General features: G+C 36.8%; 4 protein-coding genes and 8 long non-coding RNA genes across 15 annotated transcripts; 2 read left to right on the forward strand and 10 right to left on the reverse strand.

Moving 5' to 3' along the window:
• Positions 1 to 962: 962 nt before the first annotated feature.
• LOC133515865 (uncharacterized) lies at positions 963 to 3946 on the reverse strand. 2 transcript variants are annotated; one of them, XR_009799108.1, is made up of 3 exons: positions 3608 to 3946; positions 2085 to 3107; positions 963 to 1389 (listed from the first exon to the last, which is right to left on the reverse strand). It is a non-coding gene; the product is annotated as an uncharacterized LOC133515865 (long non-coding RNA). The 2 variants fall into 2 exon arrangements; XR_009799109.1 differs by having other exon boundaries at positions 2085 to 3946.
• A 1154-nt stretch (positions 3947 to 5100) lies between these two features.
• Positions 5101 to 16713, reverse strand: LOC133515864 (uncharacterized). Of its 2 annotated transcripts, XR_009799107.1 has the most exons (3): positions 13930 to 16713; positions 7912 to 12228; positions 5101 to 6000 (listed from the first exon to the last, which is right to left on the reverse strand). It is a non-coding gene; the product is annotated as an uncharacterized LOC133515864 (long non-coding RNA). The 2 variants fall into 2 exon arrangements; XR_009799106.1 differs by lacking the exon at positions 13930 to 16713 and having other exon boundaries at positions 7912 to 12941.
• Positions 16714 to 22306: 5593 nt separating this feature from the next.
• LOC133516617 (uncharacterized) lies at positions 22307 to 22759 on the reverse strand. Its single transcript, XM_061849629.1, has one exon. It carries the CDS (start codon positions 22757 to 22759, stop codon positions 22307 to 22309), a length of 453 nt encoding a protein of 150 aa, XP_061705613.1.
• A 4621-nt stretch (positions 22760 to 27380) lies between these two features.
• On the reverse strand, positions 27381 to 32762 carry LOC133515866 (uncharacterized). 2 transcript variants are annotated; one of them, XR_009799111.1, is made up of 7 exons: positions 31572 to 32762; positions 31010 to 31143; positions 30531 to 30667; positions 30049 to 30178; positions 29727 to 29810; positions 29058 to 29214; positions 27381 to 27586 (listed from the first exon to the last, which is right to left on the reverse strand). It is a non-coding gene; the product is annotated as an uncharacterized LOC133515866 (long non-coding RNA). The 2 variants fall into 2 exon arrangements; XR_009799110.1 differs by lacking the exon at positions 31572 to 32762 and having other exon boundaries at positions 27383 to 27586; positions 31010 to 31532.
• A 9066-nt stretch (positions 32763 to 41828) lies between these two features.
• Positions 41829 to 44735, reverse strand: LOC133515867 (uncharacterized). The gene is made up of 2 exons (XR_009799112.1): positions 44200 to 44735; positions 41829 to 44122 (listed from the first exon to the last, which is right to left on the reverse strand). It is a non-coding gene; the product is annotated as an uncharacterized LOC133515867 (long non-coding RNA).
• A 658-nt stretch (positions 44736 to 45393) lies between these two features.
• Positions 45394 to 49783, reverse strand: LOC133515868 (uncharacterized). The gene is made up of 2 exons (XR_009799113.1): positions 46161 to 49783; positions 45394 to 45954 (listed from the first exon to the last, which is right to left on the reverse strand). It is a non-coding gene; the product is annotated as an uncharacterized LOC133515868 (long non-coding RNA).
• Positions 49784 to 49939: 156 nt separating this feature from the next.
• On the reverse strand, positions 49940 to 51729 carry LOC133516692 (uncharacterized). Its single transcript, XM_061849712.1, has 2 exons — positions 51230 to 51729; positions 49940 to 50349 (listed from the first exon to the last, which is right to left on the reverse strand). Exons 1-2 carry the CDS (start codon positions 51372 to 51374, stop codon positions 50159 to 50161), a joined length of 336 nt encoding a protein of 111 aa, XP_061705696.1. The 5' UTR covers positions 51375 to 51729; the 3' UTR covers positions 49940 to 50158.
• Positions 51730 to 73308: 21579 nt separating this feature from the next.
• Positions 73309 to 76961, reverse strand: LOC133515869 (uncharacterized). Its single transcript, XR_009799114.1, has 2 exons — positions 74146 to 76961; positions 73309 to 73962 (listed from the first exon to the last, which is right to left on the reverse strand). It is a non-coding gene; the product is annotated as an uncharacterized LOC133515869 (long non-coding RNA).
• Positions 76962 to 83400: 6439 nt separating this feature from the next.
• Positions 83401 to 87457, reverse strand: LOC133515870 (uncharacterized). Its single transcript, XR_009799115.1, has 2 exons — positions 85708 to 87457; positions 83401 to 85460 (listed from the first exon to the last, which is right to left on the reverse strand). It is a non-coding gene; the product is annotated as an uncharacterized LOC133515870 (long non-coding RNA).
• Positions 87458 to 89527: 2070 nt separating this feature from the next.
• On the forward strand, positions 89528 to 91132 carry LOC133515871 (uncharacterized). The gene has a single exon (XM_061848446.1). It carries the CDS (start codon positions 89582 to 89584, stop codon positions 90974 to 90976), a length of 1395 nt encoding a protein of 464 aa, XP_061704430.1. The 5' UTR covers positions 89528 to 89581; the 3' UTR covers positions 90977 to 91132.
• Positions 91133 to 92032: 900 nt separating this feature from the next.
• Positions 92033 to 93700, reverse strand: LOC133515873 (uncharacterized). The gene is made up of 2 exons (XR_009799116.1): positions 93294 to 93700; positions 92033 to 93182 (listed from the first exon to the last, which is right to left on the reverse strand). It is a non-coding gene; the product is annotated as an uncharacterized LOC133515873 (long non-coding RNA).
• Positions 93701 to 93978: 278 nt separating this feature from the next.
• Positions 93979 to 96474, forward strand: LOC133515872 (putative nuclease HARBI1). The gene is made up of 2 exons (XM_061848447.1): positions 93979 to 94545; positions 95532 to 96474. The coding sequence occupies exons 1-2, from the start codon at positions 94120 to 94122 to the stop codon at positions 96345 to 96347; spliced, it is 1242 nt and encodes a 413-aa protein (XP_061704431.1). The 5' UTR covers positions 93979 to 94119; the 3' UTR covers positions 96348 to 96474.
• The last annotated feature ends 36142 nt before the right edge of the window (positions 96475 to 132616 follow it).

Below are 132616 nucleotides of genomic sequence, written 5' to 3' on the forward strand. Positions count from 1 at the left end.
AAATCATGCCAAACTTTTTTCATTTGTTAAAAGCTTTGTATTACTTTTTATCAGTGACACAGTGAGAATACCTTTGTTACAAAACTATGAATCTGACTTAGTAGTTACGTTACCTATAATCCTTCTAGTCCATGTATGAAATCGCGTGTGTGATATCGTGTTCCTTTTTTTTTTTCAATTTCCTTGAAAATATGAGTGACGAATTTAACGTAATAACCGCAACAACAATGCGACGACGAAAATCACTCATTTAATTAAGGAAATTGACAACGGCAGTAACGTATGGAGTAGTACAACCGCTATCCTACAGGTGATATTCGAACGTCACGTTTAGAAGTAGGTAGGTAACTTAGCAACGTTATAGCGCATCCTCGGGATTCCGAGGGCTAAGAAATAACGCCGCAAATTATATTTAGTATTATTTACTGTTTAATTTAAAAGAATGGCCGAAGACTGCTCAAAACCGGGAGGAATAGAAAATGCGGGGGGAGGTCTTTGTTCAGCAGTGGTACACAACCGACTCTCAATAATAATTATTATTTAGTGGTTATGTTGGCAGTTAAATCTTCTTATATGGTTCTCTACCAAACTGATGCTAGCAGCACAGCCCGTGGAAGACCTTTTGATACAGTGCCACCACGTCTTCATGCCGTAAGCCGAGGTCCTTTTAAAGCGGTACCCTCCCATCGTCACCACCGGGTTGCCCTTGTGGGACACGCCGAAGTATACTGAAAATATACACACAGTTAATATTAAGTATAGTGTTATTGTTCATTTCATTAAATCGAACACTATCTTTAGCTACTATTATAGCAGAGCGAGAATAGGTAGTTCAGCGTAGCGTTCAACACAAGACTGATGCAAACTTGAATTTTATCAACTTGTTCAGCTGTAGTCTACTCCACGGAAGATTGCGGGTCACTTCTGGATGAAATTAGCTCAGGACCGGGACAAGTGGCGTACTGGAAGAAAGGAGTGGGCGATAAAGGGCTGAGCTTTATTAAATATGTTTGTATATTAATTAGATTAAGTTCAGTTTGTTGGCTTGTACCAAAAAATTCATGTACATTACCTTCTTATTCTAATAATTAAACAAAAAAAAATTATCTAAATAACAAAATTAACAAGACAGACAATTTACATGGGACATGAATGAGATTCAGATAAAAAAAACATTTCACTAATGATTGTGGATCACATTGGTGACTGACAGAACTTCGTCCTCAATAGTTGTCGCCTTCGCCTTGCATCCCTCTCGGTGCTTCGAACACACCCAGTAGTCCTTCGTCTTCGTCTTCTTGTTCCTGTAGAACCGGTGGCCTTGTATCACCAGTATGTTGGTACCGAATTTCGAAACACCGTATTGCACCATATCGCACCAATTGTTATCTGAAAAACAACGTATCACATAAGTGATTTAACTTTTAAGTAAATGAATACCAATGTTGTTTTAACCCTTTGACTACCAAACACAGCCACAGACGTGGACGGTTACAGATTGATTCATGCATTTCAATAATGTTTACAACGGTACGCTAAATTTTTACCTCATATTTTCAAACACTTCTCTTCCAAAAAAGTGATAAAATGCAGTCAATTCAAGAATGCCTTACATTACCTAATGCAATAGTACATTACTATAGAGGCCGGGAAACGAAGGGTTGCAGGCTACGTAGATATAGACATAGATAGGGATAGGGATACCCCGATTTTGTATAGTGCTTTTCTCAAACTTGCAATGAAAAAGATTGTAATGAATAGAATCAGGCGTAAGAAATATAAAATTAGTAGCAATAAATGAGGTCATTCAAAGAACTGAAATGATATATTTAGGAGTAAACTGAAATATAGTCAATATTTGACTAGAATAATTACAATTTACAAGTGACCTAAAAATTAGTCTATATTAAGTCTAAACCCACAATTACATACATAATCCTACTAAAGTTACTACTAAGAGACACCTACAAGCTCATCGTGGACTTATGAGCCTGGCTGATCAAAATCAAAACTCATATTTTATATTTTGTTATCTTTAAAATATAATTTATTTCCCTCAAAAGGGTCGAGGAAAATTCAGTTACTCATTTATCAGAAGATTAAGGATGATTATGCTCATTAGCAACCTTGATGATGACATCATCAAAGGTGGTGATATTGACCCTGCAGCCTCTCGGAGCCTTGTTGCAGGTCCAGTACGCCTTGCGAACCATCAGATTCTGCCGCTTTAGGTTGTATCTGTGGTTGTTGATCTTCAGCAGTGGCTTGCCCGTGCGTGTTTGGAGGATCACTGCTACCCCTAAAACATTTACATAGTGAGAAACGTTATGAGGATTCCCTAAATGTGTTTTTCTTGTCCGAATTTTCCTCTTGCCGTATCTAATTATCTGAGTTTACCTTACCTTACGATACAATTAGAATTTTGTGGTGTAAAAAGTAAGTGTTGTCCATTAGGGTTCAATGTGTCAAGCGCAATGGGCACCTTTGCGCCTGGAATGACGCGGGGTGGGATTTGTGACAAGCTTTTTTGGGTTAGGTAAAGTTTTATTTCAATTTGGGTGAAATTCATTTGCAACTTATATTTGAAATTTTCAACGTTCTTTTATTCATATTTAATTTCTATAACATACTGCTAAATAGTTTCTACTGCATTTTTTTTTATATCACTCTTTCACCACTCTTCATTTTTTTCTACCCCTATTGCTTTTACGAGTAGGTTGAGACACATTCATTCTTTCTTCTTGAAAAATATTGGTCATCCGATGATCCGAAATATCAAGTGTTCAGTAACGTTTTCTTACACACTTGGACTCTTTCTCCGTCAGGCTTAGGCAGAGAATATCTGTAACTGCATAACCGCCTGAATGAATCAAGAACTCTCTTCCGTTTTATTGGTACCATCTCCACGCATCTTTTTAAATACTCTCTACGATGTTCGTTTTTCTTCAAGTTCCAATATTCGTTGAAAAATATCAACCTTATTTCATAAGGGAAAATTTTTGAACATTCGAAACGACAGGAATTGTAACATCCCGGCTTCATGTTTATCATTCGTTGCCGGTTATGTTTTTCTGAAGTAGTGATCATTCGCCAATTATTGAGGTGTCCTGTTAAAAACCAACACTTTAAATAAGTAAAAATAGCAAAGATTAATCTTATAAAAAGGTAAAACTAAAAAATCTCAAATAAATTATGTATAAGGTCATCTACAGTCAAGTCATGTACAAACGTAGTTTATTTGTTCGGGGCAAGAGAAACAGTACAAGTGTTTCTCTTACCACAATATTTATCTTATTCCAGACACCTTACGGTATAAATTAAAACATAAAATATACACTTAACATACGGGCCATTCATAATATAATGGATGCCCATCTGAGGTTTTTTAGGTAAGCTTTAGTTTAATTTAGGGTAAATTAATTAGTAAACAATATTTAGTACTTTAGACGTTCCCTTATTATTATTTAATTTCTTCACTACTCACTCTTTTTCTACCTCTATTACCTTTACAAGTAGGTTGAGGCACATTCATTCTTTCGTCTTTAAAACTACTGGCCACTTGATGATCGGAAATGTCAAAAGTGACCAGAAAAATTTTCTTACACACTTGGACTCTTTCTTCGTCGGGCTTAGGAAGGGAAAACCTGTAAGTACATAACCGCCTTGACTCATGATGTACCTTCTTCTGTTTTTTTGGTAACACCTCGATTGATCTTTTTAGATACTAAAGATAGATTCTAAAGTCCTAACTTCATTATTACAAAAAAAATGCATCCAAATCGGTTCACCGGTTTAAGAGCTACGGTGTCACACGCGAACCTACAGACAGACACATACATAACGGTAAAACTTATCTCTCTTTTTGCGGAGGGAGTTAAAAATAGGGGTCCGTCTTTCTCCACAAAACATGTGTTTTCCTTTTCAGCACTGGTTAAAGTGATCCATAATGTGCTAATCATGGTTGTGAACATTGGTCATTTTGATAATTGAGTTCTCGAAGGTCGTGACCTTGGCCTTGCAACCGAGTCGGTAGTTCAAACAGAGCCAATACCCCCTGCTATTGGTCCTGCCGGTCTTGTAGAACCGGTGTCCACCGACCACCATTACGTTTTGACCGAATTTTGATCTTGCGTAGTGGATACCTGAAATAAGGGGTAGATGTTGAATCTATAGTAAAAACATGACATTTCGTTAGTGAGAGCCTTATCTCGAAGAAAACACTTATTTCAGAATATACAGACATGGTTTGAATGGTTTACGATGTAAAAATCTACTTTTCAATATACTTACTAGTAATTACCTAGTGTTCTAACGAACCATAAGAATAAGATCATTGAGATCAACGATAAATATTTTTTTAATACTATGTCCTATTGACGACCAGTTTGGCCTAGTGGGTAGTGACCCCGCCTACGAAGCCGATGGTCCCGGGTTCAAATCCTGGTAAGGGCATTTATTCGTGTGATGAGCATGGATATTTGTTCCTGAGTCATGGGTGTGTTCTATGTATTTAAGTATTTATAAATATTTATATATTATATATATCGTTGTCTAAGTACTCTCAACACAAGCCTTATTGAGCTTACTGTGGGACTTAGTCAATTTGTGTAATAACGTCCTATAATATTTATTTATTTATTATTTATTTATTTTATTTATGTCCGCCTGATGGTGAGTAATCTCCGTAGCCTATTGACGCCTGCAACTCCAGAGGTATTACATACGCGTTGCCGACTCTAACACTCCGCACCCTCGTGGAGCTCTATGAGTAGGGTCTAGTGTTATTTGGCTGCGGTTTCCTGTAATCTGGAGGTATTTTCCCAGTTGGGCTCTGCTCTTGATCTGGAATGGCATCCGCTCCGCTGTGCTATGCGAGCGCAACACAAAACGAGATGAAATTCATAGTGCCCATACCTCTCTTTTGGACGTAGTTTAAGGACATAGCCGGGTCGGGTTATTTCTTCTTACTTTTGTAAATAAATGTGGAAATACTTCTGATATATTTGCTCCATTTCAACGGATTAAGTTGAGTTGGATGTCACATACCAGTCATAAACAATGAAAAAGTTGGGTTTGGTGGAATTTGAATACAACAATTGATCACGTTAGAAGCGGTCGTTTTTCATGTTAATCGTAATTCAAAGAATAAAAAATGTAATGATTATGATCTAAATTAATCCGTCGGACGTTTTCATCTTCGGTTACGATTTAGGCTTTACAACTTACAGTTCCAGGTGATCTTTTTTTAACTTTTTGTTCTTGTCGAAAGTAATGTCACCACACTTTAGAACAGTTGTGCATAATCTTGACTTGGCGAACTTTAGCAGTACCACTGTAACAAAAGAAAATACCGATGTACCTATGGGACTAACTTAGAGTAATAATTATCAACTAGGTACTTGTAAAAAGAAACAAACATAAGAAGTTGAAAGAGGATAAATAAAAAAGCACAACAAAGGAAAAACTCACCATGTTTAATTGCAAGATGATGAGATTACGCGATGTAATAATAAACTCATCTCATTGACTAAATTAATTTTCACAACTAATATAATTCATACGATGTTTCGATTACAGTCAAAATAGTGGCTTGGTTTGACTGAATTTATTCAGAACAAATTTCTATTTATCAGAGCTAGACTGAATGTTGCATTGAATCTTGATGTTCTTCTAAATCTAAAACTAGATAGTGCCATCGACGATTTCGCACTAGATGGATAAGGTAAGGCATAAATTGACGACCATTTATGGATGGCATATCTGTACTGCGACACTCAAGTTATCGAGATCCTAATATCCTAATTCTTAAGATCAATCAGTGATTAAGGTAAAGATTAGCTTTAAAAATCTGATTTTCAATAGTAATGATTCTGGCGCGGCACCGTTGTTTTTATACACACAGACCCACGCCATCTTGCCGATGGTATCGTTGACTTGACGCTTGTCGTTGTTGCGGTTGAAGCGGTAATCGCCGAGGAGGATCGGGTAGCCCAATATGATCTGTAAGGAATGTTCAATGTGAATGCAGTATGATGATGGTATCGTTGACTTGACGCTTGTCGTTGTAGCGGTTGAAGCGGTAATCGCTGAGAAGGAGGATCGGGTAGCCCAATATGATCTGTAAGGAATGTTCAATGTGAATGCAGTATGATAATTGTATCGTTGATTTGACACTTCGATCGTTGTAGCGGTTGAAGCGGTAATCGCCGAGAAGGAGGTAGGCAGGAGTATGATGTATTTAAGGAGGTTCACTACTATATTTAGTAATAGAGTAAAATTAGACGAACAGCATTGTTAAGACTGTATACGAAAAGAGTAACAGGTAAGAGTATGGAGGTAGGAGTAAGGTTTCACTTATGCCTTTTTAATCTTAGTATAGTGTAATATTAATAAATAATTAATAATGATTGTAAGTGTAATCTTAATTTAAACTGTAATGGGTTTATACCTTAATTAATATTTTATCTATTTATTTATAATATTTGCTTTGCTGCTTGAACAGTGCCCTGAATGTTCTTCATATACCTACCATATAACTGTTATTACAGATTGTACTAATATGGATATTTAATATGAATAAAATGAAAGATCACAATCAATTTTATATGATTATTGGATGATGTATGATTCTTGGACATCAGTGGTTAAAACGTCAGTAGTCACCACTAGAGTACTTTACTGGAAGTGATCAATTAATACCAAATAAATATATAATTGTGTTTTTTATTTCATGAAAATACTTCTAACCATAAACCTAAGTAGGAATAACTCTTACCATATTAATGTCTATACCTATAATACCTACCAAATTGTCAACCTCACTTTAGCTTCCTTTTCCTTTTACCTATTCTATGACCCAGGGGTGGGGCGTGGCTAAGGTGAAAATAGTTTTCTTAACGATTAGCGTTAAAGATTTAAAACTATCATCTTGGCTACACTTCCTATTATCTTAAGTACATACTAGTCGTGAAAGCGCTGGTGGCCTAGCGGTAAGAGCGTGCGACTTGCAATCCGGAGGTCACGGGTTCAAACCCCGGCTCGTACCAATGAGTTTTTCGGAACTTATATACGAAATCTCATTTGATATTTACCAGTCGCTTTTCGGTGAAGGAAAACATCGTGAGGAAACCGGACTAATCCCAACAAGGCCTAGATTACCCTCTGGGTTGGGAGGTCAGATGACATTCTTCCTCCTGCCCTTATCCCACGTTATGTGGGGTCGGCACAACATGTCCTTCTCTTCCATTCTCCTCTATCTTTCGTTACCTCAGCACTCACTCCTTTCTTTCTCATATCCTCTTTCACACAATCCATCCATCGTTTTTTGGGTCTACCATCCGCTCTCCGTCCATCAACATTCATTCCTAACATTCTTTTTCCTATATGGCATTCATCCCTCCTCATTAAATGCCCATACCACGCTAACCTACCACTCCTTATCTTCTCCGCTACCGGTGCTACTTTTAAACTTCCCCTTATATACTCATTCTTAATCCGATCCTTTCTCGTCACTCCACACATCCATCTCAACATTCTCATTTCCGCTGCGTGCACTCTTCTTTCATCCGTCACTTTCGTCGCCCAGCACTCTGATCCATACATTACAACAGGTCTCACGATCGTCCTGTAGATTTTCCCCTTAAGTTTAAGGGGCATTCGTGGATCGCAAGTTGTTCCAGAGACCTGTCGCCATTTCATCCATCCCGCATTTATTCTATTTTTCACGTCACGGTCGATGTTGCCGTCACTTTGGATCAATGACCCAAGGAGGTACCGGAAGGTCAGATGACATTCGCTTTCGTAAAAACTAGTGCCTACGCCAAATCTTGGAATTAGTTGTCAAGCGGACCCCAGGCTACCATGAGCCGTGGCAAAATGCCGGTACAACGTGAGGAAGAAGAGAAGACCTACTAGTCGTGATTATGCATGTTCATGCTCTTAATGATCTCCCCCTGAAAAGTGGTCAGTCGGGCGCGACACCCCGCGCTGGACCTCTTGCCGCACACCCAAGTTATCTTGTAGTCGTTCTTGGTTTCCACGCAGAAGCGGAACCGGCCTAGCTGGAGGACTGGGTTGCCTTTGCTTGAAGTGCTGAAGGTAACTGTGGGAATAATACGATAGGTTTCTGTAATGATGGATAGGGACACTTTGAAAATATTTAGGTATAACGTATTTTACAAATACCTACGAATTATATTTACGCTATCATTCTTCAGCGTGGAAACAAAACTTGCTGTAGAATTATCTAGAGGGCATTGTGGCTTTAGGGAATCATACTTTCATCGTTAGATATCCCTAGGTATGAATTCCCTTATATGGTATACTACTTAATTATTAGTCCATCATTCATAAGCTAATTTATTTTATTTGTATTACAGATCTCAGAAATAAAACAAACTCATCACTTAAATATAATTTAATTCTGTTATTTTCTAAACTGAATGTATTCCAAAATATATAAGTCTGGCGGTGCCAAGGGGCATTGCCGCCAGCATCCTAGGCAGCCTTCCGGAAGCGAGTAGCTTCAGAAAGGTATTATATAATAAAAAAATTGTTCATTAAATAAATAAATCGCAAATATATAATGTATACAAGTTATATTAATAAATTCGCCTGTTATATGCTAAATAGGAACATTAATCCTAGAACTGAGAGAATAGTCGCAATTTATATTTTTCACCACACCAGCTGGTAAAGGCTCTCTTGGTACTTCAAAAACTGATAAGAAAGTTGCATTTTATCCACATACTTGCATCCTACATAGGTACAGCGAAGTAATTAAATGCAAATTTTGAGTTATTTCCTTATGTTGTCTGGTAAAATTGACTTTTAAATGACGATTTTGAATGAAAAATATTAAATATCATTAATCGATTTGCTTTGATTTTTTTGATATTTTAGTTAGTATTTTTCTTGCGTTGGTGTAGTGAAAAAAATTGTGTTTCACTCGGCGGCAAAGTTTGTTTGATCATTGTGCCTTGAATCCCTCACTACACTCAAGATTCCAGTTTCGAACCACTCGTCACGCTCGTGGTTTCATTTTGGAATCTTTCGCTTACGCGGGTATAATTAATATTGGGGGTTAAACAACAACTTTGCCACCTTGTAAACCAAATAACTATTGACTTAAACCTTTTATAGTTGATTAAGATTAATGATTAAGTCGTTCGCGTCTTCCCTGTAAACATAACAAAGTTAAGGAAATCTAAAGCTAAATTTGATGCTACACCCTTAAAGGCGGGATAACATTCTTCAGTAGGCACTTTAGACTCAAATAAGAGTCGTTTACTTTTATAATATTGTCCACAGAGGTGACCTCATTATAAAATGTTGTTGACCCACCTGTTATTTGTGAATTTGAATCATCCAGATAAAAAGAGTACAGTTTTTGTAATTACGTAACCATACCCCTAGCTAGTACCTAGATTTGCGATTAATAATACTAATATACCTGGAGATTACATAGAAAATCGATTGTGTTGAAAAGCAATTAATGATTATGTTCTATACTAAGGCCAATAATCCTATTGTCAATGGTCGTGAGCGACGCCTTGCACCGCCTGTTCTTCACAGTACAAGACCACTTGCACTTGGTCTTTCCGTAGTATCCAGTCATTAAGTTATATCTGTACTTTCCTAGGATGATCACCGGACGTCCGTAGCGAGATGTTGTAAAAATCGGTTCTGGAAAACAAATTAATATTGTATAAGACGAAAATTTTAGAGAAGGAAAAACATTGAAGAAGCCAAGACGATTAAGAAACAATCGATTCTCCCTACAAACTTATTATTTAATAATTGTAAGAGTCTGGAGCGAAAAACAGGTTTCATAACTTTTTTTTAATGTTCCTTACTTTTATAATAATGACAAAGTCTAAAAAATATCAAACGGACTCCTTGAGGATCGCGTCTGCCTTACGATGCAACATCTTCAGGAGGTCAGCATGGCCGTAGTTGTCAGAGGTGTGCTGTGCGGTTTTTGGATTACCACGCGATAAAAGTGGTGATTCGCAAGGCTTTGGTCACAGCCTGGTTCCTTGGCAGTAGGGTCGTTGTTACTAATGGGACGCACCTTTGCCACGTCCCATCTGAGTCCCACCATCAGTGACCGTTTCTGGGCCAACAGATTTCCTTGGCAACTCAACGGGGAAATTTTTCAGTGTCATGGGGCCGTTTGGGCCGGCTACGCTCCGGGGTGGTACCTTAACCTAGTTTAATTCAGTGGCTAAGATTGACAAAGCCAAGCTTTGCTTTTGCTGTGGTAATTGTAGCACCGCTCACAATCTCTCTGCTTAGCCTTAAGGTTGACTGGTAGAGAAAGCCTCGTGGCATTAAGTCCGCCTTTTTCACTGTAAGATTTTCTTCTTTTGTGCAATAAAGACTAAATAAATAAATAAAAGCCTGATTTGTCTTTTTGTCCACATGACAAAGCTTGCATTGTTGATGACGAATTATGAATTGACGACATGTTTCTATTCATTATATTTATCATACCTTATTGCCTATATTGTCAAATGAAATATTATTAATTAGGTGCTTTTATTTTGTTAAAATGAACGGTAGAGTGGTAGACAAATTATAAATTTTGAACATTAACACATACCATAAACGTGTAATGTAATTAAATCTTAACTAAAACAGTTTAACGACTATATAGTTATTCACACTCCGCACTCAAAAACTCACACTACGCATTGCCACTCACTTTGACGGTTGCCAATATACTGATTCGTGCTTAGTATCCGGCGAGACCGACGCGGGCGCATGTTAAAATGGCGGTAACCTACAGTTGTACCTAACTCGCGCTGGGCGTAAATGTTCTTAATTTTTAAAATCATTAACGATCTATCGTAATCAAGTTGTCAAGCGGACCCCAGGCTCCCATGAGAGGTGGCAAAATGCCGGGACAACGCTAGGAAGAAGAAAAAGATGACGTAATCGCCGTTCATAAATTATATATTTTGCGATAAATGCTGAAATTACATTAATTATTTTATTACTATTTGCAAAAACGCTGTAACCCTCACAGAAACCATTTCATGAGGGCTGAAACCGTTGTACCGTTTTTATTTAATTTTGCAAAACCAGAATTGGTGTAAGTGAACTTGATTAAACAAATATCATTTTTGAGGCGTTTAGAACATTTTTATTTAAGAATGATCAAAAAATACATTTGTTTGCCTACGTTGTCCAATTTCTCTAATCATCGTAGTTATGACACCCAGTCCATTCAACACAGAAAAAATCGAGACCCAAACAAAGAATTTTATTAGACCGACTTAAAATAGGACAATGCTATGTTCATATATGTGTAACATGATAAGGAAGATTCAGCATGCTACAAATGGTTGTGTTCATTTCTAAACTTGATTACTTTGTTATCAACAGTAGTCATCGTGTTTCGGCAGCCGGAGCCCGTTTTAGAGCATTTCCAGGTCTGACTACGTTTCCCAATAGATTTCTGGCAAAGGTTGTAGCGATATCCATCCGCGATGATCACCGGTTGACCGTACCTCGATGTCGTGTGTTTAACATCTACATCTAGGACAGCAGCAGCATCTTCTACGGCAGCAGCATCATCTATAGCAACAGCATCATACTTTCTACCCGAAATAGAAAAAGTGGAGAACTGATAATGAAATAGAAAAAGTAGAGAGACGATGATGAGCAAAATAAATTCATGTAAAAGAAAGGACAATAAGAATTGACTGACAAGACCATTAAGTATTTTTTTAAATATCAGAATTAGTAGGAAGGTAATTATATAACTTTAATGATTAGGATCACGGTTAATCTTAATAAAAACATTATCCATTGTAATGAGAGGCGCTCTGCATTTCTTGGTTCTCTGCGTACAGGCGATTTGTTTCTCCAAGTATGAGCGCTATGGGAATCATAGAAATAATACATCTAACAAGCAGTTCTTTCTTTTATCCCTATATTTTGTTAAAATTGATTTTTAGAAAAAGACAAAATTTTACAGAGGTTTGTGACAGATTGACAATTTTTATGAATAAAGGGATTAATACTAATGTGTATGTTCATTAGTGACATACACTATGACATTATCCACGGTTGTAATTGACACTTTGCAACCATGTGGGGTGCGACCAGTGCAGAACCACTTGCCCTTGGATTTCCCGGAGCAGGCGTTGTGGAGGTTGAATCGGTACTTCCCCTGCACTATCACAGGTCTTCCGTACTTGGATGTTGTGAAGAAATAAGAATCTGTAGATGCATTACGTAGTTTAGTTTTTGTATACTACATTTTTTTACCTATTTGTACAAAACACAATATCATGTAGAAAAAACACGCTTGTTAAGTCGCCAATAACATCATGATTGTCAACATCAGTACAAGACAGATAAAAGAGAACAAAATTGAATTTTGTAAACAAATTCATATTTATTATGTTATGAGATGAGCAGCGAAGCAGGAACTATTTGCGTCATGCAATTACCAGATTAGTATAATATAATAATAATAATTCAGTCTATATACGTCCCACTGCTGGGCACAGGCCTCCTCTCATGTGCGAGAGTGCTCGGGCTATAGTCCCCACGCTAGCCCAATGCGGATTGGGGACTTCACATACACCTTTGAATTTTTTCGCAGACGTATGCAGATTAGTATATAGGGTTTTTATTTAGCCTGCACCAATTTACGGGGTGAATATATAGGTCATACTGACCAACTTTTACTATGAGACCAACGCCGCAATCGCAAAAAAATATTGCCTATTTCATGTATTTTGGCTGTATGATATGACCTTGACATTTTCTATGGGAGAGTAATTTTTTTTCGAGATTTCGGGTTTGGTCTCATAGTAAAAGTTGTATTCAGCCCGTAAATTATTGCAGGTGACTGAATAAACACCCTGTATATTTTATTCCTAAATTTGTCAACCGAAAGAAATTTGTTCATGTCCATACATAGTATTTTTTTTTTCATTTCATTTATGTTATTATGTATCTAAGGATTCACATTAATTATTAATGTACATACATCATCAGAGTCATTTAAGACTTAATTGTAAAATAAAACTAAAACAGTCTTCTTGTTAGCTCTTTACACTCACAGTTGGCAGTCAATTATTTTTTCAAACCATTGCTATTTGGTTATTTGTTCTTAGTTTAGTACCTACAACTTTAGTAATTGTGGTCATAAGAAATCCTAATTATTTCCTGGTTAACGGTACATATAGACGCCCGACAGCCACTTTTTCTTCGTGCAAAACCAGTTCTACTTGGTTTTGCCCGTGCCACCCTAGTGGAAATTAAAATGCTAGGGGATCACCGGTCGGCCAAACTTGGAGGTTGTGATCCACCCTTTCATAATTATTTTATATATGTAATATGGTTCAATTTAGCTAAGAATTTTTTTATCCACAACAAACATACTTCATAAAATTTTATGATGACGTAAGACGTAAAGTTCGAGCCGATATTTTAAACTAACACTTGAACTAATGGTTCCAGCATATTTTTTGGACAAAGTTTTATAATGTAAAAGCTTTATGACATAGAAATAAAGCTCAAATTAATAATTTTATAAACCAGTTTCTTAATATATTGGTTAACTATAAATTACTTAGCCCTCCAAGTTAGCATCAAATATTTCAGACGAGATGACCTACTTCAGATATGAAAGAAATTTACCGTGAGACCCAAACAAAGAATTTTATTAGACCGACTTAAAATAGGACAATACTATGTTCATATATGTGTAACATGATAAGGAAGATTCTAGCATGCTACAAATGGTTGTGTTCATTTCTAAACTTGATTACTTTGTTATCAACAGTAGTCATCGTGTTTCGGCAGCCGGAGCCCGTTTTGGAGCAATTCCAGGTCTGACTACGTTTCCCAATAGATCTCTGGCAAAGGTTGTAGCGATACCCATCCGCGATGATCACTGGTTGACCATACCTCGATGTTGTGTGTTTGACATCTACATCTAGAACAGCAGCATCATCTCCAGCAGCAGCATCATCTACAGCAACAGCATCATCTACAATAAGAAGATATAAATGAGAGGTATTCTTAGATGAACAAGAAGTATTTCTACTACTACTTTCTACTAGACATATAAAAAGTGGAGAGCTAACAGACGATGATGGATAAAACAAATCCATGTTTAGAAAGGACAATAAGGATTAACTGACACGGACCATTAAGTATTATTTTTTAATACTGCAATAAGTTGATAGGTAATTATAATACTTTAATGATTATGGTCACGATTGATCTTAATAACAACATTATCCATCGTAATGAGAGATCACTGCATTTCATGGTTCTCCGCGTGCAGGCCCATATACCCCTGGATTTGCCAATGCAAGAGTAGTGCAGATTGAATCTTTAGCTGCCAACCATGATCGCAGGACTCCCGAACTTGGACGTGGTAAATATGATTTCTAAGAATAAAATATAATTGTCAATAACGACACAAATTTCAAAGACACCTCTTGAGCCTGCACTTCGCAAAATCGTAGAAAATAATAAAATGTCAAAAATATAAATCATTAATAATTTATGAATCTATTTAGATACACAATTACACATAGATAAAGGTTAAAGATGTCCAATTATCCATTTATTCATTCGTTTAACTTAAGTGTTTAGCTTAACTTTCATCTCGCTTGCCGTGTGTCACAGAAAAACTGATTTGTTTTTATCAACACAGCATTTAATAACATTTGTTTAAGTAACTTAAAAAATGAATTCAACAAAGATTTACAATAAATATAAAGGTTCAAAAACTTAATGATTATGTTCATAGGACACGTTGATAATTTGATTATCTACAGTAGTGATGGAGGCCCTGCAGCCCCTGTTTTTGTTGCTGCAGGCCCACGAGCCTCTAGCCTTGTCTATGGACCTATAGTGCAAGTTGTATCGGTATGTGCCTATCAGTGTCACTGGCTGGCCGAACTTTGACGTCGTCCATATTATGTCTGCGGAGAGAAACGACCTTTTAATAAGATGTTAAAATATGCATTTTTAGTCTGACAAAACTTGAATATAGACAGGGCGATTAAATATTTAAATTAAGTAAATATATACCCAATATTTATGTGTGAAAACTTGATTACTCTTTAGATTGTGAAAGAGATCACTTCCGTTAAAATGTTTTTATTTTGATAACATTTTAATTGGTAACTATGAATATAAAATTAGCAAAGAGCGTAGCCGTGTTTTCATGGAAAAGCGGCCCTTCCACGAAATGTTTACAGTATTTTTTTTATTAAGAGCCCTTATGACAAGTATTATTTCTTGTATAAGTTTTAGCTTCCTATCTCTGTTATTTTCTGAGATATGATTTTTTACAACTTTTTATAAATAAATAAAAAATCCCACACTGGCTAATACGATTTACGTAAACTATTGGTACGGTAATCTCTATATAAATACTCATATATTCTTTAAATAATATTTAATATTTATTTAAAAAATCTTGGATAAAGTTAGGAATTAAAACATCAGTAGTTTTTCCTTGCTTTCTAGAAAAGCGACACCAACAGTTCTTCGTAACATTATTGCTTATGTAAAGGTCTACAATATATATTTTTTTTAAATAATCCAGTTGGTATTTCATACTAAAAAATAGAAAAATAAAGAATAAGGTACCTAATACCCATACCAGATAATTTAGTCGCAAAAGAGTTTTTGCACATTGCAAAAACTTGCCGCCCTCAGAATATCTAACGGGCAGAGTGGCGTTATTTTGTGTCAGAGGCCAAGATCCTGTTTGGGTCACTGAGCCAGTGAAGTATAGTATAATATAACAAAAGGTAGGTTACGAATTGTAAAATTACCAAAATAAAAAATATTGATATGTTGAATCATAATCAAGAACGTCAATGATTGTGTTCACTAGAGATATTGACGATTTCACTATCCAATGTGGTGATAGACGCCCGGCAGCCTTCATTCTTGTGGGTGCAGAACCAGTTCCCTCTTGGCTTGCCGATGCTGTGTGTGTGCAGGTTGAACCTATAGCGGCCAGCGGGTGAGTCGAACAGGATCACAGGCCTCCCGAACTTTGAGGTCGTGTATGTGATGCCTATGAAAAAGGTGTTCTTTAGTAATTAAAAGACATAGGTTTTATGGTGAGATGTAAGGTTTGCAAACCGGATCCCAAATGTATGAAATTATCCGGATCTGGATTCGGATACCCAGATCTTCCCATACATTTCAGATCTGTCGTGCAAACCCTAGTGAGATAAACGCAGGAATAAATATAGTCAGGTAGTGGAAAATAAAAATTTGAGGGGACTCCGCTTTTGTTAAAAAAATACCTTCATAACGAATACATATATACAACATCAATGTGTTATGGATTAAGATTTTTGTTTGGTACATTTAAAAACAATCATTACCATCGATTCAGATAAGGTCCGGAATATAATTTAACGAATATACAAAATGAATGTTCTACTAATTTTAGTCTAAAAACATGTGAGTTAAGCCGTAAAATTAGCTTAATTTTCATAATTTTTAGACATTGTGCAAAGTTTGTAACAAAATTTGAATCTTTTTCTATCGAGCAAACGTCAAAACCTCAGGATTCGTCTCTCGAGAAAGTCGTCAAGATTGCTATTTTTTTTTACAGCTGTATTATGATCTGCAACAGCGCTACAACTTATCCAAAACTCCACTCTGTGAACCTAATACGGCACCCTAAATACAAGGAGATAAATCAAAAGGACAGATAAACGATTAATAACTAATAGAGGCTTGTAGCGCTTTAATGAATAAGACCATAAGGCTGTCTTGTCAATCAGGTACCAGATAGGTATGATCGGAAAAAACCGATAATATTTAAGAGAGAAGCACGTGATCGTCCATAGAAAAAGAGAAAACATTTTTCCACCTATAAATATTTTCCATTTTCCATGATTTTTTACTGTTATTGACACAACGAAAAACTAGGATTATAGGTTTTCCTTCTTTTAAAAATTGGCAATTTTTTTTTTCATAAATCTTTTTTAAGGCGAAATCTATAAACCTAGAATATAATATATTATGATGAAGCGATCGACATCAAAATTAAAGTGATTTGTTAAGATTTAGGTAGTGGAAACCGTTTTCTCCAGAAACGGAATTTCATATAAAAAATACCGTTCTTTCGTTAGGGTCGCAAAGCTATTTTTCCCAGTTAATGATTATGTTTATTTATAATAGAGACAACCGTGCTCCCTACACTCCCTATAGTCATTAGCCTGGCTTTGCACCCCAATCTCATACGCGAGCACCTCCATGTGGCCTTAGGACCCGAATACTGGCGATCCTTGTTGAATTGTTGCTTGCCGTATAGTATTGCCGGGCCACCAGATTTGGATTTTATATATATGATTTTTGAAACTTCCAAAAATATATATATTAAAAGAAAAAAAATTGCCGTATAGAATTAAGTCCGCCATTTGTACAGTAAGTTCAAAGTATTTGCTGGAATTGCTTGATTAGCGATTTTTTAATCAAGCCATCCAGTATCCAGTTGCGTCCTACTGTTTCGGTGATCCTGTTTGAACTGTACTGTACGTTTCCAGAAAAGGATAACATTAGAAAGAAAAAAAAGTAAACTCTATTGGGTATTAAAAAAAAACAGATAACCCACAAGTAAATTTAATGTTGAGCGCCAGAATAAGAAGATACCTGAAAAATAGTTTACAATTTCACATAATTCAAATTACAACCACACTTAATTTAAGTGCCTACAAGTATGATCTTCATTAATTTAATAAAAGGCCGGTTTTTATCTGAATTCGTCATTCGTTTTGTTTACACAACATTAATAAAAAAATGTTTTATCGGCGTCTATTCGCTCCGTAATGACTGTGACGCCCCCCAGTGGGTGTGGGGCATATTGCTTACTTGACAGTTGGCAAATAGTATGAAGATGTCGTCCCATGAAAGTTCATGTATTCATCGCTTGTATTTCTCCCACCACCAACTTCACACATAGCCAATAGTTTAGACAAGTCTGTACAGTTATATGTCATGATTGTGATCCTTCCCAATATGGATAACCTTGTCATTTATGGTCCTTATCTTGGCTTTGCAGCCGAGTCTCCGCCGCCAGCATCTCCACGTGAACTTAGGACCCGGAAACCGGCAATCCTTGTTAAATCGGTGCTTGCCGTACAAGATCGCCGGCGCGCCAGATTTTGAATTCGTAAATATTACGTTATCTGAAAATCCTCACTGGTAAATACATGTATAAAATAGAATCGAGATTTAATCCTAGAAATAGTTAAACAAGGAAAGTGCAAATGCCCCGAGATGTTATAAATAACACAAAGTGGAGTCTGCAAGGTGTCATAGAAGCTTACCAGTGAATCGCAAATGAACTTAAAATACAATAATTACCTTTGCCACTTTTGTGTCATTTCCAGTCTCCGCGTGTCCTTTTCAGCCTTAAGCGAGGTTTAGACTAGCAAGAACTTGCATGCAATTTTCATTACATTGCGCTATCTGATCAAACTTTTGAATATAGTTTACCTTAAATAGTAGTCGGCAATGTAACGCAGATTGCATGCAAGTTTTTGCTAGTTTACGCCTCACTTTATAGGAGAAAAAAAATTCATTAATTTTTCAAAGTTTCCTTTTTGTGGCGGCCATACAAAGTATATGGAGATATGGTAACACGATAAGAGAAAACCCTGGGACATTTTTTATCCCATTAATAGGATCGAAAGAGCTCGTGATTCTGAGTAGAAAAAAAAAAACACAACACAGCACAGTTTTGTCATCTATTCTCAAAGCCATTATAAAGGGCATTGCTTGGGGGGCCTACCCAAGAATAAATGTTACAGGGGTGCAACCCAGTTACTGTTAAAGGTTTAAGTCTGAATTTTCAGTGAGCAAGAAGGGTAATGAGGGGTGTTTTCCGAATCTGTCGTAACTGAAAACACGTAAGCACTAGCACAATCTACAGTTGCCGTCATGTCAATAAAAAGCTAACATTGTGTGTTGTGTTGTGTGGCGTTGGGTTCTAGATAAATCTCCTCGATGAGAGGCGGAATATGTCGAGCAATGGCAAATCCAAAAACGCTTGTGAGTTATTAAAATATATTCAATCGCCGGGTGCCCGAGTTTAGTGGTCGTAAATACGATATCTGGAACTTAAATAGTAAGATTGACAATACGATAAAATGATTACCTATACTACATTCAATTGTCACACAGAAGCACGTTACAATTGAAACAAGATACATGTAGTTTGAACCGATGTAAACTTTAAGTAAGTAAACACTTTATTGCACGAGAAAAATAAATATTGATTACATCAGATAGGAAATAATTACAAAATGAATTCATAAAAAACTAATAATAATTTGCACCTGGCGGGGACCATCTCCGGATGTATCATATTGCTTGCTTTCGAGATTAAATTGCCTTAAAGGAACTTTGCGCTGTTGACTCCGGCCCACGCATGCCTCCCAAAGTTCCGGGGCCCTTTTTTTAGCATCATAATTATCATCCGCTTCAATAATATTCAATTAAGTACTATTTACAAACATTATCTCGCCAATATAGGTACTATATTAGAGTGTAGGAATGTGGTATACCAGTAAAACTGCACAAAATACCAGGTTTAGCTGGTATAGGTATTTTATGCGGCACTTTTTAATACAAATTCGAAAATGCAGGATCAAGTATGAGTGTGCTCATTAAAAATAGATATAACATTGTCATTTACAGTCATAATCCTAGCCCTGCAGTCTTTTCTTTTTTTGCATCTCCAATTTACTTTCGGTCCTCTAGAACGACGATCCATACAAAAGCGATGCACCCCATAAGAGATCACCGGATTGCCATATATGGTTCTGGCAAATATAATATCTGGAAGCAAACAATACCATAAAGACAACTTGTAATATTCACAAGAAGTATTAAAATAATACCTAATATCTTCCCTCCACCACGTATATCTAGACTAGGAGATCTATAATTATGTGAGTTTTGTTTTTACACCTAAATGAGTTATATACATATAAAACTCAGTTTGAAAACTCCACTGTGCGTCATGTTCTCGGTCTAACCCCTTCACGGGTCTTTTGAATATGCTTCTTACTGCTAAGGCCTAAGCATTCGGACTTTCTTAATGACGGTAACATGTCAAGTACAGGCATAAAACTCATATACCTATACCTACGTATACCTACGTATTCAGTCCAGTATTAAACGAAGCGCACTTTATTAAAACGGCAGTCAATACTATGCAACAGTCATCGGTATGTATATCGATACATACCGATGACTGTTGCATAGTATTGACTGCCGTTTTAATAAAGTGCGCTTAGTAAGTATACATCGGTATACTTAGAAGTGTCACCTACAAGATGATAACATGTTAAATAAACGTGAAAAAATGTCTCTCTTTGTTCATATTTAATTATGAAATGCCCAAAACAGTGACAACATAGGATCAAGATCAATAATGCGTGTGTTCGTTGAAAACATGAATGATCTGTTCATTCAAAGTCAGTATCCTGGCTTTACAAATATTCTTCTTCTTGCATCTCCAAGTGACCCTCGATCCCGTAGACCGGATATCTTTGTTAAAATGATGCTCCCCATAAATCATGACCGGATTTCCAGATTTGCTTTGCGTGAAAAAAATACCTGGAAATTAAACCAGGCACTATATTTTTTCGCCAAACACATTAAGCCATAATTAAAGATTGATTCCTGATTGATCAGGTTGATTTACGAACGCTGGCACGGATTTTTTATGAGATTTTTTTTCAGTTCAGTACGTATCTCCGGCCAGTTCTTGTGAATCCAGCTATAACAAGTAAGAAACAAGCACCATAAACATATAGGATTATCGATAGTCGTAAAACATTACCCTTTTATTCACCATAACTAACACTACCGGTTATAATTATCTATCACAAAGGCGTATTGGCTATTTCGGAAAACCCAAATGTTGGAATGTCGAATGCTAATCGTATATCTATAGCGCTCTACAAACTGTGACTACTTTTTTTACATTGTTACTCTCACTTGTATAACAAATGCCTACGATACAACAACAGGATTCTTAATGCGTAGGTATGCTCATTATAAACATGTTCGACAAAAGTCATAATCCTAGCCTTGCAGACGAGCTTGCACCTGCTAAACACCCCCAAATGGCCTTCGACCTCGCAGTCGGTCCTTGATGATACGGTGATACCCATATTATTATGAATATTTTTAGATGTTCTATTTAGAATCTGTAAGTTTCTAATCATAAGTATAATAATACTACACAATCAGAAATAACACTAGTAAAGTAAAAGATGGTATGAATTTATAAAATAAAACTACTTACAATTACGAATATTATCGAAGTTCCACAATATTAACAATTGAGTTTGAAGACAAGTATCAGCCATTAGCCTCAAACTCTCAATACAATTCTTCTATTGAATGGTACATGCATGGAGATAATAATACATACTCGTATATATACAAATATTAACCAAATAAATGTATTTCATATCAAATCATTTTAATTTGTCAATTTATTACATGTCTTACAAAACTTCCAATTCTATTCAAATTAATAACTAAATGTATATAATTAAAGTAAAATTAAATTTAGGTATTACTTATATAATCCACAGATGAACAATTCACCTATAGAACATCAAAGAGATACACTAGTATTAGTAGTGTCTAACGGAGAAAGTTAAAAACTTAGGTTTTGTAGAGGCGTAAATCCGATGCACTCGTCGAACTAACGAATGTCAAAAGGACAAAAAAAGCATAACAATAAGTAGAACAAATTAATTATCATCTATAAACACCATACGGCTCAAGTTATGTTGCAATCGATTGCGCCTATTCCTACAGCGGTATAGCCCGGATAAAATTTAAAAGGCGTTAACGAACAGTTAAATCTGTAATCATGAATGACTATGTTCATTATAAATATTTACGATACGATCGTCAACAGTCATTATCCTGGCTTTGCATGCGAGGTTGCCCTGCTTCACGCATCTCCAAGAGGCCTTAGGCCCCTTAGTCCGGCGATCCTTGTTGAAACGGTGGTTGCCATATACGAGCATAGGGTAGCCATTTTTAGACGTTGTAAATAGAATTCCTGGAAGTTGTAAGAGAATGAACAATAGTATACAATACCATAACAACTCAGAAATAACACTCGCAAAGTAACATATTATTATTATTATTATAATCTTTAATTCAGACCAAGGATCCATATTTTGTTAGTAAATTGTACATAAAAACATAAAAAAAAACATAGAAACTAGTGTTAGTGTATAACATAGAAATAAAAATAAAAATAATGTTATGTAAGGGCATGGAGCCCAATCCACCTCTTCAACACTGGCGAGTCCCAGCGATCAATAACAGCGCACAGGAGCGTGTTGCGGCTGTTGCGTGTGCGCCGCATCATGGAGGCGCAGCGCGCGCGCATAATGGCGGCGAAACCCGCCGTGCGCGACTCCGCGAACATCGCAGAAGCACTGCAGTAGCGCGGCAGCCGCAACAACGCTCTGTACGCGTTGTTGTATTGTACTCGCAGGTCGCTGTATGCCTTCTGCGTATAGTTAACCCATAGGCTGCATGTATAGAATGACTGGCAGTAAGCTTTAAATAGTGTAATTTTTACTTGCTCAGTACATTTTGCAAACCTACGGGCCAGCATGTTGCATCGGACAGACAACGCCCTGCGCTCCCGCTCTATATCAGCATTGTCTTTTTGGTCCGCGGTGACCCAATGACCCAGATACTTGAACATAGGTCTGGCTATTATTATTTGTTATTAATGTAGAAAATAGAACTACTAACAATAACGAATTTTATTAAAGTTTCACAATAATAAACGAGTACCTAGTTTGACTATGAAGACAAGTACACATAAATCCAGCTCTCAATATAATTCCTTTTATTTATGGTACAATCATGAAGATAATACTATATATATAATTACACAAATAATTACATCCAACCAACCAACCATCCAACGTCAAAAACATGAAAAAAAAAACACCGAAATAAAGTAGAAACAGTAACAAATATTATCCATTTACACCGAATAAACCCGGACCCGGGTACGTCCTTAAACTACGTCCAAAAGTGAGGTATGGGCATTGTGAATGTCATCTCGTTTTGTGTGGTAGGGAACAGCGCAGCGGATGTCATTCCAGATCTAGAGCAGAGCCCAACTGGGGAAGTACCTCCACCTTACAGAAAACCGCAGCCAAATAACACTAGACCCTACTCATAGTGTTGTGTTCCTGTCGGTGAGTAAAGTTGCCAGAGCTCAACGAGGGGGGTTAGGGTCGGCAACGCGCATGTAACTCCTCTGGAGTTGCAGGCGTACATAGGCTACGAAGACTGCTTACCATCAGGCGGGCCGTATGCTTGTTTGCCACCGACGTAGTATAAAGAAAAGAATAGATGTCGTATGTTGAAAATTTGTCGAATTTTGGTTGCGATCGATTGCACAATAGTACAACGGTGTAAACAGGTAACAACTTGAAGCAATTTTAATGACTATGTTCATTATAAATATTTACGATACGATTATCGACAGTCATTATCCTGGCTTTTGTGACTAGCCATACGCCTATTATATTAGCCTCGATTTTATATTAAAATACATAAAAAATAACGAAATACCTTGTAAAAACAAGTCCTCTTCATTTGCATTTTTCATTCATAATTTCACTGCGTATTCTGACAATTACGACTTGAAGGACACGACTCCGTATTTCACCACTTGTGATGACAATTAAATACGTAAAATACAGTAAAGATTCATTATTTTGGGTTATATCAATGCGGGAAAATAATAAATAATATTAAGACCGCTAGTTGTTACCTGGTATTAGTTTTCTTTGAAAAGAATATTTGTAGTCTTACATGCATGTAAAATGTATAAGTATTGGTACAAAAAACATTGACTTACTTAATAATAAACATAAAATATTTCAATACAGGCGTTATTTTCAGAAATCAAAACTATAATACCTGAAATTAAATAATGGTGTTAGCATATTCATGTTTGACAGGTTTTGGAACGATCCCTTTTTTATCGATTGTTTTGGTCTACTTAAACTGACTATTAAGCAAATGCTGTCATTGTGAGCGTAAACGACATTGTGTGCGTGAACAAGGTAGTGTGCGTAAACGTCATTGAAATTATCTCCGTCTTTCTCTGAGCCGTGTATGCGAAAGAGACACAGTTGATAATTGGCATTAATGTGAACGTTATTGTATAGGGAGTATGGATTGGTAAATAAGATGTAACTTATGACCTTTCTTCATGAATCGTATGTCGTTACGTGCCGCGAAGCGAACAACCTCTTCTCTGATTTTGATGCCCTGGTACATCAAAGCTAGAACTACGTCATAAATCTTCACCTGTCGCCAATGTGTCGTCATTGTGTCGCTATTGTGTCGCTATATTGTCGCTAGTCGCCAATGTGTCGTCATTGTGTCGCTATTGTGTCGCTATATTGTCGCCAGTCGCTGTTATGTCGCTATTTTGTCGCCAGTCGCTAATATGTCGCTACTAAAGAGTATAAAAGGGCCGGAAAGTACGGTAGGGGGGGATTCATTCTTCGACTATCAGACTAGCAGTATCTCTGGCTTTGAGTAAGTCAAGTTTCTCTACTATTCTTTCTATTTGTTTGTGTTTGCTGGGAATTATCCTGGTGAATTTAAACTTGTAAGATTATGTCTGTGTTTGGCATTGCGGGGACAATGTTGTCGTAATGCTAAGCTTAGGCTATGGTGGAGATTCTTTACTTCCTTATCTGTGTTATTATATTGTGAGTTTTTTGTTAGTAAAATCTAACTTTGTTATTTTACTACCTTTCTATGAGGTTAGTTTGTTATTTTATAAAGCCAGATCACTGTTTGGACTAACAGTTTGTCCATCTAAGCAGCTTCTCCCTAACGGTGACAAATTGCAGCTGTTTAGAAGTCTTTTGCTCCAGGTTGAGAGGACTTGGCGTCTCTTCTTTACCAACATAAGAGGCGAGCATACTCTCCCTAGTCTCAAAGTCCAGCTGTTAGATGAATGTGAGGGCATCACGTGCGTGCCATTGGGAGTAATCCCTACTCACTGAAGTCTGCAGTAATTGAGGCTAGGTCCCGTATTAAATATATTTATATATTTCGGTACTCTGGTTCGTGCTTGTGCTGGTTGCAGGGAAAACTTCTGTCGTGATTGATACCAAACACAAACAAAGTCTTAGTCATGGCAGCGTTTCCCATGTGGCTAGTACGGGTGTGGGCTAGGTTGCCGATGTTTTTATATACATGCTAGGGCGGTCTATTCTCATCCACCGTGCCCACGTGGCGATGAGGAGGGGGCCAATCACACAGACACTAGGGTTTGCTATACCTCGGTTTTGTCGGCCGAATGATTACAGCTTAGATTTAGGGATACACTCGTGTATGTTCCAAACCACTAGATCAATGGTAAGTACGATCTGTGTTCTGGACATACTAGATTAGGGACTAAGGGCAGGAATAGGGTAGAGTCACACACACTGTTATAGGGTCTCTCTTAGGTTTGGTCTATAAAGTTGATTGGTTGGTGTATATTTCTCTTTTAAAGGTTCTAATGACGTGAAGCTATGGTTTTATATCTTGTACTAATGCTAATATTAAGTGAAATATTGGTAATGGAGTCTAATTACCTAAATCTTCCAGACTGTTACTTATCATGAGTGGAAAATTGAGGGTTATCTGTGAAATCTTATATCTATTTATTTTCATTTCTGGGTTTTTTTAGTGTAGAGACGAAGTACTGAGTATTGCAATCAGGTTCTAAGGTATTTATAAATTCAATTCTTAAATATCAAGTTGGGTTTAGGAACACAGGCTATTCTGGAATTAAGGAATGGTTTGTTTTAGAGACCCTTTGGCAGGCGAGCGCAGTCCATTGGAATCTTTGAGTGGAATAATGCTCACCTTGATATTTCGATCTCATAAAGTACTATAATGAGCTAAATTTGTACTTCGTTAATACATTTGAAAGGCCTGGGAATTCAGCCTTCCTTTAGCTATGGGGATTGGGTAATGGCTTAGTAGCCTTAGTTTTTGGATATGAAAAAAGATAAGTAAATGGTGTCTGACGAATACTTATCGCTTCTCTTCGTCAGCCCCTAGGATTGCATAGGTTTCGAAGCGTTGGTCATAGCCCGTCTGGCTAATAAGATAGGAGTAGGTGGCCCGATTGATATTGCTAATCGGAGTAAGAGTCTTCAGACCTGCATCTAGCATTAGAGGCAGCACGTGTGAATAATTCACACCTCGCTTAGAAGATAATAGGTAATAATATTTAATTTTAAAGGAATTGTGTGTAAATGGGCTTAACCTAGGAGTGCTGCTTCAATGTTACCCGAAGACTTAATAGGAGTAGCAGGATTTTATCAAAAATATAATTTTATATTTATATAATCATATATGCTGCAATACCTAAATATCTTTCTAATGAATTAATAAAAATATATTTTACATTACATCAAAAATCATTGATAATTTCTGTAACTTAAGGCTACTCTTGTCGTCTACGACCTTGCGCGTGAGGGCGGAGCCTATATCCTTGACCATGACACTGCTCATACCTTGTCGATTGTTATATATTTTCATTCTACTTATAAGGTGTCATATTTAATATAGAAAAGGTTTGGAATAACTTAGTCTTATGGTATTTTGCTGAAGGTTGAATCTTAACATAACATCCTATCGATTAATTCCTCTCAACATAATAAATTATTTAGTATGGTAAATTTCCAAGTCTTAACATCTAGGTAATACTTAATCAGGTAGAAACAGAGTCCAAGATTTAGTTGTTACTCATTAAAGAATCTGGGGTACCGCGGTTCGCTTCGAGGGGTCCTAACCTTTAACTAGACGATCACTTGGCCAAATTATTGTTAAGGTAAAATTATTATTGGGGTAAAATTATGGGAGTAGAATTTAAGGGTGGTATCATTTTGGTAGGTAGGGGAAGGTACATTTTGGTGCCGTGACCAGGATTTCTAAAGTGTACCACGTTTGGGGCACATTTTGGATACCAAGGGTTCTAAAATAAAGAATAGTAAAAGTAGCCATTCAGGCTACATTTTGGTGAGCCGTGACGCAGGATTTATTTTACCTGGTTTACTATGGTTTTTCAAGATATATCTATGTAAAAGTAGCCAGGCTACATTTTGGTAGGCCGTGTCCAGTATGCAGCGTAACCTCGATGGTTATATTTTAGTGGAATCGACACCAAGGATAGAAAGTAAAAGTAGCCATTCAGGCTACATTTTGTTACCGTGAGAGCGGAGTGGGTACACTGAATTTTGGACTCTGTTTTTATTGTGTTTTAAATAAAAGTCATAAAATCTAACGTTTATTTTTCAAACTGTTATTATGTACAAAAAAAATCCTTAGAGTTATTGTCTACTTAGTAAATAAATCCTTATAGTTATTTTCTTCATAATAAGTATATCAGTCTTCTTTACTCGTTTTCTTATCGCCGTTGTTAGAGGATTCATTTCATATTTAAGACGTGTCATCACAAAATAATCAATTATAATTTCATCTTCTTGCGCCTTGATACCTGAAAAATAATAATAGCAAAATTAAAACCTATGTAGTATAACTTTAGTACATAAAACGATTATATTAAGCGAAAATAATCATACTTGTTTCTTTCGCGTCATAGAGTTGTTAAGAAATTATATTTGTAGCAGGGACCAATAACAATAATGAAATAAATAAATAAATATTTTTAAGTCAGTCTTTCACATATCGACCGTGTCTCAAATTAGGCAAAGTTTGTGCTATAGGTACTATGCGGCGTAGTGTATATTTCTATGGATAAGTACATATTTATACTTAGATAAATAGATAATATCCATGATTTAGGAACGCATATTCGTAGTAGACGCGCAAGCGGATGCTTTTGTTAGGCAGCTGTCATAGGAAGGGTCGCTTCCTAGTAAGCTAGGAGGCTAGTGCCAATAGTCTAGACATAAGATTAAATTACCTAAGTCTACCTAGGATGCGGTTAGGTATAGCCTAGATAAGACACAGGTCTTTTAGAAGTTGTGCTTCACTCGAAAAATCATGGGGGCGTGAAATAGTTCATTTCACGTAATTTTCTAAAAATATTAAGGAACAGGGGGCGTATTCCGCATCTTTCTTACTTTTCTATCTTATATGTCGGCAACGCAGTTACAACTCCTCTGGTTTTGCGATCGCTCGACTCACCATTGGGCGATTTCTTTGATTTTTGCTTTCTATATCATATAAATAGCTATGCGCATGTGATAATATAGGAGTTCGACTGTTATTAGAGAGTTTATAAACTCATAAAATATCATCCTATAAGCTACAGATCGGATAATAAAGTTCATGCATTATCTGACGGTTAAGCACAGCTTTGTCACTCATAGAATAGTAGCAACAAACAGTTCATTCTGTTAGGTACAATTAATCTGTATGAACGTGGGTCTAAGTAACAACCACACATACGTTAGGACTATGTTTGGTTTGATTATTGTATGTGAACGTCATACATTGGTTACTGTAGGATAATCATGTATGTATGTATGCACTAGGATCTGCTTGAGTTCATTTGATAAACAGAGTTATTTACCACACATGTTAGGACATTTAGTCTTGGAAAGCAAACAGTCATAGTACGTCATATAATAATTATTAGAAGATTAGTAGTACATATACACATGTATGAGAATTTAGCTACATAGGCCTTCTTCAGAACCCTCACTATATTTATTAAGAATAGCAGTGAAATATGTGCATAGTTACTATCTACAGTCATTGCTATTATTTACTAGGGCCTGTACGAGTGCTTTGTTTTTCATGAAAATCGACCGAGATATGTAATACGTTATTGCCCTGACTAACGGCGCACATACAAAAACATACTTATTTGTAGTATAAAAGTATATTAAACATAGGTTGACTTAGGATTACAGTACTGATCTGTTGACGGTACTTTTCCATCGTATTCTGACTACGGTCGAATAATAGTACATGATTGGTTAAGCTAGCATACTAAGTACCTAACATAAAAGAAGATCTTGAGTGTCACTTTCCCAATAAGTGGTATTCAATGTGGACCGCTGCTGTTGTGGGTGCAGGGTTCTAGAAATAGAGCCGTGGGACAGGAACTTTGAAGTGGCAGTAAATTATTGAACAGGAGTCTGGAGAGGTGTGGTCCTTCGTAATCAGAAATAAATAGGCAAGCATTAGAAAAAATCTGTTAAAATTAAAGAGGAATAGGTAGCATTATATTTTCCTTTATGAGGGTCAATTTTAGTTAGGCTATATATCAACAATTTTTTTAAGGCGTCCATTCGCGGGGGCGCGTTATTATTTTCAATACCAAAAAGGATATATAAACCCATTTTATAGAAATATTAGGGTTCATAATGTAAAAATAGGTAATACTTAAATTTTGTAAATAAAATAATCCTAAAAAGTTTGAAAATCTTTGCCTTGCAGGACATACTTCCATAATCTAGGTCCCAAATAAGCTAGGCTAAGTCAAATTAGTCAATAGAATTAGAATAGGTTATGTGAGGCTAAGCACATACTTAATTTCTCTGCTCTTTCATTGGGAACTCATCACTTAGGTTTTAAAAAAAATATATATTATTGTCAGTCATAAGTCATGAGGTCCATACATAACATTACATTTTGTACAATTTATTACAAAAAGAAAAAAATACCTTTCAGAAATAGAAGCATTCCATAGTGTGTATTTTGAGGCTAGACGTAATGACTCTGCGGGGCACTGTCAGTTCTCCGGAACACTGAAATTGAAAATGTTTAGCTTAAGTAGGGTATATTTAAGAAAACTTAATTTCAAGTCTCTTTCAAGGGTTTTATTTTCTACTATAAGATACTTCACATACATCACAGTTCAGAAAAAGGAAGACTAAACAGTTCAGATTTCTTTATGACAAATGAAGAAAATTAAGTTGCTTATTTTACTAAGTAGGCTTAATTCTAAAGATAGCTTTTCAAGGTGGCATTGGTTACTATACTTACTTGAAAATTGTGGTAAGACATGGAGAAACAGGAATCATGAAAATAACCATGGCGATTTCCTTCGCTTGGCTTAAGTTTAACTGACTGCTAGGTGACCTAACGGCCAGGTATCAGGAAACCATTCTGTTTGCTGAAAATTTAAACATATGTATATTGTACATTTTATTGCATTAAGTGGAATATTTGAGACCGATAAAAATAAATGAGTAGATAGCAAACATCAAAATGACCAACTCAATGTACTGCGAATGGTCAATAGGATTTATACAAAAGTCAGTCTGAAATTATATAAACTTGAGGATAGCTATTTATAAGTATTGTTAGAAGTGTTTATTTTAAACTAGAAAGGTTTTAATATTAAAAAAAAAAAAAATTTTAGTCCTAAAAATTTTTAAAGCGAGAAAGTTTTTTCCAAAATTTCTGTTTTTAAGTAGGATTAAGAAAAAACCTTTTCCTTTTAGTGACATAGTTGTTGAACTTACTTGGAGATTATCGAGAGACTTGGAAAAGTCCATGAAAACAGCAAACGGAAATTTGCTCCGCTCGGCTTAAACATCACCAAACACTAGGTATGTGTATATATAGGCACATAGGCAGCCATCAGAGTTGTCTCTGTTTGCTGAAATATTAAACATATATTGTAAGGTTATTTATGACAGGTTCAAGTTTAGGTTCACTTTTTTGAGTTACCGGACAACTGCCGGGTTACTTTTAGAAAGAAAAATACAAATTTTCAGTAAAGCAAGAAATCTTGTTCATATTTTAGCTGAAGTCATCACATAATTTTAAATTTTCATAACATATTGTAGTTCCAAATTCAAAAAACTCATATTTAAAAAAAAAAGACCCATATCATCTTATAGAACAATAACATTTTTCGAATTCCAAATACAGTCAGGTAAGGCCTAAGGGAATTTGTTTATTAGTAGTCTAGTAGTAGTATTAAAAATGTCATACTTACTCTTTAAGGTTGTGTAAAGATTCATCAAATCCAGCAAGAAGCGGGGTTCTCCAGCATAATTTCAATACATTTTCATTGTTAACAGTTCATGTAAGTCAGGCAACAGGGACTATTCCAATAGAGTTGTCAGTTTACTGAAAGACACATATAGTTTGTAAGTCTTATTGCAATAGAAAACGCGTAGTAAAGGATCAAAATAACATTAGATAGGCAGCATAAAACAAAATTAGGAATGTCATCCCGTCAGTACTTTGATTGTTTTCAGTTCTATTCGAAAAGAAAAGTGTTTGTATTGGTGAATAAGACAGTAAAAATAAGGCAATACAATACTCTAGGCCACTATAAGTAGAATAATACCAAATTGGGAAAAACTTAATGCTAGTCTGAAACAGACAGTACTCGTATTGTCTCGTATTTATTGGAAAAGCAGTTTTATTGATAAATAGGTCAATTTGTGGGTGGTAATTATTTTCTATCAGGCTTTAAGTATGTGAGTATGTTTGACGACAGGGCTTCAATAGCAGTGATTTTTCTAAATGACAGAATAAAAATAGAAACTTACCTTGCTAGGAGTAACAGATTTCATATTTGAGCCCATTTCAATCGGTATATCGATTCGAACAGGAACTAGGCACATTAATTAAACATCCTTGTTTCTATACAGTTCCAACTTTAGGTCATAGGTCATCGTAGGGCACTGGATTCATTGAAGATTTATAAAATTTAACGAAAGTGAAGAACATGATCGTGTTTGAATCCGAAATTCTATTTCGTTTGTCTTGTACAGCTCTAGCGATAGGCAATGGGTAGAATATTTAGAGAATCGTAAAAAGCACACTCGAGGACGATCTTTTCCAGTACAATTAAAATTTCTGTCGTGATATAATGCTTTGTCAACTTTCTCCATACAGCTTATTTATTTACAATATGGCGGTTAGATGGTTGTCATTTATTTGCTTATTAAGGTTATAATTCACTGTGACACTGATAGTTGAGGTAACTTTGGTATTTATGACATTAATTAATAATTTCGAGATTTAATAACAAGTTTTAGGCATTGAAAATGAATGCTGTTAATAGAAAATACTAATAAAAAAAACTTAAATGAACGGAAGTAAGAAAAGTGTCAGAGCTTAGGGCTGCCATGATTAAAATATCATTGTACGTCTAGAATCGTTTATGGTATGACGTGATTGAATCAATTACTTTAATTTACTTATTGGATAAATGCATCCTTACTATCATATTAATATAAAATGCATATTAAAACCTTAAAACGGCCAAATTTCATTGTATTCTTTTATTTCTAGTTACACACGCCATCTATGGGGAACATTAACTAAGTCGGCTACAATCCGATTAAATCATGTAGGCAGTGTTTCGTATGTTGTCAGGGATGCTAGGACGTATTTTAATTTTGTCGCACATGGACCGACTTCTAGAAAATATTGTTTATGATTAAAAGCGGGTTTACACGATCGATTTATTTTAGTATTAAAAATAGTTAATAAAATATTGCATTTATTTTTAAAAGGTCAGATACGAAATAATCTTTTGGCAGAGAATTGAATAATCTCAAAATGTATAAATTCCGAGTACTACTTCCATCTAGTGTCGAGTAGAAGTACTTAGACGTTCCATGGTTGATCGATGAGTGAATTAATTCGTAGGTGGCGCTAAAAGTCAAAAATAGTAGAGTAATTTAATTAGTCAGGAAGTTTTATTTATCATCTTTATATATTTCTCTTTTAAGTTTGACTATCACTATTTATCGTTTTTTTATAATTTGGCATTCGTTTCGATATGTATTTTTTTTCAATATGTTGTGTTTCGGATCGAGAAATAGAAAATGGCAGCTTATCTTTACAGCGTCATCTGACGGCGAACTGTGTCATTACTAGAGTGCGGAAGTGAATACGTAGATAACCATCGTAATAGTGTCGCTACTTGGCACTAGGTGACAACAACATCGATTATTGATACATCGACATGACAACAACATCGATGATAATTATGGTCAAGTTTATTTGTATATTTTGCTAGGAATAAGAAAATGAAAAGGATAAATTCTTAAAAATCAATATTATCAAATACAATCCAGCAGGATGCACCGGGTACAAGTTTTCTTTAGGGAAGTCAGCTTTTCGCTCATACATTTTGAGTTTGCCGCCTATAATATACGCTTCAGATATGTTTGACAGTTTGTAGCGTGAAGATGGAGTAAAGACTGTCTAATTGTTTTTGTTTTTAAGTGATCGTAAAAATAAGCCTAGGTCGTTTTAATAATGGAAATCCGTATGTGAGAGAAATAAAAATCGTTGTGAAGTTTAGGATAATATGTGTATTAGCAAACTGAGGTCATGACGTGTGGTCGATCTTAGTTATAATAAAAAAATGGTGTTTGTAACCGGGAGTATTTGTCTAGACAGAAATATGCCATTAGGAAGTGTTAAAATAAATTGGATAGTGTTTAGAACAAAAACAAATATAGATATTATCCCAGAGATTGATTATAAGAGGTGTAACAGTGGTTAAAAGTGGATACATTATCAAGGAATTTGCATTGGAAACGTAAGTACAGAATATTTTGACAAGAACATCGGTTGTTTGTATATGAAACAAATTTTAAATCTTCTGTTCGCGTTATATAACATGTAATAATAATTTACTCAAATTCTTTAGATATTCCGGATTGTTAATTAACATGTGTTGTTGAATTTTATATCTACGTCAATTTCGAATTTTATGTAATTTGGATATATGCGTATTTATTTGCGTTTTAAATATATATTTTTTTTCTCTTTATTTAAAAATAAAACTTGCCAGTACGTGTGTGAAACACCTGAATAACAAAAGGAAATCAGCGAAAAGTTACGCTACAAAGCTATTGCTAAATTCACTTCTTAAAGTAACTCTCCCGTGGCGTAGTGGTTCTGTAGGCTGCTCAATGTATGTAGATTTTATGCTTTTTACCCGAGTTCGAATCCCATTGAGTGAATAAGTTTTTTTGTTTTTGTGAATCAGTATTAAATGATTAACTGCGATTACATTTGCTATATTTTAGATCATTTTAGGGCTTCGTTTTTTTTAGGTTGTTGTAGTTACGTGGCTTATTATTTTTCTCCGTTTAATATTCTTAAGAAAAACTTTACCTTTATAAGTTGATTTTAAATATCAAATGCAGGCATTTAAAAAAAAAGGGGTTTAAATTATGTGTATCTGAGTGAAAAGTGGAGTGTCTTATAGTGTGAAAAGTGTTAATGTGGTTATAATTGAGGTGAATTAATGAAAACCTGAACTATAATTCAAGTGAATATTGTGATACCGGGACTAGATTATTAGTTAATGCCGGGCAATTTGGAGAAGAACAGACACCATAGCCAGACTTCAAGTGCTGGTGCCGCTGGTGAAACCAAGTAACGACAATCACTGACTTTCCTGTTGCAACTGTCCTAAGGCCTACTGAGCATCGTGGTAAATGAAGAAGATTAATGTGTGAAATCACAAGCAACTTGTGTTATTCAAAGGCAGATACTGTAAGTATGAAAAAAAATTTTTGTTATAAAATTCTTTTTCTTTGCTATTAGACATTTTATAGATGGAACTTTTGTGCTCTTAACATTTTTAATTTATATTGCATTTTACTATGAAGTAATGAATTAAGCGGATAGTTTGAGTAAAGTACATTGTTGTTTCAAATCTTGTTAAACATATTTGCTGTAATTTGGTTATATATTAGGGTGTAATAGTTACATAGATATATTTGGTGTAATGAAAATGTGACATGTCAATGACCTATGTCAAATGCATTGTGCGGGAAAACATTTTTAATTCAATTCATTATTTAAATATTCGTATATGATTAATTAATATTTATTATTTATCATCATCATCATCTCAAATGCTATTTGAGAAATGTTCGGAATTTTACTGGGAAGAAATATCTAATATTTCATTTTATCACACGGATTGTTTTTATAATAGATTCTTGAGTATATTTTGAAATATTCTGCTTGGGAAATGGCCTAACCACATAAAGGTAGAGTACATCTAGAGTCAATTTAAAGTTTTTATTGCAATAGCATTCTAATTTAGCTCAATTTTTGTAGATGAGTGGCTTTTGCCCAGTGGGACAGTTTTCCCGGTATCAAGGTAACGAGAACATAATTGTATGACATCTAGCTGATATGTAATTTTTGCATAATAATGCGTGTATTTTGTTTTTTTATTAGAGCAATAGTTAGACATCAAGAGCAATCATATCGATTCTCTGGGGTAGACAGTGGAATGGTTGGGCGTGTTTCGAGATTAACTCTTCATTATATTATGTATGTACAGTTAGCAATACTATTCGTTTGTGTTCTTGCTCGGCTCCTCGTGACTCAGGGTCCCGGCCATCTGAGGTCATTCTTTGGTCCACTGAGGCCTTTCATTCTGCACAATGCCTTCGTAGTAGTAGGCTAAGCGCCAGCGTAGATCATTATTCTCAATCCTTCCATATTCGCATAGAATTCCGGCATACAAACTTTAATACAGGGTGGGGTACTTTTGGCAATTGACTGTACATGTCCACGATGCGATGGTCTACTGTATAATGCGTAAACGACACTGCATTTTTCAACGGCATTAGTGAGCAAAAGGCAGGCGAATTAGTTGCGGAGCGTTGTCATAAAATATAACAATAAAAAAAAAATATTTGAAAAAAAAAACTTCGTGTGTCAATTGAAATAAATACTGAATAAAAATATATTCAGGTAGTAATTATTAAATAAATAAAACCGGTATTGGGCTAGTATGGGGCTAGGACAGAATGTTTCTTTTTTTACATTTTTTTTTATTACAAGTGACAGTACTATAATAAATTATGTGTTTTTATTTATTTAATTTTTGATTGCGTCTCAAGAGTCTCGGCTGTCTGTAAAAATCGTGTGAATGCGTAACTGAGGAGGAATGTATATGCATGATGAGTGCTTATAGTTATGAATATGTGAGGTTTTTATGAATGAGATGTATGAATATCAGATGATGGACGTAAAGTAGACGGATGTACCTATATTGGAAAAAATGGATTGATACAGATAGACAAAGGCTGGAGGGTAATCAAACTAGATTTGTCGGTGTTTGCAGGGGAACAGAGAATGGGGGGAAGGGGAAACACAACTAACTGGAAAAGTCTTATCAGTAGGTTAAAATCCATTGGATTAGACCCATTTAAAAGGGTAGATTTTTCTAGTTAGTACTCTACAAGGTATGAATACACTTACGAAACCCACACACTCATCTTGGATGGGATATATCCGACATTCGACATGTTTTATGGGCCGTGAGCGTCTAGAAGGGACGAGGCTCTTTTTAAGAATTAATTAAACATATTTATTGTTTTTATTGATATAAGGTGTAATAATCAGCAAATATTTTTACCTCATTTAACTTGGTTAAATAATTCTTTGGTTTAGACAAAAATATCTTTGCTGTACCATATTGAGGTACTCACTAGTGTCAAATTTAAGTTTGTTTAAAAAAAAAAAAACACCCAAACAAACTTAAAGGTCGGTGTATCTTATTTAAGTATGAGACACTCGCCAAGAAAACGTGGCTGAGAGTGATAAGGCAGTGAAATTTGGTTCGAATTTTGGCAATGGAACTTGAAAGCTTCGTACTTATAAAAATTAAAGGATTCTTCGTTTTGCATGGGAAGTTTTTGCTGTCTCATTAGATGCTCTTCTACGGAAGTGTACGGTCCACAGAGAAAAAGATCTCGCCGAGACCGGGGTGAGCTGGCAAGAACGGGTTAATAGGACCTATCGGACTCACAATCTGGTATCTCTGGCAGAGCGAGGTTTCTGGGGAAAAAGTTGTCTTGGTTCATTGACGGAGTTCTGATGAACTGATTTCAAAGCTGAGTCGTTAACAGTCACTTAGTATTGGAATACACACTACACGTTTAAAAAAAAAAGGGGGATATTTACCGACTAATCTAGAGGAAATTGAAATTTTTTATGACTTTCTCTGTAAGTCATAAAAACATTTAAATTTGGGGGCGGTTGTGACTAGCCATACGCCTATTATATTAGCCTCGATTTTATATTAAAATACATAAAAAATAACGAAATACCTTGTAAAAACAAGTCCTCTTCATTTGCATTTTTCATTCATAATTTCACTGCGTATTCTGACAATTACGACTTGAAGGACACGACTCCGTATTTCACCACTTGTGATGACAATTAAATACGTAAAATACAGTAAAGATTCATTATTTTGGGTTATATCAATGCGGGAAAATAATAAATAATATTAAGACCGCTAGTTGTTACCTGGTATTAGTTTTCTTTGAAAAGAATATTTGTAGTCTTACATGCATGTAAAATGTATAAGTATTGGTACAAAAAACATTGACTTACTTAATAATAAACATAAAATATTTCAATACAGGCGTTATTTTCAGAAATCAAAACTATAATACCTGAAATTAAATAATGGTGTTAGCATATTCATGTTTGACAGGTTTTGGAACGATCCCTTTTTTATCGATTGTTTTGGTCTACTTAAACTGACTATTAAGCAAATGCTGTCATTGTGAGCGTAAACGACATTGTGTGCGTGAACAAGGTAGTGTGCGTAAACGTCATTGAAATTATCTCCGTCTTTCTCTGAGCCGTGTATGCGAAAGAGACACAGTTGATAATTGGCATTAATGTGAACGTTATTGTATAGGGAGTATGGATTGGTAAATAAGATGTAACTTATGACCTTTCTTCATGAATCGTATGTCGTTACGTGCCGCGAAGCGAACAACCTCTTCTCTGATTTTGATGCCCTGGTACATCAAAGCTAGAACTACGTCATAAATCTTCACCTGTCGCCAATGTGTCGTCATTGTGTCGCTATTGTGTCGCTATATTGTCGCTAGTCGCCAATGTGTCGTCATTGTGTCGCTATTGTGTCGCTATATTGTCGCCAGTCGCTGTTATGTCGCTATTTTGTCGCCAGTCGCTAATATGTCGCTACTAAAGAGTATAAAAGGGCCGGAAAGTACGGTAGGGGGGGATTCATTCTTCGACTATCAGACTAGCAGTATCTCTGGCTTTGAGTAAGTCAAGTTTCTCTACTATTCTTTCTATTTGTTTGTGTTTGCTGGGAATTATCCTGGTGAATTTAAACTTGTAAGATTATGTCTGTGTTTGGCATTGCGGGGACAATGTTGTCGTAATGCTAAGCTTAGGCTATGGTGGAGATTCTTTACTTCCTTATCTGTGTTATTATATTGTGAGTTTTTTGTTAGTAAAATCTAACTTTGTTATTTTACTACCTTTCTATGAGGTTAGTTTGTTATTTTATAAAGCCAGATCACTGTTTGGACTAACAGTTTGTCCATCTAAGCAGCTTCTCCCTAACGGTGACAAATTGCAGCTGTTTAGAAGTCTTTTGCTCCAGGTTGAGAGGACTTGGCGTCTCTTCTTTACCAACATAAGAGGCGAGCATACTCTCCCTAGTCTCAAAGTCCAGCTGTTAGATGAATGTGAGGGCATCACGTGCGTGCCATTGGGAGTAATCCCTACTCACTGAAGTCTGCAGTAATTGAGGCTAGGTCCCGTATTAAATATATTTATATATTTCGGTACTCTGGTTCGTGCTTGTGCTGGTTGCAGGGAAAACTTCTGTCGTGATTGATACCAAACACAAACAAAGTCTTAGTCATGGCAGCGTTTCCCATGTGGCTAGTACGGGTGTGGGCTAGGTTGCCGATGTTTTTATATACATGCTAGGGCGGTCTATTCTCATCCACCGTGCCCACGTGGCGATGAGGAGGGGGCCAATCACACAGACACTAGGGTTTGCTATACCTCGGTTTTGTCGGCCGAATGATTACAGCTTAGATTTAGGGATACACTCGTGTATGTTCCAAACCACTAGATCAATGGTAAGTACGATCTGTGTTCTGGACATACTAGATTAGGGACTAAGGGCAGGAATAGGGTAGAGTCACACACACTGTTATAGGGTCTCTCTTAGGTTTGGTCTATAAAGTTGATTGGTTGGTGTATATTTCTCTTTTAAAGGTTCTAATGACGTGAAGCTATGGTTTTATATCTTGTACTAATGCTAATATTAAGTGAAATATTGGTAATGGAGTCTAATTACCTAAATCTTCCAGACTGTTACTTATCATGAGTGGAAAATTGAGGGTTATCTGTGAAATCTTATATCTATTTATTTTCATTTCTGGGTTTTTTTAGTGTAGAGACGAAGTACTGAGTATTGCAATCAGGTTCTAAGGTATTTATAAATTCAATTCATAAATATCAAGTTGGGTTTAGGAACACAGGCTATTCTGGAATTAAGGAATGGTTTGTTTTAGAGACCCTTTGGCAGGCGAGCGCAGTCCATTGGAATCTTTGAGTGGAATAATGCTCACCTTGATATTTCGATCTCATAAAGTACTATAATGAGCTAAATTTGTACTTCGTTAATACATTTGAAAGGCCTGGGAATTCAGCCTTCCTTTAGCTATGGGGATTGGGTAATGGCTTAGTAGCCTTAGTTTTTGGATATGAAAAAAGATAAGTAAATGGTGTCTGACGAATACTTATCGCTTCTCTTCGTCAGCCCCTAGGATTGCATAGGTTTCGAAGCGTTGGTCATAGCCCGTCTGGCTAATAAGATAGGAGTAGGTGGCCCGATTGATATTGCTAATCGGAGTAAGAGTCTTCAGACCTGCATCTAGCATTAGAGGCAGCACGTGTGAATAATTCACACCTCGCTTAGAAGATAATAGGTAATAATATTTAATTTTAAAGGAATTGTGTGTAAATGGGCTTAACCTAGGAGTGCTGCTTCAATGTTACCCGAAGACTTAATAGGAGTAGCAGGATTTTATCAAAAATATAATTTTATATTTATATAATCATATATGCTGCAATACCTAAATATCTTTCTAATGAATTAATAAAAATATATTTTACATTACATCAAAAATCATTGATAATTTCTGTAACTTAAGGCTACTCTTGTCGTCTACGACCTTGCGCGTGAGGGCGGAGCCTATATCCTTGACCATGACACTGCTCATACCTTGTCGATTGTTATATATTTTCATTCTACTTATAAGGTGTCATATTTAATATAGAAAAGGTTTGGAATAACTTAGTCTTATGGTATTTTGCTGAAGGTTGAATCTTAACATAACATCCTATCGATTAATTCCTCTCAACATAATAAATTATTTAGTATGGTAAATTTCCAAGTCTTAACATCTAGGTAATACTTAATCAGGTAGAAACAGAGTCCAAGATTTAGTTGTTACTCATTAAAGAATCTGGGGTACCGCGGTTCGCTTCGAGGGGTCCTAACCTTTAACTAGACGATCACTTGGCCAAATTATTGTTAAGGTAAAATTATTATTGGGGTAAAATTATGGGAGTAGAATTTAAGGGTGGTATCATTTTGGTAGGTAGGGGAAGGTACACTTTGCATGCGAGCTTGCCCTGCTTCACGCATCTCCAAGAGGCCTTAGGTCCCATAGTCCGGCGATCTTTGATGAAACGGTGTTTTCCGTACTGGATCAACGGATTGCCATATTTAGTATACGTCGTACATACGAAACCTGAAGTAGGATTAATGTGATTTTACTAAAAAATCATAATCACGTCACCATTCCGTATTACTCCAACCAAAGGCAATAAATAATACCTGCCGGCAGTGTCTTAATTGGGTTATAACTTTAACGTTTCAAATGATGAAGAATGAAATCTCAGACAGGATAAAACAGAAAAAAACGATCCTCATGCCAAAACAAAAAAAGCTGAAGCACGAAATCCAAAAGCACTCATTATGGAAAAATGTATTTTGCATAATTTCATCGCTAATGGAATTTAGAAGTTAGATAGATTATCTTTATGTTACCTATATGACGACCGAAATTCTGTCAATATGGGACTAACTTTATCAAAACAATACAAAAAAAAACATAAATGATTAATAATGCGTATGTTCCTTGTGAACTAAACATATATTGTTACGAGTATCAATAGTTATGATCCTCGCTCTACAGCCATCCATAAACCTGCTCAAGCATCTCCATGTGACTTTTGGTCCCAAAGTCCGACGATCCTAGTAATAACGATGCCTACCGTACTAGATTACAGGGTAACCGTGTCTCGACGTCATAAATATAATTTATGGAAGATGAGATATCATTTAATGAATTTGGATAGAAACGCTGACATGGATTTTCAAAGACCTACGTAACAACGTCAAAGTGAAGATAAAACACAAAATGAATTCTTGTTTAAAGATCAATCTTGATCAACAGTACAAGTGATATCTACTAACGGCATTCAATAATACCTTAATATTGGAATGTTGAATTACTAGCGGTTGCATAAAATACAATATAAAAATAATAATAATAACTCTTTATTATCATACCTCAGTAAATTATACCACTTACTCGTAAGTAAAATAATTGATGAAAGATAGAAACAAACAACCGCCGCAAATCTACAAACCAGCCAAATCATTTTCATGCAAAGGTGTAGTGGCAATATTTTTTGTTCAATCAATTATTACAATTATTAAAATCAGGATCATTGATGCGTGTGTTCATTGTAAACATGGATGTCATCAATAGTCAGTATCTTGGCTTTACATCCCAACCTGAATCTGCTCAAGCACCTCCAGGTAGCCTTCGGGCCGGCAGACCGCCGATCTTTGTTGAAGCGATGCTGTTTGTACCTCATCACGGGATAGCCATTTTTAGACATCGTAAATATGATTCCTGAAAGTTTAAACTGGGATAAACTAATCAAACTGAAAATTATTTAACGTGTCGTTTAATGCAAAGGGTATGAGTTGTACATGCGTGAATGACTGCTACTTTGTATACATTGGATAATAAGTGACGATCATATATGTCAATCCAAATAACATATATTTTTACATTTAGATATATAAATTATACACGTAAATAAAAGATCGCGACTAGTACAATTTTAAATCATGGTTCCGCTCCCTTTATCTGTACTATTTTTTATTCCAATGTGACATTTTTTAGGTCGATTGTACTGTGATTTTCATATGATCCAGTATTCCTTGTTCAATCGGTGCGATGTGTATATAATCATCGGCATGTATTTGTTTCTTTATTATTTTATCATAATATAATACGTAGTGCAAATGTTCATTGTAGTCAGAAACGATACTGTTGTTGATGGTCATTATCCTGGCCTTGCACTCCCGCGTTCTCCTGCATCTCTAAACAATTTTTGGCCCTGTGCTTCGATAATCCTTGTTAAATCGGTGCTGTTGGCATATGATCGCTGGCTTATATTAGTTTCTTTGTAATTTGATCATTGTATAAATAGTGAAAATGTTCATTGTAGATAGAAACGATACTGTTGTTGATGGTTATTATCCTGGCCTTGCACTCCCGCGTTTTCCTGCATCTCCAAACAATTTTTGGCCCTGTAATCCGGTAGTCCTTGTTGAATCGGTGCTGTTGGTATATGATCGCTGGCTTATATTTGATTCTTTGTAATTTTTTCATTGTATACATAGTGCAAATGTTCATTGTAGACAGAAACGATACTGTTGTTGATGGTTATTATCCTGGCCTTGCACTCCCGTGTTTTCCTGCATCTCCAAACAATTTTCAGCCCTGTACTCCGGTAGTCCTTGTTGAATCGGTGCTGTTGGTACATGATCGCTGGCTTATATTTGTTTCTTTGTAATTTGATCATTGTATACATAGTGCAAATGTTCATTGTAGACAGAAACGATACTGTTGTTGATGGTTATTATCCTGGCCTTGCACTCCCGTGTTTTCCTGCATCTCCAAACAATTTTCGGCCCTGTGCTCCGGTAGTCCCTGTTGAATCGGTGCTGTTGGTATATGATCGCAGGCTTTCCGTATTTAGATTGCGTGAATATAATAGGACCTGGGAAATATTTTTTCATTAATAAGTATTCAAAATTGGATATATACATACTCAGGGCACTAAACTTAAGGTACACATTGAAACCGGGTGACGTGTCGCGACCGCAGACGACAACTGCAGACTTCATGTCGCTGTGTTAGTTTCGAAGCCGACTGCATATCGCGGCGCCTTATCTATAACTTCGTGACGTTAGCGGTTCTACTGCTCTGCGTGTAGCTGGCTTCGTGTCGCTTGCTTTGGTGTCGCTAAGTTCGAATGGTATTTCATAAAAATACATAGAAACCAGTCGTGATGCGTCTGCAGTCGCCTCACCTAGCCGGGTTTTAACTTGTATCTTTATGGTTATTAAGAAAACCGTCTTCAATCCCAATCAATTTCTACTTAAGTCAATCTGCTTAAATATTTGTAGGGGCTGTAGGGCTGAAATATAACACATAGTTCTAGGGATAGGTGAAGGGTAACAAATAAATAAATATTAGAGGGGAGGATTATAAATAAATACCGATATGTTACACGATTCTTCCTTATTTTTCTTTTATATTATTTCTAATAAATGGATATTAAATGTGAAAATTATCAAAGTAATTACATACGACCATAAACTTACATACAATAAATAAACTATACATTATGTATTTCAGGTACAAAGTATCTTAACGAAATAGTAATACATAATTACACGACAAACTTTAACTTTATTGTTCCCAAATACATAACTAAATCTATGAAATACAAAGGCATACCTTTACAGGTAGGTAATGTTTTAAATAATAAAGCATTTTGGTAAATTTACCAATACGTTTAATATTTCCTTGTATTTTTATTTTTTAAGTATATCCTTATAATGTTTAATACGTCACTGCTCTTTGGAAAGAAGGCTCCCACAATATAATGGAATTACTTAAGCGAATTTTAACACGCTAATCGTACCTACATCGTATCTACATCTTTCGGCAGATATAATAATAAGCAGATTAATGTCGATGTCCATATCTTATCCGTATAATAATGTCGCCGTGGGTATTAATCGAGGACTGACATCCATGCGAATGTTGCTTTGCACAAACCCAGGTCCTCTTCAGCTTGTCGCACGACGAGTAGTTGAGGTTGTACCGCTGTCCGTCCAGGAGTACTACTGGCTTGCCGCGCTGGGATAGCGTGAAGATTGCCTTCTCTGAAATACAATGTGAAAAATGTAGCACAACACTTTACTACAAAAGCGAAGGAAATATTATAATACCATTTACGTACTTATCCGTCATGTGAGTGGCAGTCATTGTAGTTTATAATTTGATTGTCGTAAGTGCGAATCGAGGCGCGGCAGCGACGACTTGTCTGCTTCACGCAAACCCATCTGCCCCTGAGCCCGATTACATTGTATTGGTTAAACCGATGTCGGCCGACTATCATGACTGGTCGGCCACAACGCGACGTCGTGAAGATTGGTTCTAGAAATAAAGTAAATTCTAAAAATAATTTGCAAAGGGTCATAGTCATTGCATATAAACGAGAAATAAGTAGAAATATAGTAAAAAGTAGCATAAGTTTACGTATTCAAAATACACAAATTGAAGAATGCAATATTTTAATGGTATTACCGTTGTCGTACGAATAAACTAGGCGGTATACTAGAATTAAATTTAAAAGTAATAAAACAAAATAAACTGAATCGATGAGATCTTCGGCTTTATAATAGCACTTACATTTTTGTCTTTTTTCGAATTCATTTCCTTTTATTCATCTTTAAAAAATATTGATAAAAATCAACCAATATTTGTTAAGGTAAAAGTAAATTAACCTTAATAAACTATCAGTCAGTTGAGATGGAACCTATGTATTCCTCAACTAATTTGTACTAATTTGCAATATAATAACTTATACATTTCAGCAAAGGAATTGCGTGAAGATTTGCGGCACAAACAAGTCCATTAAGAGATCGGCTTTGAGATAAAATCAGCCATTGTAGTCGGCAATATCTTCCCATCTTACGAGTTTTTTAAAATTTCTGATTAAATATGTTCTACTAATTAGAATTAGAATAATCATTTATATTAAGCAAACGAATGATTGCTATCTTGTAATTTATTATTTATAATTTTTCTCTTTAAAGTAGTAAGTGAGGGACGGCATTTGTGAGAGATGTCTTCCACACAAACCCAATGAACTTCTGCCCCTGGCTGGTTATGATGATGCCTATGGAACCGGTAGTTGCCTAGCTGTATCACCAACGTGCCGTGTTCGGACGGTGTAAATATTCGTTTTTACACAAATTTCATATTTTAAAAAAATCTCGATTTATGTTATTTCCACTGTATTTTAGAAAATATGTTATTCGATGATACCTTTCAGTGTATTAAGTCAACATAATGTTAGTACCTATAAATTAGTAAGTTACTTTTGCGGGAGGATCCTGCTAGTTTAAATTAAAAAAAATATTTATTATGATTATATTTAAAAACAAAGACACTTCATTTTACTTAGAAAAAACCACACTCGATTAATTTTATTATTAATGATTAAACGTACGGTGAGTTATCTACTTATTCAGAACTTTAGTTTCATTGTAAATATTTAAGAAATGAAAACTAAGTAACAGTTTAATTACCTCACCACAAAATAAAAGTCATTTTTAACATTACATGTAGTATTCTTATAGATATAGTACCTATATACTTTTAATGGCTGTTAATGTATGGTGGAGAGGGGACAGAATACCTGTTATTGTTTAAACCATTATACAGTTAATTACCTAAATATTACAAATAGATATATGTTTTATTTGTTGTCTTTTTTATTGACTTATTCTTCATCAATCGTGTGTATGACTATTTTTTACGATCAATATCTGGTTCTCTACAGTAGTCAACGAGGCACGACAACCGGAAGATTTCTTGGCACACAGCCATAGCGCCTTGGGCCCGTTGCTGCGGCAGTACCGGTTGAACCGATACCGACCCAACTGAATCACGGGCTTGCCGAACCTAGACGTTGTGAAGACTGGCCCATCTGGAATGATTCAAACAATTATTAGACCAGGATCTCCAAAACGGTGTACCTAGACTTCAAGAAACCCGATTTTGCCAGACTGAAAAGTGGTGCCGTATAGAAAAAACATCACTTCTCAGCCTGGCAACGTTGGGTTTCATGAAGTTTAAGCACACCACTATAAGGGTCAGGTTTAAAAAAGCGGTCTAATAATTACGAATACCTACGACACAGTTCTCTAGGAGCTCTAAGCTCCAGCGGTGGCAGCATGGTTCCATTTTTGTCGTCTGTCACTATGCCCGTCACTTTCGCATTAGATACTTGTTAGAATGTGACAGACTTGTTGCAGAGACCAAGTTTTATTGCATATATTATAGCTGAAATAAAATATAGGGTAAGATAATATTTACTTGTTTTAGAAACATTTATTCAGTAATTGGCAGTTTATTTTTTCAATCATGAGTGTGAAAATTATTTTTAACTATAATTTCGTTGTTAAAAGTGTTGAGAGTCGCGCGGCATTTTCTAGTAACTCGTTTAACGCAAACCCATCTGCCTCTGGGACCGTAACTGTGGCAGTACCGGTTGAACCGGAACTGGCCCAGTTCAATCACCGGTCTTCCGAATCTAGACGTCGTGAAGATTGGAGTATCTAAAATGTCAACACGTTATCAAAGTAATTCGCTTACAAGCCCATTATTACAGAAATACGTTTTTGATAGTGTTAATGTTATTTAAAATGTTAGAAACAATAAAAAAATATTAACATACTAAGCCAATAAAATAATTTGGAAAAATTGATCGCTATCTATGTCAACGTTTATTCACAATCTCCGACATGTAAAATCAAAATAATGATAGGAAAAAAGTCGAATAGGTACATTTGTCATTATTGAGCGTTTTGATTTGTTTGATTGAGTTACATCTTCTAAAATCCATTTTCAAGCTGTTTCTTTCAGTTGTGAGAATGAAAGTTATGGATATTAATTTCATCATAGAACGGAGCAACACTCCCAGTCGTAGACTATTCGACACCCTTTCTGTGAAAGGGCGTGATGTGAGAGGTCTCGTCCGCATTTCTGCTTTGGAAACTGGATCCAATCGCGCCCCACCGTGTGGGGCGGTCAATCATCATCTTGATGTGGACGGCTGTGCGTCAGTTTTGGGCTGGCTTTATCGCTACCGACCGTTATCCAACCCCGCGGACTCTAGCTCGGTGATACCATTTGAGCGGAGCCGGGTTTCGAGGACACGGTGATGGCGACCGGCAACGTAGCCTGGCATGAGAGTTGTAGTGGGGTGTGACGTCTTCTTCTTTTATCTTGGTGATAATCAGGGTCTGATGATGGAGCCGCAAAGTGGTCACCGGTACCAATAAACTAGATATAAATTAAATTTAAGAGAACATTCTTACACAAATTGACTAAGTCCCACAGTAAGCTCAATAAGGCTTGTGTTGAGGGTACTTAGACAATGATATATATAATATATTAATATTAATAAATACTTAAATACATAGAAAACACCCATGACTCAGGAACAAATATCCGTGCTCATCACACAAATAAATGCCCTTACCAGGATTTGAACCCGGGACCATCGGCTTCATAGGCATATGTCCCAAGAAGATCTTTGACACTAGATGATAGTCAGTGTCTAATAATAATGAATCCAAAAGGTGGTCACCGGTACCAATCAACTATGTAACTAAATAAGTTCGTGTTTAGGCTCGTTTGATTCGTCTGACCGAGATCTTTGACACAATCAAAAGCTTTAATACTGAAGAAACACGAAGTGGTTTAGTTACATGGTTAACTGGTACCCGTGGCCACCTTCCAGCTCCATCATCAGACCCTGAGAACTATCTTGTGTTAAATATCTTGTTGAGACGAATCAAACAAGTACAAACACGAAGTGGTTTAGTTACATGGTTGACTGGTACCCGTGCCTACCTTCCAGCTCCATTTTTAGACCCGAGGTAACATCTTGTGTCAAAGATCTTGTTGAGACCAATCAAACAAGCCCAAACACGAAGTGGTTTAGTTACATGGTTGTCTGGTACCCGTGCCCACCTTCCAGCTCCATCTTTAGACCCGAGGTAACATCTTGTGTCAAAGATCTTGTTGAGACCAATCAAACAAGCCCAAACACGAAGTGGTTTAGTTACATGGTTGACTGGTACCCGTGCCTACCTTCCAGCTCCATTTTTAGACCCGAGGTAACATCTTGTGTCAAAGATCTTGTTGATATTAATCAAACAAGCCCAAACACGAAGTGGTTTAGTTACATGGTTGACTGGTACCCGTGCCTACCTTCCAGCTCCATTTTTAGACCCGAGGTAACATCTTATGTCAAAGATCTTGTTGATATGAATCAAACAAGCCCAAACACGAAGTGGTTTAGGTACATGATTCATTGGTACTGGTGACCATCTTCCGGCTTCATCATCAAACCCTGAGTACTATCTTGTGTCAAAGATCTTGTTGAGCCAAATCAAACGAGCCAAAACACGAAGTGATTTAGTAACATGGTTGATTGGTACCTGTGACTACCTTCATCATCACCCAGGCTTTGATAACATCTAATTTACTATAACATCCAATTGTTAGTTCTTACCATTTAGTATTATTCATATTCATTTATACATACAATTTTAATTTAGTACCTATAGAATGTCAGGTACTATTTTACCGCCCTAGTGCGGTTACTATCACTATACGTGCGTATGTCCAAAATTTAAAGGGCCATAATATATGTACTGTAAAAGGTTGTACAATACATGTGCCAAAAGGTAATTCGCAACTCGCACTTGTATCGTAATTTACTATTAATGTTGTCCTGTAGTTTTTTGATATTACTATATATACTAATATAATATTATAAAAACGAATATTGCTTGAGTATAAAAATAACTTCAATATGACGTAGATTTTCCTAGGAATTGACACTTGTTTTGAAGGGAAAATTTAATTCGTTTTACTTTGATTTTCTCTTTCTCAAAGGCATGTAGAAAAATATCAACCTATATTCTTAAGTACAGGGTTTTAGTCATAAAAAATATTCCCCTTTAGCAGGGTAAACATTTCGAAATTTACAAATAAGAGCTCACAATTCAACGCTTCATGCAGTTTGTTCGTAAACGACCACCGGAAAAAAACATCACTAATTAAGTAAGTCCTTTTTCTAATATTTAAACCTGTATTCCTAAAGATAAGAAGACGCTCTTATTGGAACAAGTACCTACTCTTTGTTTATGACCTACTCTTTATGAGCGTAAAGTCCTGAATTACATCGAGGAATATTACAATTTTTACATTATTTTGACTTTTCTCGTGAGAGCGCTCTTATGCATATCATGATTTTCTTTGATTTACATTACAATACACTGCCCGATTCCAATTTTGATTAGTGTTACTTTTGAAACTTACCTATTATACCGAAAACAGGTCAAATAACTAACATTCGATAATAATAAAAATTTGATTGTTCTAACATTCTAAATAGTATTATAACTTAGGTACCTATATTCACAGAAATAAATATTACATATAATATTATCAATTTAAAAAACTCCAGCACCTATATTCGTAATAGTTTATATAAGTAAATAATTATTAATATTACACATATCAATTATGCGTATGATTGTTGTTATACTTAATAATAACGTTCTCGTAAGTAGTGACCGAGGCGCGGCAACCATAAGACTTACGGGCACAAACCCAACTGCCCTTCGGTCCAACGCTCCGGTGATACCGGTTGAACCGAAACCGGCCTATCTGGATTACCGGCTTCCCGTACCGCGACGTGGTGTACAGAGGTTCATCTGAAATTTAATTCAATATTTTTAATCGTCCCTCAAAAAGAAACGTTAAGCAAAAAAAAACTGAATTGCAGTAGTTTTGAAATTAGTTTTTAGGTTATTAAATTTAAATAGCGTTTTAGACTGGAAATGCGTTTTTAGGAAGCATATTCACATATTGAAATAAATAATACGTTTCGTAACTATGTTTTCATTACAAATATTTATTTTGTCTCCAGTAATACACGCACAACAGCTTTAAGAACAAACTTTTAACTTTCGATAGCTATACTGATTACCTAACTAATAAGTTTTGTGAAAAGTTATTGGGTTGCCTTGGTATTGGTTAAGTAAAAATTACCTTTTTAAATTATAAACCCAACTCAGCTTCTGTCTACTTTATAGTAAATATGGGTAGTGCCATTAATGATTGTGCTCATTTTTTTGCTTATATATAACATCGTCGATAGTAGATATGGTAGCCCGGCAACCCGCGCTGACGCGACTGCATGTCCACAGCGCCTTTGGCCCTTTGCTGCGGTTATTCTTCGTGAACCGGAACCGACCTAGCAAGATGGCCGGCTTGCCGTAACGCGTTGTCGTGAACAATGGACCTGGAGTAAAATTCATAGTTGTTTATTTAAATGTTATTGGTTAAAAAGTTAACCTCAACTTTAGGAAAAAGCAAGGGATTATGGGCGGTGTGCTATTATAATTTACCATATGTACATTGTTTGAAGAGATCAAATCAGTGTGTTCTTTTTTTACTAATATGTAAATGCTAGGAGGAATGGATTGGGTTAATACACATACATACATTGATGTGTACATTTAAATGTTGTTTGGATTTACAGGCTATTTTGTATCTACGTTGATAAGCTATTCTGGCTATTCGGACTTCTGGCCGAAGGGTGTGATTGCATCGGGATGGATGACATCACTAAATATAATAAACAATTTTCATAATTTATTTACAACAATGATAATGACTGAGGGATTTGCCGCTAATGTCAAATTCGATGATGCAGTCAACAATATTGTCGCGCAGTAATACTGCAGTAGTAATACCTACCTGTTTTGTCAATTTTCTCACTAAAATGAATGATGTATTGAACGTCACGATCGCGGCAGTAATACAGCAGAGAGTCTTACAATAACTGAACGCATGCACAGGTCACTGAACATGAAAACGCGTAATACAAACGCGAGAATTTAATAGTCTACGAATGCAGAAGTAGAAGCTTCTTGACCTTCGGGTTATGATAGCGGCTTTATAGATCGTGTCACCCACGATGACGCGCAGATTTGTCAAATCTAATCTTTAATTACATGACAAATTTATTTTATAAGAATTGTTTGTGTATATTAGATAAGAAATTTATATGTAAATTAATTTCAAACACAATGTAAATTGTTTATGAATAAATATGACTATGACTATACGAGTCAAGGCACGCGTCGTCGTGAATGACACGATCTATAGTAATAACTAACGATGGTTGTGGTAGTTCTTGATCGTTAAGACGATGTTTTCGAGAACGACGGTGGAGGCGCGGCCCAACGTGCCGTTACGAATGCAGAAATAGGTCGCCTTCGGGCCGCGACTCCGGTTGTTCTTGTAGTAGCTGTAATGACCCATTTGCAGGACTTCGCGTCCACCACTGGTCGCTAAGAACTGTGGCTCTGAAATGTATAAATAGTATTAATATGAACATGACTATTGGGAGTATTGGATTTCGAGTTATTTGGTTTACACTGTTAGCTACTTACCTACCAACTCCTTATTAAAATCAACATCAATCTCGTTTGTAAGTACTGACACAAAGCCAGCGTCTCACAACTCGAAGAGGCACTGAAGAATCGAAAGGGCTGCTAAAGAAACTTTTGTATTGTATTGTAATACGGGCGATTTTCCGCAACTCGACGACTGGCGCCTATTTTGCGTGACTAAGGAAACTATGTAAGACACAAGGTATATGGGCATTGTGGACTGTTAAAAATCTATCGAAAAACTTCATTAATCATGGTGTACATAAGATCATGAAAACTACTTAACGCTTTTAAAAATTAGTTAAGTAGTTTGATAATAAAATGGACTACTATATTATTTATTGACTACAAGTAAATGTGCATGTTCTTATATAAAACATTTATTATAATCATCATAATCATAATCATTTATTAATAAAACATAGGTAAAATAATTTGGTCTTATAATTTAATTATGTCGTGGAACACTATGTTTTGCATGTAGGCGTACGATTTTTTATAACATTAAAATATTACAATATCCTTAATAGCTCAATCAATTTTAATAGCTAATATTTAGTGCAATTTAGGATGTTAAAGTAATAATAAAATACTTTATTGTGCAATACTAAAAATAATGTGCTCAATAAAGCGAGGCGATACTTTACTCCGGGGCAAAGACTGCTACTATATAAATCGCAAGTGAGACCCCACATGGAGTAGGTACTGCTGTCACCTTTGGGCAGGAGCACCTGGATGCCAGCTTGGACCCTTCGACTCAGTCCAAAGGCGCGCTGTACGAATCGTCGACGATCCCAATCTGACAAGCGGCATTGAACCTTTAAGCCTTAGGAGAGACTTTGCCTCCCTGTGTGTGTTCTACCACTTGTATAATGGGCTGTGCTCTGAAGAACTGTTTGATATGATGCAAACGGCCATTTTCTATCACTGCACCGCTCGCCGTCGGTAGGGTGTTTATCCTCATACCCTAGAGCCTAAATGGTCGCGCACTGTGCGGTTTAAGAGGAATTTCCTCCCGCGGACGCTCCGGCTGTGGAATGAGCTCCCTGCCGAGGTTTTCCCAAGGGTATACAGTATGGGGTTCTTCAAAAAAGGAGTGTACAGGTTTTTAAAGGGTCGGCAACGCGCATATAACACCTCTGGAGTTGCAGGCGTTCACAGGCTACGATGACTGCTTACCAGGCGGGCCGTATGCTTGTTTGCCACGATGATTAAAAAAAAACAACAGGCGGTAGGTAACAACAGGCGGACCGCTAAAAAGCTCTCTTCTCCTCCAAATATTGATTCAAACAATTTTTACACATTTTTATTTACTAAAATATAATATTACAAAATTAAAACTAAAATTAAACCTAGAAATAAAATAAAATCATCTACTATAAAATATACTTACCTACAAAAAAAGGAACCAATTATAAAGAGAATACCCCTTCTAACAGGTCTGTTTGCGGCATGGACCCCATGATACTGGCGGCATTACCTCTCTGTATGGCAAGGGAAATACTTACTTAATAATATTTACTTGTTTTGGAACCTGTTTCTCCGGAATCAGGAAGTCAATGTCATCTTCGATACGTCGCATATTTTAAAAGCTTAAATAGCTTTATATATAGCATACAAATAAGAAAGTAAGACACCAGGAACTTGCAAGTATCGTTTCATTATGGTTCAAAAGAACTAAGTATGATTTAGTATGTTATACAATAGCCTTTTTTAGCATCCCGTATTGATAATGAAAGCATTGCAAGTATTGCAACCCAAAGCAGACGCTGTGCAGATGAATTGAAGCTTCTGTTCTTTGCGACGTTTGTTCCGTAGTTGCTCTTACTTCGTCGAAGGGTGAGTATGGTTGAGGTTGGACTTGATAACACGGCCCTCCAGGGTGGTGATGGATCCCTTGCATCCTGATGCGCCGCGGGTGCAGAACCACTGCAGTTTGGGTCCTCTGCTACGGTTGTTCAGATTGTAGCGATGTCCACGGTACAGAGCTGCGTAATTGCCGGTTCTAGTCGTCGTGAAAACCAATTCTGAAACAAAATTTTGCGTCTAAATTGCTTTCTGCATTGTAGCATATCAGTCTGGCACTATTTATGATTTTTTTTTTTATCATAGTACCTTTAGTTTGGCCCAGGACTGTATAATTTAAAACAAAGACAGAGATAATCATACTGTCTTTCTCTTACGCTAGTACTAGCACCCAAAATAAAGGTATACCTAAGTTTAATTTTCCTGGTTCTTTTAGAGTATAACTAAGGAGTTTATATTTTTCATAGAGTTAGTAGAATGGTTCAGTTAATATCTTTCAGACGTAAAACTATATGTATTTCACTCAAATAAAAATAATGTATATAGAGCGCTGGTGGCCTAGCGGTAAGAGCGTGCGACTTGCAATCCGGAGGTCGCGGGTTCAAACCCTGGCTTGTACCAATGAGTTTTTCGGAACTGATGTATGAAATATTATCATTTGATATTTACCAGTCGCTTTTCGGTGAAAGAAAATATCGTGAGGAAACCGGACTAATCCCAATAAGGCCCAGTTTGCCCTCTGGGTTGGAAGGTCAGATGGCAGTCGCTTTCGTATAAACTAGTGCTTACGCCGATTCTCGGGATAAGTTGCCAAGCGGAGCCCAGGCTCCCATGAGCCCTGGCAAAATACCGGGAGAACACGAGGAAGAAAAAAATGATATGTACAATCAGAGTGGTTGGTAATTCGAGAAATATCGATTAGTGTTAGAATCAGTAACATGGGATTGCAGAAAATGAAGGATCAGTATCGAGCTACACCAATAAGGGTAACATGAAAGTGGACAAAAACAATGAAGATTGCTAGCAAAATTTCACTTCTTAATCTCTTTATGAACTCTTCTTCTTCCTCGCGTTGTCCCGGCATTTTGCCACGGCTCATGAGAGCCTGGGGTCCGCTTGGCAACTAATCCCAAGATTTGGCGTAGGCACTAGTTTTTACGAAAGCGACTGCCATCTGACCTTCCAACCCAGAAGGTAAACTAGGCTTTGTTAGGATTAGTCCGGTTTCCTCACGATGTTTTCCTTCACCGAAAAGCGACTGGTAAATATCAAATGATATTTCGTACAAAAGTTCCGAAAAACTCATTGGTACGAGCCGGGGTTTGAACCCGCGACCTCCTGATTGCAAGTCACACGCTCTTACCGCTAGGCCACCAGCGCTCTATCTCTTTATGAACTATGAATCGTTATGTTCAACATAAGCCTTGACCAGCTCATTATCCCACGTGGTGAGGTTGGCGCGGAAACCCTTGTTCTTCTTGGTGGCCCCCCGCGCCTCTGCTGCAATTGTTCAGGTTATAGCGGTGCCCTTGGTATAGCGCTGCGTAGTTGCCGCTACGAGTCGTTGTGAGAACAAACGCTGAAATATATCCCTTGGAGTGGCAGGTCGTTGATTCCCGACCGATTATGTCATTGAAATATCAAATTTGATTAATTGAAATAAAATCAAAATTTCAATAACCCAAAAACGACATATGCCACTTGAAGAGATATAAACATTTTTGAATAAAACTATTATTTATGCGCGTGATTTAGTTTGTCTTTAAAATTCTACGAAGTAGGTAAGTATCTAAGATAGAAGATGACAACTCGTCAGTTAATTCAGATAAATGTTGTTGGTCGGACTTAAAGATGATAATACGCTATTAAAGGCACGTTAAGATAAAGTAAACAAACTTCTTAAGGTGCAGTTAGGGTCAGAGAACGGAGTTTTGAAAAGACGTAACGCGCTTAAGATCACAATATGGTTGTCAAAATTAAATAAGCAATCTTGAGGCATTTCTCTATGGAGCAATTCGAATCCTGAATTATTGACTTTCACTTGATAAAAAAAAATATTTTTCCTTGAGTAGCGAGTTTCAGGCACAATTCAGAATAGCATAAATACTGGAGCTTTTAGTAAAAAAATAGCATGCATTTGAAGAGTTCACTCTAACACTTTGGCCGCGACCAAGTTATTTACCTACTTAAAACTAATAAAACATAAGTGTGTACTTAATATTTTTAAAAGTGAACTGCAGAAATATATCTCTAATTTTATAAATCTAGGACTCAGTTTAGGCTGCAGATAATTATGCGCCTTGTTTTGTTCTAAGCACAATATTTATGTGAGTTGATGTGAAACATTCAAATCCACTTATCGTCATATTAGATGCTATAGTCTTAAGAACACTTGTTTTTTCTATTCTAATCTAGTCCCATCACCACCTGCCATCTAATAATAAATATGATGAAGCATCAAAGGCTTAAATCACTACAGACAGACAAGTAGCTCGTTCCATTGTAATGAAGTAGGAATTATCAGGGTGTACAATTTATTAATGAAGACTTACGTAGATAAAAAAATAAGTGTTGCAAAATATTCTCATTTATTTTTAAATGGACATGCTAGCGTCCTGATATAGTTAATTATCGTAACCAAAATCTATTTCTATGTAAGTTTTTAAAAATACAATTAATAAAATAAAATCACTCTAAAATCGAATTTAATGAATATGCTCATTCGTGGCCTTCACGAGCTCCTGCTCATAGGTAGTAAGGGAGGCGCGGCATCCGCGGGACCAGTTTGAGCACACCCAGAGGAACTTGGGCCCTGTCTTACTACTGCTGTGACGGTAGAAACGGTATGATCCCACCTGGAGCACGGGCTTGCCTTTCTGAGACACCGTAAATATTATACCTGTAAAAAATCTTAAATAAACTAGTGAAAAACTGACAATGGCCATACTTAAGCCTCACTACGAATTACAAACTTTATTGTTGTGTGTTATTTCTTTGTGTACCTTATTCTCGAGCAATAAATTGCACCTTTAAACGTATTGTTGTAATTTGTAATGTAGGTACAGTCAAAGTATTAAATATAGATACGAATAAAGTGAAAAAAATGCACACACTACTTTAATGTACAAGCAACAAGATTGTGTAGCCTACATATGTATTTGGCAGTTGGTCCGTTTCCATATTTAATATCTGTCTGCGCTTGTTCTGGTTGGTCGGGAAAAAAAAATGCCCAGGGGCGGGTGCAATTGCCAAGCCGTGGAGCACAAAATGACTCCTTATTGCAGGAATAAATAGGAATTTGATTCTTATAGTACGAATCGTACGGTAGCCAAAAGAAAAAAAAAACATTCCACTCGAATACAAAACTTATTTAATGTTTGATGTTATTATGTAATTACTAATAAAAAATGTTAAAATTATGTTAATTCATTTGTTTATTAAAAATAGATGATTACAATAGGGTATTTGAAAACGTATTCAAATAACAATTACACTATGTTACAACGTATATTCAAAAATCATTATCATGTCTTCAAAAGCGACCCGAACTATTGCCGATGGCACCCATATTTAAAAACACCTCTGCGGCACCGTACGGTGGCAAATGGTTATGTGAGCCCTTGGTCCTGACGACCACGTTCTCCAGGGTCGTCACAGAGCTCCTGCAGTATCCTTTCCTCCACTTGACGCACCGGTAGAGGGTCTTGAGTCCTTTCTCCATGTGTCTGTGGTATCTGTGGTTGTTGTAGATAAGGATGGGCTGCCCGCAGCGGGATGTCTCGAAGTATAGCTCTGGAAAGCAAATGGTATTAGTTAGGAAATATGTTATGTCAACGCTTTTTAGTTACAGAACAGCTGACGCTCAGGAGCACGCAATTCACAAAGAAAAAATTTTGTTTGAAATATAATTATACATATGTTTATTTGTATACGTTACACGTTACAATGTTTTTAATTTATAATTATTTATTTTAGACATGATTTAATAGGTGTGATTAATTTTATTTAAACGGAATAAAATGATGATGTCTTTAAGTATAGGTTTATATAAAGTAAAGTAGGATAAAATAACAGTAAAGGAAATACCTATACAAGATACTTGTATAGGTATACCTATGAAGAATATTTCACACCCTGTATGTATGTAATTCAAATTACAGTTAATTTAAAAACAACAATTGGAATTTCTTAAAGGCACACTCTATCTTTTTTTATATGTAAATATTCCATTTACCTCACACCACGAAATAAATGTAATACCATTAAAAATCTTCACCATCCTAATAAAACTTCTCATGATTATGCACGTGTCTCTTCATGGCCATCTCGTTGTCGATGACGACAGAGGCGCGGCAGCCGATGGCTGTACCGGTGGCCTTCCATTAGCATCTCAGGCTTGCCCATCCGGGATTCCGTGAAAATCCCTGGAAATGTGAAGGCTGCAATAAATTAATGAAATATTATTTCAGGTATCTGACGACAACAATATAATATAGATAGATAGAATACTCTTTATTGGCACAACTCAGTAAAAAGATACAAGAAAAGAAACAATTGATTAAATGTAGAGGCAGACAACAGGCGGTCTTATCGCTAAAGAGCGATCTCTTTCAGACAACCTTTGGGTAGTATATTGAATTGATTAGGTAGTAGTTGCTAGTATTTAATATTATTTACAGCAGCTTATTTGCTGTACCTCCTTGTTTATTTCGATTTTGTAATAAGTAGGTATTACATTATTCACATGTCAAATAATTATTGTATTTGCTAGCGGGTTAGCGTAATGTTTATATGTATATATATATATTGAAACCAACAACGAGTATGTAGCTAATGATTGTGGTCATTCTTTTTGATAGTCTCTCCAGCGACTGTGATAACAGACGCTTCACACTTTTTCCCGGTTTCCCGTGCGATGGTTACACCGATATCCTTCCCTGACACACATGTGTACCCCTCTTGGATTGACATGAAAATCGGTCCTGGAATCACCACGGTGTACAATTGAAAAAAATATCTTGGACATTGACAAGCAAGCGCAGATGCAGAATAAGGCGAAGCAGGGATCGGAACAGGTTTTTTGGAAAAACTTTGAAATAAACATATATTTCGGTTTATTTTATACTCCAAATATAGGACTCGGTTGTGTTTTTAGATAACGACTTCGTATTATTAGATTGCCCAATTAGAAATGAAATAATTAACAAAGAACGAAAAATACCGTTTTCGTTCCCATACAAAAAATACCGGTTTCCGATCCCTGAGGCGAAGACATGCAGTTTTAAAAAACTATTTAAAAATGAATAGATTATTGAATTTACACTAATTACATTAGCACTAATTCCTTTATAAAGTTAGAAAACAAGAAGGAACAGTAGTCAATGATTATGCTCCCTTCGTAGGATAGCTTGCCCGTCTATAATCATTAGAGTAGCTCGACATTTGCTGCTTCTTTGTTTATTGCAGGTCCAAAAAGTATTGATGTTTTGTTTGGGATCACCACGGGTCCAGTTATAGCGATACCCTTTCCACAGACACACCGGGAAGCCTCTCTGTGATTGTATGAATATAGGCGCTGAAATCATAAAATACATATTTTAAGACCTACTCTTTGAGAATTGTAAATATGAGCATGAAATTGAAGTAAAAGTATTTGAACAAAATGGAGCACATTGTTGAAACACAATTTTTCTGTAAATATTGATTGTTATTGATCGTTACGTCTTATCTACAACGAGCAACAAGCATTTATGAATGATTATGGTTTTTTCTCTGATAGGCTACTCCATCGATGATAACGAGCGTTGCGGGACACTTATTGTTACTCTGCTTGAAGCAAATCCAGAGCGTCTTGCCGATTCCCGAGGGACCTCCACGCCTAAGATTGTACCGATGTCCTTGCCAAAGGCAGACTGGATTGCCTCTTCTAGATGGGACAAAAATCGGCCCTGGAACCATTCAATACTATTTAATTTTTGTTTAATCCGGTACATTATTAACTTATTAGTGTCGCTACACGTAAACCAACATTAGTAAGACGATACCACTGAAAAATGAAATGAATAAAAAATAAAAGTAATAAATATACATTTTGTGGAACAAATATATTATAACAACACACTTGGCTACAATTATAGTATTGTAAACTGATCTGCATTATATGTATATGTATATGGAAAAAGTTTGTATGTATAAGTATTGGTATATTGTTGTAAATTTAATATTTATTCGTTTTTTTTCTTTAGTGCTATGTACTTTCCAATTTAGTTTTTTGCACCTCCTAAATATTTAAATTAAATATTATCAATTCACCGCTACCTAAACGTTTTCAGGTAGAGATCGCTCTTTCGCGATAAGACGGCCTGTTGTCACCTCTGTCTTCATGTATTATCTATGTCTTTCTGTAAATGTTATTTTGAGGTTGTACAATAAAGAGGTTTCGTATTGTATTGTACTCGTATATAACGAAAACGTTGCAATTACAAATATTACTGTGAAACTACCAAATAGCACTAACCAAGTTCTCTGCGTGCTACGAACTTAGCATGTAAATTTAGGCAACGTTTTCTACAGATCTGCCTATCAGTTTAATTTACTAACAAACAATATATTTGATACGAAATGACGACCGGTTTGGCCTAATGGGTAGTGACCCTGCCTACGAAGCTGATGGTCCCGGGTTCAAATCCTGGTAAGGGCATTTATTCGTGTGATGAGCATGGATGTTCCTGAGTCATGGGTGTTTTCTATGTATTTAAGTATTTATAAATATTTATATATTATATATATCGTTGTCTAAGTACCCTCAACACAAGCCTTATTGAGCTTACTGTGGGACTTAGTCAATTTGTGTAATAATGTCTTATAATATAATATTTAAAATATTTATACGTTTAAATATATGGATTTAGATTGCACTAAAGGAAACATAACTAAATTAATTAATACAATTCTCAATACCAGATAAAATAATTAAAACATAGCCTTTATCAGAAGCCTTGTTAATTTTCATGTTTTTAAAAATAATATTTATTGCAACTTCTTAAATGTCAATGATTGTGAATTTTCATATCAACGATCTGATTGCCATACATTATCAAATTGCCTTTACATTTGTTGCGACTTTGCTTAACACACCTCCAAGAGGACTTGCAATTATCTGCCATCTTCCCTGAACCTAGATTGTATCGATGGCCCCCGTAAAGACAAACTGGGCATCCATTTCTGGAAGTTGTGAAAAAGGGTACTGAAATTTAAAAATTTCGACTTTGAACCCAAAAACAACATAAAATTATAAAACCTTACTCGTACTTGTTGTAAATAAACTGCAGTCAAAATTCGACTTCCTTTTTGAAGTGTATGTTACAAGAAAATAAATTCAATGCCTTTTTACTATCTAATTATAGGCAACAAAAGCCTCGTTTAATCACTTACCTCTACAGGTTGCCAGAGCTCAACGAGAGGGGGCGGGTTTAGGGTCGGCAACGCGCATGTAACTCCTCTGGAGTTGCAGGCGTACATAGGCTACGGAGACTGCTTACCATCAGGCGGGCCGTATGCTTGTTTGCCACCGACTTAGTTTAAAAAAAAACCATATTCATCTTCTTCAGGTATCATCTTAGTAATAGACAGAGTTAGAATTCAAATATATATATTATCTTCTTATTGTGTATCAATCTCCATTCTTTTCACTCTTAATACGATTTTCGCACAATACTCGACACTATAGGTTAGGTAACAAGTAACAACATTTCATTTCATTTCATTTATTCAATCACAATTTACATTGTATATGAATATGAATTATAATTAAAAATAAAACGTAATATCATGCAACTATAATAACAATTATTTACAAGACTTAATTAATATTTACAAATATGGATGGTCAGAATAATAATTTAATGTCAAATGGCATTACCGGAAAGAATCTAAGATCATCACTATCATATGTATGGTTCACGTAATTCAACATTTTGAGCATAAGTTTGAGTTTTAATGACTGTGCTCGTACCTCCTCAGAAAGTGAGTTCCATTGAAGATGGATATTGACGCCCGGCAGTGGTGGCTGCTCTGTTTGACACACCTCCACCATGACGTACTGCTCTTAATCGTATTGCCACGGGACAAGGCATAACGATGACCTCCCAAAAGGCACACCGGATTTCCCATCCGCGATTTGGCGAAAGCAAGCTCTGCAACACGGAAAATTGGAATATTCCAGAAGATTTGTTTACTATAAGGGTAAAAATAAAAATGGTAAATGATGATGGTTGAAGAAGAGGGGTCATTTAAAGAATACTTGAATTATTTTATTAAAATGTGAGGGAATGGTTTATTATTCCCACCTTCTTAAAGTTATTTTCTTTTTTTAAGTCTTGTACCTCTATGTTAATTGGCTGATCTCGTGCTTTCAAAGGAAACGGATTTCTCGTTGAAGATGGTGATGGTCGCCCGACAGTGGTGGCTGCTCTGCTTCACACACCTCCACGACGAGCTGCTTGGGGTATACCCGCGTGCCAGGATGTGTGTGTCCTGGGAAGAGGCACACTGGATTGCCCTTACGAGATTTGGCAAAAGTCAACTCTAAAAACGGAAAACGTTAGATAGCAAATTACCTAATGCTGGTGAATAAATGGGCATGATCGGATCAAATACTTTTTCTTCAGGATGCATCCGAGGAGGAATTGTGAATTCAAAGGAAATGAATAAGAATCCTAACTAACATAAACCAAAACAGATAGCTGTCAACTCCATTTCCGTAAACTCAACATACTAACATTGACCTCTCTATAACTCGAGATAACTAAATTTAAAAGAAAATATAATTACTTATTTCCAGTACCCAAATATCCGTCTACCTCACATTTACGCCCTAGAAATACAATTCCGGTTCTATTTTCAAATTTAAGTATACATAACTCTAGTCCATATACATATAATGTGCATTAAGATTTATAACAAACTTTCAATATATATAAAAAATGACATTATATTTATTAAATAACCTACAAGATATTTAATAGAAAATACATTTTATAATATGCATTTTTTTAAGTTAAATTGATGTTATACTATATTATAAAAATTAAAAGATCTCTTGAATGTGAAATTTCTATATTTATATTGAGATTAAGATTTTATGTTACGTAGATAGTACGTTATGTACTATGCAAAGGTTCCTTACAAGGTTCATAGATATCACCATTCTCATGTAAGAAAGAGATTCTTCAGGACAACATTGTTTTGACAAGCTGAAAAATATTGTAATTTTAGACAGATTTCATACTTATTATCTTTAAAAAATCCTAGAATTAAATCTAGGCCAATAATTAATATTAATCTTCTTCCTCGCGTTGTCCCGTCATTTTGCCAAGGCTCATGGGAGCCTGGGTTCCGCTTGACAACTAAGGCACTAGTTTTTACGAAAGCGACAATAATTATTTTTAATATTATAATAAAACCACTCAAAAATCTTTCGCAGTTTCATCATTCTTTCATTCATACTCTGCTTAAATATTCTTAAAAGTATACTTACAAAAAATATACAGAGTATGGACTCCGAATATTTTTTTGTTTTACATGGGTAAGGGCCGCTATCTTTAGAAAGCCTTTAGAAGAAAAGATAAACTTTATTCAAAAACTTTTATTTTCAACTTATGACTCGAACAATGACAGATATTCAAGCAAGTCTCCAATATAATGTCAAGGTACCATTTGGGAATCTCGGTCTGCGCTTCCAAGAACTAATAAAATAATGTCTACATCACTGTTATCACTAAGTTTAATCGAAATAAAATGTAATATTATTTTTCTATGTATATTAACTACTAGTACTACTAATTTTAATGATGTCGATTGATGACGATTGTGATGTAGATGTACTTTATGTGCTGTGTATTTATTTATTTTAAACTCTATCGTACATAACAAACTAGGTATAGTCAGCATGAAAAGTAGCGTGTCAGACACTGCCTCTGCTTTTTTATGTATAAAAAAAATTGGGAGGTGGCAGAATACTTTTGGAGCGTTGTGTTGTTTCGTCCGCTACTATTCATGCTGACTTTACATAATGGCTCCTCTACACGATGGCCCAGCGTAGGCAAGTCCAAGGGACGCATTTATGTGTTAGAGGGAGCAAGTGATATTGCTACCTCATTCCACCGCATAGCAGCGTCCCTTAGACTGGCCTACGCTGGATCATCGAGTAGAGAAGCCCTTAGGCGGACTTGATGACTTTAAGTATTATCTTTCGTAGTGTTAAATAGAAATGCGTGATTGAATTTACTATTCTACTATTTAATTATTTTCAGAAAACCTAGCAGTTTTCCGTTAAACATTGTAAGTTGGTCACCCTGCGCATAGGTGGTCACCCTGCGTCATAACAATCGTCATTGGTCAATAGCAAGCTTATTTTTTGTGCCGTTAAGTGACATATTATTTTGTATCACTTCTTTAACCACTTTCTGCAACGTTACAGTACCTAATGAATACAAAATGAATACCGTGAGCATGCCTTATACATTATTGACGCCTTTCATCCAGGTATATTTGTGTCGCCACCCGTCAGGTACACTGTTGTAATTTTTTCGTAGCGTGAAACAGTTCTTGTGCACTTTTTCAGACTTAGTATGTATCACCGTGATATAATTGTACCTCAGGGCCATGGTTATGTTGGTTAGTGATCCTGACAATGTGACCTTCCACGGTGGTTATGGAGACCCGGCAGCTGCCAGTGCTGGTCTTGACGCAGCGCCAGACAGTCTTTGCACCGTTCTCCCGAAAGAGAGTGAATCGGCAACCGCCGAGCAACATCGTCCGCCGACCGCCCTTACGGATTGGACCCATGAATATTGGTTCTGCAAAGTTTGTGCTTATTCAGTTATTTGTCAGAATTTTCAAAAATCTATTTACACTACGGAAACAAAAGGTGAAAAGTGTATTATTAGATACCTATTTTACCTATATTCGCTAAAAATACAACGCGAACTGTCCTAGGTTTTTTATAATTCAGAATATTTGCGCATTTTAAGATGAACGATTTGTGGAACTAAGGCAGGTAGCACACGGCAACTTTTGTATCAATGCTGTATTGCGACTGTATCGCGATAGTAGTGATGGAGAATGGTGTTTACGTGTGCGAAGGTTTATAACCAACGACAAAATCGCTACTGAATCGCTATAATTGCGAGAATAAGAATAACTGATGCGAGAGCATCTTTCGGACCCGCATGACGTCTACAGTGGAGTTCCACAGGGTTCTGTGCTCGGTCCAATGCTGTTTGGGATTTTCTTGACTGATTTAATACAAGTTGTAGAGTCAGACTTGCTCTTATTTGCTGATGACACAAAGATTATGGGAAACCCGCTTATCAGCCATAACATCATACAGCAGGATTTAGACCGCATTTTACAATGGACCAAAGATTGGCTTATAACCCTCAACGCAGACAAGTGCACTGTACTTCATATAGGTAAAAAAAACCCTAAGCACACATATAATATTGGCTCCAAAAGTTTACAGAGTGTTGCTTCGCAGCGAGATCTTGGTATCATTATAACTGATAACTTAAAATGGGAAGAACACATTTTGGGGTTGACCAAAAAAGCCAACTCTATATTATATATGATCAAGAAAGCTTTTCGTTATATGGATAAGAATCTTTTCATTAGGCTCTATAAGACATATATAAGACCCTTATTGGAATATGCCTTCCAAATTTGGAATCCATATTTCCGGAAGGACATTGATATTATTGAAAAAGTCCAAAGAAGAGCAACAAAACTGGTTCCATCTCTTCGCAACCGACCATATGAGAATAGGTTAAAGGAATTGGGCTTGACAACCCTAGAGCAGCGAAGGCAACGCGGTGACTTAATAGAAACATACAAAATACTTTCAGGACACTACAACGTACCCGCATTGAGTGATATTTTCACTCGGAATATGTGTGACAGACTGAGAGGACATTCTCTGAAGCTGACACGGACGCAGAGTAGTAGCAACCCAAGACGACACTTCCTGTCTAACCGCGTAGTGAAAGTGTGGAACAGTTTGCCCGAATCCGTAATCAGTGCACCCTCAGTGAATTCTTTTAAAAATAGACTCGACAAACATTTTATTAATGGACAAAACACAAGTGCAGAACATTGATGTGCACATATCAGCTATAAGCTGCCTGTGCATTTATAAATAATAATAATAAATAATAATAATAATAATAATAAGTCGAAGGGTACTACCTCCTTAAGAAAAAAACATCACAATAGTCACTTGATCAGTATTTATTTATTTAATTTTTATTGCACAAAAGAAAACCTTATAGTACAAAAGGCGGACTTAATGCCATATAGTATATGTAGGAACATAGATGATTGTTCTGTTGTTTGTTCAAAGTTGTGGGACCGTTTCGATCACTGTCACGTCACGCTACTTCTCCGCTGGTACCCTGAGTAGCCTGCGATATTACGGATGTTTATTATGATGTCCGTTCACCGAAACAATACTGCCTTCGATAGTGACTATGGACACTCGACAGCCACGGAACCATTGCGTACATCGCCACGTGGTCTTCGGGTCCTTCACCATGCAACGATTGTATCGCTGGTCACCTACTACCAGAGTAGGCTTGCCTTGACGAGACATCGTGCGGAAAGGCGCTGAAAACATATCGAAATCAATGTTAAAGTCATGTTTGGATGTCGGTTACATTAAAAAGTAAATAGAATAAAATTTTGTGACATTCATATAAAAATTTCTAATGAATAAGTTATCAATAATAAAGGTATAAGTATGAAAATGAGTAACTAGTGATAAAAGTGATTGGTGATTAAACTAGACGAAGCAAGAGGTCTATTGATTTAAATAACTGTAAACAGTAAAAACAATTTATTCAATCATAATGGCTCTAAATCACAAAATCAATATTTATATACACCTAAATATGATAGAAATACTGAGTAGCCACTAGCTGCTATAGCTAATTAAATAAAATGTGATTTAAAATAGATATAAATATATCTTAAATTTGAACTGTTCAAAAAATGGTTTTAAAATACTTACTCGTATTACTTTTGTACATCAAACAGTTGTATATCCACCGAAACCCTCTTCGACGACGATGGTGTACTCGAACTAGTACTCGAACTCAGACTGTCACCGTACTCTGCTGCCTCGTGCTTCTCTTTCATTCTTCTGTTCTGGAACCATATCTTCAGGGCCTTGTCTGGGATCTGCAGTCGCTGTGCCAGTTCTATACGGTCCCTACTATCGATATACCTGCTAGCGAGGTAGATCTCCTCCAGGGCTTTATAATAATATTAGATTATTAAAGTCATTTATACTGGCACTTAATTTTAATGATAATATATTAATAGAACGTTATCTTGATTTTGAAAAAAAAAACACATGTCAATTCATAAACCATTCGTCTAGATCACGTCACATACGGATACAGATAAGCAATAATGTGTTATCCCATATTAATTTTGCAATAAGTTATCAACAAAAAAAAATACGCTTATTGAATAAAAATTGATATCTTATTGCTAAATGAATTACGACCCGATTCAAACTTTAAGATACGTTAAATATTATGTCTAGATCCTTTATGTATGGATCGGATATCTGTGTCTTAAGTGACATTTTTGTTTGACACAACGACAAAACTTCACTTTTAACACTGCCTCCCACCAGCCGAATAACCTTACACACGCAGTACATCTAAAAATGTGTATGTTGATTATTGATCCTAACCACAACGCCGTTCATGGTCTGTACGGAGACTCGACACTCGTTCGTGTACTTGACGCAGCGCCAGATTATCTTCGGCCCACGCACTTTGTGACGGTTGTAGCGATTATTGTTGAGTAACATCACTATGCCGCCGCGGTTGGAGCTGGTGAAGATTGGAACTGGAAATTAAAAACTTATATAATGTTCGTCCATAAGATAGAGCACACACTTTAGTATCTTTTGAGCGTCAACGTTTAGTCAACGCTACGAGGTCTCTAACTTATAATTATTTATCAGGTTTTCTTTAGCTCTCTTTAGAGGATGATCAACATTTTGGGTTCAAGCAGATTTTAGGACAAATAAACAAAATAGAATTAAAAAGGTATCCATTCTAATTATTATCTGGTTAATTTGCAATATGCGTAAGTAATTAATTATTTTGGTTTTTATGGCTGGTTGTTCTTATTGCTTCAGTCATTTATTCACTTTATAAGCATTAAACATCGCATTCTGTTTCATCATACGTAGCAGCAGGCAGCATCTTTACGGATAAATAATCCCAGATTGAAACTAGTAAATACGGTAGCGGAAAAAATCTATCATATTGTGATTTTTTTTGTAAAATATTTCAAATTAGATGAAACCAAGAACTGAATTTGTTGATAACTAATCAAAAAAGGTTATATTGATTTATTCTCAACCAATTATACGCTAACAGGCCGGTACATATTTCGAAATTCATTTTTCTGGAATAGCGTCCGTCACTAGTAGTATATAAGTCGATAAAAAAACGGAATATCGTACTAATTCATAATCATATTTGTAAGAAATATCAGTTCCGTCATGGGGACACCTCGTGGAAATAAAAACTTAACGTAGCTATACAAGAAGCAATTATAAATGGCTATAGAAATGGCTTCACACAATTGACGCTGGCTAAGCAATTTCAAGTTCATCTACTACTATATCGAAGGTTTTGAAACAGGAAAAAGCTCACGGAGGTGTCAAAAGGCCCAACAGACCTGGTCGCCCACGCTGCACATCGGGTTTTGTAGACCGCAACATTTTGCGAATAGCAAGACACAATCCACGACTCACGGCGAGCGACATTATGCGGGAAATATCGTGTGGAAATTCAGTTTCTGTGTCCGTACGTACTGTAAGAAATCGCCTGATGGATGGTGGACTTCATGCTCGTCATCCTGTAAAGAAACCACTGATTTCCAAGATAAATCGAAGCTGCGAAAATACAATATTTCACTCTTCATAAACATAATGAATGTTATATTTCTTCATATCTTAGTTATTGAATATTTTACAATAACAATTTAGAATGCAAACAGTTACGGTCTACGTCTTTTTTTTTAAATTTTGAGTTGTGACCATGTCTGCTGTTCCAATTCATGTAACATTTCCGGAAGTCGATAAAAATCGATTATGTAATCAATAGGCAATATAAATATATTGTATTAAATATGGAAATATTATAATGTCATACATAATTAGTACATAACAATTATTAATTTAAGAAGATTTGTGATACTAAATATAACAAGAAAAAATTTGTTGTAGTAAAATCGATTCGAACAATTCATAATTAATCGCTAAATTTGATACGTCTTAGCCCCATCACTAATTACGTCAATACTCAAGTGTCAAAAGTTCATTCTTAGAGATTTTAGACTATAGTATACGTTTATGAATAAGGGGGTAAATATTTATTACATACATTTTGAAAATACCAGTTTCATTGAAGGGAAAAAGATTATTCGTCTCGTTAAGCTTTATCATTCGTCTGTCAGAAAATGTCATTTATGTTAATCGATTTGTGATTATGAGCGTGGTTTTCGAGGGAGCAGGGAGCGAGCGAGCGAGATATAAAATTATATGAGTGTGAGTGAGACAGTTGAATCGTAGCGTTGCGGAGGGGCATCGGTGACTTTGATTTGAATTGGTTTGGATTTCTCATCACTAAATCTCGACTGTGACGTCACAGGTGCTGGTAAAAAGTCGGCACGCTTCGTTTCAATACATATCTGTGGGTCGACACCCACTAGTCGTCGTAGTAGTCGACACTATTTAATCTACATTGTATCCCGTTATAAACTCCTTATCCGCTTCAACATCGTCTTGCAACGACTGATAAAGTGATGTGACTCTCGTGCGCAGCGGTAAGTGGTTATGCTCATTGATCGTCCGGACTATTCGCCCGTCCACTGTGGTCACGGACATCCGGCAGCCGGCGCGTCTGTACTTGACGCAACGCCAGTACGTCTTCGAGCCTTTGACCGCGTGCTGGCAGTATCGTTCCTCGCCTACTATCATCACGGGACGCCGGCGACCACAGTCGGTGATGAAGACTGGTGCTAAAAAAGTAAAACAGGCTGATAAAATAATAATAAATAGAATACAAAAATAAAGAATTGAAAAATACTTGAAGCCAGAACAATAAATTGGCAATATATATTAAAACATTTTTACTATTATCATGTAATGGGAGTAGGTCGGAGTAAAATTTGGTGTAAGCATTCGTAAAAACCAGTAGGTATGAGTTTCCTCATCACTTGAAGCTCTGGCGGTACCATCAACTGGAAATCAGTTGCTCAGGGATGCCTTCGGCGAAAAGGTGAACACGGCGAGGTTAGGATTTCGGTTATTTCGAATGGCATTACATTTTTTGGTCTTACACTTTATTTATTTCATTGATGATTAAACGAATACAAACACATACATTAGTCATATTGGATTCCATAAGGAAACTAATAAAACCACAAGGAAACTTTGGTCAAAATGAAATATATATATTTTTTTCTTTATAGTTTCGATGATCTCCGCTTAGACAATGTTTATTTTTTTGGATTTTCAGTTAATTTTAAACACGCAGTATATTTTCGATCTGACTCTTATTAAATTGTATTAAAAAGATTTTAATAGACAGAAGAAACTTAGAAGTTTTCGTGAGTACCTACAATATGTCTATTAGCTTTGGTATACCGCTGAGAAATATACTTAACAAACGCTTTATCATATTATTATTATAGATATAAACACACAACACATAACACACAACACACAAACAAACACACAACAAATATTTAAGAACATATTTTATTTGTTTGATGAAAACATATTTATTTGTTCTTGAGTCATGGGTGTTTTCTATGTCATGTAAGTATTTATTTATCTATACAAGTATTGTATATCGTCGCCTAGTACCCGTAGTACAAGCTTTGCATACTTTGGGGCTAGGTTGATCTGAGTAAGATGTCCCCTAATATTTATTTATTATCACAAAAATACAAAAAAAAGATAGACGACACTCTAGCCGTATAATGTCTAACTGTCCCTATAAAGAGTAAATACTTACTACTAATTTCGATGATTTCCGTTGATCGCCACAACCACGTTATCAACGGTAACAAGGGATGCTCTCCAACCCTGATTGCTCCACTTTGCATATCAACACGTAGGTAAACTTATGTCTTTAGTGTTAAGCAAAATGTTCATTAATGATTGCGATGGCTTCCATTGATCGCAAGAACCACGTTATCGACGGTATAGAGAGATGCTCTGCACCCCTGGTTCCTCCACTTCGCACAACGCCATGTAGACTTCGTCCCCGCGCTGTGCAAATTGTACCGAAACTCTCCGTTCACTACCAACACTGGCTTGCCTTGCCGGGACGTTGATATGACGACTTCTGAAAATATAACACTTTAATTTATATTACCGGATTTATTCCCTCAACCTCGACGAGCTATACATGAGGTGTTCCAATAAAGAAAAATATCATGCCAGGCCTCCAATGTTCAATAAAGTGTTGAAATATTAAAGTAGGTTATAACTGCTAATGGTGTTTATTTCGATTTAATTTTAAAATATATGAAAGTAAACATTTTTAGTTAAAGATTTATTAACAAACTCTAATAAAAAAAAATCTCGAACTTTAAAATTACTTATCCTAAATGTCTACCAATGGTCAGTTAACAGTGACACCGTAATTATTCTAGTACACAACAAAGAAGCCTTGTTCACGCTTGCCGTATTTTCCATACTTCGGTAACAAGCACTGGTAACTCAAGGATGGTTATGTTCGTCTTTTATATTGATGATTTCGTCGTTGAAGGTCCTAATGGAAGCGCGGCAGCCCACACCCCATCTGGTACACACGTAGAAGCCGCGCTCACCCTTGCTGTTGCTGTGCTGGTTGTACCGGTATTTGCCGAGGAGTACGACTGGCTTACCATACTTGGACATCGAGAACATGGGAACTGAAATAGTTAAAAGGTCTTTCTCAAAAACCACATCCAAGGTCGTCCGTCTAAAATTAACCCTCAACCAGCAAGTAGCTATTTCCGAGCCTCGACAGTAATGTACTACTAACCTACACAAGGTCGCGACCCTCAGTCACAAGGAAACGAAAAAATAGAATAAGAAGACTTTTCAATGACTTATAAAACGTTTATAATACATTTTGTCTAAGTATATCTCTGTTTATACAAATATTCATCCAACAGACTTCCTATGCGAATGAAAGTTTTTCATTTGAATGACGCAGTCGTCAAAAGTGATGACATAAGCCCGGCAGCCCTTAGAACACTGCGAGCACACCCAGCGCGCCTTCTGGCCCTTGCTTCTACAGTACTTGTTGTACCGGTACTCTCCGATTTGCAACACTGGCTTGCCGTATCTCGATGTTGTGAATGTGGCTTCTGGAAACATATGCTTATGGACAATCTTTCACAAATCGACTATATGAAACCTATGTTTGATACAATATAACACATACTCACACACTTCAATAACAACGTGAGGTTCTCGTTTGATGAAATAAAAACTTAGATTTCCACTCTCGAGTATTTTGCGATATCCTGTTTGCTCTCAAAAATTTCTTACAGTAATGAGTATAGACGCGTATCACCCAAAGAAATCAACTTGTATGTGTATGCCATCTCCTATCCACATGGAAACAATAAGCATAACAGGAGGCAAAAAAAAAAATATTTCAATTCAAAATAATTTAATACCAAGTAAAGCAATACCTATAGCAATTTTTTAAATACATATTTCTTTAAAATTTAAGTCAGTAAAAGGACCTTTTCTATGGTGACCCAACGATTAAGAATGATAGTTTGTAATGTAAGCTATTCTTTCCAGACAACCTTAGGGTAGCAGAATATAAACAACAGTCAGTTTTTATAACTGGTAATGCACGAATTAATTAGAGGAATAGGAAAATTACACATAGGTACATTAAGCAGACAGTATGGCAGGGAGACCCGCTATGTCCTAAGTTATTCATTGCAGTCTTGGAAAGCTGAAAATTCACGGCACTTTCTTGTCCCACTATTTAAGGTTCGCAGATGATATAAGTATTTCTGCTCTCTGAAAACCTTCACTTAACTTGCAGTGCAAAGCCGTTGGTTTAGAGATTAATAGAGACAAAAAGAAAGTTAAGACTAACAGAGAAAGAGAAGATATTTGGCTTGAATCAACGCTATTAGAGTATGTCGACAGCTACATATACCTGGGTCACCAAATCTCGTTTACAGACACCACAGAAAAGTAAATTGACCGAATAATATAAAATACTTGGAAAAAATACTGGGGTATGAAAGAAATATTAAAAAGCACAATAAAAACGAGTCTAAAAACGAAAGCTATGAATAATTGTTTATTACTATGTCTCACTTACGCTTGTCAGACCCGGTCCTTAACTAAAAAATCCATGCATAAAATCAGAACATGCCAAAGAAACATGGAAAGAAGCTACACATGGCTAAGAGATAAAGTGAGGCGATGTGATTCGAAAATAAGGCAACAAACGAAAGCTAGAGACGTTATTGAACAAATTCTACAACTCAAATGGCGATGGGACCTTCCAAGAAACATAGACGATAGATGGTCAAAAAAGGTTACAAACTGGCATCCCATGGGATGCAAACGTATTCGAGGACCACCTAAGAAACGCTGGAGCGACGAACTTGCAAAAGTTGCAGGAAAAACGTGGTGCAGACTAGCTGCAGATAGCACAGGATGGAAAACCATGGAGAAGGCTTTCACCGCTACAGGCGATCCTTACATTAAAATTTACTAAATATAAAATTAAATAAATACGTATTACGTGACAGAAAGAATTTAGAAAACATTAATTTTACTTAAATATATATAATGCATGTTCTTAATCCAAATAACTAAAAATTGACTTAATAATCTAGTATTTGACATTTGTAATAGTAATGTAAGGAATGGAATAAAGCTCTTTTTATTTTATTTTAGTAGTTGGTCTCAAATAATATTTTAACCCATGATAGAAATGGGATTGATAAGCATTTAAAATAATCCTCAAACTGGCGATTTTCTCGTTAACTGAATATTTTGTAATAGTTGTCATCTTTAAAAAAATATGTTAATGTGTCCTCAGCGCATTTTGAGCGTAACCCTTGCTGCCACAATGTGGCTGCCCTTACTCCTTGCTAACTTTTCACCCTGATTTATTTCAATTTATAACGTCTTCACCAACGGAAGATTATCGTGGTTCTGAAGCTGGTATTTCCTATGGTGCAGCAGTATTTTTATCTGCTTGCTTTGAATTGTCATTGGCGCAGGCTAGTTTTTTCTTTTCCGCCATTGCTCTCTTTTTTGCGTGTTTCAATAAAGCACCACTAAATAGTTTTTTATTCTTCTCATAAGTCCATCTGGAATCTGCTTTAAGCAATACTTTATAAAAGAGCTTTACTACATTTTCTAAAGTTTTAAAGGCAAACTTTTTTTTGAATTCTGCCGTTCTAGATAATCCGGTCCAAGACATTTTTGTCATTAAATGCCGGGTCATAATTTGCTCCGCCATTTTTTTTCCAAGAATTTCTCCTCTCCCTTGACCATCAGTCCCAACAAAAGAACTGAAATGCTTTACCTGAAAAAATATGACGCACATACGTAAGTACATACCTACAAGTTTTTAAATACAAAACATATTTTTGTTAAAATAATTATGAGTAATAAATCTATGTACATGAACGTATGTACATATTCTATCTTTCCTACATAATTTGCAATCCGAGTGCATATAACAGTATAGAGGGCAAATAATACGTACCATGCGCGTAAAGTAATATTTTTGGCTTAATTCTCGATCCAAATCTTGTAAACTTGTGATGTCATTCAATGGAAAGGGAGACTTGTCCAAAACATCTTCATCGGGTACACTTCCTGACAGCTCTCCCAAGTTTTTTTCTGGCATTATTTTAAAATCTTTGATTATGTTATTTAACACGGTCGTCATTATTACGGTGTTTACATTAAGCTGCTGCTGCAAAGCTGCTATACTTATATTGATATTGTTTACGTCTGCCTGCGGAGGGTTCAATTTTTTCGGCCTTCCAACTTTGGCTTGAGCTGTAAATAAAAATTGTGTATTGGTTTGAATAATGTGGGCCATTAATCATTACTTGAGGTGAAATAAAAATGATGAAAAAAATTAAAACACAAATTTTGACATCTGGTCTGTTTTATTTCGAACGATAGGATGTACAACAATCAGGTACTTATAATAATACGAGACCAAAAAACATACTTTGGCAAAAGTATAACTTTATTTGATGACAAAAATGAAAACTTCCCATTGTAGTTTTTGTTACCTGTTAAATTAGAGTATTAGAGTTTGCCTCTTGTAACTACAAGAGGCAAAGTTGTTGTTTAACCCCCCGTGCTAATTAATAACCGAGTGGACGAATGATCTCAAAATATAATTAAAAGGAGCATTATTTTGATCGAATATAAAATGCATACTCAAGTAGCATATGCTAGTCAGAGTCCATAAATGAAAATTGTACGCCTTATGGCTCCTCTACATGATGGCCCGGCCCTGGCCAGTCCAAGGGACGCATTTATGCGTTAGAGGGAGCAAGTGATATTGCTACCTCATTCCACTGAAAAGTCGCGTCCCTTAGACTGGCGTACGATGGGCCATCGTGTAGAGGAGCCCTTATGGCACAACATAGTGATACGATGATGATGTATATGTCACCTGTACTGATGTATATATGTATACCTATGTTGGACAAATAAATGCTTTTGACTAGTTTTCGTTACTAAACATTGTAATACATAGAAATTATAGCGAATTGAAGTTTTTGTATATCTCAATAAATAAAATAAAATAATAAATAAAATCATATATTGCAAACAACATTGATCCCTATATGACATTTATGAAAAAAATAGCCATATTGATGCCATGTTTTATGTCATTTATATGGGTGGATTTACGAGATCGTTAAGTCTTGTCATGAGGCATTTCACGCTCGCCAATTTGTTGTTATGAACAGACTTATAACCCGACTTATAAATGATTGTGTTGATGACAGAACTCGATGATGACATCGTCGACGGTGTAAACGATGGCCTTACACCCGTTACCGGTCTTGACGCACCGCCAGCGCGCGCGCGGGCCTTTCCCGCCCGACCACTTGTTGTACCGGTACGGCCCGATCAGGATCACCGGGTTACCGTACCGGGACTTGGTGAAAATCGGTGTATCTGGCAATACATATTTATAATTACCAAAATATTTATACATACTTAGACTTATAATCAAGACTGCATCGACCGTCCAGTGGCGCCCTCATCGGGGGAATTGTATTTTCTACTAAACTAATAAATTTCTGTATAAATTAGTATTTAAAAAAAAAAAAGCGGCCAAGTGCGAGTCGGACTCGCTCATGAAAGGTTCCGGACCATTTATGATGTATTAAAAAAAATTGAAAAAAAAAAAAATAGAAACCGCAATATAATTTTTGAAGACCTATTCATATATACCCCACAAGTATGGGTTTAATGAAAAAAAAAATTGAGTTTCAGTTCTAAGTATGGGGAACCTCCAAAATTTTTGTGTGAAAATCTTAATGCGGTTCACAGAATCCATCTACTCACCAAGTTTCAACAGTATAGTTCTTATAGTTTCGGAAAAAAGTGACTGTGACATAAACGGACAGACAGACGGACAAGACGAATCCATAAGGGTTCCGTTTTTAGGGTTCCGTAGCCAAATGGCATAAAACGGAACCCTTATAGTTTCGCCATGTCCGTCTGTCTGTCTGTCTGTCTGTCTGTCTGTCTGTCTGTCTGTCCGAGGCTTTGCTCCGTGGTCGTTAGTGCTAGAAAGCTGAAATTTGGCATGGATATATAAATCAATAAAGCCAAAAAAGTCGTACAATAAAATCTAAGAATTTAATTTTTTTTAGGGTACCTCCCCTACACGTAAAGTGGGGGTGAATTTTTTTTTTTCGCTTCAACCCTAGAGTGTGGGGTATCGTTGGAAAGGTCTTTCAAAACTAATAGGGGTTTTCAAGAAACATTTTTTGATATAGTGAATATATTCGGAGATAATCGCTCCGAAAGAAAAAAAAAATGTGTCCCCCCCCCTCTAACTTTAGAACCATAGGTCCAAAAAATATGAAAAAAATCGTGGAAGTAGAGCTTAAGAAAGACATTAAATGAAAACTATAGCGGACATGATCAGTTTAGCTGTTTTTGAGTTATCGCAAAAAGTTTTCCCTTCATAGTAAAAAGACTTACTTTAATTAGGTACTGATTATGCAAATTTGCCTATTTGTTTAACTCGGGTGAAAGGTACCGTTTCATCCCTTGATTAACAATTTACTATACTTTAAGCTCCAGTTTAGCTTATTGTGACGGAAGAGTAACTACGGAACCCTACACTGAGCGTGGCCCGACATGCTCTTGGCCGGTTATTTAACATTTGGCTACGGAACCCTAAAAAGTGGCAACTATTTGCTGTTTAGTTCAGTAATAATATATACTAATCTATGGTTTAGTTGCAGTCTTAAAGACAAACCCCTTTATTTATAAACGTGTACTAAAGTTACAATGCCGCTTGTCCCTTTCCATCATACCCTTTACATCATCATACGTCGGAAAGGGACAAACGATGATCAGCGGCATCGTTACTTTAGTACACGTTTTTGAATAAGCGGGAAAGTGGATAATCTCACTGCCACTTACAGTAAATGTCGCTAGGCGCTTTGCGATTTGTAGATTGAGTTAATTTGAAGTTTTAAGGCGTAGTTTTTAGAAAGATGACGGGTTTTATTTGATGAGGTAGTGTTAAGGTTGTTATTATTGGTTTGAGTTGTGATTTTAAGTTAGTAATACGAAATGGGACCGCAGTAGGTGTTAATAGCAAAACTTGACGGACGCTGCTGCCCGTACGGTGTTCCCTTAGTCGGCTTTTACGACACGCACGGGACGAGATGGGGTGGTTCCATTATATAACGCCGGCACCACATGGCGGACTTTCCTAATTTAGTAGACTACTTAGGTATGAATATAAACTTTTAAAGGACAATTCTAATTGAGGCAATTTTTTTATTGAAGTCGCAGAACCTTTAAAAACATTAAATTATAGTATAACGTGGTAATATAATTAAATATAAGCCAACAAATGTCAGTTTACTACATTTAAGTATTAGTATTAAGTATTATGCATCAGTCATTTGCTACTTACATAGAGAATTTTATTATTTCCAAAAACCTGAAATAATATAAAATAACAATTCACAAAATACCTACGTACAAACTTAACATTATTTTGGACTACATTTGAATAAGGATACCTCTTAACACTTATTTATTAGTCATTTACTACTTGGAATTATTTCCAAAAACCTGAAACAACATCACAAAATATGTACAAACTTAACATTAGTTTGGACTACATTTAAGGAAGGATAACTCTTCACACTTATTTATTAGTAATTTACTACTTACATAGAGAATTATTTCCAAAAACCTGAAATAACATAACATCACAAATCACAAAATATGTACAAACTTAACATTATTTTGGGCTACATTTAGGTAAGGATACCTCTTAACACTTACTTATTAGTCATTTACTACTTACATACAGAATTATTTCCAAAAACCTGAAATAACATAACATCACACTTCACAAAATATGTACAAAATTATTATTTTGGACTAATGGTTATGTTGATGGCGGACTTCGATGATAGCTTCCCCGATAGTGTAAATTCTGGCTTTACAGCCGGTAGACACCTTGACACACTGCCATCTCTTGCGAGCTCCCTTACTGCCAACCCACCGGTTGAACCGGTAGGGCCCGAGCAGGATCACAGGATTACCATATCGGGACGTTGTGAAAGTTAGTGGTCCTGATGATAAAAATTGAACTGATAATTTAATAAACAGATAGATGCCTTACTCTAGCTCAGGTGGGCCCAAGCCGATTAGGAGCATTTTGGATATAATTTTCGGTTGTTAAAATTCCTGGCTAGTTTGTTCTCACGATTGTAAAAGTTCACTTGAAAGAAATACAACTCTAAGATACTACAAATAAGTCTCGGTATATTCTTATTAAATATTAACAGCTAAGGCATGCAAGCGGTGCAAGATCAAGGTGTGCATGCGGGTTGCTGATTTGTAAGTGGTAAGATGTAAGGGCGGATACAAGCGAACTGCAACTCGACTGCAATTTGTATGGAAATTGTGAAGTCGGTGTTGCGGTGTACAAATATAATATTCATACAATGATCACAAAGTCGATACTTACAAGCATTTGTATAAAACATAAATATTTAATACATTATTTTTTTACATTAAAATTGAGTATAATATAATGAGTAACAGCAAAACAAATAGGGTCGTAAAGTGCTCACACATTTAAATATCTTAATTCAACACGCATAACAATTTTACGCGGTATTATTAAGGGGCACCCCACGAAAGTTTTTTTCAGCGTCGGCGTCTAGTTAGCGGTGTGGAAAATGGCGTTGCTGCGCAGTTGCGTCAACGTTGCGTCCGTAGATATAACGTTGCGTTGAGCAGCAACCATAGAGTTGACTAGACGCCGACGCTTTAAAGACGCTAGTGTGGGATGGCACTTAAGTGTGTTATGGACGGGAGTCTTTGCAACTTTGCACCCTAACCGGTGATTGGCAGTTCTGAAGTCTAAACCCATTTAAGTATGTTTGTAAACGGTTGCTACGTTTATAGTGCCAAAAACGAGTATGGAATAAGTAATCTGCAATGACTCTTTAAAATTCAGTGATTATGGTCATAAGTAAAGCCACAATGTCGTTTTCAATAGTTACAACTGTGGCCTTGCAGCCACTGGTACTAAGTTTGACGCAACGCCATCGCACTCGGCTCCCTTTGCTGCCAGTCCATTTGTTGTACCGGTGTGGCCCAATCAACATAAACGATTTGCCGTATCGAGATGTTCCAAACGCTACCTGCTGATCTGAGAACAATCAATCATTTTATATTGACCTTTTATTTTAACAAAGACCCACTACGTCTAAATGTAGTTATTTTAATACGTAGTAACACAGCGCATCATTGCTTCGTTGCAACTATATTTCTGGCGAATCGTAAGTTCGAGGAAATTCTACTAGCAGACAGTCGCTCCAGTCACAGTTTGTAAAAATGTAGCTTAGTTTTCAACATAGTTTATTTTTGGGTTGAATATTTAATTTATCTTATAACTATAACTTAGCATACACTCACACAAATTAGTCGCACACACAGCTTAATCATCAACTACAAAGGAGTCTTGTTCAAACCATGTGATCACGAATGAGCGCGAATAGCAAATAACCCTTGAAAAGAAATGAAAACATTAAAATCACTAACAAAAAGTAGTGTGGCTGCGACACGTCTGCTGCTGCTGTCTGTGGTCAGCTTGCAACTTGTACCTTAATGATTATGTTCATAAAAAGAGCTACAATGATATTTTCACAAGTGATAGCGGCAGCCTTGCAGCCCTTGTTGCTAGACTTGACACATAGCCATCGAGTGTTCCGGGCCGTATATTATACCGGTGACCCCCCACTAGCATTACTGGTTTACCGTGACGAGATAAAGTAAATACTGGATCTGAAAACCACACAATTCAAATGATGAGTAAAATGGTGAACTTATTAATTTACCTAATGTTCTTCTAGTTAACTTTTATAAATAACTAGCTCATTTAATAGCTCATGGTCGAATTCGAATAATACTTAAAAGACGTGATAGCGATACGATACCGATCTGTCAGTGTCAAAAGTGAAATCTCTTCAACCAGTACCCCTAGTGTAAATAAATTCGATTTCCAAACGTGACGTACGCGTTTGCGTTTAGTCTCATTTTGTATTGAATTTCGAAAGAGCGCGCCAAGCGGGACGTTTTGGAAACTCAAAATCCTATACAAAATGACACTTAACGCAAACGCGTTCGTCACGTTATGATGTCGATCAAAGTTACACTAGGGGTACAGAACAGTCACTTTTTACACTGACAGTTCGGTATCGTATCGCTGTCACATTTTTTAAGCATTGTTCGAATGGATTATATGAAGGCATAAAACTAAAACAGGAATTTGTCACGAACACTTACTTTTACTGATACAACGTTACAAGTCGAGCAGTACGTTGGTTGATACAATTCCTCGCCAGTCTGCCTGCTCCCAACAACACAATCACAGCTTTCGCTTCGCTTTTTAGGGTTCAGTAGCCAAATGGCAAAAAACGGAACCCTTATATTTATTTATTCATTAATGATAGTTTCATTACATTAATAGAGCATTAACGTAATATAAGAAAAACATAACTAAATAAAACTAAAAACATTTGAACATAAAATCTATGTAATTCATTTTCATGTTTCCTGCTTACTATGCTCAGTGGTTATGCTCGTCACGAACCGATACAACGATATTTTTAGACGTAAAGACAATGGCCTTACAACCAACCGGGCGTGAAGACTTCTTAACACACCTCCACTTCACGAAAGGACCTCTGGTGCCGACCCATTGGTTGTACCGGTGTCTCCCTAGCAGCATTACTGGTCTCCCGCGCTTTGATGTAGTAAATTCTGGCCCATCTGGTGACAATGAAAAAAGCTTTAAAAACTTCCTAAAGCGTAAAAATTTTATCCACTAACAGACATTGATTTAAAAAAAAACCCATGAGCCGTGCCAAAAATGCCGGGACAACGCGAACAGACATTGATTTAGGAAAGCAAATGTAAACCGTACCTACATGGTGGGTCCAAATCCATTTTTTAAACCACCTAATAGAATAACCAAACTATATTAGAAACTCACCATCTTCCTATTTTCGTTTTGACATTTTACGACTAATTTTTAACCCCCAACGCAAAAAGAGAGGGGTGTTAAAAGTTTAACGTGTCTGTCTGTGTATCTGTGTATTTGTCTGTGGTATCGTAGCTCCTAAACGAATGTGCAGCGATCTGAAGTGCGGCGACCCGAACGGGCAGACACGTGAGGGCAGACGACATTGACGGTTGTGTCGATTCTGCGAATTTTTCGGAGTAAATTCTTTTGTTGCAATCCGCGACTACACCTGTTTTTCTCACTTAGGGCCACTTGCACCATTCACTAAACCGGGGTTAACCTATTAAACCTGGAGTTACCATCGTTACCAGTACAATTTGACACTGAGTTAGAGGTTTAACCGCTTAACCTCGGGTTAGTGGGATGGTGCAAGTGGCCCTTAGCGGTCCCCCGACGCGACTACGCTTGGAAAATAAAAATATTTGAACTTACATAATATATGTGACGATAATAATTATAATATAATTAAAATATTACTTGTTCGCTTTAGAGTATATTTATTGTGTCGAAGGTTTTTTAAATTTTAATTTTTACTTTTTTACGAAATAGGTTTAAGTTCGATTAATTCAGGTTCCGCTTCCGCCCAGTGTTGTTAAAGGAAAAAGACTGGTAAATAAGTAGGTAATTATCAAAAATAATAGTTCATACAAAAGTTTAAAAAACTCTCATTGGTTCGTATCAATAAACGAGCCGGGATCAGAGAGTTCCAGTGTGCAAGCCCCGCGTAAGATGCGATCGCTTGAGTAGGTAAAAAATTAAAACGAGTTAGTTAATTGATTAGCTGTGAAAAAAGAAAGTATTGCTGACATCTTTGGGCAGGAGCACCTGGATACCAGCATGGTCCCTTCGACACAGTCCAAAGGCGCGCTGTACGAATAGTCGAAGATCCCAAACTTACAAGTGGTATTGAAACTTTAAGTCTAAGGAGGGACTTTGCCTCCTTGTGTGTATTCAACCGCTTGTACAATGGGCTGTGCTCCGAGGAATTGTTTGACATGATGCCCCCGGCTACTTTCTATCACCGCACCACTTGCCGTCGGCAGGGTGTTAAAATACTGGTTGATCTGATAACTATGAATAAATTGCAAATGGAGAAAAAAAAAAAAATTTTACTTTGTAAGGCATGTATTTATAATGGCTGTTCACAAGTGATTTAAAATTGATCTATGATCTTTACCAAGATTAAAAGAATAAGTAAATGTTCTTTACGTAGCACGATAAATGAAAAGCCAATTCGGAAAAAGATTGACAATGTAAAAAAAGTTAGCAACACCCATGTCTTATCGCTATAAAATGTAAAGAATGGTACGTTTACATCAAACTTTTGTTTAATTATATGTTTTTCGTTCGGCTTATAAATTAGTGATTATGTTCATGACGGAAAGTCTTAATGACATTTTCATATGTGATGACGACCGCCTTGCAGTTATTATGGCTAGTCTTGACACACACCCAACGGCCGCGAGGACCTTTGCTGCCTGACCATCTGTTGTATCGGTAACCCCCCACCAGCAATACAGGCTTCCCAAAACGTGATGTAGTAAATACTGGTTGATCTGATAACAATAAATGCATTGCAAATGAAAAATAAAAACATTTTACCTTTTAAAACATGCATCCTTAATGGCTGTTCACTTAGTGATTAGAAATTGATATATATCAAAATTAATTGATCTATCAATCAAGATAACAAGTAAGTAAATGTTGTTTACAGTACATATGGTGCTACTTTATAGCACTAGTGCGAAAATTAGCATATTACGTTACTGTGTCGAACATTTAAAGGGCCATATGTACTGTAAAACGTTGTACGATACATGTACGAATAGGTAATTCGCAACTCGTGTCGATTTAAAACACTCTCTTCGGTCGTGTTTTAATTTATCGCCATTCGTTTCGAATTTCCTATTTTTCGCACTTGTATCGTAATGTACTATTATAGCACCACAAGTGAAAGGCCAATTCAATAAAATATTGACAATGTAAAAAATGTTAACAACACCTATGGCTGCAAAAATGTAAAGAATGGAAAAAACGTTTAGGCACTCCAATTACCTACTTTTGTTTAACAGGGATGATGACACATTTTCAATTTTATAACTGAATCTGGCAACATAGATAGCAAATGAGCAATTTATCACAATAATTTGGGTATTAAAATAATATATAGAAACCATAAAAATACAAGAACAGGAGGTTTCAAAATTTTAGTTTATTTTGTAACTTCCATAAAGGAAATAATATTTACATAAACATTACACTTTATTAATAAGTAAATAGATTGTATATCAACTATACTTAATATTTCACCGACAAATTCGCAATTTTTTAGGTTTCCACACTTCAAGATAGCTGTTCAGTGACCGTGGCGTCAAGATCACTTGTTTTGTTAGCAGCATAGAGAAATGGATAGGAACGTCTTACCGCTATAAAAATGTAAAGGACGGTATGTGTACTAACTTGTTTTAATTATAATTTCATAAAAAAAAAACTGTTTTCCTTTCAGCCTATTAATCAATGATTATGTTCATGATGGTAAGCCACAATTTCATTTTGACAGGTGATGACAACCGCCCTGCAGTTCTTGTAGCTATACTTGACACACGGCCAGCGAACGCGGGGACTTTTGCATTTCGAAGATCTGTTGTACCGGTGACCTCCCAATAACATTACAGGCTTCCCGAATCGGGATGTAGTAAATATTGGCTGATCTGAAACAGTATATTTCAAGTTAATTTAAAAAAATTAACAACGCATTTTTATGGCCGATCGTTGGCAGGCTAGAAATTGATTCATATCTAGAATATCTAGATACGTTTTCTTTGACCTGTACCAATAAATTTATTTTTAAAAAATCAGAAGAAATAATCCACTTTGTATATATAGGCATTTTTGATTGGACATTAGAATATTGTGAAAAAAAAACTTGGTACAAGTGTGACAAAAATCGCAGTTGTTATCACTGGTAATAACTTAGTGATGAGTGTGAATAATCCATTTATTCTGTTTCCTTTCAGCTTATTAATTATGATTATGATCATAACGGAAAGCCACAATGCCATTATTATAGGTTTTGACGACTGCTCTGCAGCTGGTGCTGCTAGACTTGACACACTGCCATCGCGCGGAGGGTCCTTTGCTGCCACTCCACTTATTATACCGGTGACCCCCTACCAGCATTACCGGTCTTCCGCGACGGGATGTAGTGAAAAATGGCAGATCTAATAACAATAATTAAAAATATCAGTAGAATTAAAATCCCGTCATATACATATGACGCATTGAAATAAAGTTTTGTTTGATACCTGGCTATATTCACTAATGATCTTTGGCCCTGTTGTCATTGTCACCTTCAGATACAGGTAAGACTAGGGTTAATCATGGTGGTTCTGTAATAAGAAAATCAAATTTTTCTTTCATATCTTTATTTATAACTTTTTTTTGTCCTGTTGGTAGGTAGATTTAATTTAATGGTTATGTTCATGACGGAAAGCCACAATGACATCATCGCAGGTTATAGCCACAGCTTTGCGTGAATTGCTAGATGATTTGACACAGTACCAGCGCGCACGCGGACCTTTGCTGCCAGCCCATTTATTATACCGGTAACCCTCCACCAGCAATACCGGCTTACCGCGTCTGGATGAAGTAAATACTGGCTGATCTGGTAAAATAAATAGCAAAATTCGCTTTAGATTGACATTAAGAAATTATGGAGGGTAAAGGTAAGGAGAACAATCTCTTATGGGAGAACTGTTGCTAAAGTGTCCAGCTGGCTGAGCTGGCAGCTGTAAATAATAGTTCGAAATGTCTCCGGTGGTGCTAGGGTAACACAAGGACATTATATAAGCTTAGACGTTAATGACGGAGTGAAGTGCGCTGTCAGTCATTTTAATTTTATATCAAAGTCAATACTCGTAACTTGTTCGCGATGTATCGTGGCGACACCTATTTAGGGTTCTTTGATGGACACTTTTCATACATGTAGATTGTTCTCCTTACCTCTACCCTCCATACATGAAATGTAAATGACGCTTATTGATGTAGATTTATTTAATAAACAATGGTTAAATATATTGAAATATACTTTATAGATAACCGTTCTGCTCTCGCGTAATTATGCATCTAAATTTGCTTGTCATATTTTGTTTCGTTCCCTGCAATAAAATCCCGAAACATGTAGAGCATAATTCTTGAAAATTCATGATAGTATTATTTTATTCCTCTAACGACCGCGCGGGTTTGTTTTGTACCTGCAACAAAATTGTATCGCCATTCAACTTGATAATGCGGCGACTGTGAAGTGTAGCTTTGCGTTAGGTCTCGAGAGGGACTAAGCTAGTCTTAAGCTATTGTGTGTATTGTTGTTTTGTTTTTATTTTATTTACATGATTTTATTATTTAATTATATCTAAACATAGTTAAATATTAGAGGTAGGTGTAATCGTTTTCACATGCTACTAATAAATATTTCTATTAAAAGTTTGTATTGTATTTTACTTTTTTAAACCTGGTTAGCTCTCTCTGCTGTTTCAATGCACGCAGAGCCAGCGCGCGCGGGGGCCGCTGCTTCAGACCCATTTGGATCTAATGGTTATGTTCGTAGCGAAAAGCCAGGAAAATATCATTGTGGGTAAGGACAGTAGCTTTACAGCTCACTCTGCTATTTCTACGCACGCAGAGCCAGCGCGCGCGGGGGCCGCTGCTCCTAACCCATTTGTTGTACCGGTACCGCCCCACGAGCATCACCGGTCGCCCGTACCGAGAGATTGTAAATACTGGTACATCTGTTGACAATCATTATTTACACTTGAAAAAGTAAAGATGGTAATTTTTTTTACAGAAACTACCCGTAAAACGGTAAATTACCTATATTTATACTAGTAAATATTTACCGCTTGCATTCCCTAACTGAATTGATAATTATTATCGTTATATCGTAATAATTATAATTATATCGTTGGCATAATTAATGTTCTTAAACCTATATTAATATTATTTAGGGTACATGGACACTGCAGCGGGCTTGTCGATAGTATGTACATATTTCGATAAAAAAAAAACTCTTTAAAAAATATTTAACTTGTTTAACCATATAAATTATAGGAAACTCAATGGTTGTGTTCATGCCGGAAAGCAAATACGTTTTCCTCGAGAGTGATAACGGTAGCCTTGCAGGCCTTACTCCTGTTCTTCACGCACAGCCAGCGCAGGCGTGCGCCTCTGCTCGCGGCTGCCTTAAAGTACCGGTAGCATCCCAGTATCATCACCGGGTTTCCGGACCGTGACACGGTGAACATGGGCAGACCTGAAGAACAGAGAGGGACAGTATGCAAATGAAAAAAAATGAGAAGCAATATTTACTGATTGAATTCCCTTAATTTTATTTAGTATGAGATATACCGGTAATTGTTATAGTATTATATTACGGGTAATAAACCACCACCGTGCAAACATACCTACAATACTGATAAATTAACGGTGATTTATAGGTTGGTTTTTTACACAATTTTTTCCGGTTGCATTCCTTGTTGTTTAAAATAAGAATTAAAGATGGTTTTGTTGAAATTTTTGTAATAAACATATTTCTTGTAATAGTTTCTACAAGTATTATACATAATTTAATTTGCATTTAACAACAAATTTTCTTAAATCATGAGCTTCAATGATTATGTCCGTTCTTGGCATTCGCAATTTTATTATCCCGCATCATCACAGTTGCTCTGCCCAGTAATGGCGAAAAAGCCAACGCAACGCACACGCGGCGTTTTGCGATGCGCCCAGCGGTTAAACCGGTAGTCGCCGAGTAACATCACTGGTCTGCCTCGCTGCGACGTCGAGACAATGATTATGTTCGTTATTGGCTTTCACAATTTTACCATCCCGCGTCGTCACAGTCGCTCTACATCCGTAATGGCGGCAAAGCCAACGCACACGCGGCTCTTTGCTGTGCGCACAGCGGTTGAACCGGTAGTCGCAGAGTAACATCACTGGTCTGCCTCGCTGCGACGTCGCATACTTTGGCTCGGGCAGATCTGATTCAGGACTGTGTTATACGTTGGTCAGGATTTTTCTGTATTATAGTTTTCTCATGTACAAATTCCTAAGTACCTACATATAAAAGTTACAATTGTATGATATCTAAATAATAATTGTAATGGTCGCATTTTTAATAAGAATCCCATTGTTTTAGAAAAGTAGGTACACAATTTTAGAACAAAAATTTGCCATAAATAATAATAATAAATAATAAATAATAATAAATAATAATAGCAGTGACGAGCGCGGGCCGTCGCCCTCGCCACCACCACCACCAGCGCGACGAGGAAGGCGACCGCTGCCGGCACGCTTGGGGCCTGCGGGACATCCTGCCCCGCCCAAGGCTCCCGCTGCCGGTGGTGCAGTGCGCCGCATGAAATGGACTCCATCTATAAACGAGAACGTCATGCGAGCGTACTATGGGGCTACAGAGGGGGGAACAAAACTATCCGCGTATCGTTCAAGAATACTGCCTCTGTTTCAGGCTCTTGAACCCACCATCATCGTGTCGGAGCAGCGATTATCGGATCAGGTGCGCGTCATTCAACGGCTAAAGCGGTTGGATGACGCGACACTTGATCGGCTTCGCCAGGAGGCTCTCTCTGCTCGCACGGCCTCCACCTCGGTGCGGAATCTGCCTGCCACGTCGCCGGATCCGGTGCCCGCACCCGACCTGGCACCGGGGGCACCGCCGGCTGATTTCAGTACCGACGAGGGGGACGTTGCGAGTCAGAGCGTGAGTATACCTGTTAATGAGCAACTGAGGAGGACTTTGGAAGAGGCGATTACGCAGTATCGCGCCACAACCAATTCTAGGCCACGATTACCACGTTTGCCTATGAATAGACGCAATCTAGCGCTAGTGGGAGCCCTAAACGCTTTACTAGAGCCATACATACGGACTAGTAAAGATTTAGATGATACGCACTCGATCATGTACTGCGGAGCCATCGCGGCGTGCCGTGTTGCTCGAGTCAAGTTTCCGGACGCTGAACGTGCACCTAGGACCGTCGGAGGTGTCCCTGCATGGCAAGCGCGGATCGAGCGTCGTATCAGCTCGTTTAGGACTCTCATTGCAAAGCTGATCTGCTTCAGGGAGGGCAACAATCGCCCTCGAGTAATGCGCTTTGTGAACCAGGCGTTCGCGGGGACGAATATCAGGCCCCGCGAATACATGGCCAATGTCACGGAGCGCATCGACTTTCTAAAGCAGAAAGTCTATGCATGGGCAAACCGTATTCGCCGCTACAGAGAGCGTGTGGATCGATTCCAGCAGAATCGTCTTTTTCAGAGTGACCAAAGGAAGGTGTACCGGAAGTGGGAGGAAACCAACCCTCGTGCGTCCGACACGCAGCCGCCGGATGCTACTGCCATGACTGACTTCTGGCGTAGCATCTGGTCGGTGCCTGTCGGACACACCGAGGGGAGTTGGATGAGTGTTGTCGAGCGTGAGTGCGAGTCCATCGAACCTATGGGGGCAGTCACCATCAGCCCCGATGACGTAAGTTGTGCCATCCGCACGGCCCAGAATTGGAAAAGCCCTGGGCCGGATGGATTGCACAACTTCTGGCTAAAATGGTTTCGATGCTCGCACTCGCGCTTGGCAGCACAATTTCAACAAGCCCTCGAGCTTGGTTCTCTCCCACCTTCCTTAACAACTGGTGTCACCTTCCTGCTCTATAAGTCCGGTAGTACCACGGAAGCGAAGAACTACAGACCCATCACGTGCTTGCCTACACTTTACAAGCTCCTTACATCCATTTTGAGATCAAAAATCAACGCGCATATTGTCGCTAATAACATTTTGGCCACTGCTCAAAATGGATGTAGGGTTGGGTCCCGTGGTACTAAAGAGCTCCTCCTCATAGACATGACTATTTGCCAACAAATCCGACGGAACAGGGGGGCCTTTTCCGCCGCTTGGATTGACTATAAGAAGGCCTATGATTCGGTGCCTCACTCATGGCTGGGGAGGGTCTTAGAGCTGTATAAAGTTAATACAGCTTTGAGAGCCTTTCTAAGCGCGTGTATGAGGCAGTGGACCACAGTCCTTCGTCAACCAGGAGGCGAGGATGACCGCCCTGGCCCGCAGGATTTTATAAGGATTGAGCGAGGAATATTCCAGGGTGATAGTCTGAGTCCTCTGTGGTTCTGCCTAGCTCTGAATCCCCTCAGCACCCTGCTGAAGGATTTGGGACTAGGTTGCCGGCTTCGGAGAGAGGGTGAAGTAATTTCTCACCTTCTTTACATGGATGACCTCAAATTATTTGCACCAAATAGCCAAGATTTGTTGGAGCTACTGAAAACCACCGAAGTCTTCAGTAGTGCCATCAACATGGAGTTTGGTGTCGATAAATGTGCGGTTATGCATGTACAGCGGGGGAAGGTTGTAAATTCAACAAATTTACAACTTTCTGAGACAATGTCTTTCAGATCTATCTCTGAATCAGAAACCTACAAATACCTTGGTATGTCACAGTCGTTGGGTATTGAGGACGAGGGTATTAGACAGTCGGTGAAGGAGCGCTTTTTCAGTCGGCTCACAAAAGTCCTTAACAGTCTTTTGTCAGGAGGCAACAAAGTGCGCGCCTTCAACGCCTGGGTAATGCCCCTACTCACATACTCCTTTGGCATACTAAGGTGGACTCAGACCGAGCTGGACGCCCTGGATCGGAGGGTCCGACTACAGCTCACCACATACCGTATGCTACACCCACGCTCGTCTGTTATGAGATTGTACATCCCACGGAAGTGTGGAGGTCGAGGCTTCCTAAACGCCAAAGATCTCCACAACCGCGAGGTGTGCAATCTCAGGAATTATTTCCTTAACAACGAGTGTGGGATGCATCGTGACGTGGTGGCAGTAGACAGGAACCTTACGCCGCTCTCCTTGGCAAACGAGAACTGGCGCAAACCTGTGGTACTAAGTACTGCGGATCGCAAGGCGGCATGGGAGAGTAAGGTGCTACACGGGCGGTTCTACAAGGCCCTCACGGGACCTGACGTGGACCTGCTCGCGTCGGTGAACTGGTTACGATTCGGGGACCTCTTCGGAGAAACCGAGGGTTTTGTCTGTGCAATTGCGGACGAAGTTATGATGACGAACAACTATCGGAAATATATCCTGAAGGACGGTACGGTCGACATTTGTCGGGCATGCCGCCGTCCCGGAGAGTCACTCAGGCATATCATTTCCGGTTGTTCTCATCTTGCTAACGGCGAGTACTTACACAGACATAATCTCGTAGCCAGAATTATTCACCAGCAGCTTGCTCTTCTATACCGCCTTGTGGACCGCGAAGTACCGTACTACAAGTACTCACCTGCGCCAGTTCTCGAAAATAGTCGTGCCACGCTCTATTGGGATCGATCTATTATCACTGACAGGACTATTGTAGCCAATAAGCCTGACATCGTGATAATAGATCGATCGCAACGCCGGGCCGTGCTCGTCGATATCACCATCCCCCATGATGAGAATCTCGTGAAAGCTGAGAAGGACAAGTCCAGCAAATACCTAGACTTGGCTCATGAGATAACCGCCATGTGGGATGTTGATTCGACGATCATTGTCCCAATAGTCGTTTCAGCGAACGGTCTCATAGCGAAGAGTCTCGACCAACACCTTGAGAGACTCTCGCTAGGTGGTTGGATCAAGGGTCAGATGCAGAAGGCGGTGATTTTGGACACGGCGCGGATAGTGCGGCGGTTCCTCTCTCTGCAGCCCTGACCACCGGCAGCTTGGGCCCTGCCCCGCTGCTGGCGGCACACTAGGTTAAGTTTTTTACAATGTGTTTATATGTGTTTTGTATAGTATTTTTTGATGTATTTTTATATTTTACTTTTATATCCATATTGTAAAAAACATAACCTAAGAAGGAAGAGAAATAAAGAATAATAATTATAACTCTGTCAATAAGAAATTAATAACTCTAATTAATTTAAACCTACGAAAATCTGACATCTTATTTTCATATTTGTAAGCGAATTTGTTAATTAATTGTACTCAATATTAAGTTTTTAAATGTACTACTATATACATATAAAGTTGTCCTTTAGGTAAAACCGCTCCTAACAGAATGCGCAAACGTGGAGTCACGGGACAGGCTTAGCCTAGTGTGACTCACAAAATTTGAGTAAAAGTATTTGACAGCTTTTTATTGAGCATGTGTAGCCGCGCCGCGCGTGGCAACCGCGATCCGGATTCTTCTTAACGCAGAGTCGTAGACTATCCAAACGGCGCGAGGCCCGCGGCTCTAGGTCCACATATTGAGCATTAATTGCGTTTCGTTGCATTATACGAGTATCAGTGGTTATGCTCCCGCCACTTCGCAACACAATATCAGTAGTTATGCTCCCGCCACTTCGCAACCAGTTTCTTGTTCAAAGTGTGAAGCCGCGCGTGGTTCTTTTTAACGCGGATCCATGTCCACATGTTGACTTAAATTTAAATACAGCATCAGTGGTTATGCTCCCGCCACTTCGCAACCAATTCCTTGTTGAGCGTGTGTATCCGCGCGTGGCAACCGCTGTTCTTCTTAATGCAGATCCACACGGCGCGAGGCTCGCGACTGTAGGGCCACATGTTGAAACTGTACTTGCCAAACATGAGTTTTGGCTTTCCGAATCTTGATACCGTGTAGACTAGCTCTGGTTCTGGAAGGAAAATATACTTTAAGAGATACACATCGTTTGAGTTACTTGAGGTAGATAATTTTAAAATTTCACTCCGTATTTCAGTAGGTAATGTTTAGAGTTATTAATAGGAAAATAAAAGTCGATATGATTAAAATATAATAAATCATTAATTTTTTTTATTAATAACTCTTTCTTTATTATTTTATTACAAGTTAAAATGTGGATTAAACCTAATATGTGGATTTAACCTCATTGTATAAAAAACAAACACTAATATTATTGTTATTACATTTAATTAATAATTACCACTTAATTTATTACACCTACACCGATTTAACCAGTTGCCATAACCAGTCGTCCATATTTATAAATCATTAAACACCCGGTCCAAGAACAATTATGACAAATTATCACTGCCTTGCGTTGATGTTTCGCCATTGTCATTATATACTTATCTACAAATATACCGTAATGAAAAGTAAACTTACGAGTATTCATAAAAATGCATTAAACTCTATACAGGTGCATGCATCCAATTAAGGTATGCCGTTAACCATCCGTCTGTGTTTTTCCACTCATCTTTTGCATTTTTTGAAAATGATTTTCCATAGAGCACAAAGGAAGACCCAAAAATATGTTGACAATTTTTTTTTGTTATTTTTCTTACTAAGAAGTCGGTTTGCAAAATGTAATTAAATATTATCGTCAAAATATTCTCGTTTATTTTTGATACACAAACGAAAACTTTTGTTAAAATTATCAGTAATATGTACAGTAAAAAATCTTGGCCCACTTATTTTTGGGTCACCTGGTAAGAAAATGACAAACAGAACTGCTTACATTTTTTGGAACAATTTTGACTTCAAAGGGCACAACTGAGGTCTGAAGTCACAATTAAGGTAGGTACTAGTGCTCGACGCTGCACTAGTCACCGACATGGGTACTTTATTTAATGGAAATATAGGTTAAATTTGAACAACGAAGATTTTTCTGTATTTGAACTTAATCCTTGTCACTTTGACATAAAGTGCCCAATGTCGAGTACTAGTGCAGCGTCAAGAACTAGTACTTCTACCTTATAGTTTACATTCGAAAAGCTAATCAGTGGTTATGCTCCCGCCACACTTTGACAAGTTTATTGTTCTCCGTGATGAGACGCGCGCGGCAGCCCCGGCCCTTCCTCACGCAGAGCCACGAGAGGAGCGGCCCCCGGCTGTACGTCCACTTGTTGAAGCTGTACTTCCCGTATAGGATCTTCGGCTTGCCGAATCGCGATAACGTGAAAACCAGCTCTGGGTCTGGAAGAACATAAAGGATTCCAGTTCAACATTTAAAATAAAATCTCAGTTTCTTAAAGTGGTCGTGTATAACCAAACCCAACTGTTCAGACCAAGATCACAATCATATACCCGTACAACTTGTAGTTAGAGTTTGTCTAACACTGCACACCAACCTCGACGGAACAAATTAAAACCATTACGTCTATGCAGAGTTAACTTGGTTTGTCTCTAGTAAATTATTACCTGCTGAATAAAATACAGTATACTTTATTTTTAATTACGTCGTATCTTTAAAATAAATAGTTCTACATGACAATTATCGGCTTAAAACACTGCGCACACATATTCACAAAAGTCCTCCTAACTTTGTTAACCGCTTCACGACTGTAACTGTCCAATACTCTGGCCACGTTAACTTTGCACATACATTGGAGTAAGAGTCCATATTACATATCCCTATAAGCTCCATACTTAACGTAGCACTTGAAATGAAAAGTTAGCGTGATTCAACCCTATCAATGATGTTAAAGTTTCTTTAATGCGTATGTTCGTTCATAGACTTAACTACGATGTTGTTGACAGTAATAAGTCTCGCGCGACACGACACATTCTTTACACACGTCCACGATACCCTCGGACCCTTGCTGCCGGACCACCGGTTATACCGGTATTGCCCTATCTGTATAACCGGTTTTCCATAACGCGACGTGATGAACCGAGGTTGCGGATCTGAAACACACCAGCCGATATTAACATTCATATATAAATAAATAAATACTTAAATAAATATTATAGGGACATTATAACACAAATTGACTAAAGCGGGCTACTCACACACCTGCCGCAGGGGCAATACCGGTCGCACGGCGGTCGGACCAATTTTGGGCTGTTCTCTACACACTAGCCTGCCGTGCAGTGTGTAACTGATAGTCCCGCTGAACGCACGTCCACGAGAATGGCTCCTGTATTGTCGAAACACCAGAAAATTGGTATCGCCTTGTCACTTTCTGTGGTGCTACCGAGAAAAAAAAGCAAGAGAAGATATTGGGTGAAGAATTGGTTGCAGAAACGAAACAAATTGTGCCACATGAACATTATGAAAGAATTGGAAGTAGATGATCTTAGAAACTTTTTGCGAATGGATATTGATTCTTTTGAAGAGCTCCTGGCTATGGTAACACCAACAATAGAAAAGCAAGACACATTAATGCGGAATGCCATAAGTGCTAGAGAACGACTAACTGCTACACTAAGGTTTTTGGTTAGCGGGCAAAGTTACGAGGATTTAAAATTTAGTACCATTATATCACCACAATTGATGTCCATAATGATTCCTGAGAGATGTCGGGCCATTTACGAATGTCTCAAACATTATATAAAGGTAAGCACCTGCCACTTATGTCAAACGTTATGTATTCTTTCGCTTTCGGCTACAATAAAATAAAAAACAATTTTATTTAGAAAATATTTAATTATATTTAGTTACACATGACAAGAAGACATGAGATGAGGAGAAATTAGACATGTTAAAAAAATGGTTTATATTATCGTCTTGGAAATTTATTTGTTGCTTTTAAATAGTAAGAAATCTTTTAATTCAGAAAAGTTTCCTTCTACAACAGTACTATTGTTACTAAATGTAGTATTCGGAAAATCAATGACAGTTGAATTGCTATCAGTACAAAGTGTGTTTTGGGGTTCAGGTGATCGCACAGGCATAGAGGATTGGGTATAATGTTGAGAGGATGGCGAAGGTGTAGGCGTCTGGGTATAGTATTCAGGGGATGGTGTAGGAATTGGAGTCTGGGAATTATATTGAGGTGATGGTGTAGGAATAGGAGTCCGGGCATAGTATTGAGGGGATGGTGTAGGAGGACGCATTTGGGCGTGATATGCGGAATTGATGTTCGGATAAGTAGGTTGAATGTATGTACTTTGGTTTCTCAAAGTGATTGACGATTCTTCTGTAAGTTTCTCAAGTTTACCATAGAAGATGGCGTCTGAAATTAGTTTTTGAACAATATTTTGCTGGAGTTTGCTCAAATCTCTTAATTGAAGACCAATGCCCTTTCCTATAACTTCCCAATCGTCCGTCTTTGAAGTAGTGGTCATAAGTTGTTGAGCAGTATCCAATAGTTTTTCTTGCTTTTTTTCTAAGCTCATTCGCTGTTTTTTCGGTGTGATGGTTTCTTGATCAGTTTTGTTTCGCCTATTTGAAAGTTTTTGGTTGATTGGCTGGCTATTAGATTGTTGGCTGCTCAGAGTACTATTTGTATCCTGGTCGTTTGATTGATCGACTGAGGTTTCATTCGATTCGGAATCCTGTGAGACCTGAAATAATAAATTTCATATAACTTTTTGTTTCAGATGCCCTCATCGGAAGCCGAATGGAAAAATACAGCAAAAATGTTTGAAGATAAGTGGAATTTCAGTCACTGTCTTGGGGCCATGGACGGAAAGCACGTAGCTGTAGAAAAACCCCCTGGAAGTGGCTCTAGTTTTTATAATTATAAAGATTTTTTCAGTGTTGTGCTTTTTGCTGTCGTTAATGCAAATTATGAATTTATTTACGTGCACACTGGCACTAACGGAAGCGTGTCTGATGGTGGTGTTATACAACATACTCGATTTTATGAAAAACTAATGACAGGTCAATTAAACCTACCACGAGCGTCTTCGTTACCAGATACGAATATTATAGTACCCTACACATTTGTAGGAGACAGCGCATTCGCTCTCAACAGACATGTTATGAAGCCTTACCCATTTAGAAACATAAACCATGAAAAAAGAATATTTAATTATCGGTTATCGAGGGCAAGAAGAGTTGTTGAAAATGCTTTTGGAATACTGGCAGCACGTTTTCGGATTTTTCGCCGAAAAATAAGTGTAAACATTGAAAACGTCGATGCTATTGTCCTCGCATGCTGTGCTTTACATAATTATTTAAGAACTAAATCAGATACCTATATTACAGATTCATGTGTGGACTCCGAAAATACAAATGATCTGACTTTTCGGCCCGGTGATTGGCGGTCAGAATCATGTGAATTAGTATCACTTATGCACAGAAATGAAAAACAGCGCAATGATGAAGGAAATAATGTTCGTAATAAATTTATGGCTTATTTTAACGGACAAGGTAGTGTCCCTTTTCAAGAAAACATGTTACAAGTAATATAAGGATTCAGTATACATATAACTCTATTAAAATATGATTTACCCATAAGTACCTACCTATAACGTAAGAAATATACTTATGTCAAATATGTAGGTAATAAAAAAATTAATAATAATTATTGTTTTATTTACTTACCTCCCCAGCATCTAAAGTATCTGTTCCCTTGCGAGTAGGTTCAGTAGTCTCTTCATAAAAAGCAAACAAGGTATAGTACCACAGTGATGGCTTGTACACGTCATCAATGCCGGATCCCGTTTGTTTTGAAGCATTTACCTAAAAACATATACGTAATACATTCATAGCCTGCCATAATTTAAACTCAGAGAAAATGATCACTACCTCATTTTTAAGTTTGAATCGTACTCTCTATTGGTTTAGTAGTGTCGTGATTCTATTATAAAGATAAACATTAATTATTCATTGATTTTCAGGTTTACAATGCCAACAGCAGAATTTTAAAACCTCTTTATTTTAATTTGGAGTACTAAGTGGCAGTATAAAACTCCCCTTTGCCCTTGAGATTATCAAGCACGCTGAGTAGGTAGGATTAAAAAAAAAAACAATTGAATAGCGCTCTGACAGATGCCGATGGCAAAGAGGTTATGAAAAAATAATATGTAGGTATTTAGAATGATTGCTAGCAATAACTATACTATTATAAAAGGAAAATATATTTGCAAAGGAAATAGTTACTAACCTTTTTCAACTCACGTGAGTAAGACGTGCGCATGTTTTCATTTTTTTTTTTGAAATTAGCAAGGTCAATATTGTTTCCGAGTTCGCGATATATTTCGAACATTAATTCGAAAGTTTGATTTCGCAAATCTCTATTGAAATATTGTTTATGTTTTTTATCCCACATGTGGGGCCGGTCTTTGTACACGTCTATAATATGTGTCCATACTTCACGCTCGTTTTCCATGGTTGACATTGTTGTCCACTCCGCTCGGTTGTCACCAATGAACTGACTGGAATTGCCCCAATCGTACTACACACGCGGCAACCTAGCAGGGCGGTAGACACAACCTAGGGAGCTAGGAAGGTCTTGCGCCCCTGCCCCCTGCCGCCCTGCCGCAGGCCCAATCTAAAAATTGCCCCTGCTTGCCTACACACATCACAATTAAGGAGGCAATTAAGGGTCCAATTCCAATATTGCCCCTGCGGCAGGTGTGTGAGTAGCCCGCTTAAGTCCCACGGTAAGCTCAAGAAGGCTTGTGTTGTGAGTACTCAGAAAACGATATTATATCATATAAAAATACTTAAATACATAGAAAACATCCATACTCAGGAACAAATACATATGTGCACACAAAATACATGCCCTTACCCCAGTAAACACACACAACATTTTGATAATAGTTTTCTTAATTACTTTTATTATTAATTGTTTATCTTGTTATCATTTAATAATAAGTAATTAGTTAATTCTATTCACACCGCCGTGAGTCGGGTGGCCGAGCGGTTTAGGCATCCGTCAAGAATCCCAGCCCTAGTCACTGGTGGCCTTGGTGACTTTTTATTTCTTATATCACATCTATTCCGGGGCTCTCGGCCACCCCTCCCGATGCTACCACATTCACCTTCTCCATTGACGAAAGAAGAAGACATTTCCGTTTATTCTGCACTAGTCGTAGAAGTTCGTGAGTTGCGAAAAGAAGTACGAGACCTCAGTAATTTAAGACTTGAACTGCAAGAACTAAAAGCACAAGTGATGGTTACATCTTTCTTGCGGCGTAAGGTTGAAGAATACGAAAAGAAAATAGCGGCGCAAGATTTTATCATAAGTGACCTTCAGAATAAAACTATGGCTTTGAAACCTAGTCCAAAGAGGGCCCGAAACCATAAGGCAAAGAAGCGGGGACAGATAACAGAGGAAACAGTCATTACAGAAGAACCCGTACCAGCAGGTTCAGAGTCGGATATTGCAACAGGTGCAGCACTACCCGAGGGAGTGAAATCCACACCTGAAAAGTCTACTAGATGCCCATTGACACATGTCCCACAGGGTGAAAAAAATACTGACCTAGAAGGAGACTCTGTCCTGTTTTGTGACCAGGACAAGGTTGTTAGCGATCATCGGAAAGAAGACAACAGCGAGCGATCAAGAGCCAGTGAGGTTCTGCGAGGTATTGCTGCTCCTGGTGTAACTCCAATAGAAGCAGCAGAGAGATTAAGGTATATGCACTTATGCTATGTAAAGCAGGGTACTACTAAGGAGCAAGTGTTGCAGCATCTGAATATGGTATGCGGAGATGATGGTTGCACAGTGGAAGAACTGAAGGCCCGTGGGAACTATGCTTCATTTAAACTTGGCGTGCCGGAAAGACTGTTTGAAAAGGTCATGGCTGAAGAAAACTGGGCTAAAGACATATGTATCAAGCCATGGCGACAGAATTTTCGTCGCCAAAGTAAAAAAAGCGAGAAGTAAATCAATGCAGAGTATTAGCATCTACTATCAGAACGTACGAGGATTGAGGTCGAAAACTGATGTCTTCCATACTAACATGCTTCTGAGCTCATACAACGTCGTGGCACTAACCGAGACATTCCTTGCCAGTTCGGTGAAGGATGCAGAGCTATTCTCCAAAGATTACATAGTGTTAAGAAAAGATCGTCTTGGTGATGTGGGCTGGGGTGGTGTGTTGCTCGCTGTGCACAAAAGTTTATCTGTGCGGCTTCTGTCTAATATCGATGGAATAAGTGATGATATGGAGCTAGTTTCTGCTTTAGTTGTGGGTAAAGCGGTAAAATTTGTATGCTGCGTGGTTTACCTCCCGCCTAGTTATAGAGATGACCAATATTTGAAAGTTTTGACGTGTTTAGAAAATGTAATTTGTAAATTCCCTGACCATGAAATTATTATTTTAGGTGATTTTAATTTGAATTCGTGTAGTGTAAATGTCCAGAATAATTTTAAATGTTTTATGGAATTTTGTCAGCTGTATCAGCATAATAATGTGTGTAATGAGCATGATGGTATACTAGACCTGGTTTTGAGCGGCTTTACCCCAGAGACTGAGAGAGTGAGCGTTTGCGGTGAAGTCGATGCGTTTGTACCGGCTGATACGTACCACCCGCCCCTTGAGGTATTGGTAAAGTTGCAACGTGTTGGTATGCGTTCCCCGAATTTACAGTCTCGCCCGCCTGTTTTGGGTCCTAAATGGAACTTTCGTAAGGCTGACCTTGGAGTTCTTTATAGCGCTATATCAGATATTGATTGGAGTGATGTGCTCAATGACAACTGTTCTGGCACTGCCGCTGACTTATTTTACGCCAAATTGAAAAATTGTATCGACAGTAATGTTCCCTTCAAAAAACCTGCATCTGGAAATCGATACTGTTACCCTACCTGGTTTACTGCAGATATAATAAAAAATATCAAGTTGAAGTATTTTCACTTAAAAAGGTACAGAGAGAAAGGAGAGCTTTTTAATCTGGAAATGTTTAGATATTATAGAACGCATGTAAAGACTTTAATTGCTAGTGCGTTCCGACATTACATACGCGGTGTCGAGAGAAACATTACTGACGATCCTAGTAAGTTTTGGAAATTTGTTGACAGTAAAAGGAAAGATAGACGATGTGACACCGAGTTTCTGTACAAAGGGAAGACTGTGACGGGGCAAGAAGCGACAGACTCTTTTGCTGATTACTTCGCCTCAGTATTTCAGGGGGACGTTCCACTCTTGAATGCTGAGTTGGCGGTGCAAAATTGTGCCGGCTTTCCAGTTAGTGCTGCGCGAGTGGCAGTGGACAAAATAGATGCTGCAGACCTTCGTAAAGCAGCAAAAAATTTAAAAGCGCGAGCTTCTGCTGGACCTGATGATATACCATCTTTTCTGGTAAAAGACTGTATTTCAGTATTTGAGACTGCACTTTTACACATTTTTAACTTAAGTCTGAAAAGTGGGCAGTATCCAGCCTGTTGGAAGGTTTCTAGGGTGACTCCTGTTCCTAAGAGTGGCACCGGTCGTGATGTGTCCAATTTCAGGCCTATAGCTGTGCTGCCAAGTTTTGCCAAGTTATTTGAGTCAATAATAGAAAGTCGCATCAGCCAGCAGATACAATGTTGGTTAAGTGACAGTCAGCACGGATTTCGTCGTGCTCGGTCTACTGTCACTAATCATGTCAACTTTGTAGACCATGTCAGAGATGAGCTAGATGCGGGTCGGCAGGTTGATGCGGCCTATTTTGACTTCAGAAAGGCATTTGACCTGGTAGACAATGACATCCTGCTTCAAAAATGTAGTGCCTTGGGTTTTACACCGCACCTACTGAACTTTCTATCTAGTTACCTGCGTGACAGAAACCAGTATGTAGAGTGGGGTGGATATAGTTCAAGGCCTTTTTTCACTCGGTCCGGCGTAAGTCAGGGCAGCACTCTCGGCCCAACATTATTTACGATAATGATAAATGACTTACCAAGGGTGGTACATACTGCTGGCTGTTTGTTGTTCGCTGATGACTTGAAGCTGTTTCTGGGAACCCGGGATAAGTCTGGTTTGGACGATCTCCAGAGGGACATCGACGCGGTGACCGAGTGGAGTGAGAATAATAAACTGCATTTTAACACCTCTAAATGTAAAGTTATTACGTTCTCTAGAATTCGGTCACCTCACATCAAACAATATCACATTAAAGACGCAGTGATAGATCGCGTTGATGAGGTAACTGACCTGGGACTGACCTTGGACTCAAGACTTGACTTTAGGACGCACATTACCAATATCTGTAAGCAGGCGAATAAGGTCCTGGGGTTTATCATGAGGGTATCGAGCCAGTTTAGTGACACTCGAGTTTTGCAGCTGCTATACAACGCCTATGTTCGCAGCAAACTTGAATTTGGAGCTTGTGTCTGGGATCCGCACGAAAGCAAGTATACCCTCATGGTAGAAAGAATCCAGAGGAAATTTGCCCGATTTCTTTATAGGAAAAAGTTAGGATATTATCCTTATTTGTATCCGTCATTGTTTGTCAGTGGTATGGTTGGGATGGATACATTAGAGTTGCGGCGGAAATTGTTACTGATGGTGCATTACTATAAGTTACTACGCAACCAAGTCGCGAATCCATCTGCATTGTCAAGAATAGGTTTGTCTGTGCCGCCCCCTCGCCGTTGCCCCGCGGCGGGGGAGGGCGGAGCGGTGGTGTCGCGGCGGCGCCGGCGCCTGTTCGCGTGCCCGGCGAGGCGCACGCGCTGGGCCGCAAACGCTCCCTCTGCAAGAGCTATCGCTCTGTTGAATGATATGTCTATGCGATTACCTGACGTTGACATTTTTTATCATGCCTCTTACCAAATTATTAAAGGCATTTATGAATTTTTGAATTTAACTTAATTTAATTGATTATCATCCATATTTATTTACTTTATTGACATACTTAATATTATATAATCGAATTTGCTTTTTGTTTTTGTAAGGTTGAAATGTAATTTTCATAGTGTAAGTGTGACATAGCATGTACAATAATTATAATATCATTACTTATAAGCGCCTTGGTTTATTAGACTGTAAGCTTATTTGTGAATAAAATCGAATAACTAAAGCGAGCGTCGAACTAACTAAGAGTCGAAGTAGTCGCCATGGTCGAAACGAAAACGTTTAGATAAAAAAAAGGATTCAATTTTTTTTTTTATCAGTCGGTCTGTTGTAATTACTATTTAAAAACGGTTAAGTTAAGAAAAAAGACACTGACTGCATTTTCTTAGTAGCCTAACATATTCAAGGAAAATGATAATGCAAGGTCTTTATGGGAGCGTTATCAAAGGTGACGAGCCGTGCAGAGCAATCTATTTTCTTAACACACACCCACGATACCCGTAACCGGTAACCCCCTAACCGAATAACCGGTTTCCCATTTCAATAAAAAAATGGTTTTCGATATGAAACAATACGGGCACGTCAAATCATAAGTTATCTTTATCTTAAACATAACATCAGAGATTGATAAAACTCATAACATAACATTATTTGTTGTACCGGTACTTTCCTAGCTGAAGAACCGGTTACCAGAATCTGGATGTGGTATAAATTGGTTACGAATCTGAAATGATAAGGCATTGTTAATCATTTGACTAATTTATAAGTACTCAGAATATGTATCAAATAAGTAGAAGCTAGTCAAACTATTTGGACAATGATAAAGTCAAAATAAAAAAAATTATAATAAAATATTTTCTAATTATTTTTCTTACAAAATAAACATACAAACAACTTTTTGTGATGTCATTAAAATAAACAAGAACCTTACTTGTAGCAATATCGGTCTTAACATAAAAAATATTCATCAAATATACCTAATAGCACTGACCTATCACACATAGACAGTTAGTGCTCATAAGGCTAATCTGCCAAAAGTGAAGCCGAAACTCGATCGATGTGTGCGTGCGACGCTCGTGTCTTACGCTCAGCGACACACACATATATACAAAAATGGGTTGCCAGAGTTCATTTATTCCCCTTAAAGTAGATGGATTTTAGCCACATCCTTATACTTGGCTATCAATCATTTGGGAGTGTGTATGTAGATATTAAATTTGTAGCAAAAGCTTTCAAGGTTTCTTTTAAGGACTTTGCATTTCTGTACTTTGTGAAATAATGTTTAAATAAAAAAACGTTTATTTTTTTATTTTACAAATGTGCACAGATAATAGCTGGTAAAATTGACTTTGGAATAATGATTTTAAATGATAAATATTTAATGACGATCATTTGGATTTGATTTTATTTGACTAATATTTTCTTCGGGTTGGTGTGGTGAAAAGTTTTGTGTTTCACTTGGGGCAAAATTTGTTTAACTCTCGTAACTTGAAACCCTCGCAACGCTCAAGATTCCATTTTTCGACATTTTGGATCTTTATTTAGCTCGAGTAGCAATATTAGCACGAGCGGTTAAACAACAACTTTTCCACTTGTAAAACAAATAACTATTTATCGTCATTGTACCGCGTACTAGTAATTGTACCTGCCGGCCTAGCCAAGGTGGCAATCGCTATTGCTTCGAACAACGAAACGCTTTGTGTCTCTCTATCAGTCTTCCATATAAGTGCGACAGTGACAGTTGCGTTTCGTTTTTACAGACCTTAACTGTAACACCTGTGTTCCACAAATAAAATTTACTTTACTTGCTCATCAAAATGGCGAGAGCATATTCGACTATGTTTAGTCGGTTTCCATATTGCATCGTTCCTATTTAATCTAATTTTTTCCGTCCATCTCGCAGACAGAAGCGGATCAGTCGGAAATCTAAAACGAATATCACACAATATAAAAATATGAATTTAAACTGTAATTTTACAAAAGACAAAACATAATTTGAAATAAAAGAATGAAAAACTAAAAAAGAATATTTTCTATAGTCATACAAGGAACTTAAAGTAAGCATATTAATTTTATCAATGTAATCGTCATGCCTCATTTGGAGGAAAAAAGATTCATATCACCTGGCAACATTTATAAGTAATGGCGGCTGACGAAAATTTGGATTTTTGTATTTACAATTACGTAAAAATATCACATTAAACTGGATACTTACGCGTGAAATGTTATATCAGGCGGTTTGTTTTTATTCACTGATGTGTTGTGACACCAATTCACCGCACAAACAACCGTCTTTCTTGTATTTTTTAATTTATAAACGGGAGGTGTACACAAACCAACTCGACCTTGAGTACTGCGAGGGCCGTTCGGATACGATGACACGAGGGCGACATAATGTCGTACTCGAAATGGCTTCACTAGGGATGTACAGACTAGGCATCTAGGCTAGTTATAAATCTATGCCTAATAGGTACAGTTATACTTATAAAATACTGATATTAAAATACAATCAATGTCTTGCATAAATACTATTAAAACGCAATAAAAATTACAAGTATCAGAGTATCAATGAATAAGAACAGCCAAAACGTAATCTGAAAAGCAACTATCTACCTTTTGTGGCACCTCTATACGTTATAGAATTCAATTAGTAGTTAGCTGCTCCTTTTGCATTTCAACGTATTATGTTGAATGAGTGGATTTTTCATCTCGATGCCTTTCGCGCATTATGGTCGATTGAATCCCGCGCCCAACACACTAATTTATGTATACAAAGAGGTATGTTGGTTCGTTTTCTGACCGCATCTCAGAATAGACCTCATACCTTCTCTAACAACCTACATTACACGACTTCCGCGGTTTTTCTGACGCTTCACTTATAGAGTTGTCTTTAAATGAGTGTGTTCGTTCATACATTTAACAATGACGTCATCGATGGTGACGATCCTGGCCCGGCAGCCCGCCACGTTCTTGACGCACGTCCAGGACGTCCGAGGACCCTTACTGCCGCTCCAACGGTTGTACCTGTACTCTCCCAACTGGATAACTGGGTTGCCACGCCGAGTGGTTATGAAAATCGGTTGCGGGTCTGAAAAATAGAAGTATCATATATCCACTCTGTATGGTTTATCTACTGTAAAATTAGGGGACAAATATTAATTATATCCAGAGAAAAACCTCTAGTAGCACGGAAATTTATTTGGTTTATTTTATATGGTTTTAATAAAAGTATTAAAACTCACGATTTCCTTTACTCTTTATTACAAAATATAACCGAATACCCAAATAATACAATTAATGCAAAATTTATAATTGATTTAGTAGAAATATAAGACGAACTTGATAATGAATAACACTAACATCAAATAAGATCAAATAATATTATTTATACATTTTCATTTTCATTATATATACATATACCTACTTACTATTTCTATTTGTTATTTTAACAAAGGCACTCTTAGGCAGTGGCAAAGAATCACGGACATTCAAATCAAGGACGTACTCTTCACTTTGTTCGGAATGTTATATCGAGGGCGGTATATTAATTACAGCCTGATTCAATTGTTTCATATAGTACAAATACCCAATGAAAACCTAATATCATGTACATACTTCACTTATGATTGTGTTCATGCCATTGTGTTATAATAATGTCATTGATCGTGGTAAGTCTTGCTTTACAGTACTGTTTCTTGACACAGGTCCAGGTAACCCTGTTGCCCTTACTCCCGCTCCACCTGTTGTAGCGATACCTTCCAAGCTTTATGACTGGCTTTCCGTATCTAGATACGCTGAAAACTGGTTGCTCGTCTTCATCTGTAACAGTTAGAGATTTTTTGATAAACATGCAGATTTCCATACTGTGAATCTTTTTTTATTATTATTAAGACTTAGGGCCAGCTGCATCAAACCAAGTACATTAAAATTAGCGGACTGATCAACGTCAGTCAGCAGTGAGCTGTGAAACATCCTATACAATATTGTCAAATGAAAGCTTTACCGGCGACAGACGATTTTTTTTATACTAAGTCGGTGGCAAACAAGCATACGGCCCGCCTGATGGTAAGCAGTTTCCATAGCCTATGTACGCCTGCAACTCCAGAGGAGTTACATGCGCGTTGCCGACCCTAACATTCCCCCCCCCCCCCCTCGTGCAACCCGCCCTATATGTACTTAAGTAAACATAGGATTAAATACTTTCATAAAACACTTTCATTTGTGTTTAACAGTATAATGTACCTAAATAAAAAAAATAGGTCATCAAATAGAGGAAATCAAAATAATCACTAGAAATATACCTGTTGTAAACATTTTTCATTGAGCAATTCAAATCCGATGGGCAGTTAAAGATTTATGAATTACAATATTATAGATCTTCAATAAGTATGATCATGTGAAGTATTACTATTAATTCAATCGAAATCCTCTATTAAAGAAAAGAGATACCCAAAAGACAAACCCAAAATTTATTGAAACGGCAAAACACATGATATTTACGTGGTAAAAACCAACAGTCATTTAAGTACGAGTAAGTACAATTCGTTTTTAATGAGTATGATCGTGTATTGTTTGAATGATGGTTTCCTCAATGGTGACAATTCACGCCTGACAAAAGTGATATTTAGCGCACTTCCAGGTAATCTTCTGGCCAGCCTCTGTTGAAATGGTGCATTCGTCATGTAGACTTGTGCAGTTACAAGACCCGCCCCGCACCTATCCAGAGACAAACATCAAACAAATCACGATGTTTAATTGAATCTTCTTATCATGAGCAGCCCATTCAGATTCATTTGAAATCGCTTTGACTTTTAAGCGCTGGCGCTCGACATTAATTAATGGTTATGTTCATACAAAGTGCTAACAATATTGTCTTCGATAGTATACAACCTTGCTCGACACTTCGGTTTTCTCGCGCAAGTCCACAGAATCTTGACACCTTTGCTGCCACACCATCTGTTGTACCTGTATTCTCCTAGCTGTATAACCGGTTTACCGTAACGAGAAGTCATGAACTTTGGTTGACAATCTGAAAGATTTTGTAACATGTTTGAAACTTAACGTAATATTGTTTAAAAATAAAGTAAATGTATCTATTTGATATCATGAGACTACTTTTTGTGTGCAATTCATATTAATGAAACTGTTCGTTTCCATTGAGTTGATTTACCCCTAATCAATTATCGCTTCAATGATTGTGGTTGTTTAACACTTATTAAATATAAATATATTATTGTCATTAGACAGTATTGTCGATGGTATATATCCTCGCGCGGCAATTCGGTTTTCTCACGCAAGTCCACGGCACCTTCAAGCCCTTGACCCCTGGCTTCATGTTGAACCTATAATCACCCAGCTGCAAAACCAGATTACCGTATCCTAATTTTAGAAATATTGGCTAACGATCTGAAACAATGCCAATAAATAGACTCCTCTTTGCTAAACTAGACCAAAGAAACGAGGTTGTATAATAATTTGTCTGACGTTATGTGTAGGGTTTGCACGACGGATCTGAAATGTATGGGAAGATCCACGGATTCGGATAATTTCACAAATTTCTGATAAAGATTACAAACCCACATTACATTGTGTTAGAAAGCGATTAGTATCTTTGCCTGTCCTTTTCTGTACGCTGCTGTGCCCTCAATTAGTTGACGAAGGCTGTCTTTGCGGGATTCGTGGTACAATGAGGTTATCAGTACAGAGCCAAGTTTATTTACATTGTTTACGTATTTCATGACGTTGGCTTAAATTAAGTAAATAGTCTACACCGTGTAATCAAAATCCTGTTTTGCCCACGGCTAAGAAATGGAATTCACTTCGTGCTAATCTATTCCTACTAACTTGGATCCTTTCAAATCGAGAATGATTAGATATCTCTTAGGTCAGCATGCTCTATTCTAAACGACATCGGCACTTGCATCTAATAACAGTTAAGTAAAGCAAAGTTACGAAAAATAAATTTAATGAGTATGTTGATTTACAGCTTTGACGATGATGTTGTTTATGGTGAAAATCCTAGCGCGGCAGTTTGGCAACCTCACACAGGTCCACGTGAGCTTGGCACCCTTGATGCCAGTCTTCATGTTGAATCGGTAATTCCCTAGCTGAATAACCGGTTTACCAAATCGAGATGTTGAAAATATTGGTTCATCTGAAATTTTAAATATTATCATAGGACAATCCTATACAAATCGATCTAGTTATTCTACTATTTTGTTGGCAACATTAATAAGTTGGTGTTTTAACAGCTTCCACTGTCTGTCCATACTTGTACACATATGTGCAGACGAACCGAATGAAAAAACAATCAACTTACAATATTATGGCATATAAATGTAATAAATTTTAACACATTTACTTACATTTTTAAATAATTTAAATATGTTTACAGCTTTAATCACATATAAAAGGGCCTACTCAAATAAAGCCTGTACACGAATTTAAAGGAGTTGCAGAAAACCCCGAATTTCTCCCACTTACCAACTTGCGTACGTTGCGTGGTTTGTGAAAATGCTTGTAGAGCGTGCACAAACTGTGTGTAAAGTGTAAAATAAACATTTTGCATAGCGGTTCCATATCTTGGAACCTTTCATGAAACGTTACCAAACGTGAATAATTCATAGAATATTGACCTTACGTTATTTCATTACATCCAAAATCCAGCGGCTTTAATGTCCCTTTGGCTAGTCCGTACTGGCAAACAATCATCAAAATCAATCAAACAATCATCGAAATCGATGAGGAGATACTGACAAACGAATCAAATTACACTACTTAGTATTCATTTTTGTCCTGTTCTTATTTGTTTTCTTACATGATCATTCTGCTAAATGCATATTTTTTATGAACGACCGTAGCCCATAAACACCAGGGGGATTTAAGTGTGTTGCCGGCCTTTAAGTTTGGAGTAGACTCTTTCCTTGAAGGTTTGAAGATCGTTACGGTCCAGAAATACCGCAGGCAACAGTTAATTCTACAGTTAAAATGTGCGAGGCAGGAAGTTTCTGGAGAAACGTATAGTTGAGGACTGCCAACCATCTAAGTGATAAACATCAATGATTGTGTTCGCTCTTATACTTGATGATGGTATTCTCGAAGGTGACGACCGAGGCCTTGCAACCAGAGCGTGCCTTAATGCAGGCGAATCGCGTGCGGTTTTTGCAACTCCTCATCTTACTGAACCGGTACTGCCCTATCTGCAGGACTGGATTGCCGTGGCGAGAGGTTGAAAACGACATGATCATTGCACCTGGAACGTAAAACAACACTTATATAAGCCCCGTCTAGGATTAGTAAATTTTGGAACCCTTAGTATAAATTGATATATTTAGTTGTCATAATTGAAAAACTGATCAAACCCTTCGGTTCCGGCCTCGGCTACTTTCTCTTTATATTACATCTATTTCAGATTATATTCTTTATATAATTGTGTGACTGGTACCTAAAAATATGAAATAAACTCGAAATATTTAATATAAATAACTTGTTTCGATTCTCAGCTTTGACGCAATTCCACCGCGACATCACGCCTTTGCTGGAGCTATATCACGATTTACTAGTAAAAAAAAACTGACATTTATACTCCTCCGTGATCTTCGAGGCCCTGAGTCGGAGAAATGGTCATCAATATAGTTAACCGGATTGAAATTACCAAATTATGTACCTTCCTAATTCGCTTAAATACTCCTAAATAGGTTTTAAAAACAATTTATATAACTACTGACTAACTTTTTTGTTTTGGTAAACAATACAAACACACAAATCACACTATGTAAATTAGTCTGTTTTATGACAAATCTTAATTACAATAACTATATAGACAAGATAAAAAAAAATATAGAACCGTAAGAAAATACTTCCTTTAAAGGCAATAACTTTTATTTTCAACTTTTTCAAACTTACCAAATATAATAAAATATCCCATTTGTATAACAATAAACTAGTATACCTAATTAACTCGTTATATACTAAATAAATGACTCTCTGGTGTACAAATATTCTTTGCTGTAACTTTTCTTGTACTCGTATGTTTCATAAAGTCTTTACATCATGGTTGTGGTGTCCAATCGTGCCCACCACCTCATCACCAACGGTGAAGATCTTCGCTCTGCAGCCGATCCTCTTGTACTGGCAGGTGTACCGCTTCTTGTCGCCAAGCGTGGTGTGGTGGTAGTACCTATATCCCCCCAATAACAGTACCTTTCTTCCTTTGTGACTTAGTACGAACGACACTGAAAATGTTACTAAATCAATGTCACCAAATAATTAACTATTAGGCGATTATACATAACTAAGGATCACCTTAATCTCAAGAAATTAAATACCTATAAATACCAACCAACAGAACAGATGAAAACTCATTATCTATTTTAAGAAGAACTATATATATTTTTAAAACAACTGTCAATTATTTTAGAACACTTGTCATTAGTATTTCTTATACTAATGTAATAACATTTTAAAGTAACGTCACACTTGCAATATGTGAAAAAAAAATTATACATGCACAAATACTTAAAGTGTGTATCTCTTATTATTCTATTCGATGAGCTTGTTGCTAGGAACCTTTAGGCCAAATCTTATAGTCATTACCCTAACATTAAATTACAGTCATTGGTATCCATGTCTTGTTATCGCACATTCCTTAAAACTAGTAAAAGTGGTACTTAAGTACATTAGATATTTAAGTAAATTAACGACATATATTTTGTAATGTAAGGGACTTACTTCAGTAGTCGCAAAAAATAAAAGTCGGTAAGACTAACATAACATTAACAAAGTAACTTACGAAATAAGTAAACATCGAAATGCATTGAACAAAAAAAAAATCTTATGAAACAAATAATCAGACCTTAATGTCGAATTTACAAGAAAATAATATTGCAAACGAAGATATTAAACATATTAATTGCTAAATTAACCTATTCAGAGATCAAAGGTCTTTGTTAAAAACTTTATAGTACGGTACCTATGTATTTCGTAAATGGGAGTTTTCAAAATATAGCGTACCCAATAAGCGTGAGTATTTAACAAAGTTAATCACCGTCAGTTTTGCGACGACAATTAAGCATGAAATCTTTACGATATTTTTTTTGCCTTGTAATATCGCTTACAATGAAATGAACACTTAAAACCAAGTTTATATTGAAATTTAATGCTTAATTATGGTAACAAAACTGAAAATGAGTACACTATTTTCTGAAAACTCCCAAATACCTAAAGTATGTCTATAATTCCCAGTCTGAATGACTCCTCCTCCTCCTCTCCTCCTCCTCCTCCCTCCTCCTCTCTGGAGTTGCAGGCGTATATAGGCTACGGAGACTGCTTACCATCAGGCGGGCCGTATGCTTGTTTGCCACCGACGTAGTATATATATATAAAAATATATATATATATATTTGTTCCCTGTAGGCTTACATTACTTCACTATTTATGAGTTAGGTCGATTTTGGCTTCAATTTCCGTAAACAGTAACTGTAAAAGTTAAACGGTAAAGCTAGGTCCACACGGCGTTTATTTTTCCCGTATAACGGGAGTATACGAGTATCATATACCGTAATGACAGCAGAATTTGTATGGTAACTTGCAAAATCGTTCACACGGAGTCTACGCGGGAAAGCCGTATAACCGGATGAACCTAGCCTATGTATGAAACAGTTAATTGCTTGATTATCTAAAGTTGCTCACAAATTGGTAAAATAATTTTCAATAGATTCTGTATCAAACAGAACATTTTTTTTTAAGCAGCAGGGCTAACACAGAAGGTGCGTGACAGTATCTCGTCCGCGAAATGGACTACCTATCCGTCTTTTTTCAACTGTCTTAATTAAAGAGGGACGGATAATCTAACTCGCGGGGGAGATAATGTCTCCTAGGCTTACTGGTCAGATATTTTTTTTAGTTGGCCAGATTTGGTATATTATCCGTCTGGAAATTATAAACATACTTTCAAATCCCACAGGTAAGGTCACTCTTCATCCGTCAGATGGTTATGTTCGTTCTTGGTCTTGACGATGACATCTTTCTCGGTAAAGATGGTCGCACCGCAGCGGCGGTGACTGCAGTACCAGCGACACTGCTTGCCCTTGCTGGCGCTGGCGAGCCAGAACGTCTGCTTGCCTATGATGATGGTCCTATTACCCCTACGTGTCCGTCCGAAGACGGGTACTGGAAAGATAAAGTGCAATCTAGCGGATGCGAACGTAAACGGATAAATGGAATGCAAACAAAAGATTGAGCTACAATAATTTGGTCAACTATGCCATAGAAGAAACCGAATTAGTGGTATATTGAAAAAAAAAACTAATTCTGTTTCTTTCTACTATCTAAAGCAACAGGACACACAAATTAACAGGCAACTACTACAATACTAATGTTAGGTACTAGCAGCAATTAAACATGTTAATTAAATAGGTAAATAGAATATGAGAATCGAATTTTATTCCGAACATAAACAACACAAACTTAAAGATCAATCCTTAACTAACATAAGTAAGTGAAACTTCTTCCTTTACTTAATATATTCATAATTCATAACAAAACTCTCCGAATTCATGCAAACTATGCGAGTTTCATAAGAGTTAAAGCAAAACGCTTAAATGGATTTAGGAATCGAAACAAATGCAACCGAAAATGAGCAACAAATATGCAATATGCGATCACGAGCACGGAGCCTCTATTTGACCCGTTTGTATCGCGAGGTTTCTGGGCAAATTAGCCTCTATTTTAATAACTGTAAGAAATAAATGGTCCCACTTTGTAAATAAATCTGAATATCGCATCAAAATGAAATATAGAATAGAAAGTGACTTTCACGATCGCACATATTGTCTGCGTTGACAGCGGACGAGGTCGGTATAATTGCCTAGTGCTGATGCTCGTTGCTGGTGCGCACGATGACGTCATCTAGGGTGGAGAGCGAGGCGCGGCAGCCGCTCCGGCAGCACACCCAGCGCCGGCTGCGTCCGTCTTTTGATACCCGGAACCGAGAGAATCGGTAAGAACCCAGCTCTATCTGGGGCGTGCCAAATCGTGTCGTACTGAACACCACTGGAGGGAAGGGGTAATAAAAAAAATTTGGGGTAAATATTAGGAACAAATTGGATAGGCCAGGTAAAAAAAAATAGCTACAGACAAAGAATTGTTGACACACAACTAGTCTTCATTTTATAATTGTCACGCACAGTATTGTGATATTCACATTAACCGTTGTAAGACGAGGTTTATAACGGGCCAAAATTTAGTTTTTATAACTACAAATTACAAAAATATTTCATAAACTAAAATTAAAACATGATATTTCTAGGAAACACTTTATTGATAACCCAAAATACAAAAATATATAATTGAAATTAATAAATCGAAACAGTAAGAATCTTTAAGTACATTGATTGATTCAGAAAATTTAATTTACACTAACCAGCGTTTTCATTGAACTTAATTAATTATATGAATTTACTATGTACTTATTGTACAGGTCGATTCACGAAAGCTGGCACGAATGAAACGAATGATTGAATGGAAATATCTATGTAAGTTACTAATATAATATGGAAATTTAATTATGCAATTAATTTAATTTAATCTATGTGTGTCTCAGATTCACCAATAACATTGAGAGTATTGTGACTCTGGCTGTATACGGAAACGCGTGTCAGTCACACGATGACCGATATAATTCGTTTCGTTCATTCCATTCGTGCAGGGCTATAACTGTGAAAATCGAAGTTGGTCAATTGCGGGTTTTTTCTGTCACTCTAATTATGTATGTCTTAGTGAGAGTAAAAGAGAAAGATCCACGCATTTTACGGATTTCGGTTTTGCGGTAGGCCCCCAGCTTTCGCGAATCCACCCGTACGTGTATATTTACATAGTGCCGCTTGCAGCGGGCTGTCTGTAACCGTAACGTCGTTTGATAATAGTTATTTACAGTACATATGGTGCTAGTTTACCGCACTAGTGCGATAATTAGCACATTACGTAACTGTGTCGAAACTTTAAGGAGCCATATGTACTATAAAACGTAGTACGATACACGTGCGAATAGGTAATTCGCAACTCGTGTCGATTTAAAACACTCCCTTCGGTCGGGTTTTCATTTATCGCCACTCGTCACGAATTTCCTGTTTTCGCACTTGTATCGTAATGTACTATTACGTATATGCACAGAAAGTACACATTCCCGCGCGTGCGGTAAAGTAGCACCATATGTATTGTAAATTGTATTGTAGCATCGAAAAACAATCAATCGGTAGTTGGTGAAAGTCCGATGACTTTCAAACAAGAAAAATAAAAATAATATAATTTACGACAATAAGCGAATACTACATTTTATTCTTATTATGCATTTGACCGTTTTTCTTATCCACAGTAAACTAACTTAATACCTACCATTAAAGACAAAGAAAAATACAAGCAATTATTATAAAGTACATTAAACACAGAACTTCGTCAGCCTCAACTAATAATAATTATGGCCAAATAATATTTGGTTAAGTTTCTCTAAAATCACACTATAATATGCCGTCAAAAAAAATCCAACAAAGAATTACAAATACATCAAATACGATACAGACTTTATCAGGTATCTAACGTGCGTGATGAAAACTGTGATTTTGTGCAATGATAATACCTACATAATACATCTTAGCACATTCACATGAATACATATTTAATCTATGTATATACCACCTACATTTTTAGTCCTAGATGTATTCTTATCGGATATATGCAGGTTTCCTCACGGTGTTTTCCTTCACCGTAAAACGACTAAACACCGGCGATAATTAAAATGTGTACTTACGTGAAGTTTTTCAATCCGCTTTCCGTCAGCTCAGCGTGGGGACTAACAGCCCAAGCCCTCTCGTGCATGAGAGAAAGACTGTGCTTGCCTGTGCCGAGCAGCAGGACGGACGTGTATAAACAGTCTTGGCCGAACGTTAACTGCAATGACCATTAACCATTACAAATTGAACCGAAAACCGTAACGGACGGTTACGGTTCAATTTGGAATGGTTAATGGTTAATTACATTAACGTTTCGGCAGCACTCTGTGTAAGTATGCTAAAATATTACCACATTCTCTCCTCTGTGCGTTGATTTCTCCTTTGTGCTTACGAATTAATTATTTCTATTTTATTATATTATTATTTTTAATGCACCTATTCTAAAACATAACAATACCAATAGTTACATAGAGCAGATCATTTAAACTCTAAGTATCTAAACTTAAATTTATTCTAATCGGATCCCTTTGTTTGACATAATTATTGAAAGTCATAATGTAATGATAGTCATATTATCATTAGTCATAACTCTGAAACCGTTAACTTTTCAGGAATTTCCTTAGATTATCCTATAGATAGGTTAGGTTAGGTTAGGTTTGTTTTATGGCAATCCTGAAAAGTTACGCGTTTCTGAGAAAAACCAAATTATGACTAACGAAAATGCGGACAAACAATACATTATGACTTAAAACTTTATGGGAAACAATAGAGACCCTTATTCTAATATGTAATGCAAAAAAAAATATTATAAATTGGGAAACCTTAATAAGTAATGGAATGTATAGTAAATCACATAATTAATAAAAATAATACTTATAAATCACTTTTTTTAAACTTCATGGCAATTCGTAGAGTCAATCAGCAGGGCTAAGATGGACAGCTGTCTATCATTTGTCACCATACCTGTCACGCTCTTACAAATATGTAAGTGCGAAAGTGACGCATGATATGACAAGTGACAAAGACACGACCATGGTACCTGCAGGGTTATTATAAAGACATTTTAACAATTCCCTAGAACTGATATGTCAGCGACGTCTCAGTTTAAAAAGAGGTTAAATATAGATTGTCTTTATCGTTTGTCGTAGGATTGATAGAGATGAAGTGATATGACTTTAATATTAGAATTTCATCCAGCCAGCATCTCATTTTTCACATCAGATTCAGGTCAATTCAGTCCTGATTGTGATTAAGTACGTATTACCACGCTAATGGTTGTGCTCATTCTTGGTATGAATGATGACGTCATCGAGTGTAGTGATGGAGGCGCGACACTCCTTACGGTACTGGGTGCAAACCCAGCGCACTTTACCGCGCTTGCCCGTTTTGCCGGTTTTGTGGAAGCGGTACGGGCCTATCTCAATCATCGGGTTGCCGGTTCGGGTTGAACCGAATACTGGTACTGAAAACAAAGTAAATGTTAGTGTCATACGGAACATAGTGTCCAAAGTTGCCATGCAAGAGCGCGATGTACAAAAACACCCTTATTCGAACCTGTAATTACCTATCGATGAAAAGCAAATTCAAAAACATACATTGTATTAAATAAAGTAAAAGCAAAGTTTAAGTTTACATACATATATTACCTATGTACTTATTATTTAATAAAATAAAGCTTAAATATAAAGGCACATCTTCTTTTACAGTGATTGTCAAAATCCCTCGACAATTTTCAAATTAACTACAATTTTCCTGTTAGGAGACTTTCATATTCCGAAAAAAGGAAAAAGACACAGGAAATACCTGTTTCTTTCTTATTTTCTTTCTTTATCATGTAGCAAAAATATTATTTTGAAATGTAGCCTGTTACTTATTCTTATCACATATTTTGCAACCTCCTTAAACGTAGAACGTTCTTCTGAACTTTCTGCGTATGGTCGTGTTCGTTCAAAGTCCTCACGATGACGCCGTCCAGCGTGGTAACGGTGGCCTTGCAGCCGTACGGTTTCTTCACGCAGGTCCACCGGCACTTGGATCCGTTGACGTTCACGCCCACGCGGTTGAACCGGTACGCGCCTAGCTGGAGAACGTGGTTACCGTGACGGGTTACTTCGAAAACTGCTACTGAAAGTTAATCACGATTATTACCTGACCTAACATAATGCCCACTTTTAAGTAGGCAAATTGTAAATGACAATAAAATATTTTCATTGGGAATAAATGATATACTATCACATACATACAACTTAAAAATGGCATTGCTTTAGTTTTCCGATTGCTTCATTTCCAATAACCAAGCTGGTTCCATCCAGTTGGGCTTGTTGTGGACATGCTCGTTCCTTATTTCGACGAATACCCCATTTTCACTTACTGTTCTAGCTTTGCAACCGATTGATCTCTTAGAGCAGTACCAATACCACCGCCCTTTCTTGTCTGGTTTGCCTCCCTTGAGGTACTGGTACCGATTAGGGCCCAAAGTGAAAAATGGGTTACCCTTATTGGTATAACAAAGGCGTGCCTCGAAAAACAAATCCTTCAGTAATTGTAAGGAGTTTTCAATGTAATTAAACATGACGTACTTACATATACAGTACGAATTTCTATCCGAATATCTAAATCGAAAAAGGATCATAAATGAGACATACCGTAGTGACCATTTTAACTGTTCAAACACAGTATGTATTTATATTGTTAACATGTCCAAGAAAGCATCTTGCAAGATCTCCCTACGTTTTATTATGTGATAATAATCATTACCTTTGTACCTAATTATTTAATATTCATTATATGTAATTTATAGTAGCTACTTCGAACTGAAAAATATTTATAAAAGCAAGAAAGAAAGCCCAAATTACATTATTTAAGTGTACCTTACTAATTTCTACATCGGTCATCACTTATCTAAGTCTACTTGCGGACTATATTTAAACATTTTTTCAACTACGTAGGGAACGAGATGTTCGTAGTCGTTATAAGTTTTTATTGATAAACATGTCCTAAAGTCAAAGAAGTTATAATAAATCATAATTTCCTACTTAATAAACGAGTTTTTGATTTTAAAAAAATGGGTAAATAACTTTTTACCGTCGCCCATGGACACCCGCAACACCAAAGGGGTTGTGAGTTCCCGGCTTTGAGATGGGAGTATGTTCTTTCGATAATTTCTCCATTTTCAGTAACTATTTTGGCTTATGTTATATGTATTATTACCAGAGCCCGTACATTTCATGCCGTTGACAGAAAAATGACGTCACGCTACATAGAGTATGATTCCAATTAGTATTTTCGTAATAATTAATCATTTGTCAACCTCTTTAGGTAACTGATACATATACTTGACAATCAGTATAGAAACATCTAACTGACTTTAATTTTATTAACACACAAATAAATAATAGATTATTAATTTATGAAATAATACATATTTATGGTTTTTAACAGCGTAACAAGCTTAAATTCACGTAACAAGTATTATTATGATACCCATCAATAAGTAAGTTATCTAAATTTGTAGTAACTCCCTGTATGTTAAATTACGTCATTTTTGCGTCAACGGCATGAAAAGTACGGGCCCTGATTATTACTTAAGTTATGAGGGTTCAAACGAAGTGCTTCGAGAAAAGGTAGGTAGTGCCCTTGCGCTTCGCTTTGCGGGGGTACTACCGTGCCCCCCGATTTCACGCAGGTCCTCCACTTTCGTCATAAATGAGACCAAATAACATATTAACTGTATTGACCATTTAATTGTTCATACACATGTATTCAATACTCATTCAACAGGTTTTTACACTAACTTAAAAGAGTCATAATATCTTTGAGACACAAATCTGTTGTTGAGTTTTTGTTGTTTTGAAAACACTCTGCTAAGAATGGTTATGCACGTTATTTATGTCATCAAACATACCATTTTTGACCTTGAGCTTGGCTTTACATCTTCTATTCTTTCTTACGCAGTACCAATTCGAATTTACTCGGTTGAACCGGTACGGACCCAAAATCATTACCGGATTTCCTTTTTTTGTGTACGTAATTCTCGCCTCTGTGGAAACACAAATAGGTTTAGTAGTTATTACAAATTATCAGTCGCTGTAGTAGCCGAGATTCACTTTTCACAAGAAAAAAAGTTTGTGACTATATTGATTTGATCCCAGTGACACTACTTGATAATAAATACATGCATTGTTTTAATACTCACGATCAATATAAAACTATTAATTAATTTAATAGGTAGTTATTTGTACAACAAGAGAGCAAAGTTTGTTATTTCTTCGAGTGCTTGTTTTGAGTGCAGTGCAAACGAAGGATTCTACTATACTAGATTAACGAGCGTAGCGTGTGAATCAAATTTAGAACTTGCACGGGACTCAAAACAAGCACTCGAAGAAATATCAAACTTTGCTCTCTTGTTGTACAATAGTTATTTGTACAACAAGAGAGCAAAGTTTGATATTTCTTCGAGTGCTTGTTTTGAGTCCCGTGCAAGCGAAAGATTCTATAATAGATTCACGAGCGTAGCGAGTATATCTTTTATCTTACAATAAAATTCGTAAAATGTAGTACGTTTGTCTGTCTGCCTGACAATAGTTAAACTTTTAAAAAACTTCATTATTTTTTAAATGAGGTCGATTTATTAGGTCGTCGTAGGCGTTTTTGAACGATGCGTACCGACTTTTTTCTGATGTGTATTATAAACCGTCAATCAATAAGATTGAATGACATTTGAACGTTTTTATAAATATTATTTTTTCTAACCATAGAAAAGGGACAGGGTGAAGAGAACCCAAGTATTTCGAATAACATGTATTAGACCCATCATGTAGAAGTGACATTCTAATGTAAAGGTCACTTAAATGTCAGTTTGTCTCACTGTTTTTAAGCAGCAAAGTATCCTTGTTCGAGCTGCTGAGGTGAGCTAAAGTACAACTAAATTCGACCCATGTCAAACTAATCAAATAACTATCACATACAAGTATTTAACTGCCTAAGTACGCCAAATTAGCCAAAATGAAGGGGATAAAGATAGCAAAGCTATTTAAGGAAAAAACCGGCCAAGAGCATGTCGGGCCACGCTCAGTGTAGGGTTCCGTAGTTACTCTTCCGTCACAATAAGCTAAACTGGAGCTTAGAGTATAGTAAATTGTTAACCAAGGGATGAAACGGTACCTTTCACGCGAGTTAAACGAATAGGCAAATTTGCAGAATCAGTACCTAATTAAAGTAAGTCTTTTTATTATCAAGGGGAAACTTTTTGCGATAACTCAAAAACAGCTAAACTGATCATGTCCGCTATAGTTTTTTTTAATGTCTTTCTTAAGCTCTACTTCCACGATTTTTTTCATATTTTTTGGACCTATGGTTCAAAAGTTAGAGGGGGGGGACACATTTTTTTTCTCTTTCGGAGCGATTATCTCCGAATATATTCACTTTATCAAAAAATGTTTGTTGAAGACTCCTATTAGTTTTGAAAGACCTTTCCAACGATACCCCACACTGTAGGGTTGAAGCAAAAAAAAAATCACCCCCACTTTACGTGTAGGGGAGGTACCCTCAAAAAAATTATTTTTTTATATTTTATTGTACGACTTTTTCGGCTTTATTGATTTATATATCCATGCCGAATTTCAGCTTTCTAGCACTAACGACCACGGAGCAAAGCCTCGGACAGACAGACAGACAGACAGACAGACGGACATGGCGAAACTATAAGGGTTCCTAGTTGACTACGGAACCCTAAAAACGCATTAAACCGATTTCCAAAACCTCAATGAATTTTACTTTCCTACGGCGCCTTTTGCACTAAGGCGGTGGAACCGGTACGAACCGAAATTCATTACCCGTTTATCCTGTCTAGCATGAGCATGTAAGCAGATATTTATTTGTATTAGAAAGTCCAAAAGCGAACTTATCTCCATGAGGGATTATATATCCTTCATCTCAAAAACTAATAAAATCGTGCAAATTATTACTCACTGTGGCCACAATTTGCTAGGAGTTCATCATCATCATATTAAGCAGATTTCTGGAGTAAACTACGGAGAACCTTTTTTTGGCCACAATTATTTAATCACAGTGTTCACATACTACATTATAGTACATAAATTGTTGTTACACTCACGGTCAACTTATAGCTACCCATTAGTTATTTTAATAAAATTATACGGATCATAATTCAAAGAAATACGGTCCATACGATAGGTAATACATACTTATAATTAACATGCAATACTGTTGAGTTGACTATACCATACAATGTAAAATCTGAAGAGATTTTGCATAAAACTACTCGTACCAAACTTTCAGTTTATGCTAATGGTTTTGCATTTCGCGGAGACATGCTTAATAGCTTTATGTATGTTCAGGTGTCTCACTGCTGGACATGGGCCTCCCCCTTTTTCTTCCACGCGTCCCGAGAGGAGGATGCTTGTGTACGTTGGATATCTCCACAAAGCGCCAGTACTTGCCCTCGCTCTCTTCAGTCATGATCCTAGCCTTGCAGCCGCCGACTTTCTTCGTGCAGTACCAGTACCAGCGCGTCTTCCCGTCTTTGTCTTCTTTGGCGTTACCCAAGCGGTTGAAACGGTAGGGGCCTAAGGTAAGTGCCGGGTTACCCTTTTTGGTGTAATGAATTCTTGCGCCTGGAAAAATCAGTATTTAACTTACGTGTACCTATTTGAAGTAGAATACAATAATGCATGCTTTTAGATTTGGTTATTCATTGCAGTTGTTCAGAAATAGAATTTTTATATATAGCTTGTAACGAGATACAGCAGACTTAGCTAACATACCGGGTGTTTCCTGTAACACGAGCAAATAATTAAACCATATATTGTACTCCCAAAATCCAGCTTTCTATCCAGCCACTGTTCCAACTCTCGTCTTATGTATATTCCACTTCCAGCATATAGCTTCGGGTGACAGGAGCACTCGGGAACGTGGGGGCGCTACTCCCCGACAGATCACCACAAGCTGCCCTGCGTTGACTGATTGCACTGGTAAAACCAGCGGGCGATGGAGTCGTCACCTCCCTACGCCTATTAACATTCCTACGCGTAAATAGGTGCTGGAAGCATTTTCAAAATGTTTTTTACTGTGATAGGCGGAGCATTTTACTTGTGACATATTAAAAAGTCTCATATATTATGATAATACATGTCAGAAACAGCAACTAATATTTCTCTCTTGGCTGCTTTATAAATTGCTTGAAGTTTGTTCCTGTTTGAAACAAAAAGAAATCCCAATGATGTATTTCTTCCTCCGTCTTATTTAACTATGAAAAGTATGAACATTTACATAGGTATCTATATTCTTTTTTGCATAATATATATAATTTGTGAATATAGAATAAAGGTTGTTGAACAGAAATGGAAAGATGATCAAGAAAGCTGCTGGTTCACCTGATGTGAAAGCAACTCAGCAAGGCCCTCAGGACACGAGGCGTCGGCGTTAGCGTATCGTAGAAACGTTACGTGTAGGTACGAGACGCGTAGAGTTCTGGGCACCAAGCGTTGCGTAAGCGTAATCGTTTTATAAGTGAAATCTCATTCGTTGAAATCATGGCGTCACTGTCGTCAGATATCTTCGGCGGATGTATTGACGATCTTACTTCAGATGAAGATTTTTTTATTGTTTAATTATGTGAATTATGTCAGAAGTTTTGTTTTTACGCCTGCAATACGCTACGCGTGTCGTAATGACGACAGAAATCTCATACGCTACGCTACGACGACGCTTCGTATGCGGACTTCTTTGAGCTTGTACGTGTTCGAAGTGCTCTCGTTCTACGCACGTATTTACGATACGCGCCGTACACTGAGGGCCTAAGAAGAAGAGAAGAGAACCAAGATTTGGTTAGGGTTTGGTGTTTGAAAGTATTTATATTAAAAAAAACTCCTACCCTGATCGTCGGTATTGACGGTTCCTAAAGTGTTTTTATCTTTTTATATAATAAGTCGTGTTCAAAATATGGGTCCAATTGCTACTAGCTAGTAGTTCATCTTTAACTGATTCAGTTTTGAATCTATCTCTGAAGAAAATAATCGTTCGTGTCCCAAATTAATCGCAGCGTGAGTTTGTCAAAACCTAAAAATATTTTCCTAAACTCAATTAAAATGGACTTCCTAAAACTAACGCTAGAGTTACAATAAACAAATCAATACAATACCTAGCATATGTTTTAATGATGGAACTAAACTCACACAAGACAGCATGGAATGCAGCAAAACAAATGCAGGAATGTGAAGACTACATAGGTATTTCATTCGTAATCTCAATTTTTATTTTTTTAACTGAATCTAAAACGATTCCTCATTCATAACCATACTCTTGTAAGTTATATTTATAAACTTAATGATTATGTTCATTTGATATCCTGAGTATCTCATTATGGAAGGTATTGACGACAGCGCGGCACCCATTCGGGTGCTTGACGCACCTCCATCGAAACATGGGGCCCTTGTAGCCACTCTGCCGGTTGAAGCGGTGCGGGCCGATCTGAAGCACCGGATTCCCCGCTCGAGTTGTGGTAAATACTACCCCTGCAATAATATCCATATTAGAGCACATTTTTGCATTTGTAACCAAAATGCGAGTAGAAATCATCTGATTTAGTGATATAAATGGGTCTAATGCGACATGTTATTGTCCTAAGGCACCCCAGAGGTGCAAAGGGGTTTCATAAGCTCGCGCCACGCCTTCCTATCTTCATCGACCCTTCTGGCCTCGCCCCAGCTCAACCCGACCGCTTATGACGGACCGTTGCCAAGAGTGTACGCGTGGTGTATGTCGTTGTCATATGCGATATAATGTAGGTAACACAATACTTACATTGATAACAACAATAAGAATAAAATAGCTTATAGTTGATTCTAGATTGAGTTTTGATTGTCAAGTACGGTTGCCACTGCATTAGTCTTCTTAAAGCATGTCAAAAGAGCCATAAAAAAACGTTATTCGTTTACCGTTGCTCTACGTTCACTGGTACCCATGTATGTAGTACCTATGAAACTTCACCTTTTAAGCTAATTCGGTGTCGATAAAAGCCGGTGATAACTTTAGGTTTTGCCCAGGAGAACGTAACCATGCCAACTAGTAAAAAGGAAAAAGTTGACACGTCCAACTGTCTTTACGCACAATTCAAGAAGCAAAAATATTGACTTAAAATATATATGTATATATTTGATGATTGTAGAAAATTCTACTGTAAGAATTTTCTAAAGTAATCACAGAAGCAGTGCAGTGTCTCCGTCTGATACAATTCCAACGTTTTTTAAACCCTTCCCTGGCACTGAATTGGTTATAACGATATATGAGCTTACAAGCAACACCGGGTTGCTAGACTTGCTCAGGGCGAAACTTGCATCTAAAAGGATATTAACTCTTTTAATTAGAAATACAGCAAAAATAAGGGTAAAGAAACAGTACGGGCCAGACTTGTTCGTGATGAAAACTGTTCCTAGAACTATAACAAATTGTTTAGTCAGTGAAAGATAATAAGCTTTTCATATGATTTTATTTATTAAGAAAAGCGGCAGTCGTGCTAAAATTAGAGGCTGTACATGCTTTTGAGTCTTTACTTCATTGAACTACATTTAATGATTATGCTCAGTAAACATCTGAATAATATCGTTTTCGAAGGTGATAATGCTGGCGCGGCAGCCTTGAGGTGTTTTGATACATCTCCAGCGCTTCTTCAGGCCTTTGTAGCCGCTAACGCGATTGAAGCGGTGCGGCCCTATCTGCAACACGGGGTTGCCGGAACGGGTAGTCATGAATACTGCCTCTAAAACGATATGATACCATTCTATGTTTAAAATCTTATGATAATCATGGATTCACAGTTGCATTTGGAGTGATTCTAGCGATTACTCAAACTTATTTATAGTACATATTGTAATTAGATCGCCTATTCAGATAGAAGAAAAACGTTTAAAGATAACAGACTGTATTGACCGGGTAAATGAAGTAACTTAATCAGAATACATAATATCAAATAGATACCTATGTATATCAAAACCTGATTCTCAAATGAATTAAGGCTTGATCTTTTAAAATTAGTCAATTATTTTAAATATTGATAATTACTTCTAATACGGCCATAAAATGTATAAATTCGTACATAACAAACACGATTTAAGGTCTGCGGCACCAAATCCTCTGTCACAGCTAAAACGTTCGCAAAAATCAATTCTGTGAAAATTTTCATAGTTAACTGCTAAATGACTTAGATCAATCCGTTAATTGTGGCTAGTGGAACTGGCCCTTTATGATTCTATTAATCTCGGTGCTTCACCACGCTACTCTCGATGGTAATCATATGAGCCCGGCAACCAGTGGGCGTCTTGACGCAACGCCAATGCATCTTGGAGCCCCTGTACCCGCTGTCGCGGTTGTATAGGTGCTAACCGACGTTCAACGCCGGGTTGCCCGCGCGAGTCATACCAAAGACAACTTGTCATTCGCTGAAACACGATCTAATGATTGTGTTCATTAAAGAGCTTCACAACTGTACTATCGATGGTGATGACGTGAGCCCGGCAACCAGTGGGTGTCTTGACGCAACGCCAACGCATCTTGGAGCCCAAGTACCCGCTGTCCCGGTTGTACCGGTGCGCGCCCACGTGCAACGCTGGGTTTCCTGCACGGGTCATGCCGTAAACAAGTTGTAGATCCGCTGAAACATGTTACTTGTCTAAATTATGGTAAACAAAATCTATCACTTGAGAAAATTTACATACAGAAACACATATAGATTTTTTTATGGTAAGCAGTTTCCGTAGCCTATGTACGCCTGCAACCCCAGAGGAGTTATATGCGCGTTGCCGAGCCTAACAACCCTCCCTCCCCTCGTTGATATAGATATTTACTTCTGGAGAGGAGGTAAATCAACATACGGCCTGATTCTAAAAGTTCTCGCGTTGAGTTCCATATGTTCGGATGAAAAAAAAGTAAACTTTTTAGGGGCGCAAACACAAAATTAGCACTTTTGTTTGCCATTTTTGCATGAACTATGTACGCCAGACAGACCATTCTTTTTTTATCGAGAAAAACCTTTTTACATTCTATTCCGGATAAGTGAAAACTTTGTAGTACTATTTCAAAAGGCGAACCGACTTTTTCATTTCTTCCTATTGAACAGCACAAGACAGGCATAACATAACGTTGTATTTCGACTTGCTTACACTCTTTTTTTTATACCGTGACAGTGGCAAACAAGCATACGGCCCGTCTGATGGTAAGCAGTCACCGTAGCCTATGGACGCCTGCAACTCCAGAGGTAAAGGTAGAGGTAGAGGTTGACATGCGCGTTGCCAACCCTTTAAAAATCTGTACACTCCGTTTTTTCTATTTCAGGCATAAGGTAAGTTCAGATACAAAAAGTAGTTTTGTTAGTAAAATTATAAACAAAACGTCGTATCTATTCATACGAACCTCGTCAAAATGTGTCTACATCTTAGATTAACAGTCTCAAGTCACTTACCGCCAACTACAAAATCGAAACCTTTGAGACGCGAAAGTATGAAAAAAGACAGATGTGATAATAATAATTTATGCTTCACGAAAATAAAGAAAGTCATTAAATCCGACTTTATCTACTTTCTGTATCTCGGAAACCAAAAAGGATAGAAATACCAGAGTCAGTTTGGACACTGACAGATCCGATCCATATCGTATCTAGAACTTATTTTTGACGTACCGCGACCTGCCGAGTGTGCGAGTGTGAACTGTTCAAATTATGTCCAAGATTGGGACCTCTTTTTTGTTGCTCTGGGGTGTATTTACACCGAGTTGACTTTACATCTTTTATGCAATTCTTCAACAACGGCGAAAGAGTCAGACACGGCGTATGAAATAAAACACCCCTTCAAATTATAGTTGTATTTAGGTGCCCCATGTGTTTGTACAGGCCATGATACGTTAAGTCAAGATATAAGTTATCTATCATCAAGTATATTATTAGATACTGACAGTACAGTAAAGCAACCCATTTATTATCCGCCACCGCTAAATTTAAGATAGGAGCTTTGTAATTTCTAGCTAAAATTAACAGTTTATTGCCCTATAATTATCTTGAATTGTCTTAAATTATAACACTTATTTACTAGCATCGTAGCCATAATTTATTCGAATAAAAAAACTACTTCATTTTTAATTTGAAAATATGTAACACAAACTACCTATCTACGAATGTTTCGCTTTAAGCCTCGCCGTGTATAAAATCCTTTGCGATTATTTTGAAAAGCACCGATGTCATGGTTTGATTAAAGATTCTTAACTATAAATCAAAAGGGATACTTTGAAATACTTTGTCCGAGAGCCATGTAAAGTGGCCATATTATAACATTAAAAACAATTTCACATGTAAAAAAACTAATATCATATAGACTTGATTACTACGTATAGCATAACTAATAATTAAGCGTTACTTGAGAATTAATGAAGATAATTGAATAGGAAATTTATTCATTACAAGATAATTGCATAAGTTTTTTTTAACTATTAGTCCATCTGATCCTAAACAAAATACCATAATTGTATCATTATACCATGATTTATATGTATAAAATGTATAAATACATTAATTATTGCAAATGCACGCGATATGCATTAACATCATTTATGTGCATGATAGCTAAATTTTTGATCATTATTTTATCATTAGTTCAAGGCCCACATATCAATATGAAGCTACAAAGTATGATTTTGCATATACTTACAAAGAAATTATTAGATACCAACAAGATCGAAATATTCAGCTTCATATTAGATATTATAAGGCCTTTAGATAGTCCACAAGGCACAAAAAACGGAATATCAGACCTACTGAAAACATTAGGTATGCAACATGCCTAGATGCCTAGACAAAATAAATGTACTTATTTGTTTTCTTTCAGCTTAACTTATTAGTTGAAGTCTATGAAAGCGAGCTAAATTAACATACTAACATATAGAGGAAAAACATAAGATGGAGCTACTACAACTAAATTCTTACGCAGTACGCGAACCTGTGAAATTTTAGATTCTATACCTTGTAGACCAGTAACTAGAATTTAAAATCGATTAGCGCTAGTGTGCGCCATCGGATCATGAAAACCCCACACGCGTACGATGGCGTTGTCCATAGTGTGCAGCGACGCCCGGCAACCCGCCTTCGCCTTGACGCACACCCAGCGCGTGCGGCTGCCGTACTTGTTCACCCGGTTGAATCGGTACTGCCCGATCATGATCACTGGGTTACCGCGCTGAGATTGGGCAAATACAGGGCTCAAATCTGAAAATATAATTTTGGTTAAAGCTTGCCCAGGATTATCATTAATTGTAGCCATAGCTGGACACCGTTAATCCGTTAACGCGAATAATTGCATTTTTTGTATTGTTGCAATACTTGTGATAATGATCTACTTATATAAATTGTTAGTTTGGGTTCTGGAAGTTAATAGGTTAGAAACAAAACCCGGCCAAGAGTGTGTCGGGCCACGCTCAGTGTACGGTTCCGTATTTGCCCGTCCGTCACAATACGGGGGGAGATTATTGAAAGACAACGTCACATGGTTCACATGGTGGACTGAGCAATTTTAGTTACACGTTTACGGATTAACGGTGCCCATGCAGTAGCGCATTGTAGCGCTAACCATCAATCAAATTACTAAAAGGTATAAATATTGGTCTGTCAGGTACCTGTGAGTAATTAAAGTTGCTGGATGATGTTTTAAATAATAAAAGTGGTGTTATTCTTGATTTATTGATTGATAATCTAAAACTACGATTCTATTTGCGACATCAATAATAACTTAAAACATAAGCTAGCATTTATCATGTCTATTATTTGTTATGTAATATTCTAAGAGAAATTTGAGTACCGGAACGTTATAACATCCTTAGAAAGTACTATATACTACTTCTAAAAACTACTTAAAATAGAACAGTGCATACATACTGTTTGTATTACATTATTTTCTTACCTTATATACTTAAGTAAAAAATGCAATAAAAATAGCTTAAATCTAAAAGAGATAAGTACCTACAGGTGAATATATGTAAATGATAAAAAAATCAATAAATTTAACCTGTCAGTCTATTTGTACTATTTATACATATTTACAGATAAAGTAAAATTATATTTGAATTATCTGTAAATATGATAGCAAATTTCATTTATCATGTGTTAGCAATAACAACCAACTTAAAAGTGTGTGTAAAACAATATTTTTAAAAGATTAATAAGTGTAATATTGTATAGATGAGTAGTGTGTATATATCGCTTTATAAGTATTTTTATGAAATATTCTAATTAGAGGAAGATTTAAACTACAAAGCAACTATACTAAAACCTAAGTCTAGGTCATTTAAGGATAGAACCTCACCAACGCTTACAAGTTCACTTGAAAATATAGATAATTTCAGTTAGGTACAACTCCAAACAGTGCCTTTATAACTGATACGAATAATGCCGTCTTTCTCCAAACAGGTGGTAAAACTATAAGCGCAGTAATTGTATTTTAAAGTGACCATAATCGACACAGCCCTTACGTATACCTATTACGCCTAAACAAGCAACTCAATCAAACTACGTATCTAATGATTATGGGCACCCAAAGTCTTAACAATAACGTTGTCAATAGTAGTAATGGCCGCTGTGCAGCCGCTCTTCTTCTTGATGCACGTCCAGCGCACCTTGGAGCCCCAGCAGGCGTGCTTGTTGAACCGCCACTCCCCAATCTGTACGACCAGGTTGCCGCGCTGCGACAATCCGAATTTAGGTTCTGGAAATGACAACCTGTGTAAGCTGGGTTCGCTTTTAATTTAGAATTTATTAATATACTAAGAGTAAAAACATATCTATATAAATAAGATCACTAATGTTTTAAAATCTGGTTGCCGCTCTAGGTAGTTTAGGTACTATGTGTCATGCATAATGCTTACTTGAGGAACAGAAATAATGAAATCAGTCAGTGGAGAGTATGTTTTAATTTTGTAGAAATTACGACTAGAATTATATTTATTTCGAAGAAATATATAAACCATTTGTCTAAAAAATCTAACTGCTTACATCTAAATGACTTGAATAACAATGTTTTCTTTTTTTCTAGTTTTTATAATATTCTATATATTTAATATGTATTCAAACATCACTTATTTAATATATATTCTATGAATCTGTATAAGGAAGATTTGTTACAAGACATTTGAACATTAATTATAAAAATACTGGCAGTAAAAAATTGTTTACATATGTAGTTTTTTCGAAACAATTATACACAACGAGAATTGAAACTACTAACATAAAATTATTTAAATTTCAAAAATGAAAACGAAATGTCTAAATCCATAAATGTTAATAAACATACTAAAAAGACTAATCGTGTTCCATGACACATAAAAACATTAAAAATCTTGAGGTCAACAGGAATATTAAACTGCCTGGATATCTTTATTTTTATATTAGAAATAGAGTGAGGCGTCCCTCAAACGCTATCCTGCTCAACGTAATTGTCAGACTACATGACTCAGGCCTAAAGCAGCAGTCAGGATCAAGATCCTCTCTAATGATTATGCCACCCGTTGACCTTAACCAATCTATTCTCCGAGGTGACAACAACGCACCGGCACCCGCGGGTCTTCCTCGCCGTGCACTCCCACCATGTCTTGTTCCGTCGCCCTAGCTTTTTGATGAACCGATGGTTGCCCCAGCAGATGATCGGGTTGCCGAATATTGTCGTCTCAAATTTGATGCCTTGTGACATCCCTGAAAATTACAGTCATGTTATTTATGAATTTTTCAATCCAAATCATATGGTTATTATATTAAAATTTTGGAAAAAAAGGAATAATAGCTCAGCTGGTAGAGAAGTCGGTTAGTGCTGCGTTGCCGCGAGACAGATTGAGATTTATGGCGGAGATTTTTCTATTTTAAATAAATAAATATTAGAGGGAAATTAATAAGTTGGCACACAGATCGACATAGCCGCAAACGACGATATATGTACGGCGGCAGACATGAACTTAATTCTCGGTTGAACTGTTTAGACATGGAAGAACTAAGATTCTTTTTATCTGCCTAATTTTAATAATTACACAACGCAAATACATGCGAGGAGAGAACATATTTATATTTACTTGGTGTATTCCCATCTTTCTTAATAAACCTAACTATTCGGAATTCATAATCATTTTGACGACCACCAAACCACTTAACGGGTAGTTCTACCATTTCGTGCAAATCAGCGAAATTTTGGAGATTTTTTTGTTTTTGTTTTTTTTTATGTTCCAATGGGAAAAAATATGAAAAAGAAACACTACTATATAATGTATTTTCAATTATTCGCAAAACTGACCGAAATATGCGGAATTTAGCTTTTCCAAAAGGAACGGTAATGAATTAAGTAATATGGTAATGATAATAGATATTTTGGGAATGAAAATGCCTCGTTGGTAATGAAAGGGTAAGTAAAATAACCATATAGTATGAGATAATTTTAATTACTTTATAATAAATGTTTAACAAAGAAACTATTACGAAAAAAAAAAATAACGGAAAAAAATACGGAAAAAATTACGAAAGTTAACTATTTTAATACCTAGTACTAATAATAAAAGTATAATCATACGGATATTAACCGACATTTACCTGTTTTTTGCGTAAATGCTGCACATGATTATGGTTCATCTTAAATAAGACATGGTTAATAACATAAATTTTTTGTAAAGTATTATAAACTGGTAGTGTTTGCTTATCACACATTCGAATTCAAGGACAAAGTATTAATTATTGGTAAATCTAAATTCAAAGTATTTCTTTCACATTTAACTGCTTCAAATCAATAGAAGTGATTATCCAAGCGTGGAATATAAAAACAAATCCTAAGAACTAAATTAAAAACTTCTGGCATAACACAGATTAATAAACGCAATTTCCTAATAATTTTCTGTTTTTTACACAAGTCGTACATTGTGTGTATTGTGCCTCCTCCTGTACTTGACGAGATTGACCTGCGATTGGATCCGCCTGCACTTCATCTGCGTAATCTTCTGAATCACTTGTTGGCGGTGTGCCTTCACGTATCACTTGCTGTATTCTCTTTTTTTTTTTCTTTCTTTCCATATACCTTTTGCTATTTTCATTCCATTTTTTTCTTTGAAGCTTTTTCTGCCCCGGTGTCATATCACCCACACACTTAATTTTTTTTTCTTCCTTTCGTTTCAAATATCTTAATCTTTCTTTTTCTTTCTGGATTGCATATTTTTCAGGATCATTTTTAATTTCTTCATATTCTTTTCTTCTTCTTAATTTTGCTTCGGCCAACTTTTCCTCGCGAGTTTTTTTGGTTTTAGCCATATCTGCAAATAAAATATGCAATGATGCCATGCGATAATTGCGAAAGTGGTCAAAGCAAAAAGGTTCATAATATTAGCTTCCTGAAAGCCATTGCTGAAAGATGGGACTACCCCATCCTATTTTTCTGAGTGAAGTTGCATACAACTTCTAGATATAACACTCCAACAATACTGTTGTAGAGTCAGGGTGTTATACACAGTGTTACATGAAGAATTTTGTTTTTTTTTTTCGTTTTTTGAATGCTTTCCCAATAAGTCTAGTCTCCAATTATGATCTGGATCACGCTGTTATTTATTCGGTTTCCTCATGTTACACCGTGTATGTAGAATGTACAGCAATTTATTTATGCTTATTATTATTTAAAAAAAATGTTTACTATTATGTTCTATTTAGCTTAACGATTAACAAAAATATGGTTTTTTTTATAAGTCTGAAATAAATATTATTTATTCATTCATTTATATTTAAATATACAAAATAAGAGCAAGTAACAAATATTTAAGTTAAGATTTTTAAAAGTTTTATAGATTTTAATTAATATTTATACTATAGATTTTATAGGCACAAATTAAGACCTGAGGGACTGAAAGCCGAAGCTACTTTACTCTATATTCTTCATTCGGTCACATTTTTTGGGGACATAAAATAAGACAGCGAAATTTTTTTGATTCGAATTTAAGTAGTAGATAGTTAACCAAGGGATGAAAGTAGTTTGGCGCTCGAGCGCAATGAGAGCGCCAATAGTCCGAGGCTGAAATTATGCCTTTCACCCGAGTCAAACACTCTACTTTTTATTTCGAATACGGGGAAAGTAAAGTACACGTGTATTTCCTTTAAACATGACTAAGTATTATTTTTTATAGCATTTCTTGAGGGTACTTTCAATTTCAATT

The sequence above is a fragment of the Cydia pomonella genome, chromosome 3, assembly GCF_033807575.1.
Source record: "Cydia pomonella isolate Wapato2018A chromosome 3, ilCydPomo1, whole genome shotgun sequence".
NCBI classification, from domain to species: Eukaryota; Metazoa; Arthropoda; class Insecta; order Lepidoptera; family Tortricidae; genus Cydia; species Cydia pomonella.

What these genes read in the sequence shown, in the direction of transcription:
- LOC133516617 (XM_061849629.1), bottom strand. Translation starts at nt 22,759, where the DNA reads ATGTTCAAGTATCTGGGTCATTGGGTCACCGCGGACCAAAAAGACAAT.
- LOC133515871 (XM_061848446.1), top strand. Translation starts at nt 89,582, where the DNA reads ATGGAGTTTGGTGTCGATAAATGTGCGGTTATGCATGTACAGCGGGGG.
- LOC133515872 (XM_061848447.1), top strand. Translation starts at nt 94,120, where the DNA reads ATGGCTCCTGTATTGTCGAAACACCAGAAAATTGGTATCGCCTTGTCA. An exon ending in GTCTCAAACATTATATAAAG is followed by an intron (nt 94,546 to 95,531) that starts GTAAGCACCTGC and finishes TTTTTGTTTCAG; the next exon opens with ATGCCCTCATCGGAAGCCGA.
- LOC133516692 (XM_061849712.1), bottom strand. Translation starts at nt 51,374, where the DNA reads ATGGGTCATTACAGCTACTACAAGAACAACCGGAGTCGCGGCCCGAAG. An exon ending in CAAGAACTACCACAACCATC is followed by an intron (nt 50,350 to 51,229) that starts GTTAGTTATTAC and finishes ATTTTACTCCAG; the next exon opens with GTCCATTGTTCACGACAACG.